At 37.4% G+C, this 144179-nt stretch overlaps 4 protein-coding genes across 7 annotated transcripts; 3 read left to right on the forward strand and 1 right to left on the reverse strand.

Annotated features, from left to right (window-relative positions):
- Nucleotides 1-35638: 35638 nt before the first annotated feature.
- PMCH (pro-melanin concentrating hormone) lies at nucleotides 35639-36898 on the forward strand (the record flags this gene model as incomplete). Its single annotated transcript, XM_084279076.1, has 3 exons — nucleotides 35639-35887; nucleotides 36417-36618; nucleotides 36849-36898. 3 exons carry the CDS (start codon nucleotides 35639-35641, stop codon nucleotides 36896-36898), a joined length of 501 nt encoding a protein of 166 aa, XP_084135202.1.
- A 381-nt stretch (nucleotides 36899-37279) lies between these two features.
- Nucleotides 37280-86178, reverse strand: PARPBP (PARP1 binding protein; the record flags this gene model as incomplete). Its single annotated transcript, XM_084261122.1, has 10 exons — nucleotides 37280-37614; nucleotides 38216-38366; nucleotides 48931-49012; nucleotides 53566-53744; nucleotides 58410-58593; nucleotides 72472-72626; nucleotides 74758-74928; nucleotides 76323-76430; nucleotides 78104-78334; nucleotides 86029-86178. 10 exons carry the CDS (start codon nucleotides 86176-86178, stop codon nucleotides 37280-37282), a joined length of 1746 nt encoding a protein of 581 aa, XP_084117248.1.
- Nucleotides 86179-87592: 1414 nt separating this feature from the next.
- Nucleotides 87593-111493, forward strand: NUP37 (nucleoporin 37). 2 transcript variants are annotated; one of them, XM_084270725.1, is made up of 10 exons: nucleotides 87593-87621; nucleotides 88869-89087; nucleotides 91237-91361; nucleotides 92370-92442; nucleotides 98048-98142; nucleotides 106943-107033; nucleotides 109105-109286; nucleotides 109818-109868; nucleotides 110285-110378; nucleotides 111207-111493. In XM_084270725.1, exons 2-10 carry the CDS (start codon nucleotides 88932-88934, stop codon nucleotides 111318-111320), a joined length of 981 nt encoding a protein of 326 aa, XP_084126851.1. In that variant the 5' UTR covers nucleotides 87593-87621; nucleotides 88869-88931; the 3' UTR covers nucleotides 111321-111493. The 2 variants fall into 2 exon arrangements, with proteins under 2 accessions (XP_084126851.1, XP_084126850.1); XM_084270724.1 differs by having other exon boundaries at nucleotides 87604-87630.
- A 4791-nt stretch (nucleotides 111494-116284) lies between these two features.
- WASHC3 (WASH complex subunit 3) lies at nucleotides 116285-131544 on the forward strand. 3 transcript variants are annotated; one of them, XM_084278941.1, is made up of 8 exons: nucleotides 116318-116394; nucleotides 118017-118115; nucleotides 120367-120432; nucleotides 121506-121634; nucleotides 123072-123182; nucleotides 126862-126926; nucleotides 128152-128196; nucleotides 129781-131544. In XM_084278941.1, exons 1-8 carry the CDS (start codon nucleotides 116344-116346, stop codon nucleotides 129863-129865), a joined length of 651 nt encoding a protein of 216 aa, XP_084135067.1. In that variant the 5' UTR covers nucleotides 116318-116343; the 3' UTR covers nucleotides 129866-131544. The 3 variants fall into 3 exon arrangements, with proteins under 3 accessions (XP_084135069.1, XP_084135067.1, XP_084135068.1); XM_084278943.1 differs by lacking the exon at nucleotides 118017-118115 and having other exon boundaries at nucleotides 116285-116394; XM_084278942.1 differs by lacking the exon at nucleotides 128152-128196.
- Nucleotides 131545-144179: the final 12635 nt, after the last annotated feature.

Raw genomic sequence — 144179 nt, forward strand, 5'->3', positions numbered from 1 at the left:
AAGAAACCCAAACAAGCCAACAAAACCCAAATAAAAAGTAGCAAAGCCATTATTTTTTGTGTGCCCAATACTACACCACTAAGCATGTCCTCAGCCTATCAGTGAGATCAAAACCTTTGAAGACCTAAGTATTATACAAGATGGATTCCAGACCCCAGTGTTGCTTACGGAAAAGTGTATTTTAATCCTTGAGGTGGAACAGCTCTGGGCACACAACACACTACAGAACTCTAATCATGAAGACATTTTAGGTTTAAAAGCAGATAGAGCAGGTAAAATTGGTTATTTCCACCATTACAGGGTCACAAAAAAGCTGCTAAATTTTGTTCTGTTTTGGCCTATGCATTAGCATTTCAGATATGATTTTCCTTGATTCTTTCAAATAGTTTATGTTTCTGCCACATCCATCATTTTGATTCTATTTCATACAACAGGAGAATCTGTCTGTTACCTGTGTTTGGATTCATGTGGATTTTATTGAAAATAGTTGACTGCAGAACCTGTACCAGTATTTGTATTCATACTGTGCAACAGAGATAGTTGTCTTTATTTTACATTCTTCAAATCCTTGCTTTTCTGAAAATACTTCATATCATTGCCTTTCCTGCAGATTCATCTGTAAATTGTTATCATTTCCAGTACTTTCCAGCTTCAAATATTTTTTCATCAGTAAATTTCTTGGCAATTTAGCATGCTGAACACAATCCCATGTTGCATTAGGCAGATCACATTGGTTTTTTAGTACTCAAGATATAAACAATTGTCTTCAGACAATACACTTGAATTAGCCTTTTCTGCAAATATTACTATGAAATGCACTTCTTGCTCTGTCTCAACAGCGTTTAGCTTTTCAACATAGTTCAAATAGTGCATGTTCTCTGATACGCCAGTCAGAACAACAGCACAAGTTGATATGAAAACATTTCTTTCTCTTCTTAATTTCATTTTTTTGATCTTTTTATTTCAGTGTCCATACTGCCTGCAATCAAAAAACCAAGGTAACTTAATAGCTGACCTTACAGCATGGTAACCCTATCACTACTGACGGAATTTCTTCAGCATCTCACAAACTTGACATCTGAGCTTTTCCTTTTTATCAGTTTGAAGCTTGCATTTCTGTATAATGCAGAATGCCAGTGGCCAGCAAGTCTAGCTCTGCCAAAATCTTCAGAATAAGGTCTTCTAACCATTCTATTCTGAAATAGACTGGAACTATCCTGGGCACTAAATAAAGGAAATCTCTAGTTGGCATAATTTGTCTTTTTGTATTTCTGTTTCCTTTTAACAAGGGAAGGAATTGCTTCTTTGAACTTACTTGCCCTCAGTGCCAGTGCAGTAACCCCAGTCTTTGGCCAAGATTCTGTAAGGTACTTGCATCAGTACATAAATATGTACCATAATTATGCTCATTTAAAATCTCTCTCACTAATAAAACTGATATTATTAAAATAAATATAATTCTATGTCCATATGCATTTTAATGTAATGTAATACTATTAATATAGATGTAATATTATTTTTTCTTTATTAACTCACGATATGCCTTTTGCTACTTCAACAAAAGGCTATGCAATGAGACTGAGTTTTTTCACTTTCACTGGATACTCTTTACTTCTTTCACCGACTTTTTTCAACAATATTTAATGAGGAATGTTTAACCTTATTTATTTAAATATTTTAAATTACTGTATACCTTTCAAATAAATAACATAGTATAAAATTCAGGCTTCCTATATTTCATATACCTCTGATTCTTTCCCCTGTCAGAGTACAAATCCCTTGATTTTATTTTGTTCTAATAGTTACCTTGTTCATATATGCTGACTTAAGTCTTTTCTCTGTTCCTTTACTTCTTCCTTCTTTCTATTCCTTTATCCAGTGCAAAAAAACCCCACCAAATCCAGGTATCCTTTCTCCAATTTCTGAAAGAGAATTCGCATAGACTATGACTCTTCACTATCTCTTAATAAGACAGACTTAATTTCTTCACACTCTCTTGTTTTCTTTACGCAGCTGGATCTTTTCTTTTCAGGTAACACTGTTAACTAAGGAGCTGTCACCAGCATTTATTACAGTTAACTTTAATAGAAAAATGGTACTAGAAAGTGTCTGTATAATCACATTTAGCTAACATACGATATCCAAGATAAGACTATGCTATAAATGTGTGTTTAAAATTTCATCTGAAATTATTTTTCCCTTGTATCGTCAAGTTATTACTTCAGAAAATGGTATTTATTACATATCTTTTTCTAAAAGTGTTCCTTCTGGCATATGTTGAGCATTCATCAGTAAGCACCATATTTCTCCATTTCTTTTTCAACTGTTGTTTTGTGTGTTCACAAGTTTCTTTGTATAAAAAATATCAGTGATGAACATTCTTTCTCCATCACTTGTGTTCTAGTAATTATACATCCAGATGATCTTTCAGGAAGCATTTTTCATGCTATTTGGCTTCTGTGTGAAAATAAGGCTAAACCACAAGAAAGAATCTTGTCTTCCCCTTTACAGTGCTCACTATTTCTTCAAGCTTCCCAGCAGCAGATGAGCAGAGTAATTTATTTGCTTAAAGCTGAAAATTTCCAAAGAATATTATAAAACATCCCTCATTAGGTCTCTTTCATCCTCAAATGTGGGAAATGAATTGCAATATTTTCACTTCGTTAGGTTTTTCAGTCCAACCTCTCTTACTAGTGTTCACTCAAAGCTCTAGTGTCAGACACAGGTAAATTGTCCTCAGCACCCTGATTTAAAAAAGAAAAATAAATCAGTGTTTAACCACTGAACACCCAGTGCCTCTCCAGCACCTTGTGAATTCTCCATTATATTAGTTTCTTAAATTTCCTCAAACATTAGAAAAGTCGAGAAATGTATGCAGCACAAACTTGTGTAGATGACGGATTTTCCAGCTGCACAAGAAGCTGACTTAATGCGCAATGTAAAATTTTGAAAGGGTCATAAATCTAACCAGGCAAACAATGGAACAAACAAAGGCAAGTTTTATTTGGAATACCTCTCCCATTCTAAAAACTTCTGGTCAGTATTTGGCTAAAACCCAATACTCAGTAATTTATAATACAGTGGATTCTTTCCTATATGGCTTGCCCCCTTACACAGAAATGTTTATTACTGGCCCGGTTTCACAATACACATACAATTACAGATACTACTCCTGAAGACAATAGTTCCTCAAAATTTTAACATCAAACATTTCAGGAAACTGAAAGGCAAATGCAAAACTGTAAAAGCTGAAATATAACAATAATTATATAATATTCTAGGATGAAGGCCCCTCTATAACTTTCAGTTTAGAAATGTGTCATGTGGTGCCTCAGATTACTGGAGCCTGAACATATTATCAAGGTGGTATGCCATATAATTTGAACATAAGAAATTGACAGTGATTAGTACAGATAATTATGTTATGAGGTCATGAATTAATAATTCTTTCTACTTATGGAACATCTCATGGTGTTTTTCAGAAGAAAATGAAACAGAATTATCTTCATTTTGCATCAGACAAAAGTGAAAGACTGAAGTCTAGCTAACTTGCCAAAAAATATACAGCTAGTCCACAAGAGAACTTAAAGCAACACTCAAGAATTCCAGTTCTGTTTTTATATCCCGTGTTAAAAATATGTATCTTGCTACAGATATTCTATTGTTCTAATTTGGGAAATAAAGCATGAAGTATAGGATAGATCTGATGAGAAAGCTACTGAAATTGACAGGAAATACTGTCAAGGTCTTTGAAATGTTTATGACATCTTTTTCCAGTTACAAAGTGATTATCTACCTTCATATGTCATGGGACAATGCTACTTCATACATTTAGGTTTGTTGCCTATTTCTTTATGTTTTCCTCTTAATCATTCCTAGTCACTCTTTCAAATTCTTTCTTGATGAAGAATTAAAAAACAAATCATAAAGTCAACCAAGCCTTTTCAGAGTTACTTGAAAGAAAAATTAAGCTATTACATTTATTTGAACACAGTGTTAGATAAACATATATATTTTTATGTATATATATATGGACTATATTTATTCCACTTCATACATATCATCCTAAACTTAAGTATGGAAGTCTCAGACATGAGAATCTACCAGACTACCAGTTCAGAAAGTGAAAGACAGTAAACTAGTATCTTGACATCAGCCTAGAAGTCTTACTGGAAACACCATATAACACAGACTTCTAAAAAGTCCTACAAGAAACACAGATAGAGGATTCTACAAACACTGTAAAAACTTATATGTAGCAGTTTCAACTGTAATCTAATATATATATATTAGATATATATAAATATAAATATTTATACTTCTAACATGTTTATTTTTATTATTTTTCTGTCAAAGTGTAGCCTCATTGGGCTCCTGGTAAAACACACAGAGAAATTCAGCCATTGAAAGAGATGGTAAAGGTTTTTTGTATTTCTTTCAATTTCTAATCTCTTCAAAAATCAATGCCTAGATGGGACCAAAACAAGAATTTATATCATGTAAGCCGCCAAGTGACATTGCACTGAAAGTCAGCAACTGCTATATATTTCTCAGCTCTGCCAGTAGCACTGCACAATAGGCATTACTTTCTTAAAAGGGCAAAAGCTTCAAAATTTAACAAAAACCCCAAAACAACAAGTTAACGCAAGAAGCTAAAAACCCAACACTGGAATCATTGTTAGCTGAGACTCCTCTTCTAACCACCACCTGGCTGGTAAGATTTAGAGTCTTGTAATGTATTAATGAGGGAAACAAGAGCATCACACAAACAAGCTGTAACAGCTACACACTAATTTACCAGCTGATTAAAATTTCCAACTTTAATTGAAAAAGGAAATGCTTTAAAAATATCTCACTGTGAAAACAGTTCTTCAGTCTCTGGAAAACAAAACTGTATTCATGTAAGGCAAAAGACTAACGTAATTTAACAATGTCTTATCAAAAGCAAAAGGAGACAGTGGAAAATTAAATAAATGGCATTCACAGAGGGTTTTAGGCTTAATCATTAAATGAGATTTGAACAGCTTTTGAATATGAAAAAAATACACTAAATTCACATGCTAATTATTTGTCATGCCCTTTGCTCAGAAGAGGACGAAGATTTTGCTTATTTTAAAGGCTTGATAATGACATCTCTGTTTACATACTCTGTCAAAAAGAAAGCAGTATAAGCACGTAATCATCTCATTGCTGATTGAAGACAAACATTTATCTCACCTTAAATTCAAGATCTGAATATCAGATTCATAACTAAGAAATTATAGAGCATGATTTCCTACTCAAAAGAAAATCAGATGACTACCTCAAACATATCTGGAAAATATACTATGGAACTTTTCAAGAATTTAAAATTGTAATTGAAAAAACATTTTAATAGAGAAGATTATGTATGTAGTTTTGTATTGATAAAGCAGCAATTTCAGGTGAAAACATGTTTCACAATTTTCATTTTGATGTTCTAGGGCATGCAGAGTAGCTCATCCACAGTAGAAACTTGAAGAGGAATTCCAGCTGACCCAGGGACACCTCTAAGCATCAAGTTACAGCTTTGGGGTTAAAGTGCTAATTTTTGTCATCCACAGTAACAAATATGTACTTACATCACTGCAGAATTCTGATTTCTATACAACAGTTCATTTCCACTAACTTGAACTCCTAACTTTACCTTAGCATCTGCTTGACTCACTAGAGAAAGAATAGATGAATTTCCAAGAAGTACCTATTTTTCTCCACTGTGGATTTGCACTCATTCGTTTCACTACATACAGCCATTGAAAATTTTAGTTTCCAGGCTTTCACTTTAAGCAGTGGAGAAAAATGTAGTCTGAAACTGTCATCATTTTGTCCTACCAGACACAGGATGAACTTAGTAGATACTTAGTATTTTAAATATTAATATTTCACCTTTCTATTAGGAAAAAATCTAGAACTGTGAAATTGTGACAAGCCTTCTCATATAGCAACTGAGAATGCTTCATCATTCATGTAACATGATGCAATGGATCATAAATTACAACTCCTCTGTTGAAGAATTTCACACATTCTAATACAAAAAGACAACAGTGAAGAAAAAAAGAAGAAAAAAGATTTTCTAATAACTTACACATCGATTTAATAATACAAGAAATATTTGTCATCGCTAACAAACAAAATTTATTTAACCACAACATTCTAAAGGAGCTAATTCCTGGTAAGATACATCTTCCAAACTAGTAGAGGAGGAGTAGAAGATAGAAAGGAAATACATCTGGTTTAGAATTATAAAGGCTTCTACTGAAATAGCATACTCAGGTTTTGTATCAACTTCATAGATGGTGTTGAATGGAAACTACCCAAAGGGATGCAGAAACAACCAGAGGTCTGGGAAACATGACACACAAGGGAAAAAGAAAGGCTTGGGTGTTCTAGTTTTGGAAGGAGACAGCAGAGTGAAGAAGACACATGAAATTGTGGCATTCCATTAACTGCATTGTCTGAAAGGCAAGTGATATGAATGGATCTATGTAGTGCAAAACATAAACACTAAACCTTTAGCAGAATGTTACGGGTATGCGTAGTTGAGTTGAAAAATTATCTTCTGCCCATTTCTTTCTAATCCTGCATAGGAAATGTTGAAATCTGTTGTCACTGTAAATTTTGAAAATCACTATGCACACAGCATTCTGACAAAGGTATCTAATTTGCTGAAAATTATAAACATCTCACCTTCAAACCTTTAAGAAATGTTCTTCTAAGCAGAACATATATGTAATATAGTAAGCGTTGTTTTACATCAAACAAACAAGAGATATTTCTTTTGTACGAAAGCAGTAGCTTAAATTTGAAGCAGGCACAGATTTCAGATTCATTCAGTATCCTTTCTGTGGTTATATTATTTTAGGTTCTGTCTCTGGTGCAAATTCTCAGCAGACAGTCAAGGCTATGCTCATCATGCAAAATGTTCTGCTCTCTAAATTAAGACTTTTATTTTAATGCATAATTTTGATAACTTGCTATCTTTCAATAACACAGAAATCAAGGCAAGCTCTCTACCTTCATAGCAACGGAAATCCCAAAAGTTTAAACATACTTATTACAATGTCAGTGTGAAGATATCCACAGCTAGTAGCATACCTCACCGTTATATTTGTTGTTAATTAGAAAAACATAATCTGATTTCTCCACTTGGAATCCCACACATGTGAAGCAGCAAAAGGCCAAAATTCTTTGCATAATTTGCATAATTCCAAAATTCTTTGCATAATTCTTTTTTCTGGATGCCATCTCCAAGCAGTTGGAAGAGAAGAAGGTCATGAGAAGTAGTCAGCATGGATTCACCAAGGGGAGATAGTGCTCAACCAATCTCACAGCCTACTATGATCTCATCACCAGCTGGGTAGATGGAGGGAGAGCAGTGGATGTCATCTACCTTGAGCTCTGCAAGGCTTTTGATACTGTCTCCCATGACATCCTGATAAAAAAGCTGAGAGAGCATGGGATAGATGAGTGGACAGTAAGGTGGGTTGAGAACTGGCTGTTGGACCAAGCCCAGAGAGTGGTGATCAGTGGAGCAGAATCTGACTGGAGACCTGTGACTAGAGGTGTTGCCCAGGGCTCAGTGTTGGGTCCAGTCCTGTTTAATATCTTCATTGACAACCTTGATGAGGGAATAGCATCCACCCTCAGCAATTACATGGATGATACAAAGCTGGGAGGAGTGGCTGACACGCAGGAACACTGCGCTGCCATCCAGCGAGACCTGAACAGGCTGGAAAGCTGGACAGGGAGAAACCAGATGAAATTCAAAAAGGCAAGTGTAGAGTCTTGCACCTGGGAAGGAATAACTGCTTGTATCAGTACAGGCTGGGGGATGACCTACTGGAGAAGAGCTCTATGGAGAAGGACCTGGGGGTCCTGGTAGATGACAGGTTGGCCATGAGCCAGCAGTGTGCCCTGGTGGCTAAGAGAGCCAATGGGATCCTGGGGTGCATCAGGAGGAGTGTGGCCAGGAGGTCGAAGGAGGTGATCCTTCCCCTCTACTCTGCCCTGGTCAGTCCCCACCTGGAGTATTGTGTCCAGTTCTGGGCTCCGTGGTATAAAAAAGACAGGGATCTTCTTGAGAGAGTCCAAAGAAGGGCTACGAAGATCATTAAGGGCCTGGAGCATCTCCCCTGTGAGGAAAGGCTGAGTGAGATGGGACTGCTCAGCCTAGAGAAAAGAAGACTAAGGGGGGACCTTATTAATGTTTATAAATATCTTAAGTATGAGATGCAGGGGGAAATGACCGGCCCCTTGTCAGTGCTCTGTGGAGACAGGACAAGGGGCAATGGCTGCAAGTTGGAGCACAGGAAGTTCTGCACCAACATACGGAAGAACTTTTTCACAGTGAGGGTGACAGAGCCCTGGGACAGGCTGCCCAGGGGGCTGGTGGAGTCTCCATCTCTGGAGATATTCAAGACCCGTCTGGACACCTATCTGTGCAATATGAGCTGGACCCGATGATCTCTCGAGTTCCCTTCCAACCCCTACAATTCTGTGATTCTATGATAATGCAGAACTGAGGACAACCAGACAGAAAAGGAAAGCCAAATATGCCTGTGGAGTAAGAACCTACATATTAGAAAGAATCAGGCTGCTGTGAGCGAGAAAGAGGAGCAGTCATATCGAGAACAGCCGTATACCCAGGGTGACTGACCAGAGTATCTCTGAGGAAGCTTAAGCACTGCACATTTGTTTTCTCGTCTCATTCATTTCAACAAATCCTTTTCTACTTGCTTGCTTTCAGCCCCAACTTGTCATTTTGTGCCACCTTCTCCACACCTCCCATTTGCCCTTTAACTTTGCTTCTCTAATTTGTTGCAGCAATTGTAGCTGAAATATACTCAGTTTGAGGAGCGTCAGTGAATTTGGCACTCACCTGACTATCTAATAAGACAGACGCAGAATCTTTAGAGGGTTTTGAGAGGAACTGCAGCTCCCCGACTTCAGTATAGCTGAGTGTATGACAGCTCAAATGTGATGCAAGTCTGACAAACAGAATAATGCCACTTAATATATGCTATGTGCAATAGGTGACAGCAGCTCTGAATATTTCAATTATACATTCCTTATATTAGAAAACTAAAAATAGTTCAGCTATCAGCCTGCCTAAGATCCCTATCCAAAATCCAGTATGATCAATGAAAACCTCTCCTTTCATATTAATGGAACTAAAGAACGATTTTTGGTTGACTGGAGTTTGGTTTTGTTTCTTTTACAAGACATAAAGCATGACTATTCCACAAAGCAAATATTTTTACAGTCCATCAACCTTGCAACAGATAACTAAAAAGACAAGTTGGGGAAAAAAATCATCTGCAGTCATTCTGAACATATTCATGTCATCCAATTCAGAGGGGAAATCAAGCCTTCACAATTTGGTGTCTTGTTTTGAGACTGATTTCGTGGAAGGTTATTGCTGTCTGTATGTTACCAGCTAAAGGTTTAGCTCCCACATATAACAACCAGTCAAGGCACTGTTAAAAGAAAAATCCTGAGCCTGTGCACAAGAATAAACTGGAAACTCATCCTTCCCAACATTATGAAAAACACACTCATGATATGACACTGAGCTCCAGAGTGCTAACATTCCAAGACTTATGCACCAGGCAACATCCCTGTCAGCCAATTTTACATGCCAGATGTCTTAGAGGAAATGAGATCCTGGAAAGGAAAACCAATAGAAAAGAATACTAGGTCTATTGCATGAAAACATGATCAAGTTCTTTTAGTACAGGAAAAACTACAGGCCAAATGCTGCAGGTCTTAAATTGAGCAAAACTCCCAATATAGTAAAGAACTTTACTGATTAAAAATCATAGATTTTGGCTTAATGTGATTGATCAAGACAGATCTGAAGGATTATGCAGATACAGAAAAGTTTTATATGGATATTATCATAACTTTCCTCACCATAACAAAGCTTAGACACAGCCAAGGGGAAAAGGGAAGGGGGAAGGCAAATTTAATCATTAACTTAAATGGGTTTTCAAATAAAGCTGTATTTGATGCATGAAAATGCTACCTAAGTTAACATGATTAAGAACAGCACACAGCAGGAAACAGTAAGTTAGAAAAAAATCCCCCTATCTCCATAGCTGAATTTTCTTAATCCAGAAACTGTTCATCAGACTTTTAAACCTATAAATTAAAAAAGTAAGGACAGAAAAGTCCACCATGGGGGTGGAGACACACTTCAGGCTTAAAGACTTTGCAAAAAAAGAAATTGAGAGTCACATGCTTCCAACGCTTCAGCCAAGGGAAAAGTTTAATTGTTTGAAAAAAAATTATAGGAAGAGGGTAAATTCTAATAATCTGGTAAATATTCATTTCAATCAAGAATAAGAAAAAGAAAGCTCCTACTACATTATTTTATCCATGCTGTGTTCCCTGACAATGTATGGCAGGGATACAGTTAGCTGTCTGCAATTGAGTTACTATTAGCAAGAGATGGAGTTCATATATCTTCATTTTTAAATCAATGAGAAAAAAAAAAAGTGAGGATGTGGTATCCCTAATCCTCAGTACTTCAGAAACCACAAAATACCTTGACTTATTTCATAAACATAGGGTTTTTTTGGTTGTTTTTTTCATATCCTGTGATTTGCATAAAATAATTATTCTTTTGAGGCATATTCCAAAGGAAAAAAAAAAAAAAAGGTGTTCTACTATTGATATTTTTATGTTTTCATTTGTGGGTGTAAAGATTTGCAAGGAAGTGACTGAAAACCTCTTACACAGTTCCGCTGAATGGGATTCTAGGATGCTTGACCAGAATGAGACATCCCCAAATAAACTCATGAATTAGAGTAAAAATATTCATATTTAGCTACTACTGTATGCAAGCTCCATGAAGTGTATTGTGCCTGCTTTTTTTCATTTGAGGTCACATTTGTTGTCCCTCACTGACTTTCATCTGTTTAAGGGCGGTGCATAGACAAGAATGGGTAAGAGTGTGAATTTGCAGCATTTAATACAATTGGGAAATATTTGTACTGAAAAGTTACAAATAATTCAGGGGGCAGCGATTTTGAAGAAGGAAAACTAGTTGGCAATACGATAGTGCTACTGAAAAAAGAAATTAGGGAAAAACATAGATAGCTTCTGTCAGTGGTTTTGCTACTATTTTAAAGCACTTAAATAAAAGAACAATTTAATAAATATTAACCAACAGTGACAAATTTAGAGGGCCAAAACCTAGAGATGATGCTCTCACAAACTCTTTAGTAAGAAAGAAGATCCTGGTTCCCTAGGGCCATTTGAATAACCCCAGCTCTTGGCTTTCACCGGGCAATTTCAACTCCCTGAATTCAAGTGGCCTTGAAGTACTTGGCTTTAAGGGGATTCAGGGCTACAGCAACCAGGCTGCCAGTTTGGAAAGGCTAGCTTGGAGAATGTTTCTTTTTTTTTTTTTTTTTTTTAAAAAGTCAGTCAAAAATGCTGGAAAAGGCAAAGGGAGGAAATGCTTTTAGGCCATTTTGAGGGAGGGAAGAACAGATTATCAACCAAGAGGAAATGATTGTGTGAACAGGGTAAGCCACAAGCACTAAGGAAAGCGTTATAAAAGAAAACCCAAACACAATACATTCATATTCTACTAAAAAAAAAGAAGAATTAAAAAAAGGAAGATGGTGGAGTGATAGAAAAGGCATAGAGCAAGACAAAACTTTCCTAGCGCTGATTATGTGAAAGGACCATTTTCATCTCCCAGCAGCAGAAATCAAGAGCAGAGAAGATATTTAAAATAAATGATAAATGTGCTTCATTATTCCACAATATTAGTTCAATCACTACCAGTACATCTTAAATGTAGTACAACTATGGACACTTAATATGATTTTTTAATGCTGCAAAATATGAGAAATATTTGATGATTAGATGTATCCTTTCACTTTGTACTACAAAGATAAAACAGATCCAAACTAATTTCCAATTTATGACATAAGAGAGGGTGAGAGAGCTGGGACTGTTTAACTATAGAAAGGGAAAAGAAATAGAACCTTTCTATAGAAAGAAAAGTTAAGGTCAGTGCAAATCTTAGGAATGTGTAAAAGTATCAGATACAAGGCAACAGAAAAGAGACAGACAATTTTCAGTGGTAAGCAGTGAAAGGAAAGGAGGTGATGTTACATTCCATCAATTGGGCTCAAATCTAACAAACCCCCTTTTTTTTTGTGGTAAGAGTAATCAGACACCAAAACAGGGTGCACAAAGAGGTTGTGAGGTCTCCATACCTGGAGATACTCAAACACAACTAGACATAGTCCTGAACAAGGTGATATAGTTGACCCTGCCTTGAGCAGGGAGGTTGGTCATTTCCCATTTCAATGATTTGATGGTTTCATAAGAACAACATGAAATAAATGAGGTTTTCTGAGGAAAATCATAGCAACTAATTAAACATACTTTGACCTATATTTACCATATTTACCAAAGGAAGTGCAATGGAATTACAGATACTTTAACAATGTGTTGATAAGTGGAGAAACCCAAACAGCAAAGTTTGCAGGGTCTCTCCAAACACACCAGTCTCAAAAGTTCTCAGAAAGAACCTTGAAAGAAAGACTTAATTTGTACTTCTAAGTGTTACAAATGGCACATGGATATCATCCTCAAATATCAGTGTATTAGCTGTATATTTGATTGTATCAGACTTTAACTATTGTTAACATTACCCACTATGGGTTGGCATAAAGTAAATGAAGAATATGACAGAGCGTTGAGGTGATCTAATGTTATGTTCCATAGTGCCTCTACCACCATTTCTCACATTTCTAACATGCAAGTGCTGATCATTTTAGATCTTCTTTTCCCAAGTTTATACTGAATTATTATTAAAAACAAGTTGCTGATTAGCTAAGATAGCAACTGCCCCTTCACTATACATTTCTTGATATCTTTACAATAAAAATGGAATCCCACTTACACATCAGAACAAGCAAGCCAAGGACATGCCATTAACATGATGCCTTCTAAATCAAAATGTCCAACTTTTTGCTTTTATTGCTAAACTTCACGTAACAAAAAAGAAAGCTGGTGGCTATCAATAAAGTGCAATTTGCAGATGTTTAATGTTGCAGAAAGATTAGAGGTGACTAGAATATGCCCAGATTTCTGTTTGAAGATTTATTTATATTAGAGCTGTGTAAATCTGTGAAGTGTGAAGTGTATTTTATGTCAACATGAAGATTTAAAGGGACCAATTTTATTTCTGGTAACCCTAGCAAAATAAAAGGAAAATATAAAGAAGAAAATTGCAATTATCAAAATAATGGGGAATTATTAAAATTCCATTTATTCCAAGAAGATTGTTCATGTTTGATCAACACACACATTCCCATGGTAGATGAGCCTTCCCCAGTATTTTTAAACATCTTAGTTGACCTACATTTGAAACCAACATTGAAATACTCATATTCCTGTGTTTGCAAATTAATAAAATTCTCCTAGAAGTTTCTAGTCCAATGTCCTTGAAAGCACTTTGATGATGAAGAAAGCAGTAACCAGCTGCTGCTTCACAGATGCTGAAAAAGCATGGAACAAATGATGCTGATTGTAATGATATGTTGCAAAAGCAATAGCAGTGGAGCACTTCTGTTGAAGACAGCCTTCCTGTTAAACAGAAGACCAAGCACAGACTCTTCCTCTTGTTCTGCACAATATGACTGCTAGATTGCAAATCTCTTGAAATGCCAACAGGGTTTCTGACTAAATTTGAAAAGAAATTAGAAGAAATCCAGCTAAGGGCCAAACAATATGAGCTGAGACTCCTGTGTTGGTGGAAATTACATAAAGCTTTCAGTTAACAAGTAGGAAATAGGAATTGCAATCAGACAACATCCAAGTACAGATCTCTTAAATTTAAGTTAATTTACTAAAGTTATTTTATTTTCCTTAAATTCTGTTGCTAGACACTAACTTCCATTGACAGCTACAGATCTTACTTTTAAACAAAGATAATTTCCTCAATTCTAAAAGAACTATCCATTTTTCTTAAAACATGCAAGTATACTTGACTGAAAACTGGTGATGTTCTGATGCACAGAAAATGTCAACACCAAAAAAGAAAAAAAAAAAAAATTCCAGGTAAAAGCAAAGTAAATACCAGTCAAGAATTAGTCTAGCTTTTGTATTTTTACTAGAGAAAAAAACATTCTTACACAGTGCTTGTTGGCCTAGATTAGGAACATAATTCGACATGATGCAGAATGAGCTCATATAAATCTTAGAGGAAATACAGGATGTTGAGCCATCTTAGGAGAAAACAGTAATTGAGTCTCACTGCCAAATTTTATGCATATGGAAATACTGACATTGATAGTAACACTTAATGTTTTTTTAAAAATAGATTGGTTATATTGACCTATACTCCTTAGTGGAGTCTCAAAATTTATCATATTTGTACCACAACGATAAACGTGCAGTTATCACCACTGCTGTTTCATGTGACAGTTCTCTGAAGAAATCTGTAAACTGGGACTGATGAAATGTTTCCAAACAGAGATCTTATATTCTGTACAAATTCAAACTAAAGGTTTGGAATTGAATCCTTGGGTTGATAGATAGTTTTATAGAAAAGAGGTTTGCATTCTTTTGTGAGAAAGCATTACATAGTTTTGGTCACCTCCATTTGAATAGTCAAGGGCTACTAGCTAAATTAGAGAGAAATTTAATAAAAACCAGGAATGGTAAAAAGTGAAAACAAATGAAGACATTTTTAAGACAAACTTGAATCACCAAGAACAAAACATTGCCACCAAAAAGTATGTAAAGAATTTATCTGCCTATCACCTAGGATATTAGATACAATCTACAATTAGAATTGGAATATCATCTCTGACTGTAACCTTTTTAAGGAGAATCAAGCCGATGAAAAGGGTAGAGAAAAAATTTCTGTCAAAAAACCCCAATTATCAGATTACTGACAAACCTAAAAACAAATAGTCTTTAAAGATAATGAAAGTCCAAGATGCAGTTCTTTTTAGTGGTTGAGTGCCAAATCAAGAAAAGCAGACTTCAACATAGTTCTCACTGAACTATCTCACTCCTGGGGCAGTTTCAATCCATTAACACCTAATTGACTCACTGGCAACAGGTAAAGGTGTCAGAGACTTTTTGAGTGGAAACTTGAGGCAACAACTCTACTAACTCTGAGAAAAATACGATCTCTCTGTGCTAAGCCTGGTTTTGGATAGGTGATATTATATGAGCCTCCTAAATTAAAATCAATTTTGATGGATCTACAAAGCATCTTTCCACTATCACCAAGGCCAAAGGTGCTACCAGACTCAATACAAACCTTTACATATGCAGAAGCTTGATTTAAGGTCTTGTAACTTCCATCCAACTCTTAGTTGTAAGGACTGTAATTGGCCATCATATTGTACTAGATTCTCCTTTATAGGGCTCACTTGACCTTATGTTCCTCTTTTCCTGACACTCTTTTCCACTTATTTGATGATATAATAGATACAATAAAACTTCAGTGACCTTAGGTAATTTTGCTTCACTCACGAAAATTCCATCTTGATATATACACATATCACCAGCTGATTTACACATACCAGTTGATATACACATATCAAAGCACAAGCCCCATCTTGCTGACGTCCCTCTTCACAGCTGGGCTAACTCCTAAATTCTAAAGTAAGGTGGCTGATTAAAAATTGACCCCATGGGATTCTTTTTCAAATGTAGTATGAGTGCAGAGCCTGCCCTCCACCTGGGGGAGGTGGCAGCAAGTCTCCTTGCTGCCAGCTAAAACCAGATAAAGCAGCAGAAGCTAGGTGACTTTCAGCAACAGAATCTAAGTACCTAGGATCCTCACGAAGTTCCACAGAGTAACTCTAGAAGAAAAACTGTCAAAGATAACTTTTCCCTTAGATGGTATTTCCTCCAACTACAAGTTTCTCACTACACTTTCATAAAGTCAAGATTTCAATCAGATATATTTTATATTCATTCCTACTATGTCTGGCATTGTTTACTGCTTTAACTGAATCATACACTTTCAGTGATTGGGAAAGTTGTTTAGAAAGGTTATTATGAGCAGACAATAGAGACCTCTAAGCTATGTAGTCTAAGATTAAAGAAAAAAGGACATAATGACATAATGCAAGGAACAAAATGTAGTAGTTGGATCCTCATTCTAACAAGAGTTATATTAATTCTTTTTGGCACAAATATGACAAAATGTATTATTTATTAATGAATTGTTATAACTATGCATTCATCCAGACAAGAGAGAGCAATGGCTCTGGCAGAAAAACAAATCAAAATCTAAAACAATCCTGGGATTAGACATTTATTTCATTAAAGTAAATACAAGGAAAAATAAAAGGCACTGTTGGGGATAGTCATGACTGACAGCCAGATTGCTAGTGCTGATGATTCTATGACCTTCTGCTACAATCTTTTTCTGTGTTTTGTATCACATTGGAATCCATACTATTTCAATAAAACAAAGAGATTATTCTATTAATTACAAAATAGGCAGGCACAATGCAAATGATCTTCTGACTAGCTCTTTGGTGTTAAACAGAAAAAAAGATTTTTAAAAAAAGTTAATTTTTACTGCTATCAAAATGCTAGAATCATAAAACCCAAAATTAATTACAAGAAACAAACAAACAAATTTCCATTAAGAAAATTAGTTTAATGACTTAGATCAAGTAAATTCATAGTCATAAGTCTTACACAGAACTTTCAAAAAAGAGCTGGTGGGGATTTTCCATTTAGGCAATTGATATTACCCAGAAAAAACTCAGCTATAAGTACTCTTTTTTCCTGTTTAGACTTCCAGTAGCTTTCTAGATTTCTGGCAGTGGACCAGATTCACTAGTGAATAGCAGCAAACATCTACAGAGGAGTTAATATCCTTTTTTGTAAAAGCAATATATTTAAAAATTATAGTAACTTCAGTAGCAGTAAGCATTTATGCTTCCAAGTGCTATGAGTTTAAGCAAGTTCCAAAGACATATTTTTGGACTATAATTAAGCATTTTAAAAACATATCTGGATCCCAATTTAGATCAATTCTAAATTTATATTCAAACAGCTCTGGCCTACCCATGTGCACTGATCCAGGCTCATTCAGTAAAGACTAGATCGGAGGTGGGGGGAAGGATTACAGTTTTGTATGATTTTGGTGTTTTAACCAATTAAAAAATATTTTAAAAATAAACCAGAACATGAACATTTTGTAAGAAATGTTAGGATGGTACAAATTCCTTTAAATGTTTTAAGTGCTCATGCTAAGAATTATTTCCCATGTGTTAGGACCTTGCACACATATACGAAGCTATCTTCTTGTTTCCTTTTGGCACCTAGATTCAGCTGGTCTTACAAATTCTCTCTCAGATTGAAGAATCCTACAAGAAAAACTGGAAATTCCCATTGTGAGGAAGAAGCTTGTGCCGAGCCTCATGCACTACAATACTTTGTCTGGAAGTTGCTCTCCAGTGTGTTACTTACATATAAGTATGTCACTTCGCAAAATGCATCTTAACATCTTGAACTGGTTTTTAAAAATGCTTTAATAGAATCTAATTAAGGACTCTTCAAACATTCTTTGGTAGAAGAATACACAAAAGTGTCAATCACTTGAAATTTAGTTTGTGATAATTTTTATAAAACACAAAAGAAAAAATCCTAAAAAGGACTAAATTTTCCTGATTAAAATATTTTATAGTGTTTCATAGGGAAATAAATCTTGTGGGTTCATGATGCATGTAGCAGTGCATCAAACTTTTTCTAATAAATTTGATCTTGCTGCACATTTCAAAACATTTGGTAAAGTGTAGAGATGTCAAAGACAGTAAATTTCTACAAGTTTTAGGCAATAAAGATAGGGAGTAGGAGATCCTATTAATGCTTCTACAGAAAGAAGGGCTATAGTCTGGGCTATAAACAGAAACGGGAAAGTTTTCATAGAGCAATTTGGTTTTCTTTTTTTCCTGTGTAGTCTACAGCGAGTCATCACACTGCTATTGTCAAAATACAAATTAGGAACCAATATCTTACTCTGTTCCAAACTGTTCAGTTTAAATTTTGCAAGTTTATCTTCTAAAGGCTACAAGCTTTCCCAACACTGCAGCATTTTTCTTCAAAAGATTTTAAGATCAGGTTTTAAAATATAAGTACTGCTGCTATTCTATATCTCAATGTTAGCTTGGAGAAGAGGAGACTGAGGGGTGACTTCATTAATGTCTATAAATATGTAAAGGGTGAGTATCAGGAGGACGGAGCCAGGCTCTTCTCACTGATGTTCAGTAATAGGACAAGGGGCAGTGGGTGCAAACTGGAGCACAGGAGGTTCCATGTGAATCAAAGGAGAAACTTTTTCACTGTGAGGGTGATGGAGCACTGGAAGAGACTGCCCAGAGAGGTTGTGGAGTCTCCTTCTCTGGAGACATTCACAACCCACCTAGACATGTGATCTAATCTAGGTAAACCTGCTCTGGAAGGGGGGTTGGACTAGATGATCTTTCAACATCCTTTCCAAACCTTGTCATGTGCATTTTCTGGAAAAAAAAAAAAAAAGCTATCCAATGAACATTCTCCCTCCATTAAATGCTTATGAAAGTGCCTGTGCTTATGAAGATTTAGTCATGAAACATTTGCCAAAAATTGTTGTAAAACAGGACGTACCATCATTATAAGGAATATCACTGCATATCACAGCTATAGAATACAAAAGCAACAACAAACAGGTCAATTCAGTGATGCTAACACCATTAAATCAACAAAGTCAGTGCTGGACTTCAACAGGGTTTGTTTTAGTAGATGAGGTGACCCAGCAGCAGAGGTCTAGAGCAGCGGCCTTTCCTATTGCTGTGCATCATGGTGAGCCTGTGCTAAGAAAGCTGATACTATTCCCTCTTTGCTGTGCTCCTTATGGCTACGAACACAAGTCTCCAGGAAAAAAGAACTACTCAGGATAGTGTTGTGAACACTGGGTAGAATAAGAATGCGTGTTGTCTGGAGTAGAAAGCACTGAAAGGTTAAAATTGGTGTGGGAGATTTCCACTGTTTCCTCCAAGAAGTGAATAAGAAATGTATTTGTATGTAATAGCTACCAGTAAACAAAACTCTAGATGTAATTTTGTCTAGATTGACGGTCCCAAACTATCTGCTGCTAAAAGAAGAGGTTCACATTTACTTATAGTGAATATCCCTCATCTAGATAAAATTTCTATTCCTTGGAACTGTTTTGTCAATTTTACTGTAGGATAATTAAAGCCCCTGATTCTATGACAAGAATTTGGTTTATCCATATTTGGCCAAAATATTGTAATTTATTTAACTAACTGAAACTAAACTTTATTTCTATGGAATAGACCCTAAAATAATTTTTTGCTCCCCATAAATGAAATCACAGTCTCTTTCCCTTCTTGAATTCAAAATTAGTGCTTAATTTGTTCCTTTCAAATATTCTTTCATGCAAAACTAGTGAATTCACATAGTGAAACCTGAAGAAAGATTTGTGTGCATCAGAAAGCATTGGAGGTTACATTTCTTACATTCAGACCTAAGGCTGCCTAAGAAACAAAAAGAAAGTCAGAAGTGGAGATGCGACCTCTCTCCTTAAAATGTTATCTTGCCTCTTAAAGGAACTAAGGCTTAAATTATGACTTTCTTGATCATCTGCTAATACCACCATCATAATCATCTTCTCATCTGTTTCACATAGTAGCCCATTAGAGCAATAGACAATGGAAAATTGGCACGGCAGTTGTAAAGCCACCAAACACTAGTTTTCTGCCTTCTGTTGATAATGGGAGCACATGACAATCCCAACATGCAGCCCAGAAGTCTGCTATCACTGCTCTACAGTCATATTCAAGGCATGTAGTTGAATTTTGTGGGGAGGATCACAGTTCTGCTCTCTGTGCTGCATCTGTTCACAGACACAAATTGCTGCTGCTGCTTGTGTGGTGTCTGTTCAAGGACACAGAGGAATCATTTCAAAACTCCAAGTCAGTACCTTTTACCAGCACTAAATTAATATTTTTGAGGAAAAAAGAATATAAAAGGGGAATGCAAATCTCTGATCATAATGTACTAAATCAGATACAATACTCTGGGCAAACCATTTTTTTCCCCTCAGGCTGTAATTCTTTATGTCACAAAGCTTTTGGTGACTCACACCACCATATTGTACCAACAATGTTCTCAAAATGCAAATTGCTAATGATTTCATTTAGCCAAATATAAATCATGGAAATGGGTGCAACTCGATGCAGTATCTCCAGGAGTACCATAAACATCTTTCCACATAAGTTTAAGATAATGGCAAAGTTTTATTCCATGCCTAAAGCTATTGTCATTCTGAATAGATATGATGTAATATTTGGAAAACAGCTGCATTCTTGCATATGGTATACTACTGCACTGAGTTAACATACCTTTTATGCATTTGAATGGAGTTGTGGTTTAACCCAGCAGGCAGTTAAAACAACCACACATCAGTTTGCTCATTCCTTGCCCTACCCCCAGCCCCAGCCCTCACACCCTGCAGTAGGACAGGGGAGAGAATTGGAAAGGGGAAAAAACAAAATTTGGGGTTCAGATAAAGACAGTTTAATAGAACTGAAAAGGAAAATGACTGTGGTGATGATGATAAAAGAGTATACTAAACAAGTGGTGCACAGCACAATTTCTCCCCACCCAAAACTAGTGTTCTGCTAGTTCTCAAGCCACAGTCCCAACTCTTGGCTAGCTTCCTGTTATAAATGGAACATTACATCATATGGTACAGGATCATACCATTCATACAGGGCATGACATTATATTGTTTGATCAGCTGGGGTCAGTTTTCCCAGCTGTGTCCCCTCAGAATTGCTTGTGCACCCCCAGCCTACTCAGTGGTGGGGTGGTGTGAGGAGCAGCAAAGGCCTTGGCTCTGTGTAGGCACTGCTCAGCAGTAACTAAACCATCCCTGTGTTATCAACACTCTTTCAGCACAAATACAAAACAGCCCTCTATGAAGCAAATGAACTCTACCCCAACCAAACCCAGCACAAACAGCTATCAACAGAATGCAAAAATATTTTCCCTTTTAATATATTTTCTCTTATTTTTATGACTCTACTGTTTTATAATATTGCAATGGAGGTAAAGAGGCTCTTTAAGAAGGAAAAGCCAGATGAGGCAGTGGAGTTGCCCTTTGTATGACAGAACAGCTGAAAAGCATGATGCCAACGGGGAATTTATGAATAAGAACTAAAGAGCAGGCAAGTCTGTGTGACATTATATTGGATGTCTGCTACAAGCTACTTGACAAGGAAGAATGAGTAGATGAGGCCTTCTACAAACAGGCAGAAGTAGCTTAATGCTTGCAAGTCCTGGTTCTTATCAAGGACTTAAATCACCCTAACATCCTCTGGGGAAACAACACAGCAGAGCATATGTAATCCAGGAGTTTCCCGGAGAGCACTAATGATAACTTCCTCAGCAAGCTTGGTTACAATACAAAATTGAGAGGGATGACTGACGTAACAGAAGGTTGTGCAGTCATTCAGAGGGAATATGAGACAACAGTGTGCCCTTGCTGAAAAAGAAGGCTAGTGGTCTCTTGGATTGCAGGATACTTGAATGAAAAAAAAAAAAAAGTCTCAGGAAAAGTAACTGCCCAGAGTCATAGACTAAATCCTTGGGAAAGCTGGGATTAAATTTCTACCACATGCTCATTTTTCTAAGCAGTGATGCATCAACTAGTACTCAGTTGCAACCTAAACAAACATTTATTCGAGTATTGGAACAAATGAAGCTTAGTTTTCTTCAGATTTATGTCATTATCATGAGTTGCAGTTGAAGATTTTCCTGTGGTTGGAACTCTCACACACAATCAATTCCCTAGAGTCCAGGGAATCATGTACTCAAACAGATGCCTGTCTTTCAATTGGGAAACTTAATGGTCTCTCCTAGCTACTGACTTTAGTGAAACTGGTAGGAAGTTATTAATTGGCTGACAACATACCCCTACAGAGGTAGAAGCTGACAACATACCCCTACAGAGGTAGAAGCTGACAACATACCCCTACAACTCTACACAGTCAATGTGACTGCCTAAGTCTTATTTCCTTGAGGAGTCAAGCTGAAATTCAGGCTACATGTCAGAAATTTTAACATTCTTTCTTTGGTTAGAAAACAATGAATTTCTTGTGAAACATCCTTCTTGTGCTCGATCAGTCCCAAGTTTGTTGGGATTTCTTTGTTCATCTCACTATTACATGCAATGATCTAATGGGGAGAATAGGAAAAGATGTTCACAGGAGCCATGATAAGCTGTACTGTTTTCATTCAGTGAAAATTAAAGGATGTTCTGTCAAAAACAAATAGTACACAAATTACCTGACCATTGGGCCATGGGTAGGAGGAGAATAGCATCATCATCATTTTGTGAATTTTGTCTCCTATTTACAGTTCAGACAAGGTTAGGTGATAAAATCAGCTTCTACTCAGATACTATGTTAAGCCACAAGTACATTTCTCAGTGAATAATATACAGGTGAATAAATTACCTAGGTTTAGTGAGGCACATGTAAAATATGCAGTGCAAATGCCCTTGCTTCCTACCAGTTTCTGGAGTCAGCCAGATTTAAAACTAAGAAATGAATGGTATGGTATATGTCAGAGAGAAGTACTTGACCCCCAGCATTCTGCTAAAGAATATCTTTATTCAAAGCACTGGACAGTTGCGTTACAGTTGAATTACAATAATATAGTTTTTAATTAGGGTAAAATGAAATGTCAGTGGCAAAAACTAATATTCACCATCATCATACTAAATTTCCCTGATTACACATGAAATCACCAAACTGGAACTGGGAAAGATCTGTTCTAATGTTACTGGGAATCCTACTGTGGTATCATACCTGCCTCGGTGTCCTTGTCTCTGCTATGATAGGGTTAATTTTCTTTCTATTATCAGGTGCAGTGCTGTGGTTTGGATTTAGTAGGAGAACAATGTTGATAACACATTTATGTTTTCAGCTGTTGTTAGATAGCTGTAGTGCCTACACTAAATCAAGGACTTTTCAGCTTCTCACATCCTGCCAGGTGCACAAGAAGCTGGAAAGCACAGCCAGGACAGCTGACCCAGACTGGCCAAAAGGATATTCCATACCATGTAATGTCGTGCTCCATTTTATAACTGTGGAAGTGAGCTGGGAGGTGGGATTGCAGCTCAGAAACATACTGAGCATCAGGGGTTTTCCTGTGGGTGGTGATTAGTTACATCTGTGCATCACTTGTTTTATATTATTATTGTTGTTTTTCCTTTAATTACTGCTGCTCTCTTCCTTCATTATCCTATTAAACCGTCTATGTCTCAACTCACTTTTTTTTCCCCCCTCTATTCTCCTCCCTATCCCACTGCAGGGTTGGGGATGGACAGCAAGTGAGTGGGTGGCTGTGGCTGCATGATGCAAGCTGCCAGCTGGGGTTAAACTGCAACACCCAATTATGCAACAGCAGTTGATGAATGCATTCACAATTACATTTTATATTATATTTCCTATTTTAGGAACTTTGGTGGCAACAGAACAGTGTAGACATTATAACACAGGACAGTAACACAGTGCTGCAAAATGCAAGAGTTCCTTGAGCTAACCACTGCCTATGCCGTTGACATGCAGAAGTTAGAAATAAGTACTTTGTTGACATAAATACACTTTTCTTTTTATTCTCTAAAAAGGATGAAAGAAATGTGATTATTTACCGTCTCATTTGTAGCAGTTCTTTGTCACTCCTTCCACGAATAGTATTCCTGCTACCAGTAGTCTCTCACTTTCAGAAGCACTTAGCACAAATACACTTCTGCAGATTAAATTCTTAACAAAAAGTATTTTTATGGCTGTATAGAAGTGTATTTTACATGAAAGGTCACACTATAACAAGTGTTCTAGTTAAAATGTGATAATTGTGTATCTGTGAATGCTTCAGACAGGCCTTACTTTGACTCTCTTTTTAAGTGCTTAACTAACACATTTCACTTCTGGAAGTGACAAAATGAACCCCATGAATAAATTATCCAAAATCTAGTTATTTACTTCATCCCGATCCCACATCAACATAGACATCAGGAAAGTGATGTTTAAAAGCATGAAGTTACAGGATGTAGCTCAAAGCTTGCTTTATTGGCTAACTACAGCTCCAACTCCACTTCTAAACTTTTTCATTTATAGTTTAAACTCCTACAACTGGTTTACTACTCATTGCCTTCTTATTTTAGAAGGCAAAATTTTCCATGGCAGTGCAAACTCAGAAAATGGACTGCAAATATGCTATGTGGTAAAGGAATTAATGAAGAATAAAATGTGTTCTATGATTTCCTAACTTATTTTTTCAAAATTATCCTCCCAAATAACTTTTCATCTTTTCTTAATTTATCCTTTAAAAAAATAACTTTATGTTTCTAACCTCTAATCCTTGTATCTTAAAAACAGATACAATATACATGGGCCATTATGAAAAGAATCTAACCTGTATTTTGAGATTTTTGAAAGTGAATTTGGAATATGACAGCTAATTGGCAAGTTACCCAGCAGAAATGATCGGGAAACCTTTAAACTCAATGTTTCTTACGAAGCATGCAAGGATGTTGTATTGGAGAGAGCACCCCAATCCTCGATATAAATTACACAGAAAGAGTGGAGCATGTTGCACTAATGAAGTAATGGTAATAAAGAAACATTAGGGCGTAGAAGATAATGAATGGTTCTTAACATTTGAAAGAGTAGTTTTATATGCAGTAGGCCAGGAAAATATATGCAAATTCAAATATTACACTTCTTGCATACCTACCTATGGCAGAAGCACGACATTAGAAATAAAGTTCTGGTTGTACAGTTATAATTTTAAATTCAGCTTTTATTCTCTTCACCCCAAAGATTTTTTCCTTATATAAAAGGCCAAATACTGGCCTCCAGTTGCACTCTCAGCTATGTGTGCATGAGCCTAGTCACTTCTGCAGGTCTTATCAGGATATATATTTCAATGGCTGAAAATATATTCAGTCATTCTTAAACATGATTATTTGGCACCTACTGTGCAATTACAGCTTCTTGCTCTTAGTATAGCCTTTTGGATAGTTCACATAGGACTGTAAAGACTGAAGAGGGATGATCTCTTGCTAGTTTTGTGACTATCAAGCATCATATGAAGAACTGTGTATGGCATACTTCATGCTAACCCAAGCTTTATAGAGCAAAACAGAGAAAAATATTATTTCTGTGTGTACTTTATAAAAATTTTAGGCATTAGGCTTGATTTATTATTTACTGATGAAATCTCTTACCTGATTTGAAACCTTAAAGGAACACAAAGTTACCACAGATGTCTATATGAATTATCTGTCAAAGAACATCTCAACTATTCCCAAAAGCACAGAGCCATCTTCCATGAACTTCCAACATAATCCTGCAGTCAATGTTGATTAAAAAATTGCATTCCTTTCATAGGTTCTGCAAACAGAATATTATTAAACAAGATGCAGTTCCACTGATACTGGAGCTAATAAATATGCTTGATTTTAATTTACAGACTAACCATGCATCTTAGGAAAGGAAACACAATGAAAATCAAGCTATGTTTCTAAGAAAAAATTACAGGGAAATGAAGGAGGATTATAATTTTTCTGAAGGTGAAAAGGAGCCATGGCCATCTGATGTTAGACTTGCCATGGTCATCATAAATATCATGTCATGATGTTAGACATGCAGGTAAAAGCTACTATCAATAAGTAGAGAGAGCTTCTGTCTGTTCAGCCTGCAGAGTCACATCGAGAAAGGACTTACAGCCAGAAATGAACATAAAAATTTTGCTGCAATGAAAGGAATCACTCTTACTCAAACAAGAGAAACATATAACCACTCTTCTCCATAAAGGGCATAGCATTCAGTCAGTTTGAAAGGGGAAAAGCTACAAACATCTATGAATCACAGACCAGTCTTACAGTTTATTGACTTGATGCTTTCTAGCTTCACCAGCTGACAATATCGATCTTCTAGGCTTTCCCTTTGGAAACCTCTAAGAAAATACATCTGCCCAAAGTAGCAAAGATGTCCTTTTTCTCTTCCACAAACTTAGGGTGCTCACAGTTAGAAATAATATTTGCATACATATCTGCTCTCTTACTTCTCTTTCATAAAAGTAGCCAGCTGTCTTCAAGATCAAGTATTGATAAACACTTAAAATTTCTTACTGACCTTAAACTGTATAATCTGCTTTCTGTTGCCCTTTGCCATGATCACCATGCCTAGCATTTGGGGATTCCAATAAGCTAATAACAAATACAAGTAACTGCTGGTTTTAATATGATAAATAACTAGGCAGAGAAACTTTTATGCTCCTCCATGTGAATTTTACCCCAAACACCAAATAATCCGAGTCTTGTCTGAATTCTATTCAGTCTAGACATATGCCAACAACATTCTTGTTTAAGCTTTTGACATATTAACGTGTATGATCAGATATTTCATTGTCCAGCTAAGCTAGAAATGTTATGTCAAAGCAAAAATCTCAATGAGATCCATTTTAAAGTCCAAAAATAATCAAAGATAACTACTATGTTTTTGTCTAGGTATACATTTACATGCATAGTTTTACTTTAATGAAAACCTATTGCTGGCCGATACCCAAAGAGTTTTCCATTTACATTCATTCTGTTCTACTAACGACCACTTTTGGACTAATAGTAACTAAATATTCTGGCTGGTTTTGAGCAAAGAATGCAAGAAAGTTATCTTCAGAATTTTAATTCGTGAAACAATTGTTCTACAGCAGATGGTATACAGAGAATGTATTCAATGACAGTACTTATATATGTCATGGATTTGACATTTGTGAGAGCATAAAGCTTCAATCTCCCACGCATGAAATTTCTGTGTGAGAGAGAGCCACTATTTTCAAACTATTGTAAATCTAGGCACATACAAACAGGTAACAAAACACTGGATTTTTGTTTGCAGGCTTAGTTTAAGTATATTATGCTTTTCAAAATAAACAATGGAATACATCATCAACATAAATTTCTTTATATTTAAAAAAATTTTAATAATTAATTTTTATATAAAACTAACCCACTTTCTATTTCACCACATTCTAGTTCATTACCTGATGGCCAAATTCTGCTGTTGCCTAAAACAGGTATATGTCTAATTATAATTTTAACTTCCAAAATCTCTGTTGGCTTACAAGATACTTACTGATTTGACAAGCTCCATCTCTAAATAATTACAAGTTATGTTAGTGTTTAAAATGTGCAAAATGTTATGCAAGCTTCTCTTGATACTTCAAACCAATTCTTCGTTAAGCAAAACCACGTAAACCTAATGACAAAATGTAAAGCTCACCTATTTCTAATGGAAAAAATATTTAAAAGACTGCAATTAAGTATGTCATCAGAAGAATGATTTTGCATGGTGATCATGTGGCAAATACAGCAGGGACAATGTTATTCAATATAATCAATGTCACACATAAGTCTTTAGCTTTTGTATCCATTTTAGCATGCTATTGATAATTTCCTTAGCATTCTAGAAATGTTTGCCTGTTTATGAAAGAAAATTCAACAACAGGAAAAATACAGATTATTGCAATTGGTACATTTTACTAGCATCAAAAGGCTGTTGTTTTTTAAGATTATCCCTGGCTTCATCTATGTAATCAGAAATGATGGTGCAAAGAGTGGGCCAAAGACGGACTAATATGCAAATGATTTTAAGTATCAATTTACTATAAAAAATACAATAATGATAAGCAACTTTTTTTCTCTCTTTCAACTTATATATTTGAGGAGGAGGCAAATAAGCCAGCTTGGCAACTACCCTGGACATTTTCACGTATTACCACACAGTTATTCAAAAATTACTGCATGATATCATGAAGATACATATATATATATATATATGTGTGTATATATATACACACACACATATACCTCCAGTTTAGAACCAATATTACATATTCTGCATTAATCATATATTAAACCAGATTCAGAAGTCAAGTAGTTTATATTCTTTGTAGGGAACTGTCTAGAAGTGTGAAAGTATACCACATGAGTTGACTTCGTATTTTCTCTGCCTTCTGTTTCTATTTATCCTTAACAACCCTATGGAATCTAGTAAGTATATAGCTATTGCCTACTCATTAAATATGAAGAAAAAAATCGTTCCCCACCACTTTCCACTAATGAGTATATGGTTCTCCATCATTTGCCACCAATAAATAGAGCATTTCCATATTCAGAGGTCTTATATTACATTTTCTGAAAATTTCTATTGCTTTATTAAACATTTTTAATATAAAATTCATTCAGGTAATTATATTTTAAATTGAGAAGTCATTAGAAATGTGTATGAAGTAGAATTCACAAATACAAATGCTGAGAGAAGTTGTTGATGATTAAGATTGTTGCAAAAAACAGCGATATTGCAAGACAGATCTTTCTGATTTGCAAGACAGAAAGAATAAGTTTGTCACTTCAGGTTAAAAATACTTATGCTGAATGCTAAACTCAGCCATTAAATAAATGAGCAAGAATAATTTTAATTACAAAAGATCAGAAAGAAAAACAATTCACTTTGATCACATACAAATCATGTTATTATTTAACTTGATTCATTTATATCCTGAAGAAAACATTTTTGTTGAATATTCCAAAATCTCTGGTAGATGAACTAATAAATCAGGTAAATAATACAGGTGAAATATACATCTGCTGAAGCAGGAGATACAAATTAAATTAAAGCTAAGCTAATGGTATACTAATGTTTAGGAAAATGTAAATTTAGCAAACACGAGATTCCACAGAGATGCAAAAGTTAGTTCAGAATTATAAATAACAGAAGAGTTGAGCTTGCAGTGGACCTCATGTGATCTCCCGGTTCAATTCACTGCTTAAAGTAGGGACATGCATGTCCAGCTTGTTTGAATGCCCCCTAACCTGATTCTCCTCCACTGAGGGAACATCCTCATTACCATAGATGCTCCCTCTGGACTTAGGGATGTGGGATACTTGAAAGCAAGTCCTATCAGTAAAGATCAGCATTGAGTACCTGAACCCTTTTAAGTCCTTTGGTGCCCAGCTCCCCGTCACATTCAGTGGCAAACTCACATTTTCCAAATTCTTCCTTTTTCTGCTAATAAAGCTGTAGAACTCATTTCTGCCCTTTTCACACCTCCCACCAGATTCAGCTTCATCTGGTCTTTAGTTTTTCTAAGCCAGTCCCCACACATTAAGTCAGTGTGTCTCTATAGTCTCCCTGGTTACTTGTCCATATTTCCACATCCCTTATGATTATCTGAGTTTTGTCAGGAGCTTCTTGGTGAGCAACACAGAACACCTTCCCTTGACTTTTAGATGGACAAATCTTGAGTTTTGAGGAGGTGACATAGCAATTCTGGACCCATCTTCTCTCCAGAACTTCATCTTATGGATTTGTCCCAAGCAGAACCCTAAACAGAACAAAGTTTGATGTTCTGAAATTCAAAGTTCTGATCTTATGTGCCCTTTCCTCTTTTCTCAGTATCATGAACTCCACCATCTCATGGTCTCTGCATGCAAGGCCACTCCAATCTTCATATCCAGTTCCTAATTGTTGGTAGAAGGTCCATCAGAGTGCTTCCCTTCATTAGGTCTTCACTAAGTCAAGAAGTCATCATCAGTGTCTCCTGGGCTGCTTGTGACCTGTTATGTTGCCCTTCCTGCAGGCAGGAATTTATAGATTTTGGAATAAAATCCAATCTTAAACCCCAATTTTTCCTTGCCAGGAATGGTCTTGTATGTTTATTTAAAATTAATGATTGTAATTATAGATGGCACCTCTGAATCAACAGGTAGTTGCAATCAATTCTTGACTGTGACTGCATATTAGTAATATCTTAGAAATTGTAAATGAGTTCAAATGTATCCAATCTTAGCAGTTCAGAAAAATAGCTAATGGCTAATATTTCATTGAACAGCAATTTTAAGGCATTCAATCTGTGAAATGATTAGTAGATAAAGTTTCAAAAAAAATTTAACTAGGCTTGGGTAAACAATGGGTAAATGCAATCTTTGTCTTCCATTTTGGCCAAGAAAAGCAGTTTTCAAAAACATAGATGAGATTTTACTCCTACATAATACTAATTAAGACTTTATTCAGATTTTCTTTCCTTTTGCTTTTTTGTTTGTTTGCTTGCTTGGTTTTGGGGTTGGGTTTTTTTGTTTGTTTTTTAATAGGCCAGTTATTTTGAAGGGCAAGGGGGCAAGTTGGTTTGAAATGTGATACCGTAACCAAGGGTTCAGTAGATGGCAAGGAACAAAGTTCAGATCCTGAATAGAACACCACTACATATCCAAAAGTAATGACAATCCATGAAAAGTAGGAATGAGTCATCCAGATCTGTAGTTCTTCCATTCTTTGTGCATACATTCCATCTAAAAAATGGAAGATCTCATATATATATATATATACACACACAGACGTATATCATGCATACTCAGCTGCCTCATATCTACATGTACAGTATAAAGAGCAGGGAACCCTCACTCTCTTAAAAGTTACAACTCAATATCTGTAGTAGGTAGGGACAGCAAAAACGAAGACAGGGCATGTTACGGGATGTATGCTGATAACATCTCAGAGAATCAGACACACTGTCAGCAACTAATTATTCTTTGAATGTGAACCAGTGGAGATACAACTAGGAATGGCAGACAGCATCCCCCAACATGGCAATACAGAGTAAATTCAACTGCAAACAGTACTTTTATCCAAAGCTTGGCTTCTAAACAAACAACCAAGTTAAAGTCATAATGTTTGGCAAAACTCATTTCAACAGTATGTTTCCCAAAGATAGCTGATGTTGCTTTCCCTTGAGAAAAATTACTCTTAATATTCAAAGTATGACGTACGCTAAAGAAGTCCTAAACAGAGGAATACAGGAGGCTAACCCGGGAAATTAACTGAGTCTACAAAATGTAAATCTGGCTAAGGCAAATCTACATCAATGCAAAGAATTATTGATATTTTACTGACAACAGTGCTATCTTCTATGAAAGATATCCCTGATTAAAACAGCATTAGTTCATAACTAGAATGAGATAATTTAAAAACAGGTTGCTTTTGCTTCTAATTAACTAGTTTTGTGTAATTCTTTATCTTGTGGCATTGATCTTCGTAGACCTTGATGCTCATCTGTCCAGTGGACTGCTGCCACAGTTAACAATCCTGGCGCCAGTGTTTACAGACTTGTCCAAAGCTTGCTGAAAGCACTGGATAACAGCAATCCACCCATCTGGATTGTCAACACTAAAGAAGCAGACATCTGCCAGAGTAATCTTTCTGGCTCCAAAATGCCCACATTTATGGGAATTACAAGGCATGCTGGCATAGAGGGACATAATACATCCCAAAACGTATGCGATTTCTCCTGGACATCTACTAGTGAATATCCAGTGTGACTGCCATTCTGTGTAGTAACTCTTGAAACTTTTTTAAGTATCTGGTTATACTTTTTTATATCAACTGTAGCACAATCTCATCTGCAGACAAAGATAATACAGTGTAGAAACTGTATGATTAACAGGCTAGAACTCCTCTTCCTCTGAGTCTGAGAGAGATGTTTCAGTTACACACAAGACTCATGCTTGGGATGAAAAACATCTGATTGTGATAGGTAGAACAGAAGTGGGTAGAATTTGTCTAGATTGCTGGCATAGATTACAGTCAAGAGAAAGCACTGCAAGAATACATGAGTCACTAAATCATAATTTCATTCCTAAATCATGGATAACAATCACAGGCATTGCAATAATGACCTACTGCTGTAACTAAGAGATCACAAATATTTTAAAGTTCTGAACACCACAGACAATACCACAGGAATAGCAGAAAAGTAGAATAGTCAGAATCAAGCACAGGTATGGTAAATGAAATAAATACCAGGCGGGTCCTTTGTAGGTTTTGAATTTCACTTCACAATAAAAGAATGAAAATATATTTGATTTCCCATGCTAGGACCCAGGAGGAGAAAGCCAGACCCAAGCCTTACATCTGTGAATCAGTTTATCGCACAAAAAGTATACTAGAGCATTTCTGCATTCTTTTTAGGCATCATAACTTCTTGTAACACCTCTGACCTTTGTGTTAATTTCAAGAATGTACCTCACATCCAAAGCAGTGGGTGTAAAAATACTCTGTGGACTTAATGCAAAGTTTTTGCTTCACAAGAAACAAGATTCTTAAAACCTGTAGCTTGTACTGTCATAAGAACAAAACATCAGTAGAAACAACCCAGACCAAGATGCTATTCTTTTAAAAAGGGAATGAAATGTAAAATCTGACTAAATAAAAATTAACATTACTGATTAAAAAATCAGGTAAAAAACAATCAAGTGTTTGGATTTTTACAAAGTGCTGATATACTGCACACCTGGTCTGTGAAAAGGAATTGAGGTAGAGTTGGATTCCTTCATCTAACAGCCATATGTGAGCAGTATGCCACCTCTCACCACGCAAACAGACCCAGAGGATTCTGGTCACTAAGAGAATCCATACTAACTATCCATTATACAAACACACAAATACATCTTCAGTAGAATTCATGGATGTGACCTGTGATAATATTCGTAATAACATTCCTTTACCTTACCCAGTCATCTTTCAAATAAAGTTGCAAATAGCAGAACTTCCACTCCTCTCAGCACAAGCCATGGCTGGCCTTACAATTATTGTGTATCAGCAGTAGTATTCATTGGCATTTAGAGGGTTTGACCCATTAACGGTTCCAGTAGCACTTAAGAACTTTCAAGAGGCAATATTTCTAATTAAACCACCTCCTTCAGCACTCAAAACTGTATGAACAGTAAAAAGTAAAGAGTAGAAATCACAGGAATTGTAGCAGAACAATTCAAACTGTTTTTACAGAACATGAAAGTAAGTGTAAAGATGGTGCCCTGGTTCTGGCCAGGATGAAGTAAACTTCCCCAATCAGACAGCACAGGTGAGCTGAGCTCACCTAGGCTGTTTTCTACACCACATGACATCATGCCCCCATAGAGGGCGCTGGCCAGGGAGGGGTGGATCTGTACAGCTCCAGGGCAGTCCAAGTGCACTTGGGCTTCAGGTTGGTCACTGCTCTATGTTATCACCCCATCAGGTGAATAAAGTGCTCCCCCAACCCTGTGTATTCCGTCAGAGGCTCTGTTGTAGCTCCCCTTTTGCATTGCTTGTCAGTAAATGGTCCTTATCCCAACCCAGGGGTCTTTGTTTCCCCTCCCAGGGAGGGGTGAATGAGCAACACATGGTGCTCAGTCACTGCCTGGGGCTGAACCACAGCAGGTGGACATGTAAAACTGCATTGAGTTTATGCAGCAAGGTTTTGGTAGTGGGGAGGTCTGCAGGGGTGACTTCTGTGAGAAGCTGCCAGAAGCTCCTCCTAGATCTGACAGAGCCAATGCTGGCTGGCTCTAAGACAGACCCACCATAGGCCAAGCCCATGAGAAATAGTGATACCGCCTTTGGGATAAGATAGAAGGAGAAAAAGTTAGCACACAACAGCAATATCATCTGGAGAGAGGGGTGAGAATGTGGGAGGAACAACTCTGCAAAGACCAAGGTCAGTGAAGGAGGGAGAGGAGGTGCTCCAGGCACCAGAGCAGAGATTGCCCTGCAGCCCATGGAGGAAGATGGTGGAGCAGGTAAGTCACCGGCAACTTGATGAGGACCCTATTCTGGAACAGGTGGATACATTTGATCCTTCAAATGTATCCACCTTCAAAAGGCTATGACCCTGTGGGAAGTCACACTGGAGCAGGCTCCTGCCAGAACCTGTGGTCTTATGGAAAGGGGAGCCCAAGCTGGAGGAGGTTTGCTGGCAGGCCTTCTGACCCTGTTGGGCACCAACCCTAGAAGATTTGGTGAAGAACTGCACCCATGGGAAGGAGTCACACTGGAGAACCTGGTGGAGGACACCGCCCTGTGAGAGGGAGCCCATGCTGGAGCAGGGGAAGAGAATGAGGAGTCCTCCCTCAGAGGAGGAAGGAGCAGCAAAGACAGTGTGTGATGTACTGTCAGCAATCCCCAGTCACTGCTCCCCCTGTGAAAAATCAGGAGTGAAGCTGAGCACAGGAAGAAGGTAGAGGGGAGTAGAAGATGATTTAAGATTTGTTTTTATTTTCTCTTTATTGCCAATAAAACCAGTGTGTGGTAAATTAATTTTTTCCAAGTCAACTTTGTTTTGCCAGTATTTAGTGAGTGATTTCTCCCTGTCCTTATCTTGACCCAGGTACCTTTCTTAATATTTTCCTTCCCCTGTTCAGCTGACAAGGGGTTGGTGAGCATCTGGCAATTAGCCAGGGTCAACCTGCCCCAAAGATAGTTTGTTTGATGGAGTAGAGTTGACTGAAGAAAAACCAAACAGTCTAAAAAGACTGCCAGGCATTCTGGCAGATGTAAGCAAAGCCTTCTAAAGGCAGTCTAAGGTTAATAGTGCTTACAAAATGAGGTAAGGATTTCATCCATACTCCAAAGTCTAAAACTATTCCTTGGATTATGATATGAATAAGATGCTCTGCTTACAAATTTGTATTTAATCTAACAGTGGATAAAATTTCATTGTAATCTACTGCAGTCAACAGGTCAATACCTATAATTGTTACTCGGTTTTTACTTACTAGTCTAGCTTTTATACAGCAGGTTCACCATCACCACTACTTTTTACTTTATTAAAAAGCTAATAGTTTGAGGAATCATCCTTCTATTTTCCATTTTATTGATCAATTTGGAACACCTTAATAGAGTTACATATGGACTGTTTTTTTTTTTTCTCCCCTCCTTCCCCTGCTGAGGAAGGGAGTGATAAAGTAGCTTGGTGGGCACAGTGCAGAAAAAAAGATGGAGAACCAATACTCCTTCTGCTTAGTTGGTCTGGGCAATTTCCTAGTAGCTTACATTGATTAGCAGGATATTTACCTTTCTTTCTATATTCTTAACAAGCATATCTGACTATATGATATTTATAGATGGGAAGGGTCCATTTTCAGAAAGAAAATGCAGAAAAAAGTAATTACTTAGGTATTAATAAGGATTTCTAGATATAAGCTCTGAGTAAGGTAACATGACATAATGGACGTCCAAAAAATAAATTAAAGATTGCAGCTCTAGCAGTAGCTGACTAATCTATTGTTAAATTTCAAGCTTTTCAACTCTTCAATAAATCAGATCAAAAACTAAGATAGGTAACACTTCTACAACAGTCCTGCTTACTTATGTAGATTATTTCCTTTTCTTAGATTGCTTTAACTGGAGGTAAAGCTTTATAAACACCACAAATGGACACCAAAACATCAAAAGGAATTAATCTGTGCTGTTCTAAAACACACAAAGAAACAAATTATCCATGCTAAAGAAATGTTTGAGTAGTTCTAAACAACAGATGGGATTAGAAGGATTATAGAAAAAGGTTACTCCTTAATATAAATCATTTGAAGATGATTGAACTCATCAGCGATTGAAGTAGTTCCCATTCAATCTGTAAAATATATAAAGTGGACTCGGAGAATGTATTAATTTACAACTGGAAAAGCTTTCTTAACTGCTTAACTTCTATGCAAGCATTAAGTGACTAAAGAATGTGTATCTCATCATACATGTTAATTCTCTCTCTCTCTCTTTTTTCTCAAGGTTTTCTACTCTCAGTTTCAAAATCTCTGCAAAAGGTAGAAGACGAGGATATGTTGCTAACCACATTAAATCTAGGGAAAAGTCTTCGAAATGGAGATAGAACTGCAAATAGAAGAGCTATACCTTTCCTGAAGCATTATGAGACTGAGGACAGCAGTGTTTTGGATGAAGGGGATGACAGGAACATGAGGGTTTTGGTGAGTTTTCAGTTTTACTTTTTGGCTCAATTGCAAAAGGGAATTTCGCTATACAGCCCTTTAGAAAAAACACACCAATAATTTAAAGCAATAACCTGGTGAATACACAAAAATAATAGTTTCACAAACTATAGTTAAGAATAATTTTGCAATTTTAAGCATCTAATTCCAAGATTTTAAGTGTGTAAATTGTACAGTTGAATAAAAAAAAAAATCTGATTTTTACAGAACTATATATGTGGCCAAAATTTGTGGGGGAAAAAAGCCTATATTTATGTTTTATTCAGCATGTCCCTAAATGTAGCAACAGGTTTTTAACTTCAGCAAATATAAGACTAATATTTTTATCATGTTCTTTATCATAAATTCATTTCAGCCAAAACGGTAATGCAGGTCACTACTTTTCAAATATTATTTTGAAAGATAAGCTACTTGGATTATGAAGTGTTAAGTATAAAATGTCAAGTATAAAAAGTAAACACAACTGACACTGAAGATAAAATGCTACTCATGTTTTCCCTTAAAACAGGACATGGGTTCCAGACGTGATTTCTTAAATCATGTTATACCAATCAACTTAGGTAGAAAGGAACTACCTTATCTTGCACTGAAGGGAGCTGTGGCTTTTCCAGCTGACACTGAAATTCAAAATATTGAATCAATACAGGAAAGAGAGACTGCAGATGAAGAAAATTCAGCTAAATTCCCTATAGGAAGAAGAGATTTTGACAGTAAGTAGATTTTCATTTTTACACAAAAATTGTATCGTTCTGATAAAGTATAATGCAATGTCTATATAACAATTTGATAAAGGTTCATTTAGAAAAACCATGTCTATTGAGAAAGGGTGCTCAGGGGATGAAGCATTTGTTAATTTTGTTAAATTAATATTTCAAGAGGCCATAAAGAATTCTTGTTCTTTGATAATTTAATTTTTTTGAATTTTTTTTCCCCCCCGTAGTGCTCAGATGTATGCTGGGAAGAGTCTATCGACCTTGTTGGCAAGTCTGAAAACTACTGATCTACACCACCTTCATTGAAGCTTAAGCATTTTATTATGAATTTAATGTATTTCAAAATTCTGTGGTTTAGTGTAAACAGTGTATAGTTTAGGTTATACATATGCATCTAAAAATACTTTCCCATTGCATTATGAAGGGAAACATAATTCATTACCAAAAAGGAACATAGCTGTAATTACTAATGATGAATTGTTATCAAAAAATAAAATACTTCTGCATAATCCAGAGTGTAAGTATTTGTCTATTACACAAAAAATATTTCAAATTTGAGTATGAAAGGAAGCAATTAAATGCAATTCATCCTTTTCCTTACAAAATTTTACAACTTCTGGACCAGTGTTTGTACCACATATGTCAAAACATACAAAGTTTACAGTCGAAAAAAGTGAGTTAATTTTGCCTGACCAGCGATCAATTTATTATCTCTTGCTGTTTTACTGTGTTTTCTTTTTCCACCAATTTTGCTGTCCAGCTCCATCTGAGGGTTGTTTGAAGTCTTAGGTCTTTTAGCCTTTTTTTGCAAAGATGGTTCACTTTCCTTATTACAGATTACTTCGTCATTATTCAAATCCATCTGTTCATTCTTGGAGTTCTTGTTTCTTGGCTGACAGCTCAGCTTTCCCATTTCTGTATAACTTCTAGTCTGGTGAACATTTTCAGAAATAGTTCCAAGTACTGGTACATCAAGACATGAATTCATACCTTCTGTCATGTAAGAATATCAAAAACATATGTGAAGAAATAAGAAGCTACCTGGGATTATTCATCTTCTATCAGAGGGCTGTCATGTGACTTTTAATCAAAACTAATACTTTAGCAGTAAAACAAAACCGTCAATTTTAAATGGCATTGCTCAAAAACTTGTAATAACAAATAACTTAGGAAGGTGGGTCTATAACTAAGATATTGGAAGGGATGCTTAAGGCCTAGAAATTATTTATATGATTCAGTTTGTAGTGGAGTAAAGCTATCTTTTTCCTTTTTTAATGGCAAAAACAGTAATTTCACTTAGCTTACTTCTGTAAAATAAGAAACATTATGTAATATATGTAAAATGTATCAATTTTTTTTACTTCAATATAACAGTAATATATATTTTTTCTAACATTTGTATTTTCAAAGTATTGACATTACAATTTTTATGCAAAGACATTTAGCTGGTCGCAGCATACACAGAGAAATGAGAAAACTCTTTTTTTAATGAAAATATTTGAATACTTTAGTTTTACTCAAACCTTGTTTGGTAACAAAGCTAATTTAAAAGGTTAGCTACCAGATTAATTTATTGAAACCTACTACAGCTTACCTGTAAGATCTCCAACATTTAAATGATGCTTTGGTGCAGGATGTATGCAGGTTGGAATTTGGCTACTGCTACGAAAATGCTGACCCTTTATTTCACTCAACTTATTTTTATATGTACACGCAAATTGAGATTTGATTGAAGACTGCTTCACCTGCAAATAGTAATCTGGTATTAGCTTTAATACTTACAAAAGCAAAAGACAACACCTGCAAAACTAGTAAAATTATAACTTTCCCACAATTTTAGATCACATAAAACATTAGAAAAATGAGTACACTCACATCACACACATGTATACAGTATTCATTTACAAAGTAAAAAGTCTTAAGAATACTAACAAATTATTCCATCAAAGTTCTAAGAGATTTTAAAAAGTCTTTTAATATCTTTCATAAAGTTACACTAACTGTTAAAGCTTCAACCTAAGATCTTCTGTCAAAATTAGTCCCCTCTTTGATAGCCTACTGTTACAACTAGCTGTCATAGCTGCTACAATCAATTATCACACCTCTACAGGTCACCACCTTTAAGATGTCAGTTCATAAATGCCAAGTATAGAATACATCTCAGCACTTAACTTATACATAGAGGAAAGCATAAGAACACTGAAAAGGAATGATAGATAATATGAACTAAACTTCAATATACTTATACCTAAAACTGGAATATTATTTTTTTCAGGTATTTCTTTAGCAAGTTCCAGATTAAAATTACAGCTTCACATCAATTTAGAATTTCAAGGTCAAGCTTTGTACATTCTGGCCAATTTATCACAAATGCTATAGACTCTGTAAGACAAATTCTTCCTTCAGTTCCATTTGAAAGTCTACTGGATTATGTAAAATATGTTGAAAGGTATAGCACAGAGCAGATAATTGCAATATATTAGGAACTTTAGCTAATAATTCTAAGACACCAGCACAGGTCAATTCAAATAAATTTGAGATGAACAGGTGCCACAGTACAAATATTAGGAAAAAGAGAAAGCAAGAAAGCTTCACAAAAGCAACGTTGCCATATATAGGGATAACAATGGTTTGCATGTAAGAGGTTTACAACCACTGTTCTGACTAAAGTGTTTGCATTATGCAAGTTCACTTTTCTTAACACAGGTTTATTTAAGTCCTAACAGTTCAGGTTTGAGCCTTATATAGTTTTCCTCCAACTGAAAAATCTCAAATTTAGATGGAAAGAATACATTCCCATGAACCTCTTTTCACAGTCGCCTTCATCCACAAAATTAAGTCTCAGTTTATGCCACCTGTCAGGTACTTTTTTCATGCATATAAGCTAACTAACAGACTCTAACTTTTATCATTGAGATGAAACCTAAGTATCTCTTCACAATATTGCAGTTGGCAGGGGAATAATGTTTTTCTTTTAAAAATATTCCTTTTTTAACAGAAATATAGTTATTTCTTAAACGGTATGTAATATATGTATGTTATAGTTTTACTTTGTAGTTTTACATATATAGTTTTACTTTAAACTCAGCATTCTATCAAGACTTAGAGACCAAATTTCTCCAGTTGTTCATCACTCCAAAACTGCAATTTCTCTGTGCCAGATAGCAGTCTGAGAAAGAAAGGCAGATTTAACAGGGAGAACTAGTCAGCCTGATTCTCAACAATTCTAACCTTTTTTAATCTACTCTGCACTTCAAACATTTACCATAAGCTCAGACTATATAAATGGAAATTTACAAGGTTTTCTGCACTTCGAGTTTATGCCTTAACTCATTAAGTGGATGTCATTAACTTTACTCTTCACAGAAAGTGTTTTGAGGGGTAGAGAAGCTATACCCAGAATAAGCTTAAGAATCTGAAGTAATGAAAAAATGCAATTCTAATCTAGTTTAAACTTAATCAACATCCTAATGTATAATTACAATATTTGAACTATAAGTGATTTACATTTTCTTTAAGGTTAAAATTACTGTAATATTAATGAAAAATACTTTCCTGTATTTGCTGTTTATTAAACAGTTCATCTTATTTAAAATTCCCCCGAATTTATAGTTACTGTTCAGCAAATGACACACATCAAAAATTATGCAACAGTAACTTGCACAGAGCTCTATGACATACTCGTATAGAAAGAGGCAAATAAGCTACAATTTATGCTGAGTCGACAAAGCTATAATAAACACAGTGCTAAGAACATCAAGCTTGAGCAAGCAAGCTTAATTGTTATCATTCTATAACCAACAGTAAATCCAGGGTTTTTCTGGGACATCGGGGTTTCTTTTTACTGTCCCCATCTGAAAATTTCAGTAATTCAGTTTACAGGGATTAGAATATGTGGAGTCAAAGGACAGAATTCAAACTCAAATACTGAAAAACATGCAGCACAAAACCATCTCTCTGTTTCAACTTCATGGAGGCTTCAAAATATGCCTCAAAATTTCAGTCTGTATTGTATTACATACCATTTAGCCATTTGCAAACAGTATACAAAGCTCTACCAAATATGATTATTTTAGCTGATCCCAGTACTAATCTAGAGGGTGTATATAAATTAAGGGTGCAAGATTAAATTTCTGGAAGCAGTCAAACTTGCAAACTAATCTAAAGATGCATATTCACTAGTAAAAACAACTATTCCATTGACTGAGATAGCAGTAAGTAAATTTTAACACCCCGAACACAGAACAAAAGAGCACAAATCTAAAAAGAAATAGAGCTTCAGTGGAATGTTTTTAAACAAAAAAAAAAAACAACTTAGATCTGGACCAAGCACACATAATGAACCCTGTTAACAGCATGAAATAGCTCTTCTAGTTCTTTTACAATAAATTCCCTGAAATCCATTTCTGAGAGGGAACTACATCTATGACCCACAGCTTTGGAAGAGCAAAAAGATGTTGGGAGCACTGTTTACTAATCAAGTAGTTGCACACAAATAGCATGCAGTGAACTCAGACTTACTATCCCCTCTCCTCTTCACAAGCAAGTGGGATTGTTGCTGTTATCCCTATACAAAGAAATTCTGCTGCATTCCAGAAAAAGGGGTTTGCTGTTATCACTGTTCAGCTACAAGAAAGTATGATAGAATTTAAGACAATGTTTCAGCAGCGTAGGCTAGTTAGTAGTTCTAATGAGTAGACAAAACAGGATATTCTTCCACCCCTTAACTTCTACATAGAGTTTTTCAGTTAAGATGCCAATATAAAACATTCACTTTTATAGGAAATATTAATGGTACATGCTCTATTTCTAAAAGTTAGTTGATAATCTGTTCCAGATCTCCTTCCAGCATCTGCATACAGACAGTACTGCCAATATTTAGTCACTAAGAATGTTGAGATTTGATTTTTATACACTGGAATGGCATAATAGAATTTGAAAACCTACAGCGGTAACAACAAACATATGTTTTTATTTTCTAGCCAAACAATTAGAGTACTATTTGGAAGAGGAAAGAAGATGAAAAGAGAAAATGTTTTTTTCACTCTTACCCTTGTTATTTCAGAAGAAAAATAAAGGTAAATTGTAAGAAAAAGTTGGAAAAGGGAGTGCAAAGGCAAGAGTGAAAAAACATTAAGTGATAAGTTTCATTGCCAAACCAAGGCAACAGGTTATTCAAACATGAAAAATGTCCTGAAGAGCTGAGGTAATAGCAAGTTTGTACTGTACTGAAACTATCAATGTTATTTTATCATGACTGATACCAGTCTTTTCCTATCCCAACTTAACCTACTACTGTTTTGAGAACACCTCATTATCAGGTTTCAAAAGTACTCAAAGCTCACAGCTACAGAGCCTAGGAAAGTAATTTAGGGATCCTGTAGAAACAAAAATCACATTTTATACACAAGCATGGTTTGGTTTATCAAGTGACACTAACAATAAAGTCTTTCTTCAGATTGTGCTGAACAGCATTTTTTCCCTTCCCCTCTCTCATTCAGATACCAATTTTTAGCATACTGTACACACACTGAAACTACTAATTAGCTTAGTGTTCTCCATAATTATATTCCACTTAGAAATAAATATTTCTTGCTACAATAGATGAGACTACCTGAGGAAGATTGTTTTCTCTATTACTATAAATTTTCTGCACAGAATTATAGTGCGCATACAGAAAATTCTTGATAACTTCCTGTTGATAGCTTTCCAAGTCACAGTTTATTTGTACTGGAATCACAAATAGGCAAAACCATTCTCTCAAGTAACAGCATTTAGAGCACTAAGCAATGAAAAAAATAACAGCAGTGCATGAAGCTAGATATTAAGTAATTTTATATAGGCAAGGACAAGTCACATGAGAAAGGCAGATTGGGATTTTTTCCTTTGTGGAGCTTTTTATTTGGAAGATCTCTATGCACAGTAAAATTACAATGAACTTCAAGCATGCCAAGATTTGTTAGAGTTCTTAAGCCACAAATTCTTTTTAAAACTAAAACTACAGTTATGATCCCAATTGGAGGGAAATCGTACCTCATATAGGAAAGGGTTGTCTCCGGTTACATTAAGAAAAAAACATGCCAAACTACTGAAAGTCCTTGCAGCTGTTTCAGGGTAAACTTATTAATAATGCAGCAGGATTTCTAAAACAATGTATCAAAAGACCAAAACAATCCTAAGTTTACAAAAAAAAATATGATCTGTTACTCTTTCAAACCTTGCATGTTCACAGCCTAATAGCATTTGTTCCTTCCTTCCTAACTCCTGGAAGTTTTCCGTTTCACCCTCCGTAGTTTGGGAAGAGTATTTTTCCTACAACTTGGACATCTAATCTTTTCTGGTGCAGAAGAAAGATGAAAATCTTGTTATGCAACTTTTTTGCTGTCTTAAGTTGCTCTTCAAGCTAAACAAAGTAGGTGATTGTAACAATCCTTCCATTCTTCTCTCCCACCAATAAGCAAGGCTTACACAACCCCATTGAAATCAACAAAGTAAGTAGTGAAACCATAGGGTATCTACCCATTTAGATAAATGGAAGTATGATACAAACAAGCAGACACAAGGTTGGATGAACACTTTTTAAATAAAATACCTCTCTCCTGTTCAATTAAACTTTCAACTTTATAAAGCAGAAAGGAGTGAAAAGGACAACTGACAAGAGAAGACATAACTTAATAGATGTTCTATAGACCTTTCTGATGAATTAAAGACTCCTTCCACAAAATACCATTCACCAGAAGACACTTAACTGATAACAAGCTTGAAACTCTAAATTGTCTCTCAGAGGAAGATTGAGTTTCTTAGTATTACTCTTACCTGCTTCTGCTGGAGGGAATGAAAAAATGCAATATACTAGCTTCCCAGACTTCTTTCTCCTTAAGGAATAGAGCAACAGCTTTGCCTCTTAACAAATGCCGTTAGTTAGGTGATCTTTCTGCATCTCTTCCAGTATTTAATGAGGATTGAAAGACAACAACATTTCTTTGTCTTCCACTGTTGCCAGGAATTTTTTTTGGCACGATGGAAGTACCCACAGATTTATTTTATTTTTATACAACAATTCCAGTACATAGTTACCCGTTTACTTTATTCAGTGTTCATATTTTTAGATACTAAACACACATGCATGACACTGTGCTGTATGTCTAAATATTGTCAGTCTGCCCTCCTCCACATAAGTCTGCAGAAGCTTTAAGAGATCCTTTCCTCAAAAGAAAAGGGCATGATTTCCCCCACATCTTCCTTTTTTTTTTTTTACTTGGAGAAGTGTTTCTCCTTTCCCCTTCTAGATCTTCCTAAATTTCTTTATTCAACACATCTTACATCATGATGGGAGTCAACATATAACCAAACTAGTAATGACTGCTGTATTTTCATTCACCTCTCAAATATCATGGAAAAGGTGACTTTTACAGGACAAGTTCTAATGAAATATCATTTATTCATACTACAGGCTAACCATCTAACAACCTACAAGAGGCAGCATGCTAAAAAAGGTCTTTAGGGCAATTTTGTAGAACTAAGGCTACCATCACACATGCTGCCTAAGAAACTTCTCAGAAGAACCGTTAATATTTGAATGAAACATCTTATTGCTATAGTATTTTTCAAAAAATATACATATGGTATCTCTGAGTCAACTATTAAAATGAATGCATTATGCATCCCAATTTAATACTGTGAATTTTACAAGCAACCTGACACATTTCATAATGGTTGTATGAAATAATATGAAAGATAGATATTCAGTGTAACAAGGTGATAAATATTACTACAGCACTTGACATCCATGGTCATGGACAAGGAATTCAATGTGCTGCAGAGGAAAGACAGAACAAAATTTATTTCTGCCAAGAGACATTACAATCCAAGACAAGAAATATATGGATTCATAGAGAAATGAACTGAAATTAGTCATTGTAATGGGCATCCATCTCAACACAAGGCACTGCTAAGTTTTGGGGAGAGGTTGATTTAAAGTTACTGAGAAAAAGGTTTTAAAGGAGGATAATGAGTTCTGCAGATACCTATAGGAAATATCTTCAGTTGTAGTATAAAATAGTATGAAATTGACAGCTGAAAGAGCTAGTCTAAAAATTAACAAATGAACAGTGAAGATTGGTATTGCAGGCTGAATGTAAGCAAGGACAGGTATCTCAAAGCTGCAAACCAGAAATAATCAATGGGTTGGGATAGTTAAAACAAGTAGCTTACACCTACTACAACTTAAACAGATTGAGATGTAAACAGAATGGCAGGTAGCACCTAATCACTTTGATAACTTTTTGCACAGCAATCTCTGTGAAGAAAGCCAGGCTAAAGCTGCAACTATTGAGTCCAAGAAAAACGTATGGCAGCATATCAAAATGCAAAATGAATCTATAATAAATTATGGTTGAGTGGACATATGGAGAGAGAATAATACATTCCAGAGGTGATATGGGGTGAAAAAGTAACAGGTAGGATACCATCATCAATGTTAAATATACCAGAAAAGATATATTGTCTCAATATCAACAGCTGGGTATTCACAGGATGGTGTAAAATTAACAAAAGATGTCAGAAGGGACACATAGGTCAGATGTATGTCTGTGAACATTTATGCAAAGATGGTAGCTGATCTTCTGTTTTTTGATGTATTCATCCACAAAGACACAGAAAGAGAAGAGGAGAAAGAAAGGACCCTGCAACATTAAAAAAAAAAAAGATAGAAGAAAAGGATGGAGCATAGAAGAGAAACTCCCTAATAATTGTTAGAAAAGTAGAAAGAAAACCAGAAAAAGACAAAATGAAAGATGGGCATTTCAAGAAAGCAAGCAGGATTTTATAAGAGAGGATGGAGATAAAGATGAATGGCAGAGAACTTTTTTGACTTTTAGCTAGAAAAATCATTAGCTATCCAGCAAAAGCAGTTTTACCTGACTGAAAGGAGAAACAAGATTAAGTTCCTGATTAAGAGGACTGTGCTGCTACATAATTGAGGAACACTCTGAACTGCATGATTTTTATTTTCACATTTTTAAATGGAAAAACATCTTGAGATATTTGGCCTCTGTTCCATGCTGCACAATGTCTCTCTGGTACAACAGGATATACTGGAAGCAAGCCATAAAGAAGACTGATTGTTATTACTAGAGTCAGTTTAGCAGCCTCGATGTTGCTCTAAGATATGAATTGTATAGCTCCAAGCAGCCATTCAGTTTAACACATTTTACCATCCACATTGGTAAAGTAGAGGAATAGAGTCTATCATCACAGATATAATCTACAAAAGATAACACTATAAGCAGGTTTACAGTCTTCTAAGACGCTAAAGAAATTTTAGAAGTGTGAACCCCAGACTTCAGATCTGTTGCTTGTTCTCTTTGAATTTGGGTTTTCATAAGAAAAAAAGTAATTTGTATTTCAATATAGTGATCCTCAATTATATTAGGCAGCTGGTAAGCATCAAAATCAGATACAGAAGCAAGATCTAGAAGATCTCAAAAATTATTGGCTAAAAATACTAGAGGTTTCATTCTTTTTTCTACGGGTAAATTCCACTTCATCAATCATGAACTAAGACAAAGACAAGAGTCTTAAAGGAAATGTCAGGATCTTACACTGTATAAATATGGAACATAAGAGCCACAGAACCCTTATTAGAGTCAGGCACTACAAAAGTAGCACAGGAGAGTGTCAGAATGAAGCTTTGTATGCAATTCCTGCTCCTGAAATTATTCAGAAACCTCTGAAAGAACTAGTCTGGTATATTTTATTAGCAAAAAAGTATTTCCAAAAAAGTTAAAACTTTCATAAAATAAATCAGCTTCACAACCTGACAATGTGAAAGGTCTTTTCCAACCAAAATGATTCTATGATAAAAACCTTGTAAATTTCCAGAAAAGGTCTCAAATGTCAGAGGTAATTACAGAATCACTAGGTTGAAAAAGACGTTTGAGATCTTAGAGTCCAACCATATCTGTGCTCTACTAAACACCAACCACCTTATTTACTTCAGGTTTGCTGACTCAACCCCCTCCCTGGGCACCTTTTCGAACACCCAATAAACCCTTTAAGTGAAGAATTTTTTCATAATGTCTAATCTGAAATTGCCCTGGTGCAGCTTGAGACCATTCCCCCTCGTCCTATCACCTGTCATCTGGGTGATGAGATCAACATCCACCTCTATAACCTCCTTTCAGGTAACTGTAGGCAGCAATAAGGTCCCCCCTCAGCCTCCTCTTCTCCAGGCTAAACACCAGTTCCCTCAGCAGCTCCTTGTAAGGTTTGCTCTCCAGCCCCTTCACCAGCCTGGCTGCCCTTCTCTGGACACACTCCAGGACTTCAATGTCTTTCTTGCAGTGAGAGGCACAAAACTGAACACAGTATTCGAGGTGTGGCCTCATCAATGCTGAGTACAGGGGTACAATCACTTCCCTGGACCTGCTGGCCACACTATTTCTGATAGAAGCCAAGATGCCATTAGCTTTTGTGGCCACCTGGGCACACAGCTGGCTCATATCCAATCAGCAGTTAACCAACACCCCCAGGTCCTTCTCTACCCTCAGGCAGATTGTCACTTCCTCCCAGCTTCGTGTCATCTACAAACTTACTGAGGGAACATTCAATCCCTTCATCCAGGTCCACTGATAGATATTGAACAGAACTGAGCCCTGGGGAACACCACTTGTGACCGGCCTCCAGCTGGATTTAGCTCCATTTACCACAACTCTTTGGGCCCAGCCATCCAGCCAGTTTTTTTTACCCAGCAGAGGGTGTGCCTGTCCAGGCCAGTGGTAGCCAGTTTCTCAAGCAGAATGCTGTGAGAAACAGTGTCACGGGCTTGGTTGAAGTCAAGGTGCGCTACATCCACAGCCTTTCCCTCATCCACTAAGTAGGTCAACTTGTCATAGAAGGTGATCAGGTTAGTTTGGAAGGACCTGCCCTTCATAAACCCATGTTCACCTGGTTACTTTTGGATAATAACTTCTGTTCTTTGATATTGAACATAGTTGTTCACTAAACCATTTATAAAAACTCTATTTACATAGGAAAACTATGTACTTCAATGTATCATGCAAACAGCATAACTGATTTTTTGCTATTTGATGGGTAAAACCACCATTTCAATATGCTGTTTATCTTAAAATTAAAATAATGAAGATCCTTTATCAGTTTCAATCTCATAATTTGCCTATGAGTTTTAAGATAAATTTCACTGTAATTAGTGTATATAATCCAACACACCCATCATCAACCCCACCCTCATTCCAAAAATGAAAAGCACTCAGAATGAAGTTAGAGTATATTTAAAAACATGCTGCAAATATTGACAGTGCTTTGACACTTTTCATTGGACTTCCTTATAATGACCTTCTACTACTCAAACATATAATTCTCATATCCAGTGGCAGAAAGATATTTTCATTATGCTGTTCCAGAATTAATTCTGATGGCTTGAAACACCTGTTTTCCTCCTTATGTACTCAGTACATTTGTGTGTTTGCCTGTTGTCAGGACTAACTTTGTAAAAAAATAGTGCCATTACTTTTACTTGGCACTCTGTTGAAATGCTGTGGAGGATACAAGCTCTGTCTCTTTCCAATGTCAATTTGTCAAGCTCGACCATTTTGAGGAAAAAAGGACTGTGTAAGATGCAGTAATTGAAGACTACAATTTTCATAAATACAGAAGTTATTCTTTTGAATAGCACTGCTCACAACATCAATACACTCTTACAATGTTCCATTTAATCTACAAAACAGCAAACATTAGCATCTTAATTTTATTGTTCACAAAGCAATGTTATGGGAACATCCTCAGAATGTTACAAATAAAAAGCAACCCCAACAAAACACAATTAAAAAGTCATTGCTACACTTTTAGAATGGCTGTCTTGACAGAACTGAAATCAGGTGCTTCTGTTGAGTTTTATCTCTGTTTTCACATAGTTTCAATTTTATTGCTACAGTCCTGAAATGCACAGATGGTTGAATTAAGAGATACAGATTAACTCAGTATACCTCCATTAAGAGATCTTCATTAAGAAGTACTTTTAAGTTTAAAGCCTCTCTTCTGGAGTTTTACATATTGTAACACTGAGTTGGCCCAATTACAAGCTAATCACAATTACATTTCTTTACCTATTGGATACAATTTAGCCAAGTTCTTTTAGAATTTTAGCACTGGGGGTTTTTTGTTTGTTTGTTTTGTTGGGGTTTTTGTTAGTTTTTTGAGGGTTTTGGTTTTGTTTTTTTTTTTTTTTTTAATTTTTGCATTATTACACTTCAGTGCATCTATAGTCCCAAAACAATTCCTACACAGTACCTTAATTTTTTTTTCATCCACAGATTTCTGGATACGTTGTCTAAGAGGTTTTGGAGAAGATCCATTAGATTGTGCTGGAGATCTATATTAAAAAGAGGTAAGGTTTTAGAACACATAAACAATTAGTTAAGAAAAACTAGTTTACCATACCAAGTTTCTCAGTAACAGGACAGCAAACGTCTATACTTTTCAAGCCTTTCTTTGTTTTCTCCCTTCCTAAGTAAACACATGTACTGTGACAACGGAAAACAGCATAATGAAATCAAACCGACAGTTCCAATTTCTGGTATCATTTAGCAATATTATGTTTACAATACTGTAATTCTGCAGCCACAGTATCATTATTTGTAATGCTGGTGATGAGTCATCATTCTACTTACACCCCCTTGAACAGCATCTGGTTGACCTGCAGAATAAATTTCCTCATATTTACAGACTTGACAGTAGAAGTACTGTAGCAAACAAAATGCTTCCATACTACTAGATTTCAGTATTTGATTACTTTCACTCCTTAATGAAAAATTTTGATGCACATAATGCAAAAAACTATTCATGCATATAAGAGGGAATTTTCTGACCTTAAGATAAGAACTGAGCTGTGCATCTCTAAATAATTACTTCTCTTTTTAAGCTCATGGCCAGCCAGGATGCATGTAAGGATACTTTTTCAAAAAAAAGTAAATAAAATTAAGAATTAGTTAGCTCATTCCACTCAATTATTCTATTAAAAAATAGCGCATTCTTTATTTTATTTCTTTTTGTCTGTAGTGTAAAATTTCTGCAGGATCTTACAATGTTTTTGCTATTAAATAGCTTCAGCATATTCCAATCTACACTTTTTGTTCATGAGTCCTCTTTGTAGCCCATAATGCCAAAATACTCAGCATCCCACTTTTCCAACAATTGATGATTCCTCAAGATAAGCAACTGATTAAATTACTGCTTCTTCAGTGCATGGATAAGTTAGTTTCCTTTTCAGTGCCCATAAACAGTTTTTCAAGAATCTTTGTTTGTACACCTGATAAACACAGTGTACAAATTTCTATTCCTTAAATAGGAGATTAAAAAAACTACAACAAAAAAACAGAACAAGATAAGAAATTAGAATTAATGACTGCCTTTAACATTAATTAATAGGATAGAAAGATGATGGGAACGATACAAAAAACAGCAGCAAATAAAACGTTGCCTCAAACACTAAATACCTCCTGAATATGCAAACCAGAACAAAGAATCTTTATTGCAAAGAGTTAGGAAAATATTTAATCCATGGTCATACAAAATTTAAATCTAAACCATAAATATCATTAATTTTATCAAAATCACCTTACTGTGATTTCAATACCATTATCATAATTTTTGTTTGCCTAAAAAACTTAAAAATACTATTGGAAAAATAGCACCCTTCTGCTTTGCATGCAGCTTCAAAATAATAAAAAAAAGCACAAGAATTTTCTTTGAACTTCTATAATGCAAATCTAAAACCAATATTTTCCAGAAGACTGAAATGAAGTGCTTAGAGAAGGAAAATATTTGATGGATATTCTAAAGGACAGATTAAGTAAGAAAAACTTTAGCTTGGATAGGATGTTCTAAACCACTGGGGATGTATTCTCAGTGCTTATATTTTCAGCTCCCAAAATACACGTGCATTTCACAATTTGCAATGAAAATATTTTTAATTAAAACAAAGCCAACAAAAAGTTAAACTACACAATAGCTGCTTCTCAGCAGCAGCTTTTATGTGGGATTTCTGCGTAGAGAGATAAATCAATGCAATTGATTTGAAGTTTATTGAAAGAAGAGTAAAATAAAGCAAGAAAAATTCACAAAAAAGGTGTTGGATTTAATCTCAATCTTTACCTGAAAACTAACAGTGCTCTCTCTAACCATAAGCCAGAGAAAACTACTCAAACTTTAAGCATACTTTGGTATTCTTCAGTAATAAAATCTCCAGAAATAGCAAACAGCTTTGTTAAATACCTCAAAAAAATAACTACCATGTGATCAAAAACCATAAAACAGTAGCTACCATATGAGGTGACCAATCTGATACACAGAATCAGACGAGAAAAGAGAATCTTAAAGCTGCAGTGACATTTACTGCCAAAGGTTCTACCATTCATCCTACAAACCATTGCAGATTTAGATCTAGATCAAGTATTTGAGATCAAGTATCTAGATCAAAGCACTCTAGATCATTTGAGACCTAATCATTGGCAAAAAAAGTATTGTAGAGGTGCCTGTACACTGATGCAAATCAGTGGCACCTTAGCTACTGTGTTGTGCAGCATGAAGGTGTTTGGCATTTATAAAGCAACTGGAGCCTTACAGTAAAGCAACTAGCAAAATGCAGAAAGATTTGATAAAAATTGAGAACAGGTGCTGTTTGCAAGTTTTATTTCATTTCTTGGAGTACTTTATTCCTAAAGCAATAATTCAGGATCATAAATTCAATATTTCGAATACATTGCTTCTAATTTTTTTTAATTGAAGCACACAATAAAGATATACTGGAAAATAAAATCTAAAGCAAATTAACCACTAAGGAAAACACAACAATTGTCTAGATTATAATATAAATTCTCAGATAGCAGTACATGCTTATACCTATACTGAGAAGATTTTTTGTCAAACAAAAAGTTTATCCTTTTGGGGAAAAATTAAAGAAAAATCGAATGAGGTAAATGAAACTGAAGTACTCGGTGGGAATTGTTATGCAGAAATAAGTGGTTTAAAACCTGTTTTAAATTAAGGAGTTACTTAAAAACTAATCAAGATCTCTAGCTCTGAATAATAGCAGTGCTTAATTCAGGATGAGGATTCAGGAGGGCTTTGATTTCATTCACAAAGAGCATTAATCTAGAACTGATTAAGCTCCTTTTTCTTCTGATAAAGATACAAGCACAGTGAGGTTTATTAAATTAATGAAACAATTTAAAAGTTAAAGTGGAACATTTTTCCTGAATCTGAAGTAATGGAAAAACAAGACTGAAATCACTGTTCTTTTACCTTTACTACATAATGAAATAGAAATGTATAGCTACAGCTACCCACAGATATTTGAGAGGTGAAAGAATATTCCACAATATTTTGTTACAAGCTGCTTTATATTAAAAAATATTACAATTTATTTGGATAAGTTATTAGTCAAACTAGTTTCTTAAGTTTTATTAGGATGTGCTTGTTCCCTTGGTTTGATAAAAGAATAAAAACAATAAACAGATCTAACAAAACCTTTAAATTCTTTGACTTTTAGGATCCTTTATCTTCCAATTTAGGACATATCACTGTTTTTCTCTTTCTTTCCTGTTACCCTCACAGCTTTCCACCTGCACATTCCAATAGTGTTGTTATGGTGGGCTTTCAGTAATTAACCGCCACCAGCGTAAGAAACATATCCTTCTTTCCCACTTTTCCTATCCTTTTTGCTGTGGATCATCTTTTACATTAGGGAAACCTATGTGCATGCACATAGCTTAATAAGCAACTGGACACACAGCCCTTGCCTTGATGAGCAGATGCTCCAATCACTGCTAAAGGCACCATAAGTAGAGATAAATAATAAGGGGGTTAAGCAGGTCCTTATGAAGCCAATACAGTTAACCTGGGAAAAGAACTTGTGGGGAACCAAGCACTGTAATACAGAGGATGCTTGACTAGGAACTCTGACTGCTTTACTTCCCAGCTGGCCACATCTCTTTCTTCCCTCTCCCTCTTTGATATTATTCTTCCTCCCCAAATGAAGCGTTCACCATCAGGGTCAATGCATGCCATCAGCTTCAGGCCCTGCTAAAAAAAATCTTAACACATGTACATTTGTTTCAACATCCTTCATGCAATAGTATCCTGACTGATGGATCATGATATGAAAAACTATAAGCATTTAAAACTGTATCCACAAAATAATTACTATGCAGGAAGAAAAAGATATAATCAAAAAACATCTTGTGTCATAGCTAGACAAAGCCTCTTCAATTTGAACAGCATCTTAAAATTGAATAGTCAAATTAGCTACTGAACAGACAGTATTTGAAGTTAAGACTTCCAACTTAAGAGGTAAGTATTTGGAAGTTTCGTTGCAAAGGATATTCATTCCTCCGTGGGTTTCATGCAGCCTGCAACCATACTAGCTTGAAAATTCTGTGTTACAAAAACATCTTGAGGATACAGAAAATGCTGCTGAGGAGGTAGAATCATAGAATGGCCTGGGTTGGAAGGGACCCCAAGGATCACACAGTTCCAACACCCCTGCCACAGGCAGGGCCACCAACCACCAGTCCTGGATCTCCACAAGGTTGCCCAGGGCGCCATTCAACCTTGAATACCTCAGGGATGGGGCATCCACCACCTCTCTGGGCAGCCTGTTCCAGCACCCCAACACTCTCTCCATAAAAACCTTCCCCCCCCAATATCTAATCTAAACCTCCTTTAGCTTCAATCCATGAGAACACTCTTGAGAACTTGAGACTGTGCTATGAATGCCTTCCCTTTACCACCTAACCTCACAACAGACTGCACTTTGGTCATTTGCTTTGTGCAAGTAATATAAACACTTTGTTAGCCACTCAGTTTAAGGTCTTTAATCCCCTTCCCCTCCCACACAAATGTCACCAAAAATCTTCTAATACTCACCTGAAGAGTGTCAAAACAGAGGTGATTCCAAACAAATTTAAGCTTTCATCACCATGTAATAATTCTGCTTTGTTCTGGGTAGGAGGACTGATGGCTTCTTCATCCAGAAGAACTACTAAGACCTTTACAGTATCTCGACCACAATACGCAGTGCCATGATTTATGGAATACAATTTTGGCTGAAAGTAAATAAGAAGACAATACAACAGGAAACGTCAGCAAGTCAGACCAATAGCTCACTTCCAAAAGCAACCCATATTGGCATGGGGGGAGAGAATTCCTTCCTTCCCACAGTAAGCATTTATAGGGAAAGTTACTTCTTTCTGCCAAGCAATTAGTAGAGTTTACATCACTGCCACCTGGAGGTATATACTGATGAGCAAGTCACACAGATAAATACACAAACCTGTGATGAAACCATGCTGCAGAAATGAACTTCTTTATTTCCTCACAACCAATTTGAGTACTATGGGGTTCACAAGCACATTCTGGTGAAGTCCAACTCCTCTAACTTAATCTGCTAAAGCAGTCGGTTAAAAGTGAGATTTCCATCAAGATATGACAACGGCAGTACTTGGCACAATATCCTGATGTTTGGAATTAGATGAATTCCTCACAATTTTCCACATGAATAAAGAATTCCTTAAAGAAAATAAGAGTCCACATCTGGAAGTGTTCAATGCTACAGTCAGCAGTACAGAGGTAGAACTCCATAGCCACTATGGGACTGCAAGAATTGCAAGTTTGCTATATTTTTTATTTAAAAGTACTAGGAGTTCCATAGACAATTTAAGTGCTTAATACACAGTAGTAGGTTTTAAAAACTATAAGCTTTCTTATTTACTGATACACAGAAATGTTGAATAGCCTGACTTTGCTCAGAAGGACAGGACAAGCAATGAACTGCATTTATCTAATCAGTTAACTGCTTTTAAACACAGTCTTGAAAAGATCAAATTCTATTTCTCTCCCAATTTGATTACATCAATTAGTGTATGTAGCTTTCAAGAAACCATAGCAACACATGTCAGTCAGTTACTATAAGTTATAATCAATAGCTAGAAATAGCAATTACAGAAATGGTTGTTACTTGGCTTTACAGAATTGGCCTATTTCAGTACCATTTAATTTCCTCAAAATTTATTCTGAACCTCTTCAGTCATTACATCACCACATCATAGATTTTTATAAATGTCATGTGTGTCACAATAAATTTGTCTTAATGAGAAAAGTACAAATTTATCATCATCTTGAGTGACTATACACAAAGGAAAAAATAATCTTTAGAATATAACATAACCTCCTAGCTACCAAAGATGACCTTCAGAAGTCTTACTACAACAGCAGTGACTTAGTGTACTAACCATGGATGAAAATCCTAGCATTCAAGACACAATTAGAACTTTATGCAAGACAATCCCTGCCATAAAAATCTTGTTTATTAGTAAGCTTAAAATCATAATTCAAATGACATTTTCAAGAAAACAGTTGATCAGTCTTTCAGGGTATAGTGACCATTAGCTACTCTAGACTATTTTGGTTAGTTCCAGAAACACCAGCCAGATTCCATCTACAGGAGTAATTTCTCAGGAAGAAATTAATCATAATTCCTATTAGTTACATGTGCAGGCTTCAACACAAAGTAGTGGTTCCTGCTGCATAAAGTAATAACTTTTCCTGGAGGTCTACTTATAAAACAGGTATTTGCAGGAAAATTGAGCAATGATGGAAGAAAACTGCTACTGCCAGAAGAAAAGTAAATATTTTTCTAAGTAACTCACTCTCTTCAGGTACATTTTATGAGGAAGCAGCTTTCCCAGGAGCTAGAGGCAGCACCAGTTTCAGCTCTGTAGTTAAGATTGTACTTAAAATTTGCACTCAAAGAAATTAAGCTCTTACACATGAAAAAACACACATCATATGTATTCAGAATTACTTCTCATTTGTGCTCACTACATCCCTTGCCCTTTGACCACAATTACAAACTCCAAAATTCCCCACACTTATTCCGCTGTCCACATTTTGTTCATTACCTCCCTCAATCACCATCCTTATCTCTAATTCCTCAGACACTATCCTGGGCACCACAAAAGACTGGTGGCTTGACCTTGGCTAGCCACTAGATGCTCACCAAGCTGCTTTATCACTCCCACTCCTCAACAGAACAGGGAATACATGATGAAAAATCATAGTCAAGACGAGGATGAAATTTCACATCATGGGGAAAACAGACTTAAGGAAATTAATGTAATTCTTTGACAGTTTATCAGAATAGGACCCCTCCCTTCTTCCCAGACTCAACTTTGCTCTCATTTCTTGTACCACCTTCCCCCAAGTGGCACAGGGGAATGAAGAATGATCATTGTGGTCAGTTCCTAATGCTTCGTCTCTGCTGCTCTTTATTCCTTATGCTCTTCTGCTCCTTTGTGGGTTGCCCACCATGTGACACAGTGTTTCACAAGCTTCTCCAAAGTGAGTCCTTCCCACAGTCTGCACCTCTTCATGAATTGCTACAGTCCTTTTCACAGGCTGCAGGTCTTCAGGAACAGACTGCTCCAGTGTGGGTCCCCCATGAGGTTACAGGTCCTGCCAGAAAAAACTGTTTCTGCCTCAACTCCTCTCCATGGGCTACAGTTTCTGCCATGGACCTGCTCCAGTGCAGGCTCTCCACAGCGTCACAGCTTTCTTCAGGACATGTCCACCTACTCATGTTTGGGATCCTCTACAGGCTGCAGGTTGGATATCTGGTCCACTGTGGATACCTGCATACTGCAGAGGGACAACCTGCATCACCATGGGCTTCAATCACAGCCTGCAGGAGAATCTGCTCCAGTGCCTGGAGCACCTCTTCCTTCATTGACCTTGGTGTTCATAGAATTGTCCTTTTCCTAGTCTCACTCTTCTCTCCCAGCTGTTAGTTGCACAGCATTTTTTATCCTTTCTTAAGTGTTATACTAGAAGTGCTCCACCATCGTTAATTGGCTCAGCTTTGGCCATATGTAGGTACACCTTGCAGCTGGCTGGAACTGGCCCTATTAAACATGAGGGAAGCTTCTGGTGTTTTCACAGAAGCCACTCCTGCAGCCCTTGCTGCTACCAAAAACCTTGCCACATAAACCCAATATAACACTAGATTTGTCAAGCCACGTGGCACATCAGTCACATCCAGACCACAATCACCTATGATGGCTCTCAGTTACATCCACACTGTGGTGAATATAAGTATTCTAGTGAATATGGTGAAAAGGATGAGCCTAAAGCCCATCACTTACTCAAGTTTCCTCACTGAGGAGAATTATAGCAGAATCTGCTGATCCACAAGTAGATGGGTTGATCCTGCGACCAATTAACTTAAATTCAGGAATTACAAAAAACTCCAGTGTAGATCCACAGACTCACAATAATATAAAATAATACTAACATCTCGCCAATCTCAATGGAATGAACATTTAACCCATTTCCTAACAATATCAGGATGCAACCATCTTTGCTCTTTTCTGCCTCAACAAGGATGTTAGTAAACATCTTTAGAATCAGCAGATTATGAACTTGACCTATGCAGAACAATGAGAAACACAGCCAGCTTGAAAAATCAAATTTTTTTGGTGAATTTCTTTGAAGAATGAAGTTTTATTAAAATAGTTTTACCAGGCTTATAATATTTTTTAAAATTATCAGTAGTACAAGTAGCTAAATAAAAACAAAACTGATAACAGTAATTAATTTTTCAGAATGGAACAGAAAGAAACGGATATTAAAGGGAAACAGAAACACAGGGAAACAGGAAAATGCAGGTGAAATATATATCCAAACTGCTCAGTGTAAATACACATTTAAACCAGTTTAACTAGCCACTAGGGTCTGACTAGTTTTAGTCCTCATATTAAAAAAAGCACATTGAAAGTCTGGTTAAAATTGGTTAAAAACTTTGTTACCACGGGGTAATTGCAGCAAATTTACAAAACAAAGCATTCTAACCAACGTACATATATTCAAGATGTCTATAATTTTTTAGAAGTGTCCTAAACAAAAGTACATGACATTAAACATTTTAAATATCAAAAATTAATAATAAAATAATTAAATTTGGTTAATATTTTCATGAGAAAATGATCATACTATAAACCCAAGTAGATTCAAAGTATAGAAAACACAAACAAAAAGCCTGTATTCTGCTCTCCACTCCTGACAAAGAACTGTAAACATACTGATGCCTTCCATGAAGCTAAGATCATTAATAGCTTCATTAGTGGCTCAAAACACAAAAAGAGAAAAATTTACATGTTGATTATTGGAAGTTTTATTTCAGTCCCCTCACACTCTGTATTTCACCATGGTTTAGACTTCTTTATATTTAAGTTTATTTTGAATGCCTTACCCTTAGAAATACTTGATGCTGAGCTAGATTACAATAGACAGGGTTTAACTACATTACTGATAGATATTCTCAAATCTTAATTTCACTTTCATAATTTCTTTTGCTTGGAAATTTTTTATAGCTCTATTGCCTTGAAAATAGTGGCCAAACCTGACAGTTAAAAGTACCTACATCTATGACAATTGCACAAACAAATTAAGAGTATTTTATTTACAATTTTGAGTTAAGAAGTTTAAGTAAAACATCATTTTGAAATCCATACTGTAATCCTCAGATATATCTTTCAACCAGTTTAAATCCACAGCATAGAGGAAACAACATTGCTCTGTGCTGTTAGGAAAGATAATACCCTATATAGAGTCCTTCAAAAAAAAAAAAAAAAAAAAAAAAAAGAAAGAAAACCAGCATAGGATTTGCTTCCTTGTAAAGCTAAATAGAGTAAAAAGAACAAAAGAAGTGCCATTACCCGTGCTGGACTGACTCCAGTAGTGCTAGCAGTCAAGACTTCATGTTGTGAATCGATAATATTTTTAATCTTCAAATCCAAATCTTGTACAACTTCCTCTACTGCCTGACAGAAAGGATCCCCATTGCTTCGGCCTTTTATCAAATGCATCTTCACTGTTGACAGAATTCGCCCCCCTGCAATTCTGAAAATAGGCACAGGGTCATCTCCACATTAATCTTGGCAGCACTTTAGTATACCTATTAGTGTTGAACATAGCCAGTCTTCACAGTTAATCAAAACTCTTCAGAGAGCAGCTTTGATCTTTTAAATCAAACAGCAGTGTAGAAGTATTGTCCAACATAATAGTTTGAAAAAAAAAAAAAAGATTATAAAGAAAGGTAATGAATTCAGCATTTAGCAATATTCTGATCTGCAACAACAAACTAACTTCTCAATGAAAGTTCAAAGAAAAGTACTTTCTTTAAACCTACAGTTACTTTTTGCTCATAAGCTGTTAAGTGTAAACAAAATGTTTCACTGGAACTTCCAATTTAACAGTTTATTAGATTTTCAAATCTTTTGTGCTTCATGAAAGTGCTTCAAAATATCAATCTGCTTTCAATTGTATTTAAGTAGATATTAATTCGACTGAATGAACATCACTGATTGCCATAAAGGCACACACTATTAATCTCTCTTTTCATCAACTAGAAAAAATGCAAACAGAAAAGAACATAATAGTTTAATTATTAAACGCCTGCAGTTTGACATCAGCAACATATACAATTGAGTCTGATATTGGGGCTTTATTTCAACTCTTCTTATAGAAAGACAAAAAGGTACTTGTGAGTGCACCTAAACTATGTTTAGACAGTTAAATTCATGGTCCTGTAGCTTAAATCATCCACACTGCATGTATGATATACTACTTTTGGGATCGCTTTTGGAATAGAACTACCAGGTCTCTCCACAGCAAAACTCTTGAGTGATTAGCAGTTACAGTTGTACAGATGATGCTCCAATAGGCAGTATTGAGAGAATTACACCATGTGTTGCTCCCTCAGACTTGCAAGATCCTCATATTCTATAAAAATGGAAATATAACAGGCTGCCAAGGTAGTTCACATTATCCCAAGAAAGTAAAAAAAAAAAAGGGGGGGGGGGGGGGAATATAACTCTGTTTTTGAAAAATCACAAGAAAACCCCACGATCTTATGTCCAAAAAATGGCTACAGGGACTGAGGGTCCTTGATAGACCCCAGAACTAGTGACTAAGTAGATGTAGTTGCAATTGCAACAACTCCACTAGCTACTAATTAATAAAATAAAATAAAATAAAATAAAATAAAATAAAATAATATTAATAAAATAAAGCTTATAAAAGAATGAGCCAAGCCACACCAGAACAGAAAAGCCAAGTGTTAGGAATGAATTGCTCATTTTGCAAGTGTAATGTGTGGTGAGTAGGTGCAAAAGCCATATGGAGTAACGAAGGTACAAAACACTCACTAACCATGTGGCACTACTTTGACTAAACCTAGTTCATTGTCAGAGTTCAATCAGCTAGGGCATCACAAATCTCTCAGAGACGATCAAAACCAATACTGAGATGGTAAATGTGTCTTGACTGCTTCAATAAAGACTTAATCAAAGGCAGAATAAACCCCTTGAGTTAAAAGCTTAATACTTTTGTCCAGTCCTGCGCAAAACTTGAATCGAAAGACTATGCTTTACCATTGCTTGAATTTAGGCAAATAAATTTAAAAAAAAGCCTTACAAGAATCACTCAGCTCTCCTACATCCTTATGCATCTCTTCCAAAAAGCTTTTTGAAGTTGCATGCTGTTTAGAAACTTTATCAATCCCCCCGTCTTCTCAGAACATGAACCCATCATCCAGACTGACAAAGTTGATTATAATCAAGATTACCCTCACCCTATTAAGCAATCATTTATCTTCTGTTTAAGATCTTAGGTATTTAAGGACTTCATTATTTCTTTGTGTCACTTTGTCTTCAATTTTCTTTTCTTTCTGCTTGTTTTCCTCAAGTTTTTCAGAGCATGGTAGTTTATAATTTTAGCTCCAAATTATAGGGTTGTGGTTTTTTAATTGCTTCCCCTGCCCTTTTAATTTTTCACAGTTATCAGCTGAAAGAGACTCAGGGGAAGTATAATAAACATTTTGTCTACTCTTACAGGACATATATTAATTGCCAGTGTCAGAGATGAGATCTTGCGCTTGTAGACCCTTCTTTTGAAGTTGTACAATCACATTTCATATCCTTAAAGTAACGTAGATTCTCTGTGGTGACAGCAGAGATCCAAAAAACTTACATGAAAACAAGCAATAAAAACCTCAGCCTTTCAGTCACCATGTTTTTGACAAAAATTTCAAATAAGGCTAGATATGCTTACAATGCTAAGTTCAGTTATGAGACTGATTTCCTGTCAGATTTTTGTAAGTTTTATAAAGCCTAAATTTGTCAGGCAAAAGCAGCACAAGTAGCAAGAAGAACTGTTCATTCTTAACTCCTGTTCAAAGAAGTTTTCCTTTGCAGTCAATCTGCTTCATGATCATTGCAATAATCTGTCTTCTCTTTTCAGCTAACCTAGTTTTTTTGGGGTTTTTTTTACACACTTTAAGAAACACAAGCCGCTTTCCTCCAACACCTAATAAGTGGACAGAATGACCAACCCTAAAAAAAAGGGCAGCCTGATAAATCTTGCCTTTAACAGCAGAAATACTAAATTTTTACTTTCTCCCCACACCTTCCCAAGACATAGGGTTATAGTCCAAAGGAGAAATACAGCATGGTGAGTGTAACCTAGTATCAGTCTGTCTAGATCACACACCATTAGTTTTAACTATACTATGGATTGTCTAAACAATTCTGTATTTATTCCCACACTGCTATCAACAACTATGGTAGAATTTTTAGCTATGCATATGATGCTGCAGATCACAACCCTGCCAAAAAACACCCCAAAGCAATGATAATAGCTTGATTACTCCAAGTGACATATCCAAGAGTGAGATGATGACTAATTTTTCAGCTTCCTCTATGCTTATTGGTTTGCTTCATGGTCCGACCTACTTACCCTCAAAGGACACCAAGCAAATTGAAAGAAAAGGTATACTTTGTACACATTGAATTCTGAAGATGAATTTTAAAATTCTAGTTGGGGGAACCTCCATCAAATTAAACTCTGCCTATCTACATTCATACAAAATATAAAATAAGTGTGCATGGCTAGGTAAGAATAGGAATTGAGTGAGAAGAAGACTAGTTTGTTCATATTGTTTCTTGCTTTGAAGGGAACTGGGCCAGAGACCTTGTTTTTCTGGCTTATTCTGACTGAACAAAACTCCTGTAAGTAACTTCAAGTTTTCTGACTTGAAACTTTTTTTTCTTTTTTTCCCCACATCAAAACCAAATATTTCCATGCATTTCTCAGATTTAACTTTCACAGATTAAAGACTATTCAAATCACATTCAATTTGCAGGTTTGATTAAACAGGAAAACTTGTACTTTGCAGAAATTTAAACACAATGTATTCATTTAGCCAAAAGAAAAGTCACCAGGTAAAGTCTCTCTGCACACAGGTCAAGAAACATCCAGATCTTAGAAAGGATAGTTAAAAAAACAAAAGAGAGAAAGAAAAAAATAAAAGAAAAGACAAAATATGCTGGTGTACCTCTGCTCCAAAACCCACAATTCAGTCTAACCACAAGAGAATGAAAAGTTCAAGGACAAAACAAACAAACAAAAAATCATCCACTAAGTCGTCAAGAGGTAAGAAGAGAACACTGCTGAAGAAAAGTTCTGTCTCAGAGATGCATATGGGAACTGTAGCCAAGTCTCCTGATGCTTCTTGCCAAGCTGCTTTATTTCCCTCAGCCTTAAACTGACCCTTTCCAAAATAATACCCTCAAATGAGAAAAGCATTGTATTAAATTAGTAGTACCTGTTCCATAAATACTGTGCTGAACTGATAAATCCAAGACAAACAGGTGAAGGGATTGATTTGTCTTTGAAAGCCAGGTTCTGTTATTTCCATCTACAGGTATACTGAATTTATCTACATCATGATAATTTCCACACCCTTTACATAGATATGCATGTATGCAAGCTGGAAGAAAAAGTATTATGATACATATAGCACAGGGCATCAGTCAAAATAACCTTGCCCTTTCATTTAAATGCTGGGCTCTGTCACTCAATTACCTGTAGCTTTTCACTGAAGAGTGTGTGTGTGGGGCGGGCAGAGGGGAACAACCAACTATGATAAAAACATTTTCTAGTTTATATTTTACCTCTACTACCAAATGCCAACTACGGATATTTGCTACTAGAAGTAAAGTTCATACAATCTCTTTTTCTCCCCATATTTGTCCTTTTCCAGGAAAAGAGAGTTCCAGCCTACCATCAGTCAGTAAACTGGAGTAAGGAAAAAGTTTATTCATACTTCGACTAGAGTTGATATAAGACAAAATGCTGATCTAACTTGTATGGATTATTACTGAAACACTGTGTCATAGCTTATGCCACTTTACACCAGGATGTGAGACAACAAAATGAATTATGCTGTGTGATTTTTTTTAGTAGTGTTGAATATATTTATAAAATAGTTAATCCACCTTATTTGTGCTATTTCATTAATATTTCAAAGCTTACTACAGAATGCCCTAATTAACCATGTCTAGCAGTTTCAAAAAGTGCAGTCAAGCCAGTCTCAGTAGGAGAGATACTCTTTTAATCTCTTTCTATATGCCACCTAGACCACAAACGAAGATGGCAAGGGCTCTGTCCATGTTTAAAGTCTCCTTTTTGTGATAAAAATCCCTTTCCCAGAAAAGACAATTCACCAGATCAAATAACAACTTAAAAAAATAACCATTCTGAAGATGAAACTATAAATTAATTCAACAATAAATATAATAGCTTTACTTAAAACAGTCAAGTTACTTGAGCAACTTTATATCCACTAGTAGGACTTCATTGTTATGGAAGGTTAAAAGGATTAATTAAAAGCATGAAGATAAAATGCAACTTGGGGCTTTCTGACTGGGTTTTTGTGGTGGGGGTTTTTTGTGTTTGTGGAATTGGTTAGTATTTGGGTTGGTTTGGGTTTGTTTTGTTTTGTTTTTTTTACAAAAAAAAAAAAGAGACTCTATGCCAGATAGTTCTGATATTACCCTTTTATAGGTTTCTAATCTGTAGAAAATCACTTGAACTGTAATGAACTTTAAAATATGTTGCGTTGTTCTAGAAAAAAAAAAATATACCTTGCAGTTCCCAACAGCTAAGAGGGCAGTACAGGTTTGATTTCAGAAAGGAATTATAAGGGCAAGGTTATCTGTCTTCATGTAATTTTTACAGCAACAGAAGTTCAGAAATTTAAATCCCCTTAAATTTTGAAATAGGAACAAGAAGCCTAATAGAATTCAAGAATGAACTCGATATATAAAACAATGCAATTGCATTTGTCTAAAGCAATATAGAACTGGAGAGACCTTTTTTCTTTCCGGTCGTTGTGCCTGTTGACAAGCTTTCTCTGACGTTTCATTCAGAGCATAGGCTGCTGACATGAAATACTCTGAGATAAAGTGCTTCATTCTCACATCTATGGTTGTTTTAAATCGTATCAAAAGAGGACTCTTATCAAAGCCAGTCAGAAAAACATCTCTCAGTTCTCACTATGACAGATGTAAAATACAATTTTTTTTAATACTATGATCTTCTGTTCAGAATCACAAGCAACAAAACTTCTTTGTTTAAAGAGTACAAACTGAAAGAAACCTCAACTAGAAAACCCACTGCTATCTTTATCTAGGGTAGAAATAACTAAAGAAAATCCATCAGAGTAATTACAAACACTAAAAATAACCCAAAACCTTTTAGAAACAATCATCTTCTATGGTCTGGCTCAGAATGTTCAGACACAAAAGCCTGTGTAACAGTTTATCAGACTCAGCAAAGTCCAAATGTGGTCATCAACACCTCTGTCTAGTACTCCATAGTAGTTCATAGCAGAAGAGACCTAGAACCAAGCACTCCTACCCTTCTTTGATGGTCTGCACTATTCTTTACTTGCATCAGCAGCTGGATAGGATCCAGCAAATACTACAATCTTTCATTACATTATGTCAATTTACTCTTTTATTTCCTATCCACAAACCCCAGGACTGCCAGGTGGGTAAGGGGAAAATATATGATTGTACAACCGAAGACTAAGTTAACAGATGCATCTCAGGCACCTGAACCAGCAACCTCCAAACGTTTATCTTTTACAGACAATGTTCATATACCTGTTTTTACGTTGGGTTTCTTGAGTTGGGTTTGGGTTTTTGTTTTATTTTAAATTAACAAGTCCCCAAACATTTTAGATCAACTGACAAAAGGTTATCTTCAGCATGAAACAGCAGTAAGAGAGTAGGCAGTTGAGGTGGGTTCATCTCACCTGTCTTGCAGCCAGAGAAAAACAGATGTCTACATGAACATAAAATAAATCACTTGCTAAAAATGCCTTACTTTTGCATCAGTGCCTCTAAAGGGAATTTTAAAAAAATAGAACAATGCAAAACTCCACCAACAAAGCACCGTATAAATCATATCTTCTGTCACTGGCTGCTTCAACAAAAATATTCTCATATCCTGTGTCCACTTCAACCCTTTTGCTTTACATCATCTGTGTTCCAAACCTATTTCTATCTCATTGTCCTTATCAAACCATCTTTTCTTATGTTGAGGTAATTAATTTATATGAAACTAACTGCATGCTTTGTCTATTTTGTTCATGTGTTGAAAATTATCACATAAACAAGCTCCTCTGCCTACCTAAAATCTGTATGACATTGGCAAGAACTATTCTTACAGAACTGCGGTGTTAGCGTGCAAAGTTAATATGATGCAGAAGTACTTCATTTTCTGGAAATACATCTTTTGTGGAAAAGATTAAAGTAGAATACAGATTTAAAAAGTTGAGAATATGGACAATATTCAAAACCTGATAAAAAGCAGAACAGACTCCTGAAGCCTATTCCAAGAACAGAAAAGAATATATCAAAATTCTATTATACCAAAGTCAACATTTTTCCTCATTCATTTCAACTTCTCCAGAGTAAAAAAAATAGACGACAAAAATACAGCAATCCAACTCACACAGTGGGAACTGTGTTGTAGTGATAGGAGAAGGGGCAATGGCTTCAAGCTGAAAGAGAGTAGGTTTACATTAGACATTAGGAAGAACTTCTTTACTATGATGGTGGTCAGGCACTGGAACAGGTTGCCCAGAGAGGCTGTGGAAGCCCCATCCCTGGAAGTGTTTAAGGCCAGGTTAGAAGAGGCTTTGGGCAACCTGATCCAGTGAAGGGTGTCCCTGCCCACGGCAGAGGGATGGAAACTAGATGATCTTTGAGGTCCCTTCAAACGCGAAGCATTCTGTGATTCTTAAAACAGATCACAAACACCTTGCAGTCCTGGTTTGGGAATACTGCATAACTGGAGCACTTGAGATACCATACTTCAACCATGATGTCTTAAGTTAGACTTACCCTCAAAAGATAAGCCTTTTCAACCAAAGTCTTCTATTTTATTGCAAATACAATTTAAAAAACTATTAAGTTTTTTAAATTATTTAATTCTAAATATATTTTAAAACATTCTCAACATTAAGTATAATTAAGTGTAACTTACTTCAAAGTTATGTTAAAGTACATTAGTCTGAAGTGGCAAGCATTTCAAGGGAAATTTTTTTACAAGTCTGGTTTAAAGAATTTTTGTCCTTATAAAATAACTACTTTCTTACATAAAACTATCTGATATTTCTGTATTTTTTCTAAATGCAGGAACATTTTTTATTAAGTCACAAGCACAATATGTTAACACGGTAGAATGTAATGTAGTCTTAATTTGGGTCATTCTATATAATCAGTAACTTTCACTGTAAATATTTAAAACCCAAAAAATTCCTCATATCAACAGTGCTGTAAGTTGAATAACTAAGGTTGGAGTCTTTAAATTCTCAGTACTCTATTGAGAAACAGCACATTATATATACCATAAAACTGTGTAAAGATATTTATCCAGTAAAATACAATATAAAGCAAGTCAGAAGGAATATAAACGCCTCATGGTTGCAGAACTACAGCTCCACTGGAATTACCACGACATGGTGGGATGGGTGTCAGTGATCCACACAAGGTTTATGCACAGCTGGGTCTGCTGTTCACTAACAAGGAAGAACTGGTCAGGGACATGGAGAAAAAAATAGCATTAAAAATATAAAAAAAAAAAATCAATGGCAGCCTTGGCTGTGGCAATCAAGAGGTAGCAGAGTTCGAGATCCTAGGGCAGAGAGGAAAGCAAGTTACCAGAGTACAGACTGTGACTTCAGCAGAGCAGATTTTAGCTTATTCGGTGAACTGGTGGAACATGGAACTCCACATGAGAATGTCAAACTGGCAAAGCAGCTCAGGAAAGCTGGCACATTATTAATGACAGAAAATTACAAGCAGAACAGTCCATTGCAATACTCAAAACACGTAGACATATCAGTAAACCAACTTGGCTACACAGTGAACTGATGACAGAGTTTCAATGCAAAAAGGCATCCCACAGGATGGTAAATAACATCCAGGTTACAAGGAAACAGTCTAGAAACATTGCCTAAGCATTTCGGGATATTTTCAGGAAAGCCAAAGCTCAGGTGGGGTTGAGACTTGCAAGGAATGTTAAAAGGAGCTTCACCTACTGCTTCTGTATTAAAAGTCTGAACAAAGAAAATGAGGGACCTTTGGCTGAAAGGCAGGTTTTGCAAGAGCAGACAGAAAAAACTGAGGCGACCCAACTGTTGCCTTTCCCTCAGTCTTCACCAACATGGTATCCCAGGCCTCTGATTAGACAAAGCTTTCAGATAAGAGCTACCAGCATTAAGTAAGGAACAAGATAGGGTTTACTTTACAGAACTGAGCCCGTTTAAATCCATAGAACCAAATGTACTGCATCCAAGAGCAGTAATAGAATTCTGCACCATCTTTGAAAGGTCATAGTGATCAGGGGAGGTCCCTGACAAATTGAGTAAAGCAAATGTCTGCAGAAAAAGACCAAAAGGACAATTTGGGGAACCACAGGTTTATCAGCCTCACTTTGTTTCCTGAAAAAATAATGCAAACACTCCTCCAGTAAAACATTTCTGGGCATGTGAAGGATATGGTGGTGACTGTTAACAGTAAGGATGGATTTATCAAATCTAAGTTATGCCTGACCAATCTGTTTGCCTCCTGTAATAAAATGACTGGCATTGCAGACCAGGGAGAATGGTGAATGCCATTTCCCTTGATTGTAGCAAGGTTTTCAACACTGTCAGAAAACACTTTCAGCCTATAAGTTTGGATGTTACAGTCTGGACTAACAGACAACTAGACCTGTTAAAAATTGGTTGGATGATGAGGCTCAGAAGGTTGCCAACATGTACTGTATCTGGAGGCCAGTAACAAATGGAGTACCACAGGGGCCTACCCTAGAACCTGTTTTTCTTTTAAATATCTTTGGCAGTGACTCAGTGATAAAAATACATGCTCATAACTTTGCAGATGACACCAAATCGGATGGAACAGTCAATATGCTTGAGGACAGAGCTGCCATGCAGAAATACTTAAACAGATGGAAGGAATGGGCTGGCAGGAACTATATGAAATTCAACAGGACATACAAAGTCTTGGAAAGTGACAACCCCTTACAATGATACAGGCTGGAGAGCAGCTCTGTGTAAAAGAACCTGGGAGTCTTGGTTCATGTTCAGCAAGCAAACTGTGAGCCAGGAGTGTGCCTTGGCAACAAAAAAGGCCAACAGTATCCTTGGCTGCATCAACAGTAGCATAGCCAGTAGTCTGAGGAATGTGATTATCCTTCTCTAATCAGCACTGGTTGGACCAAATTTAAAAAACTCCATCCAGTTTTGGGCCCCCCAGTCCAGGAAAGACATTGATAAACTAGAGCAAGTTCAGCAGAGGGCTGCCAAGATGGTCAGGGAGACATGCCCTGTGAGAAGCAAAGGGAACAGCTTGTTCAGTCTGGAGAGAAGACTTCAGGGGGATCTACTAGCAGCTTTCCAATACATACAAGAAGGTAATCAAGAAGATGGGGCCAGGCTCCTCATGTCAGCAGTTAGTGGAAAAGAGTTAACAGGCATAAATTGAAAGAAGATAGGTCCCTACTCAATATAAGGAAAACAACTGCTCACCATGAGGACACTCAAGCAGTGGAACAGGCTACCAAGAGGGAGACTGTGCAGTCTCCATCCTTGGATGATTTCAAAGCCTCACTTGACATATTAACCTAGTCTGACCCCCATAATTGGCCCTGCTTTGAGCAGGGTGTTGAGCCAAAGACTTCCTGATGCTTCTTTCAACTTCAATTATTTTATGATCCTAAGTTTAATGAGTCCTATAGACAATGCTTTGAACACACTTCCACAGCTTTCCTACAACTTTAGAACACAACACTCCAGAGCTGCATGAGCATTATCCAGTTAACTCAAATATTCAGTAGAAGACCAGATAACGTCATATGTTTTCTCTCCCAAAACACTACTGCATATCCAGATGCAATCAGTTTCACAAAAGCAACACGTAACAATTAGCATTTTCCCTGTGAAGGGAAAGCCTAATGCACTAATCCATCTGCATGATCAAGTCAAGCTGTATAACTTCTACAACTGACGGTAGAAGATTGCTCAGGGACCTGAAGACCCACTCCAAAGCATCCCACACTCTCACATGTGTTGAGCAGCAATACAGCCAACGTTAAACAGGGACTAATGTGAGCTGTGCAATAGTGTCACCTAGTGGTCAGTGCTCGCAGCAAAGTTAGGCCCAGCTCAAGAAGAAAATTTTCACCCATCCACAACTTTGCTACTCCACAGAATTGGTGGGAGCTTTTAAATATATGTGTACTTCTATATACACACTCCACACCCCACACCCCCCCCCATACGAATCAACAGGTGTAGTCACCAGTAAGACAAATGCCTTTACATCATTCAGTTTTAAGTCACACACATCTTGTACAAACTTGAAAAAAGCCATTCCTGAAATTCTTTGCAGATGCAAGAACCATAACTGTATGGCCTAAAAGAGAAGGTTTTTGAGGATAATGGATTATTATTGCAATTTTTCATTTATAAAAACAGACAAGTTTCCAGATCCTTGGCGTATAATAATCACCTACTTCACTGACAAATACAACATTGGTATGTTTCTTCTTCAAGACGCAGGCATAAGTAGCAGATCATCCAAGCTATTTACTGCATAAATGTTGTCCAAATCTTCTATGTACAGAATCTGTAAACAGTTTCAGGCTTATGTGTTTTACAGTATCCCCAAACATTAAGGAATGTTCATGCTACTGATTCTTGAAAGAGTAGTGATTTCTTCTAAACTTAGACATCTGGAGAATCAGAAGAGGCAAACCTGAACTATTTCAAAGTTCCAGAGATTTTTAAGAGTGTTCCTTCTGTCTAGTGAATAATGCCATGAAACTAACAAAGTTGGTTATATCTTTCCATTTCTCTATCAGGTCTGCTTACACTTTTTGTCATCTTTGAATCAAATTTGAATCATTAAATTTACACTTGGACAGCTTTCCTTTCCCTCATTTCATCTACTGTTCACTTTCTTAGCTGAATGATTTGGGGATGACACACACATTTTTATTATTCGCAATCGGTTAGAAGATACTTGATTGCACAGTATCTCCTACTATGTTCAATAGTAGTAGGAGGGCTACGAAGATGATTAAGGGCCTGGAGCATCTCCCCTATGAGGAAAGGCTGAGTGAGCTGGGACTGCTCAGCCTAGAGAAAAGAAAACTAAGCGGGGACCATATTAACATTTGTAAGTATCTCAAGTATGGGATGCAGGGGGAAATGGCCGGCCCCTTTGTCTGTGGAGACAGGACAAGGGGCAATGGCTGCAAGTTGGAGCACAGGAAGTTCTGCACCAACATGCGGAAGAACTTTTTCACAGTGAGGGTGACAGAGCCCTGGGACAGGCTGCCCAGGGAGGTGGTGGAGTCTCCATCTCTGGAGATATTCAAGACCCATCTGGACGCCTATCTGTGCAATATGAGCTGGGGAGCTGCTTTGGCAGGGGGGTTGGACCCAATGATCTCTCGAGTTCCCTTCCAACCCCTATGATTCTGTGATTCTCAAGCACATCCCATCATTGCTCAACATCTTCATTACAGTTTCTAGGTTTCCAATGCAAAGAAACTTGACTGAGGCAGATGAAAACCTCTTTTCAAGATGTGTTCCACAATGACCTGGCATTTATTTGGCTACATTGTATTTTGTGAAAGTTCAAGTTTCATAAGGTCTTTGGTGTAACAAGATCAAACTGAAATAATAAGATGTCTAATCATTAAATAAACAACCAAAAATACTGCATTTCTCTTAGGACACAGCAAATACTGAAACCTGGTTTCTGCAGCTTGGCTAGTCTCTACGTTAGAGAAACTCCACCACTGCAGGATTAGTTATCTACTTCACTCTTGAGATTTCTCACCAGGCATCTAAAGACTAAGCAACTGAAACATCTGCTGCATTGTTGCTTTTTTTCCTCCGCTGTTTAGACTGCAGGAATAACAGAAGTTGAGAAATACCTTGTGTAAAATTACATCTTCTGGAATTTACAACTGCCACATCACAGGCAGGACATGCAGACAGTCCTTGCTCATAAGGCATACCAAACTTTTAAAAAATATTATCTTATTGTCCACCAATGTTGTGAACCTTACAGATTCAAAGTGGTGTACTAGTCCCATAACATTTGAGAACTTCAGTATAACAATGAAAATCCTTTCAAAGACAGCCAAGTGATTTTGTTCACATGCCTTAAGCAGAAGGGTAACAAAGATGGAGCATTTTATGTTATGCTCTACTGAGCTGTATGTACCTGAAAAAAAAATGGCCTTTTCACCTAAAAAGTAAGTTCATGCACATAAATGATGAAAAAGAGAAATGGAAAATAAATGTACAGTGCCAGGTAAGATTTAAATAAAGCACAGATTAGATGGCAAGTCAAGAGTTCTCTTTAATTACCAACACAAATAGCACCTCTCTAGCATCCAGGATGTTAAAATGAAACAATAAAAAACAGAATTAAAAAGTAAAATAAAACCTGAAAACAACTTCAGCAATACTTCCTGCTTTCAGCTTCAATGAACAGTAATTTAAATAATGGTTATGATTTGTTTATAACATTTTGCTTTCAATCATGTGGGTTAGAGTCAATTCAAACTAAAAAAAAAAAAAGATTCTTTAGTATGAAGAACAGAACTATTACAGCTGATTTGCTAAAAATTTGTATAGAAGAATTACTGAATAGTAACAAAAAAATACTAACTTCTATAATGATCAAGAAAATTATTCTACTCTTTGTACTAACTGCCACTTACCAAACCAATTCCTGTGCCACACTTACACTTCTCTGGTAATGTCCTGTTCATAAGCCTGCTAAAAGACTAACTTCAGGTATCCAAAAACATTCAAATATCACTGACTTCAACAGACCACCCCCCATCCCCCCAGGAAATAAGTCTTAGGCTTTGCTTTTGTAGGTAAAAAGAAGATAAAATAACAACAAAATAAGCAATGTCACCATTTGTCAAGCACAGTAAAAGACTTCTTCATATTGGGTTATATACAATGAAGTTACAAAAAGGAAGTAGTTAATGAGCAAATACCACCAAAGAACATATCAGTTTATGTACCTACCAGAGCCACAAGACTGTGGTTTTTGGAAATTCATTTGAGACTAAGAACTGACCAAAAAGCCACACATACTTAGATTTGGTAAAAATTTAATTCAAAGAGTAACCTCAAAAATATATAAGCTTACTTCAACTAGTTGTTGTTCAAATATTTGTATTTTCTAATAGTATTTATGTTTTAATATTTCAGAATAAATATTTATATAAGTAATCTGTATTTTTCTTTTACTCCTCCTCAAGACACATGCACAAGAAGAAAAAAAAAAAGATATGTTCAACAAAACCAGAATGTAACAGAAAATTTATTACCTTGGATTTGAGATTTCACCAATAATTTCTTGCAGCTTGTCAAGAAAATTAACAAAGTCTGAAAGCCCTTTTACATGGGCTCTCAAAGGATCAAATAATGAAGATGCACAGCCTCTTCCTCCAAGTTCTACAGTTCGTATAAAAGACGTTGCCATCTATTAGGAGAAACATTCAGAAATATGACACTACAGACATACACAAAATGTACACATGTGGAAATGAGCCTCTCCTACAGATTTGCAAACAGTGTATAACAGCTGGTTGATAGCAGAAATTATTTAACTGAAATCAGTATCTCTTAATGGCAACCTTTGTACATCTCACCATAAATATCCGCAAGCTCAATACTAAATAGCACAGCAGTATTAAAAAAAACACACACAGGCCAAAACAAAAGTGACCCAGCTAATTTGATATTTACATTGGCCTTTTGACAGCTTAGAAAAAACAAGAGTATAGAAATTGTCTTTGTTGCTGCTGTTAAAATGATCATGCTGACCTCACAAAGACTACTCATATTCAGACGGCTTTCAATGACCCAAGAACAATTTTAACACAAGCATGTAAACTTCTACTTCAGAAGAATATGTATTTTCAGAGGTTCAAGCAAAAATAATGTATGCTCAATGCTTCTGAAAATGACAGTTACAGCTTCTGTCATCACAGGTACCCAGTTCCAAAAGTTTCCATATATTTTTAAATGCCATAAAAAACATTGAAAAAAGATGTTCTAAAAGCAGTACCCAACAGATTTTAAGGCAGCAATCAGAATAAAAAGATTTGTTTTCACCTTTCTGGAGATCTGCTAAGATGACCACCCAATACACTTGACACACATGCATTAATATTAATGTGACATATAAATCTTAATTTCAGACTATACAGCTAAATCATAAAGCTCTTAGGACTGGAAAGAGTACAACTGGAATTACTCTAGTAAAGAAAGTAAACCTGCCAGTATTCCTGCCTTTGTGCTAAAGATTTCCTGTGGATCAAGTACAGTTCATAGGATCTTGCCTTCCCAATGGAAAATATTCTGGCTTTGCAGGATTTCTACAAGACACAGATGCCAGAAAAGAAGACTTCTTTACACGGTAGAGAAGTTTCCCCTCTGGCAACTGCGAAGAAGGGGTAATAAATCCAGTCCAAACATTTTTTTTTTTTTATATATAAAATGTTAACAGAGCATTAGGGGCTAAAATAATTAATCCTGGAATTGAGATTTCACAAATTTTCCATATTTATTCAACCATAAAAAAAACCTGAGAATGCAGCTGCTTCAGTGACTGTTACATACCCATACTGTTTTTCCTTGGTCTGCTGTTGTCTGTGCTGAGGCCACTGTGCATGCAAAATTTGTTTATTTTGAATACAAGGGCTTACAGTGGTTCTTTGGGGAAAGAATTCTTACTCATCTTATTCCAACTATTTTTTTGATGGCTCTATGCTGACTATAACTACACTAAGAGCAAATGCACCTCACATACCAAACTAGATTCTTTAGCAGCAAACCTCTGGAAGCACTGCACATGGATGTTATGGTTTTTTATATTCCTGTACAAGGGCTTTGAGGAAAAAGTATTCCACTGTCTCAGGTGGGTTCTTTTTCCCAGCCCAGTGCCTTTGAGAATAAAATAAACAGAAATGGCCCATATCAATCACATCTTGAGGAGTATTTCAAGACTGATCAAGCTGCAAATGACTAGAAAGCATTACTATCCCCAAATTCTCAAAGCTGGAAAAAATGTAGTACTGTCCTTCCAAATTTGGGTCTCTGTTCCAGTGTACATTTCAAAAGGCAGAGTTTTATCATCAGGCTACTCTAAAAAAAGCAATTTGCACATACAAATACTTTAGGTTCCAGATGTCCCACATCTGTGTGGCTAACACACAGAAAAAAAAAAAGGGGTTACTATTTAACCAAAATACTTAGAACACTTTAAAATTAAAATGAATTGTAGCACATTGCTAATGGCTTGATTTTGTTAATGCTAATACTGCTTTATGATATTTAAACTTTTTCAGGATTTCAATCACTGTTTGGGATGAACAGTTTCAATGCCTAGGTTGGTTTTTTTCCAACATCACAATTTAGAGCTCTAGAGGTACACGCATTTCTTCATGTAGAATCTCTGTTGTGTCCTTTTAACCTAAAAACACATTTATGGTGGCATTTGACTTGACTTGCGAATGTCAGTCTTGCATATGATATTAAAGCAACATGTTACATTTATAGATCTATTTCATCACCTCTGATCTACAGCAAGTTTCATTTAACACACATACCAGGAAAATGGACATTTTTCTCTTCTGTGAAGCATGTTTTATGTTAGTGAAGGCTTCTCTACCAAGTCCTCTATCAGGAACATTAAGAATATGAGCCACTGCCAGATCATCCTTAGAATTCACCAAAAGGCTTAAATATGAACAAACACACTTCTTTGCCAGGATTGTTACCTGTATAATAAAGAATCACATAAATTTGTTATCCTGCTGCTAAATTACGATCCTTTTTTTAAAAGCTAATTATATATGTACTGATATGATTTCTGGAAGAGTAAGAATTTTACCTGGCATAACTTCAAGCTTCATGTATGGGGATTCTGGAAGTATTGACCTAAGCAAGCATGTGAAAATTACATATACTGTACTTAAATGTTCACAGAATATTTGAGGGTTCGATACTTAGCTTTTAAAACTGGCTATCAGTTTCTACTTAGAAACCTCTTTGGGTATTCCTTTTCCATCCCAAGGCAAAAAACTAGCAGCATTAAACCACATAAGAATTTTTCATTAACTTTAAAAATGCTAAGATTTTAAAGAACTCTCCACCCCCTCACCAAATTCACTGATGCCTTGGCTCCCAGAGGATTTCAATCACAGACACTCCACTGAGTTTGGAAATAAGTTGTGACCCACTTTTACCCACTTAACCAAAACATAATATTGTAATTGCTTATACTGTAGCACTCTTCTGGACCCTATAAGAAAAACAGTCCCTGCACTGAAGAATTTATAGTTTTGCCACAAGCAAAGAAAACAAAAGACAAAAGCCATTAACAAAAGGAAAGATAATGAGAAAACCTCTATTTGTTATGGAGTTTCTTCTTTTTCAACAGGTTGTATATAACAAAAGTGTTGGCAGTAATGCAAATGTTATGTCTGAAAAAATAGATTTAAGAGAAGGAAAAAAGAGGAAGAAATACTTTTACTGTATGAGTCAGAGCAGTAAGAAAGCCATTATGTTACTGGTTGAAGTGCCATTTAGGGGAGAACCTTAGATCATAAAAAATGTTTTCTTGTTCAGAAATATATTGGGTTGTACCCAAATATTGACCTGAAATTGCCACTTACCATGAGAAAAGGAAGTTTGGAAATGACTACAGCTCCAGCATTTTAAACACTGTCATATAGTATTCTGACATTCTTGGTTTAGGGTTTGAAAGGGCAAGAGAAAAGCATCAGTATTCCCAGAAATTCCTCAGATCTTCTACTGGAACAGACACACCTTGTTTGCTTTTCTACAGATACCACTACAATAGCTACTGAAATTTCTTCCATATATATGTGAGTAAAAGCTAACTAAATGAAATGAAAGTTTACCTCACCTATCACTTCACTGTGAAGCACTAGGAAAATCATCTAACTCAGTCAAGATAACATTTAAGTGATGGGGCACTTGTAGAATAACTTATTCCTTGGTGTTTCAAGGCAGTTTAAGTCTACATCAAGTGCCAGCCACTGTCTTCCAGAATATGTTCCTGTACCAATAACTGGAAAAAGAAACTGTTACATTTCATCTTAAGTTTTCAAGATATATAGAACATTACAAAGAAAACAGAAATGATTACCTTCACATTCACCTGGCCCGGTTTGTTGACTCGTGTAGGAGTAGAAAGAAGAGAATCATTATTTTCTTGTGCATTCATTATGCCAGAAATAAATTCCAACAGTTGAACCTTTAATAAAAAGATTAGAACAAACTTAAATATGAAGAGGACCTAAAAGCAAAAGTAGCATTAAAAACTGGTGAAATTATGTTTCTGACAGTTTACTAGTATTTTGAGGTTAGAGCAGCCTTTACAACCTAGTTTTGGTTTTAGTCTTTAAAATTACAACTGTTAGTAGAGAAATGAGGTGTAAGAGTCAAATTAACACTCTCAAAGAGTTTAGTTCACTTGCACTAAAAGCAGCTGCCTATATTTTGGAAAACATTTAGTATATTATATCATTTTTAGGAATAGCTTGTTAACTCACTCAAATTCTCCATCTTCCCCATGAAAACATGGGGAAAGGAAAAAAGGAAAACCAACAGAAATTCGTAGTTTTCATCCCTTTCTTGAACTTGAGTTCTCCTTATAATCTCTTCTGCACCTAATAATCACATGAATGGTTGACTACAGGTTCTCTGAACCTTTAGGAATGTAGGCAAGTTGGTTAGAAGAATATTTGTCATAGAATCATACAATAACTTAGGTTAAAAAAGCACCTATAAAGATCATCTAGCACAAACCCATGCTTTAAGCAGGAGCGGTTTGCCCAGTGACATGTTAAGCCAAGTTTCTAATATCTGTGAAGATGAGATTCTACATCCCCTCTGGCAACCTTTTACAATATTTGATCACTTTTTTTAATGGAAAAGGTTTTTATTCTTACTAGGTTTGGAAGGCAAACAGTTTTAATCAGGCTGTAACCAGGAATTTATGGTATGTTCATTATACCAGTTCAATTAATGTTCAGTTACTGATATAGCTTCCCTCATTAAAATGACAATCTAGTTAAACATACATGAAATTCAGAAGATGAAATAAACAGGAATTTGTTTAAGCCTGCAATGCTGATGCAGAGCGCAGTAAAAGGAGACAGTTAACTACTCCAGCATCTAATGAAAATTAGAGAAGCATGCTTCTAAATCCAACATTGTTTATTTTCTTCATTATCAGAATACTTACTCTTTTGAACTTCCTATGCTGTAGAGAGCATAAAATCAAATAAAAGCATGTGGAATGCTTGTCTTTCAGGCTTATCTTAATTGTTAATTATGTATGTTTTTTACCCAATAACATAGAGATTAATCAAATTAACTTTTCACAGACTTCCATACTCTAAGAGTGGAATACACACTAGAACTTCTCTAGTTTACAGCATGACCTCACATGTAGTATCATAAGAACATCTGAGCTGCAATACCAAGTTGAGTGGCTGAAATGGACCTTCATCTAGTTTCTGGTAGTCTAACATAAAACTGCATGTAGTATAGCGAAATTTTTGCTTTTAACAGCATAACATAATAACCATTAAAAATATGCAACATCCAACCAAAATTCCATGATGTGTTAATCACTAAGCTTTGTTTCAGTCTTATCATATCAATACAATTAACTTTTCAGTTCTGTTTCTGGCAAAGAGTGGTATATGCCTAGAAGAGCTGTGGGATCCACCCATCCAGCAAGACAACAGGAAGAAATATTTTTGAGTGAATTTAACATCCCTTTAAAAGATTTGTTAATTTAAACTCATGTGCTTTCCCAGAAGATGATCAATTCAGAGACCCCATGTATATTTGGAAGTGTCATAAATCCATAACTGGAATAAAAAAATATGTCAGAGATGAAACAAACAAAATACTTACAGGGGCTATGCTTTCATCTTCAGAAAGAAGTCCAAGACTATTGCACTTCTGACATATATCTATTAGATCCAACATATTATTTCTTGTTAAGAAAGCTTCATAGGCATTTTTTAGGTCAGCATAATTTTCCGGTTCTTTCATGTTTTCATATGATAATCCCAGTTTGTCATGTAAAAAATACTGCCAAGTTTCCAATACATCACTCAGTAATACTGTGAAGTCTCCATGGTGCTAATAGAACATAAAAAACCAAAAATGTTATGTTTTATATTCAGCATAGCTTCAAAAATAAAGCAAGATGCTTATATATATGTTTTTAATAAACCCATTATAGTTTAAATATTTAAGTTTATAACAAAGTCTTATAGTTTAAATTCTTCCTGTGCTTTGGCTTTATGTTGAGTTTCCTTATATATAGCATTTGATCCTGATCATTAAAATACCAGGTATGTATATTGAACTTTACTCATAAGAAGAGATACTGGCTTTCACAGAACTAATGCTTACATAAAGATATTTAACTGCAGAAACAGTTTTCAGCGTGACAGATGTTTACATCCAAAAGGCATTAAATAAAGCTCTAGTACAGTACTTCAAGCCGTAACCAGGGAAAACATCACAGAATCACAAGGCTGGAAGAGACCTTTGAAGATCATCAAGTCCAACCATTCCCATCCTATGCTAAACCATAACCCTAAGTACCTCATCTACCCTTTTTTTGAACACATCCAGGGAAGGTGACTCAACCACCTCCCTGGGCAGCCTGTTCCAGGCCCTGACAACTCTTTCAGTATAAAATTTTTTTCTAATATCCAATCTAAACCTGCCCTGGCACAGCTTCATGCCATTTCCCCTTGTCCTATCTCCTGTCACCTGGCTGAATGACCATCACCGACCTCTCTACAACCTCCCTTCAGGTAGTTGTAGGTGGTGATAAGGTCTCCCCTCAGCCTCCTCTTCTCCAGGCTAAACATCCCCAGCTCCCTCAGCCATTCCTCGTATGATTTGCCCTCCAGCCCCTTCCCCAGCCTGGTTGCCCTTCTCTGCGCTTGCTCGAGGACCTCAGTGTCCTTCCTATGGTGGGGAGCCCAGAACTGCACACAGTACTCAAGGTGTGGCCTCACCAATGCTGAGTACAGGGGCACAATTACCTACTGGCCACACTGTTTTTGATACAAGCCAAGATGCCATTGGCCTTCTTGGCTGCCCAGGCACACTCACTGCTGGCTCATATTCAGCCTGCAGTCAACCAACACCCCATATTGCATACTTTAGCAAAATATTGATAGTTTTGTTACATACACCCAACAAATACATTAAGGCAATGCACACCTACCAGTTGCTGTCAGTTATGGTACTAATAACAACACTGTCTAGGCTGCAATCTTATGCCCAGCTTCTGGCTCACTCTCCCCATCAAACCTACATTACATTCCACATGCCCCTCTGCCCTCTCACCAACTTCCAAAAATGAAAGAGAATTACAGCTTGTCAGAAAATTAGTAGAATTAATAAACATTAACATAGTTAATGTAGAAGAGCAGATAAAGTGGATTCCAACAAACACCTGAGTATCAAAATAACTAACAGCACTTTGCCAGCACCTGAAGAACCTTTTCCTATTATAGGCAAAAAACCCTCAAATTTACCATAAAGTCACTTAAAAGGTCTGTATCACAGCAAGCAGCCCCCTTCTTTCTGAGAATAGTGGCTGTTGACATTTGATGGACAGAAGCAGAAAATGTATCAACAGGAATAACTATAATTATGAGAAGCAGCTAAGGGATCTGCAGAAGAGGCACCTGTGGGGAGACCTTCCCATTCATGAGGATGTTGTAGTGAGGTGGGTGTTGGTCTCTTCTCTCAAATAAATAGCAAAAGGACATGAGGAAATGGCCTCAAGTTGAGTAAGGGGAGGATATTAGGAAGATTCTTCACTGAAAGAGCAATACAGCATTGGAAGAGGCTGCCTATAGAGTTGGTGGAGTCACCATCCCTGGAGGTGTTAAAAAAACATGTATATTTGGTACTTTTGGACATGGTTTAATGTATGTGATGGTGTTGGGTTGATGGTTGGAATTGATGACCTTAGAGGTCTTTTCCAACCTTAAATATTTAATAAAATAATTTTTAATTTACACAGTAGCTGATTGATATACATTGTTTGGAAAAAAATATAAAGTGGGGACATCTGCTATTGCTACATTTTTATGTAGGGGTGTATTAAGTAATCATGCCTATGCACTTCTTAGAGGAATGATCACCTAATTGTAAAGCAAAAAGCTCAGTTTTGTTGTACAGTTCTACACTAAGGGGGGGGGGGGGCGGGGAAAGAATAATTTTTTCTTAAAAAGTTCTCTCTACATCAGAGAACAGAAGAGAAGGAAAGAAACTTTTGGGGACCCTCTGGAGACAGCAGGGCATGTGTCCCATGACCAGGTGAAAGGTGTGGCTATGCAATGAGGTAACGCTGTAAAAAGGCAAGACCAACACAGGGAGGAACATTCCCCCACTGGACTGGGACACTGCAGATCTATGGTGGTAGCTATCGCACTCTCCTGCTTTTTCACTCTTTTCTCTTTCCTCTCCCCTTCTCTTACACGCTTGTTGTGGGCCAAATAAAGTGACTTGACAATTGACTCCATTTCAAGTCTTTCTGTTCCCAAGAACTGCAAAGACCTGGTCATGATAAAACACCAATTGGACTTCACTCAGGGGTTAAACCCAGCTGCCCACAACCACGCAGAGCAATCTGGGTTGAACACAAGGGGTTTTTAACCTCTGCCAAATGAGTCTTTCTGGTTGTGGACTGTGACAACATATTACCAGAATATTAGTGGCATTCATGTTTTCAGAAAAGCACTTGTTTTCCATTTTAGACCCTCAAAAATTTAATCATATGTTCATATTATAACCCAATTTAAACAGATCAAAACAGCAGTAGGTTGGAGGAAAAACCCAACTTTTTCTGAAACAAAATCCTCCAGGAGTACCAAATTAAAGTATAACTTCAGTATGGTATCTAATAAATCAAAACCTTTCCTCAACAGACCAAGGACCTGCAGAGATTAGCAAAGTTTACATTAGCGCTGCAAAAATATTTTAAATCCAAATAAAATTGCACTCCAGATATTAATCTTCATGATCAGGTGACAGTCTATTTTTGAAGTCTCTAGTTTTAAAAATAATTTAAAAGAGAATGTTGTGTTTTGCAGTAAGTATATGCTAACTAGCTAAGAGTTTATGAAGGTTAAAAAGTTTCATACTTTCACTCCATGACAGACATTGTTATTCCTTGGACTGATTTCAACATATCCAGTAGCAAGATTTCATGCCTAAAGACACCATTTTTTAGTGTTTTGTAAGTAATGCAAGCTTTCTAGGGCTAACTATGTAGCAGAGCAGCTTCTATTTTGACAGAAAATTGCTTCTAAAAACCAGCAAGTGATGCATATTTCCACAATATCCTCTCTCCTGTCTTCCCCAAACAAACAGTCACTAAACATTTTTGGAATATGTGTGTTCAAGACTCCTATGCTTAACAACCATCCAGGTGTTGTCACCAGTTCTATTATTTTCAGGCATTCTCCTAGACTGCTTGACAACAGTATTGCATTGTTGGGCAATTCTGCAATCTGGTTACCTCTGGTCCTACTGTGCCTTAGTTGCTCATATATGCTCCTGTACAAGGGAAAAGTTCCTAAACTGTGGTATGGCAAAGCACATCAAGCAGTATAAAGTAGTATTTTGAGTAAATTTCCCATTCCAGTGAAGGTTGACAGTGCTGTGCAGAAGTTTCAAAACAGGTTCACATAAGCACAAGTGTAGAGATCCACGCATCTGATAGCTGATACATGGCAATCTGCCAGTGAACTTACAAACCAATATCCCAAGCTTAGAGAAATGCCAGTATATCTTGCACGGGTAATGGTTTGCAACTGAACACAAAATCCACACACCACATTCTTGCTTCCCTCTCCACTGCCTCAAAACAGAAACGTGTAATACTACAGAGAAGGGGAGGTGGAAGGGAGAAGAGAAAGTCCTATTGATTAGTTAGGGAGATGCCTCAAGATTTAAGTAGCTGGCATTTAAACACAATAAAACAACTCTGGCTGTTAAGCAACACAAAAATACAAGAAACAATAACTACTTATGATTTGCTTACACAAGGTATAGGAGAGCAGTAGCTCAGTCTCAGTCTCATTTGCTTTTGAAAAAAAAATCAAGGAAATATGCATTACATCAACATTTTTCTACAAAATTTCAACTCTTCTAAAAAAGAACCTGAACCTTGTAGAGTAGGGTATTCAGCACTAGCTGAATCATCTGGAGTTCTGTGTACAGTGCTGGGATCCTCAATATGATGGTGACACACTGACATACAGACTCTCCAACAAAGATCTGTGAGTCGTCCACAAAGATGATAAAGGGACAGGAGCATCTCACATACAAGGAAAGGCCAAGAGAGCTGGGGCTGGTTAGGCTGAAGAAAAGAATGCTCAGGCAGGATCTCATCAACATATATACATTTCTGAAAGAGTGCAAAGAGGATGGAGCAAGGCTCTTCAAAGTGCCAGTGACAGGACCAGAGGCAATGGGGGACAAACTGAAAGAAACACAGAGGGTTCCCCCTGAACATCAGAAAACACGTTTTTCACTGTGAGGGCATTAAGCACTGGCAGAGGTTGCTCAGGGAGGTTATGGAGTCTCCATCCCTGGAGACATCTGAAAGCCACCTGGACATGGTCCTGAGCAACTGGCACCAGACAGCCCTGCTTGAGTAGGGGGTTTGGACAAGATGATCTCCAGAGGACCCTTCCAACCTCAATAATTGATTCTGTGTAAAACTACTTAAGAACAGCCAAGACAATGTCTCTTGGTATCATCATTACAAGCAACATACCATATAAAATTGCTACAGTGTCTCATTACTAAAAGGGAGACAGATAAAACAGTTTAAGGAAGCAATTCTGTAAAACAACCTTTTCTTTATTTGCCACCATGGAAATAAGACGATTTGGGAAAAGATTTCAAGTAATACTGGATATTGAAGAGAATATTCTTCAATCAGCACAAAAAATATATTTATGAAAGCACAAGTTCAAACTACACCATACACCAAAACTGACTGCATCCAAAATCAGAAAGAGACAAACACCTAAAAGAAAAAAATATATTTCTCAAAATCCACAGTTAGGCACTTTTTCTTCAAGCCTCACACTCCCAGAGCTAGAAGTAAAATTTGCAAAGCATTTTAGACAAATCTGGGGATTTAAATTCACAGACTGAGGAAAAACAATTACTTTAGATTATGTCTCTACTACCTAAACCAGCATTGTCTGAAAGTGACAAGTTACTCATTTGTCCTAATAACCTATCTTTTACCTTTCCTCATCCACAGGTGCATACATAGTCAACTTAAAACAATTACTTTCAATTGAATTTCAACTTGAAAGTTGTTATTTGAACTTTGAACATGAAGAAAGGTTCTCCTTCTTGAAAGCTTTCATAGATTTTAAATCTATACTAATCAGTCTGGGTAAGAGGCATTTCACCACAGATCCTATGGCACTTGTCATTACACCATATGGCTACAACAAAATATTTTCAGAGGCATTCAAGGCATGATTACTTTTTTCCTTTCTTGCCTGTGACATGATTAATGTTTATCACAGTTTGCTATTGGTGAAATCTAAGACTAATAAATTATGAGACATTTAAACTTTTCCAAAATTGTCCAACAAGCTTTGCTATTTTTTTATTGCTAGTTAGCAATAGTTAAAACACTAAATTTGTCCCGATTCCTAAGAAAACAGGCTTTTGTTCTATTTTTCTTCATCTCAGCCACTAGCTTGTTAGCACAGTTATTTTTCTTGCACTAATTGACTTTACCATAAGAGACTTCTATTCTACAGGTGTTAAGTTAGCAATATGAAATGACTGTACTTAAATTGAACACTTAACAAGGGGCATGCCTACAACTTTAATACTCTGCATCTTAATTTGAAGCTTCAGCAATGAACAAAATAAACCAGCCTTATTTTACTCTAACACTCTAAACATCAAAATAGACATCTAACTGAAGAAATTTAACTTCAGAGGCAGTATATGAAAATGCAAATTACTTTTAGTCCACACATACAAGACAAGGTTTACGCATAGTGCTTATTTGTCTCTAGCATAATCAGAAAAAACAAATTACGTTTTGAGCACTTGACCTTTCATCAAGCTTGAAGAAAAAGCAGTATATTCAAAAATAAATTAGTTGAAATAATTGCTTTAATTTTTTGTTAGATCATCTCTGAAAGAAAAGATTCTTTTAGAGGAAAGAGATATTTGCTAAAAAAAAAAAAGGAGAAAGTGAAATAAACTAGGGAAAGGAAGGAGCTTGTTATTTTTATCATATCTGTAATTTTTGGCATCCAACAGAATAACACAATTTAGTTCCCAGAGTTGGATTTGTGAAATGTTTGTAGTTCTCCCTTGAGAATCACAACAAACTGATTGCCTCCCCAGGTAGTTATCTACTATTGTCCCTCATCTGTTCTCTTGAGTTCATTATGATACCCCGTAATTTTCTAGTTTTAGCTGCACAGACAATGTGAGGACACTGTGATTCCTAGCTGAAATACATTACATTCTACAAAGTACAACTGTAGAACTTTGGCATTTTAATACTTCTGCTGTAAAGTTTATTACAGTGGGGATGAATCGGCCAGTTTTCTACTTAATGTTTAGAAAGGAGATACCCCTGATCAGCCCATTTTAGACTACAAACCTTTTTCTGGTGATGAATTCAGTTAGGTTAAGAGTGGTTCTGGAAATATTTCCTCCAAGATATAAGCTTCATCCAGTATAAGTGGTATTTATTTTTTTTTAATAATACATTGCAACTAGGAGTGTACAAACTGTAGGGGACTTTCTGTTGATTTGGGGGGGGGGTGTTGTTGGGTTTGTTTTGGTGTGGTTTTGTTGTTCGTGCTGTGTTTGTTTTTTTCTGGGGTTTGGTTGGGGTTTTTTTTTAAAACCAAAGACTTGTACTATATGTTTCATTTACTACATAACATTTGGGTAAGTCTTCCAATGATAATAATTTGTTTCCGTTAATAATTGAGCTTATTGAACCAAAGAGTTATCTTTAGATTATCAAAGTGACCATTGCAGTCATTCTCATTAGATGAGACATATGCAAAAGCCTGACTGCATGTTGCAACAAGTTTTGGTATGTTTCAGATGACAAGTGACAAGCCTCACTGCTTCTTACAGAGGATCTCTAGCTGTAGCTCCTATTCGTCCTTTGACAGACATCTCACACATGCAGAGGAGGCTGTATATCTGGTACTGGGTCCATGCACACAACTTACAGGTTTTTGTGAGGAGCCTCAGGAAGAACAGCAGCCAAGAATAGACTACTGCAATCACAACTCACACAGCCTATACCAATGGGGTTTATAATCACAGTATTCTCACTTCATTCTTCCCAAATGCTTTCAAAACACTCAGAAAAAAGACATTCTTAATGCTTAGTTCTCCCACCCTGATCTACAGCACAGAAGAAACACTTGATAGAAATAAAGGGGTTACATGATTAGGAAAAATAGAGTAGAACTTAATATACACTTAAAACACTTCCATCCTCCCATCTCTTGCAATCCTGTTTCTAAGCAATGAATCAATGTGCCTAGTCGTATGAATTTTAGTGCCTTGGTACATTTGACTCTAGATTTTTAAAAAATATGAACATTATACTACGAAAATACTGCTAATTGCATAGCAGAATGTAGAATTGCTATACAAATACAGCACTTCATAAAATTATGAACAAAACAGCCATTTCAAGTACACACCCAGGCAAAAAGTCCAGTAAGTGAACCATGCTTAAGATATACTGAGTACCAAGAATGTACTGAAAGAATGCTAACCTGTTTATTGACTTCAGCCATTGACAGTTGTAATGCCATCAGCATGCAGTCTGCTCCACATACAGTAGTCCTTTCAGATTCTGAAAATAAAGGCCATTGTCTTCTGAAACACTTGATCAAGTTTAACATTTTCTCCTGGAAAGCAATCATTGTCTGGAGCAGAAGATAGAAATAAGAAAGAGAAATTAATTTAACTATGCAAGAGGCCTATGCACATCTTCACTTTCCAATAAACTGTGCAAATCCTGTAGTATCTTCTTGCAGATCAGTTTTCTAGAATAAAATCTTCCTACTAAACTAAAAGTCTAGTGAGACTTGCCTTCATATGACCAGAGAACTGAAAAAGAGAGATTAAAAGCCCTTCTGCATGACAGGTCTTCACAGACCCCCCTTACTCTCTTTGTACATTATGCCAATGTTAAAAAATAAGCGTTATCATAAATATGCTAGTCTTTTGTCTCTGAAAACAGCCAGTATGAATGCCCCCCTACAGAGTATCTTCTGTACTATTTACATTCACTATACATTCAGACCCTTGTTTATTAGAACATTTAAAACCTGGAAATAAGATACTTAATGAAACTAACAGAGACATCTCTACATGCTTTTGTTGCCTTTTTCCATTCTGTAAGTCATTAGCTCTCCTACTTCCTTTGGCAAGAAGTTTCAGTATCAGTTTTAAATTTGACCGCCTCATGCTTTGGTCTTTTGCACCTTCTTGTGTTTGTGAAGACACAGGTACATGAGACTAAAAAAAATGCCTTCTTTAAGCTTGTTCTTTTCTGAAACACAGTTTCCTAACACTAGCACAAGAGCAACACTGATACCATTCCACATATTTTCAGAACAAACAAAAATATCTTCCCCCGTATTGCACCTGGCTAAAGCACAATCCACAGCAGGGCTTGTTCCTGAGATTAACACAAGTGGGGGAAGGGCAAGGAAAACAGGAGACATCAGGTAACAAGCAAGATTGTAACAGCAGATGCAATTAATTACTCCCCAAGGTGCTCAGCGAGGGCAACCCACTTTATTTTACATTTATGTGGGTGAGGTACGTTGATCGCAGAGGATGAAGTGGGCAGACGCGAGTCAGCGTGGGAACTGACAGAGCTCTCTCCAGAGGCATTTCTATTTCTCCTCCTATTCCGAGGTGCTCCCAAGGGACAAGACCTGTCACTCGAAACGAGCGCGCAGGGAAGAGTCCCAAAGCCTGCCAGACACGGTCTAAATCCTAACGCCCTGAAAGCCGACCTTGCCACTGCCGTCGCGCTCCAGCCCTCCCCGCCCCCCCAACTCAGAACTCCCGCCCGCAACCGCTTCAGGGTCCCCCTACCCCAGGCACAACGCGAGGCTGCAACAACCCCACCTCTGCCGCAGGAGGCGGACCACAACCTTTATAACCTGTCTGAAGCTCTCGCACTTCTCTACCAGGCCAGGACCACCCGCATGATGAGCGGCTAGGGCAGCGGTTTAAATTTAAATCCTCCGCAGCCGCCCAATGAGAGAGGGGGAGCTCCTGACCCGGAAGGAGAGGGTTGCAGGTCCTGGGGTGGGAGGTGCTGCCAGCTCTTGGCGGGAGAGGAAGTAACGGTGGGTGAGGTGCGGGAGAGGCTGGCGGGATGGAGGGTGTCTCGTCTCGACTTGGGGTGGGGGGAAACTTGGAGCTTCGCCCGGTCAGGCTCAGGAGCTGGACTGGCCTAGCTGCTGCGCGGATGAGCCCCGGCCCTTGCTATCGCCTGAGGACCGGTAGTGCAAGGGGATCTCTGGCAGCCTCGCTCGGAGTAGCAGCTGGGCCCTGAAGAGCAGAAGTGGGAGGTTGGGGAGGGGTGGGGGGGGAAGGTAATGGGCACCGACGTGGCTCGGTTCCTAAAGGAATGAAGCTAATAGCGTTGTTGGTATTTTCACTGAAAGCTATCCTGGTGGCCTGTGCTGCTGGGAAGCTGTAAGGAACAACACTACGGATACAGATACAATTTGCATTTGGGTTTAGGAGTGTAGCCATGCAAGCTGTATGGCTGAAGTATTTATGCTAGTGTGGTGGTTTGTTGTATTAATTAATAAATAAACATTGCAGTCACGGAGAGCCTCTTTGTGTCTAAGTGATGCCTGTGTCAAACCTGGGTGGCTCCCAAGCAAAATACCCAGACTTGGATGCTGAGACCTTCAGATCCTTAACACCGGAAAATCTGTCAAAGGTCTCGAAATTTAAAGCTGTTTTTCCACGTGGTGTGTAATTAAAGGTCAAATTTGCCAAAAAAGGCTTAAACTAGTGTCCAATCTGTACTGGGATGAAAAGGAGTGACTCTGAAATACCTTGTGTTCTAGCACAGGATCCTGATGTACATGAAAACTGGTTGAAAGCAGGAAAGCACAATTTCTTTGGTACACAGAGATAAAGAGACTTAGCAGTTGAGGTGGCTTCTTAAGTCATGAAGCCATGTTCAGATATGCGTGTCAGTTCTGCAGCCTTGGTTAACTAACTTTAGTTAGACAGAGCACTACACGAGAGGATTTGAAAGTAGTAATGTATAATTTCTTGGCATTTGGTTGAAAATTCCTGGTATGTACAGTTACTAATTTTTTTTTGTCTTGGGTTGCCAGCAGTAGCACAAAATCTGCAGTTATTGCTGAAGTCTGTAGAGACAGTTTTGAATGTATGTTAGTTAATCTCGATTGATGAAACTACATGGTACATCTAAAACTAATGAGCTTAAATAAAGCTCTTGTGTTCTTAAATACATTATGGGAGAATTGGTTTTGTAGGGCCACAAATAACTTCTACATGTTTTTTTTTTTCATGCAAATGAATAATGCACGCTTTTTGAAACTCTGTGTAGGAATGTAGACTTTAATCTGGAGAAGACACCCCTTCTGTGATACCTTGACTAAGTCCACTGAAAATGAAGCAAGATTCTACTAGAAACTCTGCTTACACTGTGGATTGTGAAGATTATGTGCATGTGGTAAAATTCAATCCATTTGATTGTGGAGATACGTGTTCCCTCATTGCATACGGTAGCAATAATTACGTAGTTGTTGGGACATGCAGATTTCAGGTTAGTTTGTGTTCCTGTTGATTTTATTAGTTGCTTCCTGAAACTTATTTTGCCAGCACCATTACTGCTCAAAGACCCTGGTCGCTTTCCTGTTTTCTCCACATATAATAATGAGAAGGTTTTAGTTGTTGATTACGTTAGCAAGATATATTTGGGATATTTATTCTTCAAGAAAGTAAAAGTGTGTGCATATATATATAAAAAAATAAACATCCTGCTCGTATAAAGTTGGTATTGAATAGAATCACAGAGTGGTTTGGGTTAGAAGGGATCATCTAGTTCCATCCCCCCTGCCGTGGGCAGGGACACCCTATACTAAATGAGGTTGCTCAAAGCACCATCCAGCCTGGCCTTGAACACTGCCAGGGAGGGGGCAGCCACAGCTTCTCTGTGCAGCCTGTGCCAGGGCCTTCTCACAGGGAAGAGAATTTCTTCCAAATACCTAATCTAAGCTTAATTTGTCTCTTTTAATTTAAAACCATTACCTCTCATCGTATCTCTGTGTTCCCTGAATAAAGTGCAAAGAAAAGAGGAGTTGTCTACTGGAGGACTAATCACATTTGAGTATCTCTTTCTAATATTGGTGACAGCTAACTGAGAACTTAAGTGCACAACATGTTGCACAAATATGTGAGTTAATATTTGCTGAACATTGTTCTTTATCATCACTGGGCAGCTGGATAATTAGATCCTTTTTTGTACAGCTGTATTTTAAGTATGTTTCCTATTTAGATTAAATTATCTTCAAAAGCTTTGAGCTAGCCTGCAAAATAGCAGTTTACAACTGCTTTACAACTAAAATGTGTGTCTTCATTTTATAGGTATTTCTTCTAAGGAAGGACTGTAGAAATTACCTTTTTAATTTTGCTTTCTCAGATGTTTTTACTGGATGTCTCTCACAAACAGAAACCATAAAATATCTTTTCTTTGAAATTATTTAGAGTCATCATGTTAGGAAAGCTTTTCAAATTTAAGGTAATTTGTACTGTATATTTTTGTACTGTATAAGACTTTTTTGAATTTGGGGGTTGCCTAAATGCTTGAAAATCAATTGGAGACAACAGTTATCTTCAGAATTTTTCTTCAACTTACATGTCTATTATACAGTATTATTTTTATAATTTATCTAAAATTAATAACAGCATAACAGATTATTTTATCATTAATATTATTCCCCAAAGTCTTACTGTTGGAAATTCTCTGAAAAGTGCCTCATACTAACCATAAAAAACTACTGTCCTCTGTATTGCCCTCTATCTTGTTCCTGGTATAGGTCTTGAAAAGAAACTAATTAAAATTTTGGCAACCACTGGAACAAGGTAGTTTTTCTGTTTGTATCTTCCCTTACACATGTAGAGTCATTGAGTATTTCAGAGTAGGGCAAGAAAATGCTATTCTTGATCCTTGCTTCAGGAAGCATTGAAAACTGGGTACCTTCATGCTTTCTCAGCTAGGTTCTTCTTAGGCTCTTTATTATGCAGAGGGCGTACAGAGAGGTTCTTTACCTCAAAGCAGAATTGTGACATAGAGAAAATTTTGCAGAAATATCCCTTGAGTTGTTCTGTTAGATCTTTTTAGAGGCTGACCAGTTGAGACCCCAACCGGCTTCATCTTTCCAACCATCCAGTGTGCTCACCTCTAGGAAGAAAAGACAAATTAAGTCATTTTGGTCATGGTGGATGAGAGCAGGTATCTTTTGTAGCTCCTGCTGTTTGAAGAATGTTGCGCTGGTTGTGCTATTGTTTTTCCGAAGTGTGAAAGCAATTTAGGGAGAAGACAGCTTAAATGACATGCTTGCTTTTCCTGTTGTTTCTTCTCAATGCAGTGAGTGCTTACTGATGTTATAAGTGGCTTTAGTTATATCTTTGAAGATACTACTTGTGCAAAGAATGGGATCAGCATCCTTGTAGCTCAGCTCTGACCTCTGCATTAGCCCCTGCTTTGAGACTGCAGTCATTTCATGTATTTTTTAAGTACTTAACGTATTTCAAGTTAACTCTTTGTTCCAGGTTTTCACTCCGAGGCTGTGACAGTGTAAATAGATCCCAGATACGTGTAACATGGAAAGCCTTTCGATTTCATATCAATGTGAATTGCTAGAAGTCATCAGGATGTTCTTCTGGGTTAGCTAACTGCAGTATTTCTATAGGAGGAGGATGCGGAAGTGGAAGGCATGCAGTATGAGACACTGAGAACATTTCATCACGGAATCCGAGTTGATGCCATAGCATGGAGTCCAGAAACTAGACTCGATGCTTTACCTCCCCAGATAAGGTATTTAGAAGAAATGAGTACAATGAATCCTCCTCTCTTTTTTCTGTTTTCCCTAATTCCTTAACATTAGACTAATTTTAAACCTTGGGGGGTAAGATCCAACTCTTTAAAATCACTGATGAAGTCTCTAAACACTTCTGTAGAACAACATTTTCATTCTTAGTGTTATCTCTTTTGGGGGGGGGGGAGGGGCCAGGGATGAGGTGGGTGGGTATTGTTCTACTGCTTGTGCCCCTTGCACCTCCCCCCAGTGAATCAGCAGCCATATTTTTTTGCTTACTCATTATTTAAATAGACCTAAAATGTAGTTAGTTTTGTCTTTGTACATCTGTGAAGAAGAAACTATTTTAAGACCTTTACTATGGATGACACTATTGTAATGGCCTGCATTTTAAAGCTATTTGTAATGGTTTGCATAGCATGAGCTGTGTTCAGCAGCAGCTCAGATGCTATTTGTGAGACCTGCTCAGTTGCAAAATTAGAAAAATAGTTAAGTATATGCATTTAATAACTAATATGTTCTCAATAGCTTTTCTTCAAAATTATGATGGTTGCTTACTGCTGCATTTTTTGTACAGTCTTTTGTTTACAATATCTTAAAAATTGGTTCATAAATTTATGTTTCAGTATTTTAAAGCAGTGATAGTGAGGGGGTTTTTTTGTGCTCTGCTACTTCTTATAAGGGAAATTTCAATGGCAGTTTTGAGAGATATTTTAGGTAATTCATAGTTGATTCATATTTAGATTTGTGAAATGTTTTGCATTTCTTCCCATGAAAAAGTATTCCTGGTGCTTCATATGCGCTATTTTATAGGTAAATTCCAATTGTAATGCTGCTTGTTGCCAAAGAAGAAAAGTTAAGATGGAAGCTTTTAGGTTTTTTTCAAAATCTGCGTTTTCCTTTGTATGCCCCTTTGCAGGTTTAAACTGAAAGGAAACTGGTAAAAAGTGAGCTAACTGCTGCAGAGTTTATCTATTGAAAGGCTTTTCTTTGTCTGTTGAGTGTAGGTTTTGTACTGCGGCTTCTGATAGGAAGTTAAGGCTGTTTACTTCAGACCTACAGGACAGGAATGAATTTAAGGTAAGTGCAGCTAAGCTGATTTTTTTAAAAAAATAGTCGTTAGTGAAGTCTAATCTAATTGCCCTTCCGCCCCGTTTTGCTTAATGTACTCCATCAGAGAGAATACTGAACTGTGACAGATCCTGTATCCATCAGCTCTAGGGAAAATCATTGTCTGTATATACACTTTTCTGTCTTTCAAGTGGGAATAACCATAATTATCAGCTACATGATAGGTTCCTTCATATAAAGGCCTGTACAAGTTTTATGTGCTATTTTTTATTGGAAAATCAAGTTTAGTGACTTCTGTTTCATGGGGAACTGGAAGTTGCAATTCAGCTCTTTCAAATGGTAGAAAATTTAAAGAAAGAACACCGAATTTACTGCGTAACTGCAGGCAGGTTCACTAAACTTGCCCATAGCCTGTCAGTAGTTCATTTCTAAGATAGAAATATAGGAAATGTCTACTTCAAATACAATTTCACTTCCTCTTTCAGTGTAGACAGTGCTGGTTTAAAACCAATTTACAAAAGAACTCAGGTCTAATGATTTTCCTAGAGATATCTTTTGTGTGCAAGACATGACAACTGTCATTTGGATGTGTATGTGTTCATCTAAATTCTGCCTTCAAAACAGTGTCTCAGTACAAAAAGTACTATTAGATGTTTGTGCTAACCAGTTTGAATTTGGTTTTTTGAGGTCTCAGCAAAAATAAGGAACACTAATAAAGACTAAAAATGGGGGGGAAGAGGATTCCTTCTTTTTTAGTGCTTGGGAATGTGATAATGCCTCTTTTGGTGAGCAAATAATAGACTGGTGAGAAAATAATAGACTTTTATTTATGGTTTGGTAATTTGTATTAGTAAAACTGATACTTAACATACAGAAAATAAGTGGATTGCAGATTTCACTTATGTGGCCATACTGATAATGGAGTGAAAAACAGCATGGCATAAGAAGTAATGATGGATGCTACTAAAATCAGAACATCTTTTCTTCAAAGAAAATATTTCTATGTTTCTTAGTACATGCATATACCCTTAATTTCCTTCTTTTGCCTTTGGTCATCTTACATGGCTGTGTCACCCTGGCGGTGGGATAACTGACATAGTTGCAATCAACTTTGGTGGCACTCTGGCAAAATATTTCTAAAAGTTCTTAATGCTGTTTGCTTATGAGTTGATGTCTGTGATTCCTTATTATAGTTACATTGATAATATATGCCGTTTTTATGATACTGCAGACAACAAGCTTTAATGTTGTGAATTAACTTTTTAGCAGAATTTAAAATTGCATATTAATTATGTATGCCTGTTGCAATTTGAGAAATTTATAGAACTGTTTGTAAGCATACAGTAGAAACAGAATGGATAAAATCATTAACAGTGTAGATGATGGGTGGTTAGTAAGTGGAAATAATTAAACATAGGAATGAACCTGGTTTTTAAAATTTATTTTTGACTAACGAGGGACTTGATGGATTGTCACCTGAAATCAGTGAGAATTCACTTCAGTGGACACAGGTTCAAGCCATGTATGAGTGGGGATTTTCTCACGTGTTTAATAAATACGAAAGCTGTCAATTACTTGGAGGGGGGATTAATGAATGATCAACAATTTTATGTATTTTTACCAAAAATTGTGACAGCTGTGATAGTTCATAACTTTCATGACTCTTCCTCTCCCTACATCATCTGGTCCTTAGCAAGAGGTACTTTTCTATACCTTTTAGGGTAGACTTCATGTGTGCACCAGCTTTCAGACTCTCCACAGAGATGTAGGATACAGCCCAGGCTCCATACTGGAAATTACCAGAGGGATCTGCTGTCTTGCTCCACAGCAATAATCAGTATTATAACTTCACACAGACACAATTCTGATAATTCGTCAGCTTAAACTTTTAATATCTGGGTTCAAGTGAGCAAGTTTATTCTAATGAAGAATTCTAATAGGCTGCTTATTGCTGAATTAGAATGAGTTTACAAAAAACACACTTTTAAAATAACAATAATTTTGTATATACCCAATGAGATTGTTCTTTTCTAGTTTATTATTGATGCATATTACAACCAGAGGAGCAGAGGGGGCAACTGGGCGGTGCGGTCTGCTGTGTGCATTTTTTTCAGAACAGAGTTTCTGTGATGGATTATTGTTTTCCAAATCTGACAAGATATTTTTTTTTCTGGTATCTGACCAACACAAATGACACTTTAAAACAGGCACTTCTAATTTAGGGGAATTTATTGCACAGTAGTTTTGACTGGATGCCTAGAAATAAATTGGAAATGCCACATTTACATTTCTATTAAGATAGCAATTATTTTTCATACAAAAAGGTCCATTGGAGAACTGATTCATCTACCCTTAGGACTGCTTTCAACACTAAATGCTCTGACTTGCAGTTATAAACTTCTCAAAAAATATGTTCATTGCATAACTCATTAGAATAATTTTTTATGAGAGGGAGTGAGTATAGAGATCACACAGTATTAATACAACAGTTTTTGGACACTAGAATGTAGCATTTAGGCTGAACAGCACAGCTGTAAGTAGTAGGAGTATAGAAGTTAATTTGGAAAAAAGCAATTACAGTATCTTAATTATTCAACTCCAATTGATACAAATAAGCTCCTTGGTGTCCAATGTAGACAGAAGGATCATAAAATTTTATTTTTGTCAGCTGAGGATGTCATAAATGCTTCTTCATTTTTGACACTACAGATGACTCAAGATCATTTGTTGCTTATGCAATACAAATGGGAAGTGTTTGCTTGCATTTAGCAGCCAGGCTATTAGCTTTATGCCAGCTCCATCACTGGAATTAACAGTTTAAGAACTTTATCAAGGATGTGCTGAGGAAAAAGTAAAAATCCGTGTTGCTTCTGGGGTAGGCTTGTTCTAATGTTGAAAATAATCAGAAAACAGCTAGAAATGCATGTATTTACCTAATAGTGAGGAACTTATTAGTGAAAAAGAAGAATGTGGAAAAGTAACACATAATTCTGATTTGAAGTATTTGCAGAATCTCAGATGTTCACAAGTGAGCTATGCTGAGCTGGCTTTCAATAAAGTTTGATACAGTGGTTTCTTAGTAACAGTCAATTGATACCTCAGAAAAACCTACGGTTGAACTCGAAAAGAACACAGTCAAGACTTTGATCCATTGTATGGTGCACACTTTACACATGGGATTTTCAGGAGAGGTACAAAATGTGCAAACAAAGCTCAAGGAATTATGTGATTACAGTCAAAATGTAATCTCTGAACATTTTGTCTTTTATAGTAAACAGTTAGTATGTGTTGCTTCTGGAGGGATAGACAGGGTAATCTTAGTCTGTTTTCCCAGTGGAAAAACTGTCTTGATGTAATTATCAACAAGGAACTTGAAGCATACCGAGTTTTCCATTACTTTGTCAACAGAACTAATCCAAAATTTATGGGTTGGATCAAGCCCAGAACAACAAACAAAAGGTAAAATATGACTGATGGATCTTCATGAAATCTTTTTCTTCTTTTGAGGTTTTCATTTGGAAATGAATTGTGGCTTCCTCCTCCTGCTTCAAATTTTGTTTAATAAAAAGCATATTTCATCAGAACTGTGGAAGGAAAATGAGGCAGGATATTTGAAATCAGAATGCTAAAAATTTTCAAAAGACTTGGCATTTCTGTCTAAATAGTTTAGCATCATCTGAGGATGTATTAGTTCTAATAGAATCCACTAGGTTTTAATAAAATTATGAGCTATTGGAAAAAATTAACTTGGCTGCTGAAAATGTTTCTGTATTAAATTGATGAGGCATTCATAAAAGTTTAGAGAGGGAGATTTAGTTATTGTGCATGCTTGGGGGGTTGTTGTTTTGGGTTTTTTTTAATCAGTTCTGCATTTGTTCTTCAGAATAGCTACACTTAAAGAACAGATAGTGTGTTTTCCTTTCAGAAAACTGTGGAACTGGTTGTTTTTATTCAACCTTGTTTTCTTCTGCAATCTCACTATGTCATGCTATTATTCAGAGGATATTTTCGTCTCTTTTTTATGATACCTTGCTGGGCAAAACAAGAGCAGCTTTGAGCCTTAATCAGCGGGGCTGGGCAGGATGGAACAATAACAGATACAACATCTACACGTGGATATTTGTCAGACTTAAAATTTTACATGAGATTTCTGTCAAAAAGATCATGGATGTAGTTTAAGAGAGAAAATAGATATAAATCCTCAGATGGAGCAAACTGATACTTTAACTAACTACAGATTTTCTAGTGAGACCAGAGATGATTTATTCTTTCCTAGCCTCCATGTGAATGAATGTAATTTAAACTTTGATTAGACCCTAAATGAGGTTAATTTTGCTTACTTGCTTAATGCTAAATGTGTGCAAGTACTTTCACTTAGGTTTTTGAGGGTACTGTAAGCTTCGAAAGATTATTGATGTCTGCAGGTAAGTACAAAATACTTAAGAGAACTGAGGGGAAAAGGTGTCTTGATATTATGGTCAAGATAGCCAAAAGCCTTTGAAATATTATCTAACTTAATTTGTTACGAAAACTGGGATTTTCCCTTTATTCTGAAAAGCTATCCTGCTGAGTTGAGTTTTGTTATAGATAAATTATTCTCGGTGCTAAAAATAAAAATGTCATGATTAGGAAGCTTCAGGTGAGAAACATTACACGGTGACAAGGTTCCCACTGAAACTAGTACATGCTTTCTACAACTGTAAATGTTTGGTTTTGAGTGACAGTTTGTGTCCTTTATACCAGGAGTGCTCATATCCTATTGAGAATGTGTGATCCATTAATTCACAGTCAAAGAAGAGTTGACACTATATTCAGTGTTCTTTCTTCAGCACAACGGTATATTCACAACAGAGCACTCTGTCTTCTCAAATACTTAACAGAAATTGTGCTTAATCGCCAAGTGTCATATAGCTTGCTTAGTTCTGGGTGTACTGTTCCTCACTGTTGGTTTTCTTAAAGGCTTCAGGGTGCATTGTCTTCTGTTTCATCGTCTTTCACTGAGAGTTTTTCAGATTTGTCTAAAGGTAGCCTTTTGGTCAGCATCTTCGTTGGACATACATTTTGTAGGCCGTTTGTGTACTAACTGCTTGGAAAAGGGCATATAATGGACAAGTGGCTGGTTTATTGCTTCTTCAGGGAAAAAAATCTTGCTGCTTGCAGGAACCCCTAGTGAAAACTATTATTCAGAGATACTTCATTTAGAGTTGCTTACCAGTAATCAGAGTTCTTTAGTATCACAAACAGATTCACTTTCTGCTCATTCTCTTCTTTCTGAGATTCATTATCTACTATCTTCAAAATTCGGTGGTTGAGAGGAAGATAAAAAGTTCTGGTGTGATTGGCTAATATCTTTCAAGCAAGAGCATCAAGCTGACCTGTGGTAACTACATGGAATGGGGCAGGGGGGGAGAATGTCTTTTCACTTACAGTATGAATCTACACCTGAATTAGATAATTCAAAGAACTCCGGTTACTGATAAATACTTTTCTTTTTATCTTCCATAGAAAATGACAGCTTAACCTTAACACTCAGATCTTTACTTTACTGTGTCTATGAAATACATTGTGGACTGATGGTAAGGTAAAAGTTTTTGGGTTTTCTTCTGGTTGACAGACATTTGATGGCCACTCGGGTTACATTAATGATCTGGTGTTTGCTCCCAAAGAAGGTCAAGAAATTGCAAGTGTAAGTGATGATCACACCTGCAGGTATGCATTTTGTTCAAAACATTATTGAAGTAGTAGTTTTGTCTTTATTCTGTGCATGTATGCTTTCTATAGTTGCTTAAACAAATAAGCATTTATTTCTTTTTAGTGGGCCTTCATAACTCACTAACAAGACTAGTCTGCTAATAAGAAAACAAGTGGACTGGTCTTGTTAACTAGGTTGTGCATTGGCTTTTTGTTGTGACTTGTGGGTTGTTTTTTGTCAAAGCAGCACTTTGAACTAGCTAGATAAAATGTCACTGAACTGTACAGACCCTCTCTATCCATTCTGGCATAAGATGAGTCACAACTTGACCACTTAGCCAAATTTATTAGCCTTACTAGGAGGTAAGCCTCCTATTAGCCTTACATAGCTTAAGGACAGTACCGTACTAATAGAGTGGTACTGGCAGCTTGTAACACCGTTATTATAGCTACTTCAAACCCATATGTTTAACTATTTGGAACTGGAAGCAAAAGGGAAACACAAATGTTTTGAAAAACACCAGTTAAGGCTTTGTACTACGGGGGTTCTTCCTTGTCAAAAGGTTCCCCATCCCTCTCTTGTAGTAGTGCACATGAATCTATAAAGCTGCCCTTATCCCTCCAATGCAGCTCCCAGTTGGAGAGATGAGGAAGGCACCTATGCAGGCTTTGCAGATCATTGAAGTAGTACCAAGAGACTTGAGAAAACTTTGACTGTCTTTGTAATAGCTGTGATAATTCAAAACTTGTCTCAGTTAAGGATCTGGCTTTTTTTTTTCCCCTCTGATTATATGAATTATGTATTTTCTCTTTGAAGTTACCACCATATCAATTCCTGTATGAAAAAAAACCCTGGTAGTACCTGTTGGAGGGAGGGGGGAAGTAACTTTGCATTTCAGCCATCTTCTACCTGCTAAGAGAAAAAGGAATAGCTCTTAGAATGATTACTCTGTGTATGAGATTTTGTAAAGGGTAGATCATCAACTGGTATAAATCATGGTTTAGTTGTGCTATTCTGTCTACATAAATTGAAAATCTAAAAAGCCTGTGATTTTAACCCCTGGGGAACACAGAAATACTACTTTGACCAGTAGGCAGATTTACCATAGACAGGGTGTCTGTATTCCCAACAAAATATTTAGAAATTAATAGTAGAAACCTATGACTTATCTGTAGCTTTTTCTGAATTATTTCCTGTCCTTTATTTCTTTATTAAATCTCAACTAGTATTTGGCTTATTCAGCAAGAGCTGTTTGAATGTGTGGCCTTTTTTTCGTTTATTTTATTAAATGCTTGGTGTTCCTGGGATGAAAGAGAACTGTTTTAAAGCCAGTAGTCTGATATTGAATTAAAAGGAAATAAAAATGATATAATTAATGTGTACTATCAAGATTTCAACTTAGTAACTCTGAAAGACATTTTATGCAGTAAACCATAAAGCCTTTGGTTAAAAGCCATGGGAAATAAGTAGGATTTTTTTTGGCTACTTGAGTTCTTATTTTTTCCATTCATGCATGTGGAGCATGAAGACTTTTTTTATTGAATTTAAAGGTTACACTTTCAAAACTAATGGAAAATGCATTCCCTGGGACTTACCAAAATCATTCCTTACTTACTGTGTCATTTGCTTCAGCAGTAATATAAGAAGAGGAATAATTCTTCTGTCTGTACTGGGTTTCTAGCCTGAAATTGTTCTGAGGATACATCATCTCTTAATATCTTTGGAATAACGTTCTAGAACAATTAGTACAAGAACATGAAGTTTTGAGTATTTAGGTATTGTTCTGTTAGAGTTCCACTTCAAAATCTTAATAATGTCTTAGTGCAATATTGCAGGATGCACACAATATATACAAACATGTTTAGATCTTCCCTGGTTTTCACTCATCAGTAAGTTCAGCAGAGATCTCAAAGGAACCCAAATTTCAGTTTTTTGTGCACTAAACAATCTTGCCAGAAGCTGCTGTAACAGTGATACCTGAGATCTAGGTTCTGTTGTTTTGGCAGAAAGACAGACAGTTTAAGTCAGACACTGGTTGAAGAGGCTGTGGTGATGTATTCAGTGTTCTTACCTTTAGATCGTTGCTATGCCATTCAGGAATTCTTGTTTCTTGTTCACGGTCTTTTATTGGCCTTGTTGGTCTCACAACAATGACTTTCCCAGCTGTGAAGCAGAACTGAAGTAAAAAAATTGCAGTAACCTTCTGTTTATGTAGTTGTATATGGAAGTATTGTGTACATTCATAGACAAGTGTAGAGGTGTTGGTATGTTAATATGCTGTATGCTTTGATAATCTTGCACGTCTCTGCACTGAGTGTCTCAAAGTTAATACAACCTTAAAAAGAATTGCTTTTCTGAAAGAAGACGCCTTTGGAAGGCCCTTAAAACTGACCATGTTGCAGTTAGTCACAATGGTATTTGTATTACAGATCAAAATTCCTGTGACTAAAATTGCATCTGCAAAATTAATTGAAAAAGTCAACTCCTGGGTTCTAATATCATATATTACTTGCTTCATTTTGTCCCAAGGGTGCCTATGTTACAAGATGGATGAAGCTGTTCACAAGCACATAGTTAATTTATATCTTTGTCAGGATATTGTAATTTTCAAATTTGGCTTGTTTTATCCTACAATATATAGTAAACTAATATTGAGGAACTTGCAGGATAGTTTCCTGTATTTCAATTTTCTATATATTTCATACTTTCTGTATTCTTCCTTTAAAAATATAAAACTATTTAAGAAGTTTTATTGCATAATTTAAAGAAAATAGTAAAAGATGGCAGAGGAAATAGCTAAAATAACTACTGTTATATTAAACAAAAACTTGAGGCAGTATGTCATATGTACTAACACTTAGTACAACTGAAGTAAAAATAAATAAAACTATATGCATCAAAAAAATCAAATCTAGGGTATTTATACGTTTCCACTGGTCATATCGGCTTTCTTTCTGTTTACCTTTCATATGTCAGCTTCAAAATTCTATATATTTACATGCAAAGTAATTTGCTAGTTCCTTTCTTGGTATCATAGAAGACCATGTTTAATAAATGAAAAAAATAACTTTTAGGATAGCTTTAAGGATTATTTAATTCATTAAAATTATAAAGCATTATACACTTTGAATGTTTGCATGATGTGTAGGAACACACATGCATGAACAATTCCCTGTGCACCACTCTAACAAATAAAAAAGGAAAAAAACATTGCTAGCTTTTTCATTAGGATTTGGAAACACAAAATAGGAGGCGGTGGGGATTCAGATGTACAAATCGTAATGAAGCCTTTGCAAAAAGAACATGGGAAATGTCTGGAAAACACCACGAACTTAAGAGGCACCCATCTGCTGTTGGTTGTTTTCTGATGTTCCTTGAAGTGTAATGCAAAATACCATCCAGGTAAAACCTGCTAGTCTCATATGCATGCTAAAAATTAACCTCTGACCGTTAGAAAGTTAATTCAACCTGATTGATATTCACCTCATACTCCATCCTCATACTGAACTGAAAGATTGCTGACAGTGTGAGGCCATTCATAATGGCAGCAGGGCAATTTCTCATGGTCATCAAGTGCTGGATGGGCTTGTATTTTAAAAAGCTGAAAAGGAATTTTTTTCCCTCTCTTTTTTTTTATTTATTCCTTGAACTGCATCATCTTCCTCTCTTCTTGTGTCTATAATAGAAAAGAATATACAGTTGACTTATCTTCTGCTTTATCTGCGAATGTACTCACCCTTTGATTTCTGAGTTCAGTTGAGTTACTTACACTCATGTTAATTCATAGAGAAGGACTTTGTAATTTATTTATCAGTCACAGTCAAGTTCAGCCTTCTCTGTTGCACATACTACAAATGCGAGTCCATCAGGGTAGTTTTTCTTCCTGGAAGATTCAGGAGGGAAAGTTTGATGTCACCAGAGTTGAAATTAGAGTCTCAAAATTTACAGTAGTGTTGTGTCTGTTTTCAGGGGGTTTTACTGTGTAGAGTATTTGTTCCCATGGCACTCTTAGGTCTTAGTTATTTTGTGTAGGTCTTTCTCTAGACAATACGAAAGCAAGCCAATTGCTTGCTCTTGGTGATGGTGGTTTGGTTTGGGTTTTTTTTCCTGTGTTCTTTAATGTGTTGCCAGTGCTTGTTGAACTTCAGTCCAACATTTTTAATTCAGTAAATATTTCAGTCTTTGGCTATATTGAAAAGTTGTCATTCTCACTTATTTCTGCCTCCAAAATGGTATTTTATTTGTTTCTTCCCATTCCTAGCAAACTCAGTTACGGATTTTTGCCAATAATTTAAAAAAGGTATCTTATTTCATGTTGTTCTATCTTCATCTGTTTGTTGTGATAGAATTCCCCAGTGTATCTTCATGTAAAAAATGTCATACCAAAATATTTTTCCTGAAGTATGCTGATTACAAGCTACTTACACGTTATAATTGATAAAAATAAAGGAGAGTCTTGGATTATTTTGAAGTCTCATCTTTGCACAATTTTGTGTGCATCCCTGTATGTCCCCCAACTGTAAGACTGTAGTTTTACACAATTTCTGTTACGCTTTCACTGCCACAATACAAGTAGTAACTTCTTTTGCACTTCACAATCACCATGTGAGTATTAACTGGTCTCCTGTTACAGTATTCAGTCAGCTAAAACAAAAATTTAAAAATCACTTTTTCAAATCAAATATTTGGAACTTTATTTCAGCCTGGCCTTAATTGTGGATGAGTAAAGCTCTATTAAGGAAGCCTTCAAAATACACAGAAATGGCAGCTATTTCCTGTGTGACAAATTATCACTTAGGTTAAGGGTCACACAGTCCTAGAACATAGTCTAGCCTATAAATTGTTCAAAATAGAAATCATTGCATCAGATACATGTAGCAGTTGCCTTGTATTTTAAAAACTCATTGGCAGAAGTGTAGTTGAGTTTCTCAGTTAACAGCCATCACACAGCATCAGTTTTATGTCTACATTGGAAGCAACAAGCTGATAACTCTTAGCATCTATTTCCTTTTATTGATTGGAACGATACAACTGAAGCTTCACATTATTGCACAAAATACTGCTGGTGTCTGGCTTTGCTTTAGATAAATTCAAGGGTATTTCAATAGTAGCAGTAGTGTGTATTTCTTGAACTTACTTCTGAGTGTGCATGTTCTGAGATGCATGACTAAGAACAGCCAGTTAAGACACTTCAGGTAGTACACATGCAGCTCCTCTGCCTCTACTACCTCTGCCAACATGTCGGGGGATAATTCCATCCCATGGTTACCAGCGAAAACCAGATCAATCATTGCATATCCAAGTAGATATTACAAGAAACTAAAGGTAACATGGATTTTAATGCCAAAATTCAAAAGATTCTAATTACTAATTCTTTAATAACATTGACGTTTCCTTTGACCACTAGAAGAACATGGGTCAACTTTCAAAAGAGTATTTAAATATTTACTCTATGAAAAGGCTTTTATTTCATGAATCAAAAGTAAGTTTATGCTCTACAGGCATAAATTTGGGAACCTGCATGCTGAGTCAGTAGATACTTTAAGAAGTCTGTCCCCGTTGAACTGCTGCTCAGCAGCACAGATGAATTTCCCTTTTTACCCCATGCAACCTTTTTTTGTGGCTTGTTTCACACACTGTGCTGAACAGGGAGTTTTGCTGCCTAATTCTGCAGCAGTGAACTGTTAGGGCAGTGCATTTACAGAACATTTACCTGATTTATAAAAACATAAACTCTTTATTTTGTCAGTAAAATAAAATAAATTACTCAAAATTATCTTAATATTACATCTTTCTCTTCTGAACAGCTAGAGGGGATTTCTGCAGTTCCACTTCTGCCTTCACAAGGCTTCACTGCAGCCGTCAACACAAGGCCAGTGTTGGTTGTGTTCTTCGCAGTGTTAACTAATCTCTGCACTTATGTTTTCCTCTTTGAGATCTTCTCTCTGCACCCCTTGTGCTCCATGAGAAACAACTTCACTTATTACCTTTGTTGTATGATCTCAGTAACAGGAATCTCTCCTTTCTGCATAGTTCTCTAGGCTATTCAGGGGTGACAGGATTTTCCTCAGATGGGACATATGTCTGATGGAGATAAAAACATACATGAGCAAGGCGTGTTTAAGTTAGACACTGCTAAAAAAAAACCCCCTCCAAACAAAAAAGTCAGGCATTTTTAAGAGTAGGTGAGACAGTAAACTCTGAGTAATGGTTTAGTATTTTTGAACCGTGTTTTGTGATTGGGAATAGTATCAAAATGTCAAGGTTTGTTCAGGCCCCCAGCCACTCACTAAAATCATCAGAAATCTCATGTGGGAAGAATTCTCTTTTTTACTTCCATCTTCTGTGGATTTGAGAAGTGCCAGGTGGTTGCAGTATGGTTTTGTTCTTTTCCTATTGCAAATGATGGGGGGGTTATTCAGTTAGGATTCAGTTTTACTCTCTAGTTACAATTATTCAGAAAATTAGATATAAAATAGTGATCATCTGTATTGCCACAAGACAGGTTTTTCAGGTGTTCTAATGTTGTGCATTAAAAAAACCAAACCCAAACAATAATTAGACTATGCAGTAATAGTGGGGAGCAGCGGAGAACGAAGAGGGTGACACACTGCAGGGTTACAAAGAATAAGGATGTTTGGGATAAAGTAGACCCTGGTTTGCTTTGGTGTTATCACAGTAATATTAGTTGCAAGGGCTTTGAATGGGAGACAAAGTGCTCGGTCTTTTTGGATTGATTTGCATGATAGGAATGTGGACAAAACTAGAGGGGTTTTTAGCATCTGTAGCTGATTTGGTTATGATTACTGAGTAATTGAGTAACTGAAATTCAGTTTGGCTAAATTTTTGGTCTTTGCACATTTTTTACTTGGGTTACTCACAAAGAAATATTGAAAAGAGTTAATTGAACACATATGTAATTGTAAACTTCCATACCAGCATGGACTTGATGCATTCAGACAAGGATCTATTTTGATAGATTTTGCCTGGGTTTTGGCTTTTTATTTGTTTGTTTTGTGAAACTAAGCGATACCATCTTTGTTATCAAGAAAGAAAGATGGATATGTAGGAGGGGCATTTATCCTTTTTTTTTCTCTCCTGTCTGTATAGTGTTTGTCACTAACAATCTTACCATTCTTACAAAGTAAAAGATACAACTTTGGCATTTTATAAATAATAAAATTAGGGAAGTAGAAAGCATAAATTTCTGTCTCAACACCTAATAACCTCACTCACTTCAGGGAAGGAAACATGATGGCATGTTTCTCCGGCCAAAATGATTCACCATCTTCTGTTATATCATAATTTTCTCCCTGCACAGTAAATACACATGGAAAGTGTTGATTTGACTTGGACAAATCTACAAGGCAAAATTTTTGGCAGTAGAAGAAAGTATTGTGTGTTTCTAAATTACCTAATCAAGTAGATATTTCATTTTTTAAACGGTTGTCAGGTTTTTGTTTTGACTTTTTTAATAAGGACACTGATCCTTCAAGATTAGAGACCCTGTGTTTTCTACAGGGAAAACAAATATTTGATCTGTTGTGGTTTGGCATAAGAAAACAACATTGTTCATTAAATATATTTACTTTATTCCCATATATTTTGTCTAGACTTATGATGTATTATTTAAGAGTTTTTTGAATTCTCTTAAATATAAGGCTCTAAGCACCCTGGTGAGATATAAACTGAAAAAGTCTGGAGGAAGTCAGCAAAAATCCTCTAGAATAAACAATAACAGTATGTAGACACTCATCCAACTCAAAAGACTGAGCAGAACACTACTTAAAAAATTGGTTGTTTCTAAGGTTTTATATGACGGGAGGAAGGTTATATATGTATGTTTTGGTGTGAAAATGCATATAAATAGTATACAGCCTTGTGGTTCAGACTGATGTTCACAACTGTGATGTCTTTGTCCTACAACTGAGCTATGGATTTTGTATGAAGAGAGGCAGTTGAGCAGTGGCTGTGAGACAGAGAAGGCTCAGTTTTGGGTTTGTTGCATTTCATAAACGAAGTAGCTTCATGGTTCATTAATACTCGCATTGAATGCGTCCAAAGAAAGCTCACTCATCACCTAACCTAGTTTTTGGTGTTTCTGCATAAGCTTCCCTGTCAATCTGCATTGACCAAATACTGTTGACCTTTTAAAATATTTTAAGGTGATTAAAATATTTTAAGGTGATTGATATGGGCTGTAGGTGCTTCAAAAGGAAGAGATTAAACTGGCACATGTGATTTATTTGTTGAAAGCTTACCAAAATTCTTTGTGAGCTAGGGGTACCTCTGCCATAGATCTTTTTGTTTACTTTAACTTCATTTTTAGTTTCTTGCATTTCCATTACTCAATCTTGTCGTACCAGGAAAAAGTGGAAATTCATATACCAGACAAATAAAATACTTTAGTGTGGTCTTTTCCTTTACATGGTAAAGTGGATGATTTAAGATGCTTGGCACTTCATTCTAGGTTGTTTGTATCAGCTAGACCAGTGCTGACCTTCCTGCTTTGTGGTGGTATTTATGGTATAGTATAAAGGCTGTAGTGTTCACTTTAAGAATGAAGTTTCATGCCTAGACAGTTAAACTTGTAAAATTATTTGGATATCACCCTTTTAAACTAGGAAGAGCCTAGTTTGTCAGTGTTAAAATACATTACCTTCAGCTCTTCAGCACAGGACACTTTTACTGACTTCTTTAAGTGATAAAGCACAAATGGTATTTCATTTCATCCTTTGTGAATGCATCAAGGCACAGAAAGTTAAATTATTTGCAGTCAAATGGCAATATTTTTTTCCTTTTCTTTTTTTGCTCTAGGGTCTGGGATTTGGAAGGAAATGAGAAGGCCCATTTTGTTTTACGTTCTCCTGGAGTGAGCGTTTGCTGGCATCCTGAGGAGGCTTTTAAGGTTGTGTTTTTCAGCCCTTCATCCTTACCACCTTTTAAGTTACAGGAGGGTGGACTTACCTAAACTGTGAATCTTTGGTGGTGTTGTAAGACTGAAGTTTGGGGAGCTGGTGTACATTGTAACTGGATATTGGCTAGATCTGCTAATGTGCAGTCACTGTAAATGAATTCTCATTCTCATCATTGTACCCTGAGTTCTTCACGCCTCCCATCAGAAATATTCCTTCTTGATTACATACATCACTTGTTGTTGATAAGTATTCTGCTGATTGCATATTAGAGTTACTAGAGAAAAGTTCAAGTTTTTCTCAGTTGTGGTACCATGGTTCACCAATAACTTAGACTCTTAGAAAGCCTGCCAAGTTTGGAAAAAGATCTGTTTGAAGTTAGCAAGGGATTTTTTTTGTTGTTGTTCTTGCTTGGAATATAGGAAATATGTGCTGAGAAATCAAAACAAATCAATAAACTGTGATTTTATGCTTATCTGTTTATTGTACTGGGGAGGATTAATCAGCTGATACATACCAAAATACATACCAATCAATAACTGCCTTAAACAGCTACAAAGAGTTGTTCAGATTACCACAAAAACACACACTTAAACCTGAGAAAAGCAGTCAAATAAGGTATCAAAATATTTACATAGCAATAGGGAAGAAGAATCTCTATTCTTACTACACTTTCCACCAATGTCAATATCCGGCCCTTACTAAGAAAACGAGGAAAACTGTTGACTCAGGTGGTACCACAATTGAATGTGTTTGCTACTCTTTGCTACTGGGCAACTTTGTTAGCACAACAAAATTACTAGATTAGCAAAAAAAGATTGCAAATATTACGCCAATCTTGCATATTAGCTTGTCTTTTCTTTGGCCTGTATCAAAGAATAGGCACAGAATTTTTATTTTTTTAAAAGAAAAATCCCTTGGAAAAGCTAGCAAAACTTGACAGACTGATGGTTGCTGAAAAGCTTATTGCATATCACAGTGCTTACTTCACTATGTCCTTCAGTTTGCAGAAGAGCATGTTTTTATTTTGTTGGTCAGTTCGTTGTAGTCAGAAATGGAACTTTTTAATTTTAAAAGGATATTTTTTGTTTACAATTCTAAAAGCACAGTGTATCTGTGGTTAAGCACTGCCACTACAATTATATACATAGATATGTAATAATATATACATAGACATGTAACAATGTCACAGTAGTATAAAGTGCTTTTGATTTATTGGTGGAATAATATTCAGGAGAATGTTTTCTGGTATAAAGTGAAAAACATGTACCTATTTAATATTATTTGCTTGAAAGTATGCTGTGTTTGCTGTATGGTAGAATCATAGCATCGTAGAATGGTTTGGGTTGTAAGGGACCTTTAAAAGTCTAATTTCCGCTGTGGTGAGCCCCCTTTAAGTATTGAAAGGCTGCACCTCCTATCTCCCTGGAGCCTTCTCTTCTCCAGACTGAAGAATCCCAACTCTTAGCCCATCCTAATAGGAGAGGTGCTCCAGCCCTGTGGTCAACTTTGCAGCCCTCCTCTGGACTCGCTTGTCCATGGCTTTCCCATGCTAAGGACCCCAGAGCTGCATGCAATACTCCCGGTGGGGTCTCATAAGAGTGGAGTAGAGCAGCAGAATCATCTCCTTCATCCTGCTGTTCATGCTGCTTTTGATGCAGCCCAACATACAATTTTCCTTCTGGGCTGTGAGCACACATTGCTAGCTCATGCCCATGTGGCTTTTCACCCACCAGTACCCCCAAGTCCTCCTCAGGGCTGCTCCTAATCCCTTCATCCCCCAGCTTGTACTGATACCTAGGGTTGTCCAGACCTTACACTTGGCCTATTTGAACCTCATGCGGTTCACTTCTTGATCTTGTCCAAGTTACTCTGGATGGCATCCTGTCCCTCAGGCATGTCAACTGCACCAGCTCAGTTTGGTATCACCTGTAAATCTGCTGAGGGTGCACTTGATCCCAGTGTCTGTGTCACTGATAAAAGATACTGAACAGTGCTGACAAAAATAATAATAATATTCATTACATGCTAAGTTTACAGTGTTCTATTAACTTCTCTTAACAGCTGATGGTAGCAGAGAGGAATGGAACAATACGATTCTATGATCTAATTACACACCAGGCCATTCTCTCCCTAGAGTGTGAACAAACACCACTGATGTCAGCAGACTGGTGTTTAAAAAATTCTCTCAAAATTGGAGCAGTTGCTGGAAGTGATTGGCTGATCTGGGATATCACTCGCTCCAGGTATTTTTATACACCAGATAAATGTCTTTACTCTCTTATTAAGCAGTGGATGATGTGGCTACTTTGCCAATGTAGCACTTAAATGCACTATGTATTATATCACCTATTGAGTAAATAAATGAATATTCATCAGGAATGCTGAAATCACTAGAGATCGTTCCCTGGCGTTTTTTGTTCCATCTTTATCTGTTGATATTTATCTGTTAAAAATCACAGTGCCTGTCTTTTTGCCCGTTTGAGACAGACGTTACGTCTGTTTCCCTCTCACTGTAAGTTCTATGGTTTTGTTAAAGTTTCATTCTAAGTCATAAATACCTAACTACAGAACCATAATGAACTGGATAACTACTTCAGTTTTCCTACCCCAAATTGAGGTGCAAGCTGCAGGAATGCTCTAGTTTTCCCTCAGTTTCTTCACAGAGACCAGACAATCCCTCCCCTTCGCTGTTCCAATGATGTGTGTATTCCGTGCGTACAGTACGAGTGGTAGTTGTTTGCCAACAGGACTTTTACCCACGATCTCTGTTTTAGTTATCCACAGGATAAGAGACCTGCCCATGTTGATCGAGCCAGATTATTCAGGTACAAGCATTATCTCTATTCTGTCAGTTTTGTCTATATAAATCTATGCATATGAAAGCAGTTGGGAATGTAAGGACCTGGTTGTGGCTCAAATAATTTTCGGGGGGGCTGGACTATGCCTTGTCACCTTTGTGAACGACCTAAATTTACTACGTATGTGTACCATCCCTGTGATTTTTTTCTGTTGTACAATGCCAGGCATATGGGGCTGAGAGTGGTGAATAATTCACAAGCTATTTCACTGTGAAAAAATTACTTCATGCTTATTTATTGATTATTTAAACATTTCTTTCTCTGGTGTTAGTGGAATATCTGACAGTTTCACACTATTAACCACAAGGGAGAGAACTCCACTTTGTGTGCACTTCTGATAGCCTGATGAGGACATTTGAAAAGTGTGTTCATTTTATTTATAGGTGGTCTCAAGTGACTGAAAATTTGTTTGCAACCACTGGGTATCCAGGAAAGACAACTACTCAGCTGCTTATTCATCATTTAGGACATCCCCAGGTAAATTTCTGAGTTCAGCTTTTTATTGGTATTGCATCTGTTCTCTTCAAATCAAGCTCATAAATAGTTAAAAGCTACAATTACAAACTAGCCCAGACTTTCCAGAAATACTGCTTTGTCTCCCTATTTTAATTTTTTGTGTGTGTTATCCATGTTAGAAAAAAAAAATTGAAATCACACTACCGTTAACCTCATATTGGAAAAGCTGATAGATCTATATGTTTCATTTCTTTTCTTTTATGGTGCTAAGGGAAAGAAAAAACACACTTTAGCCTATTATTTAATATTTTTTTCAGTATTTCTGGTTCTAAAGAAGCTAAAAACTGTTGGTTGTGTGGTTTACAGGTTTGAACTAAATATATTTTAAATCATTAATGAAAATATATCCAGAGAGAATGAATGGGAAGCATAGGAAATATTTTGGCTTTGGGGGAGATAGTAAACATTTATAATGCTTACAGTAAAAATCTTACTTCCAAACATATTAGCTGTGAGTGTGCTTAAATAGCAGGAAGTGATTTCATTAAAAAAGATTTCTAAGTTGGGAAGTATGCCTTTAAAACAATAATAATGTTAATAATAATGCAAACAGTTGAAACAATTTGTTATCATGGAATATTTTGCTGTATCTTACTTGTATGTGGTAAGCAACTACTGGAACTAAGTATCAGATAATCAGATTTTTCAGTTGGATTTCTGTTGTATTTTAACTGTTAATGAGTACTAAATCTATGGTCCTTATGGGTCTGTGCAACCTAGTCTATGTGGTACAGAAATAATTGATATTTCTCTCCTTTTTTTTGTTTTGTTTGTTTGTTTTCTTTAAAGCCCATTCTTACTGGCACTGCAGCTGTTGGATCCGGTTTGACATGGCATAGAACTCTTCCGTTATGTGCAGTCGGAGGGGATCATAAAATTTTCTTCTGGGTAACAGAAATGTAAAAATAAGCATTTGCCTTCAGTATAAAACTTCACTCCATAATGTCTCTTCTCTAATAAAACAGGAATTTACTCTTTGTACTGGTATTTATTCACTCAAACATAAAAAGGCAACTAGTAAAACATGAAACATTTGTGTTTGGTTTGTAGCTTGCTCATAAGAAAGCTCTTTTAAAATTGGCTAGCATGTATCTGATACCTGGTTACTTCCCTTAAAATAAAGTGTACCTGTTTTTAACAGGGTGTTTGGTGCAAAATGAATGTGTAAAAGTGGGGGTTTTATGAGATTTTGTATCCATCAATCCCTGTCTGGCAATCTCACTCAGTTAACAGAGTTCAAATGATGTACCAGCATACAGGTGAAATTTTATCAGTGCAGATAAGCAGCCATGGTGCAGCGACCTTCATAACTGTTGTCTTGTAGTGCAGCAAGTGGTCTTACTGTGTCTAATACGCTTCCTGTGCTGAGCAGCAGTCTGGCTCATCCCCTCCCTCCCACTGTCCAGGGGACCTGTTCTAGGGAGGTGCAAATAACTGCTGTTAGTGTGAGACTCCAGGTCCTTGGAGTCTATATAATGTAGAACTCTTGAACATTCTGTTTGCCAGATACAAGTGGTTTGCCATAAAGTACGTTCTCCCTGTTTTGGCCTGGGCAGTAGAGAGTTAAAAGCAACTGGCTGAATATCTGCAGCTAAGAGGAAATCCCAGTGTGTAGGAAACTAGAAGATGCTGGGCTAGAACCTATACAACTTACTAACTTTAAGATGGGTTTGGAAGACACTTCAGTCTCAACTGGTGTGTGCTTAAACTGCAAAATAACCAGACTGGAGGATGTTTGAAGATACAGCAGTTTGTTCATCTCGTATCCATAGTTTGACTGAAGAGTACAGGCTTAATGGGACATTCAATTGACACACAGAAACAGCTAAATATCTCTGTGGGTCTGAGAGGATGGAGTGGACTGGATGTGTACTGGAACTGAAGCATTTCTTTCTTTCCACTGTCAGAGCAAAGCTTTACACAGTACCTGGCTGTGTGGGATATCAGGCACTGTAGTCAGTACCCATAGTGACAAAGGCAATTTGCTTTACGTATTTACAGGTCCATTTTGACTTCTTTTTCTTTTTTTTAGTATTGCTCAAAACCCAAGAGGGCAGAGGTCAGAAATTCTTTTGTTCTGTTGTTAATTCAGGAGCCAGGATGCTTGTTTTTAATACTCTATTTTACTCTACTATTTAAGTAGTCTATATGGACTACTTAAAACTATTTACCGAAGACTGGAATGATCTTGCCAAGTTTAAGGCTCTTCATATTCCTTCTTTCCAGTACAAAATGGGTTTTAAGGGGAAAAAAAAAAAAAAAAAGCGCAATGTTTTTAATATGTTCTCCATGTTCTTCTGTACAGAGCAAAATTATTAGTTCATTCTCTGACGTTGCCTTAGCAGAGTGTTTGGGAAGTTGAACCTCAAAACCATTTTCAAAGAACTGCAAACCATTTGTCATTTAACTTTTTCTTTTGTGGGGTGTTTGTTCGTTTTTTCAATGATCCTATCTGACATTGACACTTGTATTTCTCAGTTTATTTAACTGTCAAGGGTTGATAATTCTCTGAACCTTCTGTTTGCTAAATTTGTACACATTCTGACATACCTAAATTATTAAGATAGACTTTTTCCTTCTTAATTCAGTTGAGGGAAAAATCATTGAGGCAGTATCAGTTTCATATAAAAAGTTTTGCCAGAATACCCTTTGCAAGCATGGATTTGGAAGACCCCATGGGAAACCAAAAAAATGTTAACCCACACTCTGACCTTTTCAGCTGTTCACTGGACCACCTTAGTAAAAACAACTGTTGCCCCTATGGAGGATCAGGTGACACCACGTCTGGAAATTTTTTTGGATCAGATTTTTGTTTCTATTTAACTTGCCTCTCAATTGTATAGCTGTTTGAGTTCTGTGCTGATTCTAACAGAATATGGTGTCTTGGGACAGAGTATATAAGCCTACAAAATACATATGAACATTGTAAGTTACAGTAGCACTTGCCAGCTTTTTCAGCTTATGCAGTTTTGTTTTCAATCGACAACAGGCTCTGATTTTCTGCAGTATAAAAATATATGTAGCAGATCAGTTTCAGTGCTTTGAGACCTGTGCCTTTATTTTTTACTGTATAATAATCACAAGACAAAACATTTTTTTACTAATGACAAGGACAAAGTTTTCATCAATGTTCTGAGTACACAGCTTTTGGTGTCTAAGTTAGCATCAGAATCTCTAAGGTTACCATCTTCAAAATTCTAATCTTCAATAGAACTGCATTTCAGAAGCTGTTGAAAGTCTTTAATTGTCACTGAAAGGTGGAGTGATGTGACTGTGTCTTTAAATGTCTGCATATACCTCTGTGTGTACACACACACACACACATAGGGCATAAACTACCAGCAGTTACGTATATTTATGTAGAGTAGTTATTCCTTCATTTGACATTTATTACCCTGTATGGGTGATAGTATAAAATACATTTTCAAAATATCTGCACTGACAATGTGGGTGTCATAATTCAATTATTTTTTCATAAATCCTTCCATGCCATTAGTAGTTCCAGTTTAACAAACCAGTTCAATTAAGAGTTTTTGGAAAAGTTTGTGTCACTTTCCTCAACTCTGTTTTTCACTTTTCATACCCTGCATTTCCTAATTCCAGCTGGGAGAAAAAGTGCTGTGTTGCACTTTTCTATGCAGTATATTAGGCCAAATTAAGAGCAGAAGTACCAGCAAGTTAACAGAAGAGGATATTCTTGTGAGATTCCTAGTCTAGCTTCACAGATCAAAAGATTCAGATAAAATTTGACCAAGCATTTACACAACCAATTTCTATGGCACTGTCTGGAAAACAGTGCATATTGTATGGTAAATGAGATTAATTCTTTTTTAATATAATTGGGAGGCTTTGAGGTAATTAGGGTGACAGTTCTCCTAGGTAATTTAAACAAACCACTCTTTTGCTCCTTTGCTTAACTCCTGTAAGCTAGATAAAACCTACTGAACTTTGCAGGGTAACCCTCTGTCCTTTGGGAGGCGTGACAAATTACCAACTACATGTCATTGCTCCAAAACAGTATGAAACACTGGTTGTGCAGTCATTCTGGCAATATGGGTAAAAAACCCCTTTACTTTCTTACTAGAATACTGTAGCAAAAAGGATACATGTATGACAGCAGGTTAGTAATAAATATTTTATGAATGTAATAAATGCAAAATCAAAGAAAAACTGCTTCAGTACATAAATAAGAATTTTATGTAAACATGAGTAACAGATCTACCACATACAGCTACCACAGCTGTAGATCCCACAGCTACCACAGATTCTGCATAAGGGTTTGTAAAATGCTTAGCAAACCAAGTATCTAATGCGTTTTTACTCATCACAATGAGAAGCTTCCTACTTAGCATATGATAGATTTTTAACTGCTCTACAAGTAGATCAGGTCCCTTTCCTAAGCTTTCTTCACTGTGCCTGTTGGCTTCAGACAGTAGAGCTCAATCAAGCACAACATAAAAGATCAGATGTGTGCACACAAGAAGTATTTCTCTTGCTGACCTCCTGAAATGTCAATGGGTGAAGTTACATGAAGTAGCAGTTACCTGTATTTTTGCTACCAAAGCCAGCAAGGTGCTACTGGGTGACCCTGCTCACCAGCCCCATGTTCGACACTGTGGCTGATGTGACTGAAAGTATGGACCAAGCAGGAAATGGCTTCCTCTGATGCTAGTTCTCCACCAAGGTGGCAACTTAAAGCAAAGGATCACTGTGTACTACAACTAACAACTGGTAAAATGAGTGCACACAGCTGTTGGTGGGGAGTGAGTGAGGAGAAACCCTTTCCGATGATGTGACTCATTGGAGTTGTTTGATCTTGGGCCCTATTAGTACTCCAACGTGGTTTGATCTGTTCTTTGCATCTGTCTTTGTTTTGGGCTTGCTGGGCAAGGTTTGTGGGGAGAACAGTGGACACAGAACAACACAGAGCTTCACAGGTGGCTGCAGAGAAAAAAAGGCAATACCATCAGCCGTGGAACAGGTTGGCTATTTTCCAGTTAGGGAATTCTTCTAGAAGAAGTAGTCTACAGGCTGCTTCTTTTCCTTGAGCCCAGTTCTCTGGGATTTCTTGGCTGAAAAGGAATAGCCCTACTTACACCCTAAGCTTGAGAGTCAAGTGAAAGCAGGGGTGGGTGTTGCCAAACAAAACCAAAACGTTAGGCAGGCCACTGCCAGGTTTACCACAGCCCCTTTTCCCCCTGTTGCATTAGCATTAAAGTACAGTAACCTCCCCTGGCGTGATCACAGCCATGCTTCTGTCTTCTTCAGCAGACTGCAATGTCATCAAGCACTCTATTTTCCATGCTGCCCTTCACCAACCCGTAAGAGTGCAGAAAACACCTTCACGGCTGGCTTCTCTCTTCACGACTTTGATGTCTGACCACCGGGGAAGAAATCGCTCGACAGCCTGCGTTACCCCCGGCCCTGCCCTGAGGCGCCGATTCACCCGTGTGAATCTATGTCATCTGAAGGGGGCCCGGGCTGGGGCGCCCTGTGCCTCAGCGGTCCCGCCTCACCCCCTGCGCCAGGGACCGCTGCAGAACCGACCACGCAGAGCTGGGAAAAGCAGGACGTTTATGCTACAGGAGCATCCAGCCGCCGTGGTTTGGGATTGCACGTTGTCCTGCCGAGGGGCCGGTTACAAAGAGAAGGGCAGAGGCGGAGGAAGGTGGGGGAGGGAAGCGCTCCGCGGGCTGTCCGGCCGCTCTGATCACTCTCTCCCTCCTTCGGACTACGCTTCCCGCGATGCGTTGCGCCGGGAGAAGGGACAGCGCATGCGCACAACCACGAGCGCCGCGCCGCTCGAGTGGAGATTTTGTTTCCGGGTGGAGGTCACGAGGTCGTGCGGCGGGGCCTTCCGGGGCGCGGCGGGAGGTGCGGGCGGGCGCGGGGCTGTTCTCCGTCCCGTCGCCTCTTTCCCGCGGGGATGGACGCGGACGGGCTGCCCATTGTGGGTTCCGGCATTGACCTCACCAAGGTACGGGCTGCGGTCGCCCGGGGGTCCGGAGCTGTCCCGGTTCCCCCTCCTCGGCGGCGGCGGCTGCGCTGGCCCTGGTGCTGGGCGAGCCCCGTCTCCCTCCCCTCCTCCCCTTCCTGGCCCGGCCCGGTGGTTGAGCGAGTCCGGCCACGGCCTCGACGGATCCCCTCGGCCAGCCGGGCCGCTCTCCTGCCGCGGGCGAGGAGAGCTGCTCGTGAGGTGCTGTGCTGGGGTTGTCGGGGCCGGGCCGTCAGGTGCCGTTACCCCGGCGGCCGAGTTCCCGCAGACGAGAAGGCGGCTCGGCTTGTCTTCAGCCCTGGCTCCTTCCCGCAGTGCAGAGTTAATGTTTTCCAGTGGCGTTTTACTGCAAGTCCTGGCACAGCGTTATATTTAGAGGCTAAGTCGTCTCAGTCTCAGAACTGTGAGGCAGGTCTCATGCTTACTCATGTATTTTTGTCATGTCAAAACATCTTTTTAGCTTTGTTTCTCAAATACAGAGCATAAAGATCAGACAGCTGCAATTACCCTGATGAGCCTTCCATCCTCTGTGCTACCCCACAAATTTCAGATAAGGTCACAAGCACAGTTTGGCGGTTCTGGAGCTGCAGAATTAACTTTGGCGACCTTCCCACACAGGTGCTCAGACTGAGAACTTCAGAGAACAGCAACAAGCCTCACGAAAAGACAGGACAATTTAGTGGCAGAGTGAAGTGACTGCAACACAGACAAGTGGAACAATAAGGAAGTGATGAAGACCAGGGAGTCAGTATATTCAGTGCAGCTGAGGCTTGGCTGCAAGCATTTTTCCTTGTAAATCCTTCACTTTAACCAGTTCCATAGAGTAAACTCCTCCGTGAAGTTCGAGGCTTAAAAGAGTTGCCCGAAGTAATTAACCATCTGGCACTACACATTTATACTTAAAGTTTTGTGTGACTGTTCCTGATTCCAGTCCGGTATAAGGGTTTATATAAAAATGCCAACTGCCTGTTACGTTACGAGCACCAGTTACTTTGGTTTAAGGGTTTTTTTTGGACAACATTCTACACCTTACCTTGAAAAGTATGTGTGCATCGGATGCGATTTGGAGGATTGACATGAAATAGAATTTTAGGTTGAGCTTAAAAATAAGTAAAAGTGTAGGTAGACACTAGACACTGCAGCAGCAATTTCACTACTTCTTTTTTCTAGTGTTGCTTGTAAATCTTTGTATGGATGACCATGTTTTTTCTTTTCTTCTCAAGTCCCAGAAGGAAAGATCCTGATTTATGCTCTTGTTTTTTGAAAAAATTAACACCAGTTTTCAGGAAAGTTCACAATTTCTTAAATAAGAAAACACAAGTGGGTCTTGTTGCCTTTTCTGTGTGTCCTGCACTGTTTCAACTGTCATGTTACTAGAATTTTTTGGTGAAAAAGGGTTTCTATTCATGCATAAATATGTATGTGTGTGTGTATATATACAAAAATTGTTTGTGTATATACATATATATCCCTAGCAAGCACACATAAGGCAGGTTTCTAAAATAATTTCTTCTAAAACATTTTCTTTTTTAACAGGTCTTTGATTCCAAATGTGACAGTTGACATCTACCTATAATCTGTTTTTCTTACATTATTAAACACAGGTTCCCGCTATTCAGCAGAAAAGAACTGTAGCATTTCTAAACCAGTTTGTGGTTCACACAGTACAATTTCTCAACCGCTTTTCTACTGTTTGTGAAGAGGTATGTTTACTATTTTCCCAGCTGTCAATTTATGCAATAAAAAATCCTAGAAATGAGAACCATTCCCTTCAGTATTTTTGGTGCAGTAATACTGGTAGCTTAAACCAAAAAATTTAGTCTGCTTTGCGTCAAGTTCTCTCTTGAGTAAGTGCACAAGACAGATTCTTTCCCCATGATACCCACAAGAACTGCTGATTATACCGCACTTAATCCTGTTTCCTTAAACTTTTGCATTTGGCACAGTCTTTGAACTTTTTGATACATGGAATTTGTTCTGAGCAGCTCCATCTGTGGATATCATCTTGTTTTGGAAGAGGGATGCCGTATTCCTATGGTGCTGAATCCATTTTGACAGTCAGTATCCTTCTCAACTGGGTTAGGGTATTGCATCAAAAGTTGCTTTCCAATTTCAAAACCTTTAATTTAAAAGGGTGATACACTAAGCTCTGAATGTAGATAATTCTGATGTGGAAAAAAGTAATTTTTAACAAGTGAACATGAAGCGGGTCATTTTCATATCTTGTAAAAAAGAGAAAAATAAAAATATGTAGCGTTCATAAGTTTTTATGGTGACTTTAGTGCCAATGGAAATATACCAGACTGACTAGGATTGTCCTCTGAACGGGATAGGAGTGCTTCCTCCCTTGTAGAAAGGGTGTTTTCTGATGTGGCTTCGGGCTCAAACTTTTTGTCATTAGTGGGGTATTTTTTTTTGTAACTGTTCACTAGTTCATTCGACAAAGACAACTATACAGCTCTAGCCAGCAGGGCTGGGGCTGCGCTCAAATCCAACTAGGCTAAGCCACGTAATCTGAGAAATTCTGTTATTTGTTAGCAAAGCTTAGAGCCAGACCCGTGACAAGTATAAAATTTGGCTACCACATCAACATATGGAGCTTCAGAGGAAAGAAAAGTCATTTTTTTCTAGGTTTTTAAACTTACTGTAACCTGATATGTGGGACAGTGTAACTGCTTTGTGGTGCTGTTGTCAGTTGTCCAAAACCCAGCTGTCACATGATCTCAGTGTAACCTCTTACATAGGTGCTATGGAAATGAGAGCACATATATTTAAAAGCCACCTTGAGCATGCAGCAACACTGTGAAATCTAGTTAATAAACCAGTTATTAGTTAACCTAAACATGTTGTTACCCAAAAGACTAAATAGCTTCTTTATAAACTCCTTGAAAGGAGGTATTTTTAATGTGAAAGGTCCCAGTCTAAATTAACAGAAGCCAAGAAATTCAATATTAGGGCTGACAGCATCCTTAACTCCGAATTTCTTGGCTCTTGTCTAGTCAAACTGACCCTGAAGTTATATAACCATCTTTTGCACATTTTTTTCCTCCCCTTTCCCTAACTACATACAGGGCACCTAGTTCCTTTCAGTAAGAACCGACTCCTCTTCAACGAACAAAGAACCATCTGTAAACAAGTCAGCGCACTCTCCAAAAAGACTAACTCCTGTCAGTCTCCTTTTACTTTTTCTAGCATGTTGGCAGAAATGCCATTTTCTTAGGGTGTTAGAGTTCTGCTTCAGAGCCAGGCAGAATCTTGCCGACGTGCCAGGAAGCTGTCAGAGCGTGGTACGTATCTGCCAGCCGGCGCGCTAGCCAACTTCACTTGGACAGGTCTGGCGACGTATGGTAATGATTAGTTAAAAGAGTGACAGTTCTTACAGAGTAATTTAGAAAAACTTAAGTTGTTATATTTTACTATTTTTTTAAGTGTCAAGATCTGGTTGAGGTGCACCTGGAGCATAGAGAGCTTCTGGCTAGTTCAGTGTCACTGCAGTTTGCCTGGACAGGAGTTTCAGTCACCCGCTGTGTACTTTATTGTATTTTTCTGCTTTGCATTTGCTTTGTTACATACACACACACGACATCTTTTCGTCTTCCACGCTTGGAATAAACTTTGAAGAAGGATGTTTTGGTAACTGTGAGAGTACAGTATGTCTACCATTATTCTCCAGTTACTCAAAATAATACCCTATCTACTTTGGCTTGCCCTTGTACTTAGTCCATCTTCATTTCTGTCAGTCATTGTGTGAAAAAAACAATTTCTTAGTAAAATTATTTAAAATTTGAACTGGCGTAACAAGTGTACCAAAAAGGGATGCCATTGCTTCATTTATTCCATAATGTTATCGCATGGTAGAAGACAAAAGTGATTTTGTTAAGCTAGATGTGTGCTGGTTTATATGTACAAGTGGCCATGGGAGTGTTTTCATCTCCTGATTGTTTTCTCTTCTAGAAATTGTCAGCACTCTCTCTCCGTATCCAGCAAATTGAAACAACACTCAATATTTTGGATGCAAAGGTTTGTATTTGTACAGACTGTGTTCTAACAGCAACAGCCTCCTGGATTACAGGAGATAGTTTCCCTTTCATAGTCTGAATTGAGGAAATAATTTGCCATGCAAACTCTAACAAGAAATTTTTCCCCTCTTTGTAAAGCAAACGTATCTGTGGAAGTGTTACTGGACAGTAAGGCTTTCAACTGATAGAAGTAACTAGATAGATGCCTTGTAAACTTTTTGATGCTGAAATGTGACCTGAACTGGGTCTAACAGAAATGTTTCTGATGGATCTTCTTTGGCTAAAATGACAAAAGGTTATAATATATAGTCACTGTTTTGCTAAAAGAAAAAGAAACACCAAAAACTGAAAGATAACCCAGTGTACTGTTTTAACCACCCCTTCCTTTAGTAAGGATGGAAGCACTTTCGATTGGCTTTTCTGGGAGCAGGGGTAGGACATTCTGAAAGTGTTCAATAAGATCATTGTGATCTTATCTTACTACTACTGCAGTAGTACAAACAGTGCTTACTAACTTAAATTTATTTCATACTATTTAGAAATTATCAGTATTGATATTTTTTGCAGAATTCTTTATAAGCCTGTTAAATGGAATTTCCTTCAAGTAAATACGCAGTGTATTTACTATCTACTCTCAGCATTTCCTTAAAAAAGTGAAAGATGAAGAAAAATGCAAAATCTGTGACCATCTGTTAGGTAATAGAGCAGTTCTTGTCATCATTCTTTCACTGGAGGAGTGGCAGAGAAGATGTCATGGCTCTTGTGTGGTTGAGAAGTGATGTAGCAAAATGCTGGGAAGGTGTTGAAGCCTTTCCTGTGCTGCAGCCCTGTGTTAACCCTGGAGTGAATGCCCCAATTAAGTGTTTTGAGGGATTTGTCATAGAAGCCACCTGAAAACAAAAATATTAATTATGTTGCTAATCAAAATACCAAAACTAGAGATAAAATGTTACAAGTTTTCTAATGTGAAACCTACCTGGGGAATGTATTGTAGGCAGCATACTGCAGATGTTATTGTACGTGTAGATTTATGATAACACTTAATGCTTATTTGATGATGTTTTTTTCATTCAGTTATCATCTATTCCTGGCCTAGAAGATGTCAAGTTTGAAGTGTCCAATGCAAGTATGAAAAGTGTTACAAATGGTCCTGTGGCACAAACTACTACAGATCAACAAGCAGCTGTATCACCTCAATGTGGAGTAAGTAGTAAAGCTTGGAAGCGGATGGAAGAAGCAATCCTATGTAAAGATCTAAAACTACATTTTTCACTAATGAAACTATTATAACGAGTGACTTAAAAAACAGTTTAACCTTTCTTGAATGTATGACTTTAATAATTAGAACTAAGACAGATCTAATGAAATTCTAATGGTAAATGTCTCCTTCCTCTTCTTCAGTCACACTAAGATAGGACTGTGAATTACATCAGGTGACTGGGAAGATCATGAATGAAAACTAACAGTTCAAGTCACAAAATTCCAACTCTTCTCCCTCCTCTAGAATGTGAGCTTTCAGCTCAAATTGGATATCTAGCATACTGTATTTTAAAGAGATTATTACGGTGAAGGTTACCATCTATGCACAGAAAATGCCAAATCATTCTGAGTGAGGAACATTAGGGTCCTATCCGTGCAAGTACTATTTTGCTGGATTTTTTTGTGTACGTGTGTTAGGTTGTTTTTGTAATCCAGACTTAAGTCCTGTTATCACCAATTCACTATATGAGGCTTTTTGGCTTATTTATAGATGAAGTTCTTTCCCCAGTTTCCTATTATAGTTTCTTTTCTTGGAATCTCCAATTCCAGTTTCTTTTCTCTTACTTGATGTGGAGCAGCAATAGCAGGAGTACTCTGCTGCCTTTCCCTGCCTCTTAAAGACTGTAACTATAATTTGCAGCCAGCAGCATGGGAGACAGAATGAACAGTTTGCATGGCATGTTTCAGCATTATTAGAGAATGACCTCTGGTTATTTTGTTTTCTTTAAAATGCTCCTTCTCTCCAATATTATGGTAGGGACTAATATTACTGAACAGTGGTTTCATTTAATAGCAAAAATGCAGTTTTCAGTTGTCCTTTTAAATAGTACTATAGTTTCTTCTAATTCTTCCTTTTTTCAAATTAGTCACTCTCAAGGATTCTTTGATTTCATTATGTTATCCTTTGGGTTAATAGTTTATACTGGAAAGTATAGTTTAAAACATACGTAATGTAGGAAACATTTATTGGGGAATCAAATATTTTGAGGAAAAAAGGTGCTGGACCACTAGGGGGGATATATAGCTAAAATCCTTTATTTTTTTTATAGGGTGTTTAAATTACTTACATTTTACTCGCTAAGTACAAAAAACTTAACAGGACTCTTACAGGCTAATTTTTTTTTTCATATATCGTGCAATAACTTAAAAAGTTGTGATTAAAGGTAGAAAGTCACACTCTTACCAGTCAGTGATTGAAAGAGCTGGGTTTTGTCTGTTCTTGCATCATGGAAATCTCTAATTCTGAGTGTAGATCAGAGTCATCTTGATGTAGGAAGATTTCCACTTCACCCTTAAACTACAAATTTTATGGGTTGAAATCTTTCCACGCTTCTGATCTGCATTTGCTAGCCATTTAAGTGTTATCTTCTTCCTATACAGCAGAACAATCTCCATGAAGAAGGGTTACAGAAAACAGAGGTGGTTACAGAAAATGTCAGAACTGTGGCCAAGGATCCAAGATATGCCAGATATCTCAAAATGGTACAAGTGGTGAGTCAGTTCTCTTCCCGTTCTTTAGGTACTCCGTTATTATTATGTGGAACGTCATACACAGCTCTTAAGTGAACATTAAATGTCTGAAGACATACATAGTATCAGTAATCTTTAAGCTACAATGATGTCACAATATTTCTAGCACATCTTCTCTAATCAATGAGTTGATGTAATTTATTCCCTTGGACACCTTCAGGCAGGATATTTCTACAAAAATTCTGCCAGTACACTTGTGAACTGAAGGTGTGGAGATGTGTAAATGCAGAGCGATATTAGCTGGAGTCACAGGTGATGCCACCGAAAGCTCCATTCTGGCAGGGTTGGTGTCATTCCCCACACACAGGCATGATTACAGTTCAGCTTTCTGCAGGGTACATGTCAGGTACCTGTCATTTGTGATGCAGGTTTTGTTTACCTCTTTGTTTCTGGGCTGTTACACAGGTAAATGGGAAACGTATTTGCATGAGTGAAAACTAATAAAGAGGTAAAAAGGTGAATGGGAGACTCTTGGTCATGTTTTTAAATAGTTGTTTTTATCGCATCCACAAAAATAAAACCAGATTTATTTTCAAGCTGTCAGTAGAAATTTTCCTCTGAAACATGTTATCATTCAGGAAAATATGACTGTCATAGTATTAGTAAAATGTTGCTTATGTTAAAACTAACTTCATGGCTTCACTCCCTCTTCAGAGCAATTACTGTAATTGGTGTGCTTCGTACTTTGGATGATGTTCCAGACCTTATTTTTCATTTGAATCACACATTGGCATTTAATGGGTAACTTTTTGCAAACCATTTGGAAAACCTAGCAGTGGGGTAGTAGCAGAGAGCAGAGCACTACGTTAGTACTGATTTAATGCCAGGTTTCAAAGTGGATGTCAAAGTGCTGGATGGTCTCATTACTTTGACTTTTTTTCCTTTTTGGTGACTGCTGAAGGAGTGAGATCTCACTTTCTGCATTTATCCTTTGTACTGGCAGTTCCTGGTGACTCCTCTGCCAGTTGTAAACAGTGTGGTAGGAAAGTCAAACTAACGTACTACAAATTAATGTGTGTTCTCTTATTTGCCAAACTTGTCTCCTCGTCCAGTCAAGTATTTCAGTTAGTGTCATTTATTTGCCCAAACTAAGTTTCTAGCTGAAGGTTTGTTTGAACTGATCACTTTTTTATTGCTCACAGTATTTATAGTATTTAAGAATTAGCACCATGAAGGGATATATCTTTTACACTGAAAGTTGCTGTTCTGTGAAACAAACACATTTCAATGGATTGCAGTTTGGGCATAGTAAGTTTGTATTTTTAAAAGTATACAGCAGGAATATTTAAGCAAACCTTACAAAAGCAATATCCTGTTTGCTACAGTGAATGTACTGAACACTTCTACTGACAGTAGTCAGTCTATGATTTCAGGTAAGCATGTTTAAAGTACAAAGATTCTTACTTGATTCTGAACAACACACATGACTGCAGAGACATCACGATACTGACTGGCCTGATCCAGATTGATTCTTGATTTAAAGGATCAAAATCAAACCAAATGTGGAGAGTGCACTGATCTTCAGGAATTACCAGCATGGGTGGTGCATCACCTCTTTGTGCACTCTTGTTTTGAACTCTGTTCTGAAACAAGATTGTTCCTTGCACACTTCCTGCACGGCAGGACCAAGCTGGGAGTAGGGCAGGGGTACACTGTGTTGAATGTGTGATGATTTGGATGATTTCAGATCTTAAAAGGGTAGAAACAAATGCAATGGAAATTTAGTACTGGCTCCTACGTTAGGAGAGTGCACCTGTGCCATTTCAATAGCTGTCTGGTTTATATTAGTAGCGTGAAATACTGTCACAGCAGTATTGGGCTCTGATTTTCTGGATTAAAACTTATGAAAGTATGAAAGACAAAGTAATTGTAATGCCCTAATTGTCTTATAAACAGATTAGGTACAATCCTATTTGTTTTCCTTCAGGAAAACTTAAGATTCTTGTAAACCTATGATACATGGGGGTACTGAGAGCTTTCTTACATATTTAGTTGCATATAATTTTGGAATAAAATGCTTCTCCAAGCGTGAACTTGAAAACATAATAGTTTCCAATCCATTCTTAGAAGTTGATGTACCAAGCTCACTGTCTTTGAGAGCAGATATGAATTCTGCTTTGTGTGGTCTGACTCAATCTGTTTTTCATGTGGTTTGGTGCGTAACTACTTTGTCAGTGACTTCTGAGCTGGGGAAAGAAACCCCAAAAGCAGTCAAGCAAGAGAAAAATGCATTAGATAGTGCAAGGTGGTGTACAGACCCAAATCTATGCTAGAATAAGTGAACATTAAACTGTCATTAAATACTCAAAGGTTTTCCCCTTTGTAGCAGACATGACCTGTGAATTACTGAGAAACTCTTTATTCCAAGCTAATGCCTTTCAAGTATTTGAGTCACATTTTTGACGCTGTGCCGAATACATCACTAAAACTATGTACCTGCCTGTGTGCTGCTCAGAAGTCCTCAAGCAAAAGTCTTGATTATGATTCTTACTCTGAAACTGCACAAGGGAAACACAGTAAGACAGCTAGCTTAGTTCTTGCTTTGCCAGGTTAGCCACTGCTGCTGTCACTAGTACCACATGCTTCTTTGGAACATTAGTCATGGCTGCCCTTTACTTTATCACTCTTCTACTTACTTTGGACAACAGATACTTGGCCTGTGCCAAAAGAATGCTACACTGGTTTTCATTTAGGTTGCAAGGTCTTTCCTGACTTTCTTAGACCACCAGTAGCTTTGTCTCTTGGAAATCAGAAATCACATCCTCTCTTCTTATATTTATTTTATTTTATTTTCCCCATCCTATCTCAGCTTGCAGTGGTCTAGGTGGTGTCTCTGATGGTTTGCAACAGGGGATGGCAAAGCAACAAGTTGTCTTTGAGCAACTCTAGTGGAAACATAGGAGCAGTTTGTTGGAATGTATCTTGTGAGGCGATGTGGGTCAAAGTGTTCTTGGGTATGCGATCCAAGATGAGGGGATGTTTAGGTGTTGCTGAATAAATAAAGTGCAAAGCTGTGGAAGGACTTGCAGTCAAAGGAAGGAATTTTTTTTAACACGTATATAGCTGGCTAAGATCTGTCCACAAGTCATAGAAGATTCAAGCCTGACTCTACAAGCACTTGTATGCAGAGGAAACTCCTTTAAATTGTGCTTCTGTTCTCATGTTCTGCTTCCTTTTTCTGCATGCTTTTTAAAGACTTAACATTGCATTAAGGAGTTGTAGCAGATGCACTTTTCTGGTTTTGCTTCTTTTTGGGATATACTTTCAGCATGTGCAAGTCTCTTTATCTTTCTAGCGCAACTGTCCTCTGCTGTCTTTGTGCTACTTTGTGCATTCTTCACATTCTCATCCATACACATAACTTCAGCTTCCTGGTTTTGTCTGCATGAATTGCAAATACATCTGTCTGTCCCTGGTTCTTTCTCTGCAACTTTCTCTAGATGTTTTGCCATAAATATAAGGATTCAAAGGACCTTTGATCTCAAGTCAGTTCACACTTCACACTGATGGTAGCTGGTGGTCTTGTTCAGCAAGTGGCATGCGTAAATTTGTATGAAAGTGTAACCTAAAAGAACCTGTGGAATTTAGTTCACCTGTTTGTGTCCAGTAGTTTCATATTATTCTTCCTCCTCCTACACAGGGTGTTCCTGTAATGGCAATACGAAACAAAATGATTTCTGAAGGGCTAAATCCAGATCTTCTCGAGTAAGTAATTTGTAACTTTAAGTAAAGCTGGAATTCAACCATGTGTTTAAAGAACTTGGGAAAAAAAGTGTACTTAAGAAAGGTTGTTTATGGAATCAAAATTTTAAGTTATCAGGATTAAAACAGGTTTTGAAGTCTTCCATGAAAGGCATTTTTAGCATTTTACAGGCCGGAAGAGGGCCATTAGTACCAAAGGAGGAGGGATGCAGTCTCAAGTAGAAGCTGGTTTTTCAGTGTTTACTAGACCAAGGCCCAGGTAATAGAGACCAGAATATAAATGGGTAGGTGCTGCACCCTCCCAAACGGAAAATTGTAGGACTTTGCCATTCAGACTTGGAAGGAAGTGGAAGAACTTCTTCCAAGTCAAGCAGAGGTGGCGCAGTTCCAAGGAAAAGGATGTAACAATGACCAGGTAACATTTGACAGTATGTATTTAGCGATGAAGAATCACATAATACACCAGGAGCCATTTTCACTGTACTGTGTAAGTACAAGGTTTCTAAGCTAGCAGCATAATGGAATAAATAAAAGTAGAGGAAAACTGGGTTATCGTCATGAGTCACTTTATCTCCAAGCTACTTCCTGCTGTCTAAATAAGCCTCAAGGAGTTATTCTTAATTTGATGTTTTTACTGATTGAATGCGAAATAAGAAAAAGAACCCAAGTAAGAACCTGGGCAAGTCTGAGACGTGCAGATATGATTTCACTATAGGTTTGTTAAATGGGTTGTATTTCTTACTCTCTGTTTCTGGCCCATGCCTTTCTGTAAAAGCTGCTATTTCTTCATGTTTGGATGGATTTTTATAGTAGCTAAAAAAACCCCTAACCAGATAATAGGTTAAATTTTCAAAAGCTTTTTTAAAAAAAATGTCCCTGTTTGTGGATTGTCTGTTCTGGGTTAAAGCAGAAATGTTACTACTGTGGATTGGGGCTCACAGAGTGTGTTTGGGGTTTGGTCTCAAAGTCCACCTGCAAAGATTCTGTGCAACTGTAATCTGCTCAGGCAGATTTCCTTTAAAATGTTTTTGGCTTGAAAACTGCATGGCAAATCCACCAGGTTAACGAGAGCTAGTGATCTAGTGATTTGGCAAGGTGCATAATACTTATGATTTTAAGGAGTTAGGGGTGACATTTATTTTTTGCTTTCTTGTCTCAGTATCAGTGTGGTTTGTTTGGGTTTTTTTAATGTATCTTGCCATTCACACCACATTTATTGAGTCCTCAGGTTCCTTAGGCCTGCTCACTCAGTCCTCATGAAAGATAGGAGACTGTACGTACAGCTGTATGTTCAGTCGCTTGCTGCAGACTCCCCGCTGCTTGCCAGTCACTGAGCATGGTTTTTCTGTGGTGGCAGAGATGCTAATTCTAATAGTATGGAGTTGTTAATCCTCTCTTCCTTTGACTGTTTTACTTCTTGTATCTTGCTTTTCTCAACTTTTTAAAGGACTTGAAAACTGCCTACTCTGTAACGCTCCTAGTAATAACTTCTGTTTCTTCTCCTTCCTCTCTTGCCTGTCTACAACTCCAGGAGAGTTTGTCCTGCCCTCATGAACTAAAAGAATTTATTGCCATCTTCCTCTCCGTACTAGGGGAGAATTTTTGCACTGGTCTCTCCAGATCACATGTCCTTGCACGGCTTTTCTGTTTTGTCATTACCACGGCAACGAGGAATAATATTGTGAAGTGGTATTTGCATGAGAAAGCAAACGTTTTCTTAATTTATTTTGGAGGTGTGCAGTGGGAGAGGGGGAGGGTTCTTTAATGCCCTTTTCACTTTTGCACCCAAACTGTTCAGAAACACTTTAAAGGTACCGTAGGGATTTTCAGCAGAGAAATTATAATAAACAGAACTGAAGTTGGAAAAGAAATTCTGTGGCATGACACACGGGGTAGCCCCAAGGTGAATAACAACAGGATTAATAATACAATTTTCAGCTTAGTTTAAAATACAGCCTTTCATCAAAGGGAGCAGTTAAGTATCATACAGGAAGCTAGTTTCTGTGAAGATTATTCTTCCTCTTCCCCAAGTATAATTGCATGTGTATTTTCAGCCTTGGTTTCAGAATTTACCAGGCTGAGTCTTGCTTGTATTGTCAAACTCATTGCATACTTAGGAGGGAGACTCCAGTGAGACCCATCATCTTCACTGGGTAGTGTTAGGCTTGCCTGTCTCCCCCTCGTTCTCAAGTAGATTCCCTGAGCAAAGTTTTTGACACGATGTGAAGGACTCTCTTATGTATTCTCTTCAAAACTAAATACAAGAGATCTGATCATTTATAGTCAATAAAAATCCCATGGCTGCCCTTGCATGTCAAATTTAACCCACTGTTCTAGCCAAATTCCACTCTGAGTAATTCCTTTTTGCTTCTCTAAATTATCCCTGCAGTTTTAGTTGGATACAATATTGTTCATTTCCTGTCTTATTTTTTTCATGTACTATTTACACTGCTTAATGGTGTACAGCATGTTCCTTTCAGCCCTAGTACCTCTGAAGAATGAAAAAAAAAAAAAGAATTAATCAGTATTGCCTGATTTCAACTCTTTCTACAAGTGTTTGCCACTTCTTAGTGACGTGTCATTACTTCTGATAACCTCCAAGGTGTCCATTCAGACTGATGTCTGCAGCATTCTGGTGTCCAGTGAGCTACAGTTGCTAGTGTTTATCTTTCAGCTGTAAATGAAGCAATACCTACCAGGTGTGAGTTTGCACACCACGAACAGTTGATGTGTTACATGTTGTGGACAGAAAGTGCATGTGATTGTAGTGAAAGGACATCAGCATTACACACGAGGTTGCTTGTGTTCTCAGTCACCTTCTAGGAGTTACCACTCAGAAGGTTTTTGTTGCCTGCAGGACCCCAGATGCCCCTGTACCTGCCTGGGGAGATGACGGGAAAGCAGAAGACAGTTCTGATAGTGAATCTTCATTCAGTGACTGAAGAGACAGATTTCGGCTTTGGAAACCTCTGTTAAGTGCTGATGTGTTTGGAGCTGTAGCCGATTCTCCGTGGGTCACGTGGCGATTTATCTGACAGCATTTTTAAGGACTAAAATCCTCCATGTTGTCTCCCAGGAAGTTTGAACAAGCAGCGTGTTTCAACCTCAACCTTTCCACCATGAAAACTAACAGGGAGGTCCTTGCTATTTTTACGCTGCAGTTCAGATGCCTTTCTGATTCTTCTGAAATTACCCTGTAAACCTCTCAAAGTTCCACGCCTCTAAACCTCCAAGTCACTGAGACTACATTCTAGTCATTACTGCATTTTCTATATAACACTTTGAACCTGAGTTGCCTTCTTTCTGTCCCATAACATACAGGTAAAGTACCTTCTCAAAACAAAAATGTCTAAAAGTAACTTGATGAACTGCCTTTTTTTATAATATACTATGCTGTGAAGTGATGCGACCAGAGTCAGCTGGTTTATGGTGATTGCAAATTAGTGATGTTCTGCTTTGAGAGTAAGTAGAATACGAGTGGAAATACATTAAAGACCAGTGTGAAGCTTCTTTCAAAGTATTTTCTGCTGTTCAGTTTCACATTAGAGCCTGTACAAATTTGCTAATGAAATGCCTGCTCTGTAGAAGAGTTCATTTATCAACTTCAGGTTACAGTGCTGTAGAAAACTACAGACATTGCAAGATTGGTGGAAAAGAATGCTGTGAAAGAAGCAAGTGACTGGAATATTATTAATGGAATACCAGATTCTCACTACTTGCTCACTGTTACATGGGTCAGTAGAAACCACTTTCTGATGGCTGTTAAGCGTATTTGCAAGGAGTTGTGGCTGAGCAGTTTGCATAGCATTAAACATCACTTCCAAATCAGTGCCCTTGCTGACAATTTCAGCAAAGAAGCCAAAATTCAGTTTGTAGAATGCAAAAGACTACCTTGCTACCTCTTGAGGTGTGCATTGGGGAAAAATATGAAGAAATCCACTTGAAACCAGACCGTCCCTGAAGGCTTCCCTCCAAAGTACTTAACCTACTGCATGAGTCAAAAATGACATTTCATGAAAGAATCCTCTTTAATATAATTTGTTCCACATGAAATTCTTCACAATCTATTTGAATTCCCCAGATTAATATGATTATACTAGAATCCTGTGGGCCAGGCAATCATTCACTTTCTGGTATTTCACATTCTTCCCGAGACCAAGAAAAGACTAAAACTGAAGCTCTGAGTGTATAAATTTGTTAGCTTTTATGACCAAGTCATTATCTTCTCTCCTAGTTATTTATGTCACTTCAGTAGGTTAGCTGCTTTTTTTCCTGTAACTTAAGCATGGCTCCCCTTTGAGTCTAGCAGGCATATTAAAGCTCTTCATAACCTGTAAATCAGAGTAATGCCTAAATCCCTATGAAAGCATATATGCACTAGCAAATGTCTATAGAGGTGGCATCTCAGTGATGAGTTAATTATTATTGAACACTTAAACAAAATACTCAGTAGTTGACACTTGGTAACTCGACAAATATTAACATGTTAGCAATAAGTATTTGAAAAGTAAATGTTGTAATGTTATTTCAGAAAGCATATATTAAAACACTGGTGACTTTTTCAGATCTATATTTGAAAACTTCAGTGAAGCAGCCTGTATAATTAAAGCTATGTTTTGTAAACCGACGTTGTGGTTCTATTTCATTCCTGTATGTTGTTTTAAACATGATGAGAATTCTTCTGGAGTCTGTAATACATGTTTCTCCAAAGCTGAGTATGCTGAAGTTGCATTAGTCTGCTAGCTGAAGGGGAGAGTTCTGAAAAGAGGAGACTGGAGTTTAACGTAAGACATGTTAGCGCTCTGACTAGAGGGGAACTGAACATCCCGCAGCTGCCACACTAATGAGAAAACGTAAGGAAGACCAAAATTGCTGAGGGTTGTATGCTTGGTACTCTTGGAGTGTTACTAACCTATGTAAGGAAACAGCATGACTTAAAGAGTTGACTGGAGACATAGTGGTTGATTATTTTTTAAAAAGAAATAATCAAGGTTACCAGAATACATTTAAGGAGGTGTGACTTCCATTGCGTGTTGTTTTGAAGAAGCCTTTTGTGTAAAGTAGAAGAAACTAAAATTGTTTGTCTTCTACACCACTACAGCTTTATTTTTATGTAAAATGAAAAGGCCTCTAGCCTACTGTCACTTGTTATAATGAGGGATAATTCATTGGTAATTACATATGCATATGTCACAATTCCATTAGTGGGCACGCTGAATTTAATTGCTTAAGACTTGTTTTTTTTCAGGGTAGCTGTTTGCTTTGGAATAGTGCTATCTTAGGCTTGCAGAAACATTAAGAAGACTCTTGCCAACTTTGTCTCCTCTCCCACTGAAGTGGTGGCACACTCCACAGTAAAAGTCCAGGTGTCTGAACTGTGAGGAACCAGGGGGAAACCGATAACACTTTCCCTGTTTGCCTTCAGTGCATCAGCAGCCATTGTGCTCCCGCTGCCTTCGGAACCTCTGACCACATTGAGCTCCTTTGCTCCTGCCAGTCTCATCTGCTAAACACATCCCTGTGCTCTCAGGTTGTAGCCAAGTTCAAGCTGAGACATTTCAGTTTAGGACACATGCTGACACAAGAACCCATTAAGTATGGGAAGGTTGGTTTGAGACTGAATTATGTCAGCTGTGCTAGTGCTGCTTGATCTACAGCAGTTTTCTAGTGAGATGGTGCTAACCCAGAAAGTTGGAAAGCCCTTAACCGCAGGCTAAATGCTATAAGCAGAGAATATTCCAACTTGCTCATTATTTGCCATCTGTTTTGGAATAGACGATGGAGGGAGTAGTTCAACTTGGCTGCATAGTAATCAGATATACATAGTACTTTCAAGGGAAGAAGTCCATTTTTAAGTGAGTTTCCTTTTTAAAAAGCTTCCAACAGCAGTGAACTTTTAAAAGATGCATTAAGAGGTGTCCATCATGCACATCTAATATACCCAAATTTTACATGGAATTACAATAATTATCCGGGGGAATATTACAATTTTTAGGCGTGACAACTACTTCAGCTTGTTGCTGGAACAACTATTGAATGCGTCTGTTAATTACGCACTGTGAGTAAATTATGTACTCAGTGTTCAAACAAACTTCTTTTTTTAAACCCCATCATCATCTTTCTCATTTTGCAGATGGACTGGAATGCAGAATGTGTAAAAGCCAGCTTCTTAAAGGTATTACAGACATTTTAAATGCATGTAGGTGTCTTTAGACTAGATACATATCTCTATTTATGTAAGCTATCAAAGGCAAAAGCAACATCTGGACATGATAATAACTTTATCCTGAAGTCCTAGTTTTGCACTCATTAATTTGTTCCCTCTCAACTCTCCTGTTCAGCTACATTTGAGAAGAAAATTGATGGTTCTGTTTCCAAGCTGGGTTCTTCCTCTCTCTCTTGTGTACGTTACTTACACCAGAGTTGACGTTCTGTGAAAAATAAGTCATAAGAAGCTATAGCCTGTGCTTGGCAAAAGAAGTACCACTGAGATCAGCAGTTTTGAGTGGCACATGATGAGGTCGATTTTGCTTTCCATGATGTTACGTAGCAAGGCACTGAAGTTCATTATGGTCTTAAGCTCTCTGGGAATCCAGTTTTTATCTCCCAGAAGCTGATGCAAGGTTACAGCGTTATAATGGATTTGTCTGTAAAACAGAACATGTGTTTTCTTACTCTTCAGAAAATTTGGCAACCTGTTGCCTGAGAGCACTGCAGCTCAAATGCCTGCACTAGTGCCCCAGGCATTGGTCTCTCGATGCTTCATGTGATGGTGTCTCCATTTGGACCACTTCACAGGCAAGACCGGAGCTGCCACATTAGCAGAGGCGTGTGGCTCGCACCGCCTCACTGTCCTGCCTCTGGTAGAAACCAGTACTTGAAGGAAGGCGTGGGTTGCTCCAGCAGTCCCTTTCCCTGCCGCTGGGATTTTACTCCAGCTGTGAGCACAGATCGATGTGCAGTGCTAAATTACATGGTTGTCAGTGCTTCCAAAAACATGCACATTGATTTGGGAAGCCCTGGGTATTCCTGCCTTGTGCTTGACTGTTTAATACTGCTAATACAGTATTACTTTAAGGGAGTTCCGTGGGCTAGTTCTTTAGCAGGGAAACTGAGCAGAAAGTTAAAATAACAGCCCCTGCCATACAGAAATGAGTGACAGAAACAACAAGCCTAGCATAGGATGTGTTTCCACATGCCTAGACTTATTTTGAGGAAACACGTTTACATGGCTCTAAGTTAAAATGTGGGTCATTGGGTGAGGACAGATGCAGCATGAAACACACCGTTTCATATGGGGTTTTTGTAAAGCTCTTTAACTCAGAATTGTTTTTAGATTCAGTGTATTTCTCATTTTCAGGTAAATGGGTGGAAAGGAAAATTCTGACCATTGACTATGTAGACAGTCCATTATTTTTTCGTCAGACTTCGTAACTGGTAGCCTCTGCCTGAAGGAATGACGTGGTAAATAATAGCATTGTCTGACTGAGGAAATACACTTTTGCTTATCAAACTGTTGTATGTTCTAGAGTATGAGCTTGTACTTGAAAGCTGTCTGAGGATAAGATGTTTCCTGTACACTGGAAATCACTTTTGTGCTCATTATCACCTTCTGTCCTCATCTGTGGAATAAGAAGCTGTAGTAAAGTGGATGGTAGGCTTGGGACCAATCTGTTACTGGAAAGAGCACACATCAAAGTGCTGAAAAGTACAGCTCAGAAGAAAAGGATCTGGGAACAATTCTTCATATGAGCAGTTCTTTTTAGAGGTGATTACCATCATCTGTTTAATAAACCTTAAAATTTATGCCACTTGTAGTGGTGAGAACTTGTGTACACTTGAATTACCCTGCTGTGAAGAAATGGACAGTGGAAAAAACTTGTAAAGCCCATTTGAAATGATAACTCTCCTAAGAATAGTGATTATAATTTTTGCTTTCAACCAAATAATTTCTAGCATTCAGCTGACTCCATATGCTCCCAACAGATTCCATCATCACGTGATTTCTTGTAGCACAGTTTGCAGCGTTTTTTCAGGGGCACGGGGAATCCTTCCGCAGTGAGAGCTAAACTGTTCACCATGAACATCTTGGGGCTGACTTCTCTATACTGCTTCCCAACAGCTCTAAGAGTAGAAACACTTTAGCCATGTGGAGATCATCCTTTGATCTTCTGGGTCCTGTTCACCTACTTCTAAGGTAGAGGTAGGAAAGGGGATGAACAGAAAAAACAAGGACTATCTTATTCTCAGTTGTTTCATCATTTGCTTTTTCCTCAGTGCAGTGCTTTTAGGGGACTGCCAAATAATAACAACAGAACTTTTTTCCAAGAAACTTTGAACAACATTGTCTTGTTTGCCCAGCATGATGCTTGGCATCATCCAAAGCAAAGGGTGAAACAGGCAGCAGCCAGTATTTTTGTAATAATGGATTAGATGAAAAATGGTTCAGAAGCTTGCCTGCCTGCACAAAAGCATATATCGGGATGACAGTTTCAAAGCAGCTGAATACACTTAAAATATCATGGAGGGGGGTGATAGTATTTATCTTACTGTAACTTCTCTTTGCCTCCAACTTTGTTTTTGTGTCTGCTTCCTTCTCTAGTGTAAATGTTAGGATTTGTTGTTCTTCCAGCCTCCTAGCACCTTTGTTCTTCAAATGGTAGTGAGTTGACCTATTACCAGAATTTAAAACCATGCATATCACTCTTTTGAGCTCTTCCATTTTATAGGATGACTCCATGGTATCTTCTGCACAATATTTTAATTGTGGGAGGTGTTTCAGCCTGATTTACTGTGAGAACACCCTCACATTGTACACATGCGTCTGTCCGTAGTTTTCCTCAACTTTTGTAACCTATTGGCTCATTTCAGTCACATTTTGGTAGGAGGGAGAGGAAAACATCTCTAAAATTGGGATCCCTGTGGGTTTGATGAAAGTAAGTGGGTGCTGTAGTTTTGTGTGGCTGGGTTCTTGTGGAGATGGGGCGGCTACAGGACTGGCTTCTGCAAGAAGCACCTAGAAGCTCTGTGCAGGCCTGAGAGAGTAAACACCAGCCAAGTCTAGGCTGGACCCACTGCTGACCAAGGCCGAGCCCATCAGCAATGGTCACGGCGCCGCTGGGAATCATATTTAAGAAGAAAAAAAACCCACAAGCAGCTGCTTTTTGCCCCCAGAGAAGGGAACGAGAAGATGTAAGAAGCCATGCAGATACCAGGGTCAGTGAAGAAGGAGAAGGGGGAGGATGAGGTGCTGCAGGTGCCAGAGAGAGAAATTCTCCTGCAGCACAGGGAGAAGACCGTGGTGAAGCAGGCTGTCCCCCTGCAGCCCATGGGTAATGACGGGGAGCAGAGATCCCCTCCATAGCCCATGGACGACCCCACACTGGAGCAGGTGGAGATACCTGAAGGATGCTGTGACCCCGTGGGAAGCCTATGTTGGAGCAAGCTCCTGGTAGCAAAACCCGCAGCCCATGGAAAGAACAACTCATGCCAGAGCACGTTTGCTGCATCAAAATGAGTGTGACCAGCAGATCGAGAGAGGTGATTCTGCCCCTCTGCTCTTGTGAGACCCCACCTGGAGTACTGTGTCCAGCTCTGGAGCCCTCAACACGAGAAGGACATGGATGTCTTGGAAGCAGGTCCAGAGGTTGATCAGAGGGCTGGAGCACCTCTTCTATGAAGAGAGGGCGAGACAGTTGGGCTTGTTCAACCTGGACAAGAGAAGACTTAGGGGACACCTTACTTCAGCCTTCCAGCACCTGAAGGGGTCTACAAGGAAAGCTGGGGAAGGACTGTTTGTAAGGGCACATAGCAACAGGATAGGGACAATGATTTTAAACAAGAGCAGGGTAGGTTCAGGTTAGACATTAGGAAGAAGGATTGGGGGTTGTGAGTCACTCAAACAGGTTGCCCAGTGAGGTGGTAGAGGCCTCATCCCTGGAGACATTCAAGGTCAGGCTTGATGAAGCTCTGAGCAACCTGATAGAGTTAAAGGTGTCTCTGCTTACAGCATGGGGGGTCGGACTAGATGGCCTTTTAAGCTCCCTTCCAACATAACTCATTCTATGATTCTATATTGCATCTTAGGAATCAAAGCCAGTCAGGCACATGCTTGAGTTCCCATGGAAATTAAATTCTGTTCATTTCCCTGAACTTCTTGTTGTAAGTGTACAATTACCAGAAAATATTTCAAAATGTGACCAGCTTGGAAGAAGAGACGTGCCATGTTTTTGTGGCGACTAAAGCTTTGGCAGATAGGACAGGAACAATAGGATGGTTCTTTTGGGGAATTATTTATATTGTGCTCACAAGTGGATCACACTGTGCTAGTGTTGTGTAAGGCAGTCCTCAGAAAAATGAGGTGGGAGTACAAACTTTCCTTTTGCCATATAAACAGAGTGGGTTGCACAACCCAACTTCTCTTTCTCCTGTTCCGGACACTTTTTCCATTTCAATTATGGTGTCTGTATCATCATACCTACCAGCACACACTTCATTAACTGATTTCTCCAGGACATGCCTCTCCTGGGCATCCGTTCCTTTGGTCCATGATGTGCTCTTACCCTCCCCAGGATTTCTAGGTGTTACAGTGAGTGAACATAGCTACCCACCCTCAGGCCTCAGCTGGCTGCTGCACTTCTCTGGGGAATGGATTGCTCAGTCTTGTCCAAGTGCTTGACACTGGAGTCTTTCATCAGATGCCTGCACTAGGGCAGCACGGTAAAGGACACGCTGTCCATAGTGGGCTTTGCTAGATTATATACAACGGGGTTCTGCTGACCCAGTAGCCTGATTCCAGGAGCCATGAGCCCCACCATCTCCCAAGAAGGCTCCCTTTTTCCTTTTTTAAAAGATGTTATAATTCTTTTTTTGGCTGTGTGTCTCTGTTGGGCATCCTGACTGCCTTTTTATTCACACACTGAGCACGCAATCAAGCTACAGCCACCATTACTGTCACATGAACAGCTCAGGTAGTAGCCATGTAATTTTGCATGCCATACTTTGGCCGTTTTTTCCATATGCATCCATGCATGTCATACAGGAATCAACCACCAAGAGTGTCACCCTTCCATAGGTGTCATTTTATGCACCCCTTCCAGGTTTCATATCTGTCAGTTGGAAGCAAATTTCCACTGATGCACTTAATGTCTTTCTCCAGTAGCTTGCACTTCATACTTAGCTAGAAGACAGACAGCACTTCTGATCTTAGGTTTGCATAGCAGGTTCACTTTGGTGCCAGTCTTCACTTAATAGTTTTGCTTGAAGTCTTTTTCTCTGACCCACATATGAAAGCAGTGAACTGTGGAGGAATAAAACATTTCATTAATGGTTAACTTGATTATGGACAGAGTTTTTGTCCTCAGATTTTGAATGTTTTCATTATATAAACTCTTTCACTTCACAAAAAAAATGCCTCCACACACGTACACAGTCTCACATTCATGCTCCTAACTTCCTAACATGTTTATATTTTTAGTTCCAATTTGCAATGCTTCATTTATTCCCGAGCAGTGCACATTCTTTATTTACGTCCAACGCCTAAGCAAAGAAAATTCCTTCAAAAATGTTTCTGAATTAGAGAGATGACAGTGAAAAGAAGAAAAAAAAGGCAAAACAATTAAATTCTCTCCCACTTAAATGAATTTTTTTCTGGGGCTTGTTTTGTTACAGAGTGTTACAGTGAAAACAGATGATAGTTGAAACTTGGCTTTGAAGCAAGCCTTCCTTCAGCCTCCACAGGCAACCAGACATTCCCCTTCTGCACATCACTTCCAACAGCTCTTTAGTGCAAAATATTTCTGTGTTTATCCTCCAGACGAATTATAATTGCTGATCCTAAGTCATCTGTGTACTAAGAAAATGATGTGTTGTCAACCCCAGGTCCCACTCTTCTTTATAAATCCTTTCCTCCATGAAGAATTGAATGAAGTGAAGAGGGAATTCACCACGTGCCTTTTAAAAAAATAAAAAATAAAAAATATGAGGATGGCTTCAATGGAATCAGCTCATCAGTGAAAAGTGCAGTGAGCAGTGTATACAATAATTAGCCCAAGCAGCTGGACCGACCCCAGAGCACTCTGGTAGCTTCCATATTGCCAAGGCAGCCGAGGTTCGGTAACACTGCTGACACTGGAAGAGCAGATGTTGGATACAACTCCCCTAATCTGTGTTCTTCACGAAGTGACTGTGAAGCATTTATCAGAATGTTTAGCTTGTTTTGATAGCTGGTCTAAATTGTAAACAAATGTTATTTACGGCAGAATAATTTTGCTTTGTTTGATTTTATGACAGCATTTGCACAGTGTTTTATGCAACCTCAGTGACCTACATAAGGTTTTGGTCTACAAGTTATGCTCTTTTTTCGGAAAAAAACCCCAACAAAACACCAAAGAATTAACAAAATAGATGTTGGCAGGATTTGTTTTTAACTATAGCAGCTGGCATTTTGAGGGAAAAAAAGCACCCAGTAAAACTTCTTCGGTGCTTTCAGAGATCAGAAATTATCTTATCTGCTGTCCCAAAGGCCTTTACAAATATTCAGGCCTGTTTTTGAAGTTCATTAAGTCATGGAGTGATAGCAGTACATGTTACCATCCCTTATTTCATCTTCCCCTAATTCCTGCCATCAAAAATCATTTCCTGGCTTGTCCTCACCTTTCTCTGAAGTGGTTTTGTTTCTTGGTTTATGTTTTTTTGTTACTCAAGTTTTGGGAAGAAGGGGGAACATGATGAAACCTTCTGTTAAATCACTGAAACCATTACACCGCAGCAACAGCTCTGGTCCATTTGTCTTTAGGCACAAGTGAGGATCAGATGGTTCTAGATCATCAAAAAAGAAAAGCCACATAAAAGCTTTTCTCCTCCCTAGCACTTCCATTCAAGAGTCTCAGAGGGAAATCAAATATATTAGGTCAGCCTTACAAAAATCATTCTTTAACAACACACAAGTGGAAAAAAAAAACCCCTACCACCACCAAACCCCAAAACACTAGGCCGTGAAATATCCAAATTATTTCATAGTAATGCTGGAAAAGTAGTAGCTGGATAATTTTGTGGCTTGGTTGTTGTTTTCAAGACAGTTTTGTAAAGTTGCATGAGAGGGAACAGAAACCTCTTGGTTAGGATTTGTGAATAGGAGACATTCTAAATCTGCTCTCCCTTTCCTCTTCTGGACCATTTCTCTCAGGAAACCACCTGTAATTCTCACTGTAAATGGTGCGAAAGAAGGAAGAAAGGAAAAAGGAAAATCCCAACCAAAAGCCCCAAAACCAAAACCAAACAAACAAACCGAATTTGCTGAACAGAACATAAAAAAAAAAAAAATATATATTTTTTTGAAAATGTTTAATTTTCCAGGAGGAATGTCTCCAGCATTTGGTTCTGTGGTACATGGGGAAGGGAAAGTTACAGCTGCTTTAAGCACTATCAGCTCCATTTTACTGCCAAGGTGACATACTTACATGTGAATTGCAAACATAGAAAGACAAGTGCTAGTATTTTTCAGTGTTGCTCTAAGATTTTGTGATGTTACGTGCACAAACTTTTTCCGTGAAAGGCAAAGAGTTAAGTCATTATCAAAGGTTTTCATTTCCCCATATTTAAATTGGTCACTGGGCTTAAACAAAGGCTTAACCTAAGGAGTCTGACTTAAGAGTTCCTTTCACTTCAACTACCAAATTTAGTGTCTTGACTCATAGGCTGTCATATTCTTCATTTCTTCTAAACCCTTTCTGCATGAAATTCATTTGCATTAACATTCCCATGGCAATACCAGGAATAATATTTATCTCTCTAAACCAGAGCATTCATCCCTATTTCCCAGAAGTATGTGAGCTCTGAGTGCAACTGGTCAAGATCCCACTTGAAATTCCTAGCAGGTCTCTTACACCATGATGGTGAATCTGAGTAGTTTGAGTCAGTTTTCAGCTCCTGTTTCTTATGTAGAAATGACTGGGGTTCCTGGAGAGGAAAGACTGACCTTCTGCTCCTTTTGGTTCCTCGAGCTCTTCCACACTGCCTTACTGACTTGCCCAGCCTTCTCTGTCCACACTTCTCATTCTCTGCATCTGTTTCTTGCCAAATGGTGCAGAAAGATTTATAAACATTTCAGAGCCACTTAGAAAAGACCTGCTGTGTTTCAGCCATTGAGGAGAAATGTTCCAGATCAGGTGCCCATTTTGGGCTGATTTAGTTTTTAAAAGCTTCACTCAAAATGTCTTTTTGAGAAACTTCAAGAGAAAACGTCAGTTGGTTTTTTTCTGTATTTAAAAAATACATCTATATTCTGTATTTAAAAAAAAATATATATATTTGAGAAGCTTCAGTGCCCTCACATTTTGATCAGAGAGGAAGACTTTGCCAGAGAGCAGCAAGAGCAGGTTCCCTTCCCCTCAGGGACTGGGTGCCAGGAGTGAAGCCTGGTGGCAAGACAGGAGCAGGGCACAGAACTGGCCAGCACCGGAGCAGTCCCACACGCCCTGTGAAGGGTGAGCAGAGAGAGTCTGGCAATAAGACCCAAGTATGACCTGTAGTCCAGATCATCAGGGAAGTCCATAGTGATGAGACAGGTTTGAAGTCAAGTAGAGTTTGCAATTCAGGATCAGGTCCAGAGATAAACACCCTGGTTGTTACACAGTTCTGTGATCATCAAGCACATTCGTAGTGCTGAGGAAAGTCTGAAGTCAAGTTAGAGAATCAGATCTGAGGGTTTTCTCAGAGTTCCAAAACTGGTGATTGGCCTCCTCAATTACCTCTCTCCTCCGAGTGAAAAATCTGCAGTAAAATCTTTGCAAGCCCCATGTCCCCCTTGTGCCGCCGGGCACAATGCTGATAGTAGCACGCAGCCCGGCACCATATCACAGCGAATGGAGGAGGACGCAGGACCTGTGTACAGCCCTTGGCAGGGATTCAGAATCATAGAATCGCTGACTGGTTTGAGTTGGAAAAGAATTTTAAAGATCATCAAGTTCCAACCCCACTAACATGGGCACAGACATCTCTCACTAAATCAGGCAGCTCAAGGCCCCATCCAACCCGGACTTGGACACTTCCAGGGAGAGGGCATCCACCACCTCTGTGGGCAACCTGTTCCAGTGCCTCACCACCCACTTAGTGAAGAATTTTTTCATAACATCCAACCTAAATCTACCCTCTTCCAATTTAAAACCATTCCCTCTCATCCTATCACTACATACCCTTCTAAAAAGTCCCTTCAGGTAGTAGAAGGCCACTATAAGATCTCCCTGGAACCTTCTCTTCTCCAGGTTGAACAACCCCAACTCTCTCAGCCTGTCTCCGTAGGAGAGGTGCTCCAGCCCTCTAATCATCTTTGTGGTCCTCCTCTGGACCTGTTCCAACAGTTCCATGTCCTTCTTATGTTGGGGAGTCCAGAACTGGACACAGTACTCCAGGTGGGGTCTCACAAGAGCAGAGTAGAGGGGCAGAACCACCTCCCTTGACCTGCTGGTCACACTCCTTTTGATGCAGCCCAGGATACAGCTGGCCTTCTGGGCTGCGAGCACACATTGTTGGCTTGGCTTGTGTTGAGCTTCTCATCCACCAGCACCCTTAAGTCCGTCTGAGCCGAGACTTCTCTGGCTATTTCCGCTACATCATTTTCTGTTGAGTTCTCCTCAGCTTAAAGGCACTGGGGAGCCATGTGCAAAAAAAAAGAAAAAAAAAAGATGGAAGTAAAGGCTGCCCCACTGTCCAGGAAGGATAATAAATCAGGAGAAACATAGAGCATATCTACAAAATTAAAAGGCAAATGGCAGCATGCTTGCAGAGGAGGCTCAGATCGTGCTGTCGCACAGGTAGCTCTAAAACTAGCGATTTACAGCTTGCATGTTTATGGGGGAAAAAAAAGCATGACAGTTGCAAAGCCCAGTTCTGGCTTGAAATTTTAATACGTATAAGCAGCAGAGACTAAGAGAAAAGGGTTGACTCATTCTTCTTGTGTGGGGAGGGATAGTGTGGAAAAGATACTGAATAACACCTAATAAAAAATAGGCAGCGGTGCTTATAAATTAGATGTTGGGAAGAGGTCGGGTAAAATTTTATTTTTTGGCACTAAAGGTGCACACCGAATGGCGCTCGGAATACTGGAGGGGGTTCTTGAAAGAAAGCTGAAAACTCCAATTGTAATGAAAAGGAAATAGCTTTCTGACAGAGCAGTAAAAAGGTGCAACAACAGATGCCCTGATAAACATACCCAGCTGCCACAGTCACCTATAACGCATCCTCTAAACACGTTTCTTTGGCTGGTGAAGTGGAAAAACAGGCAAATCTAGGATTAAAGAAAATTGCATCCCACTTTGAAAGTCTGGAGAATGCCTGAATGGTATAAACTGTGTATTTTGGCCATCCCCAAATATATAGGCAAGAACTTGAGGAAAAGAGTTAGAACTGCATTTCCTCAGAGTCAAAACCCAGTTGCAGCCTTCAGCAAACTTGTATTTTTCCATCTGACATGGTTAGTGACTTGGATTCCTAATGAGAAAAAAAGATAGTAGAAAATAATAAACCACAGACGTGGTGACATATGTCCCATCCAGTAGCAAGTTTTCTCTAGGTAGGTGGAACCACAGAGATAGGAACAGTTAGTTTTGCCGTAAAAGCAAAACACATAAGCAAAGAAGCGATCTAGGAGAGCAACGGCCAGAGTGACTCTGCGTCAGTCGCTTGAGGTCACAGAGGGATGTAGCTTAAATTCCACAAACGCAAAACCCTTCCTCTAGGTATTTTGTGTTCAGCAAATGAGTTCAATTTATCTGAAAAAGTGAATGTTTGAAAGATTTAGCGGAAAGATCTGGAAATACCACTTTTTAAAATCAGTTTTCTGATTTTGAAAGGGTTCATAGTACTTGGGAGGAGGTATATTCGATTTGTATGAAACATCAAAACAATGATTTTTGTCACACTCCCTTTGGAATATTACAAATCTTTCTGGTCAGCTGGGAATATTTGTGTCAAGCTGCTAAGATTGCCTTAATGAAGATGCGATGTTCTTTCTGTGTTACACTGTAAGATGTTTTGGCTTTCTTCTTCATCCCAATCGTGATTTAAATTAAAACACAGGTTTAAGAGAGACTCCTATTTGTTCTAGATATGTAGATTGATTAATTTTCAGATGGATTCATGCTTAATTCAGAAGTGTTTTGTTGCCAAAAGAGTCCATACTTTGTCTTATATTTAGAACATGGAAATATTATTTTACATGATTTTTACTATTTGAAAAGTTGTAAGTCATAGAATCAT

The sequence above is a fragment of the Gallinula chloropus genome (assembly GCF_964237585.1).
Source record: "Gallinula chloropus genome assembly, chromosome: 1".
In the NCBI taxonomy this organism is placed as follows: Eukaryota; Metazoa; Chordata; class Aves; order Gruiformes; family Rallidae; genus Gallinula; species Gallinula chloropus.

What these genes read in the sequence shown, in the direction of transcription:
- WASHC3 (XM_084278941.1), top strand. Translation starts at nt 116,344, where the DNA reads ATGGACGCGGACGGGCTGCCCATTGTGGGTTCCGGCATTGACCTCACC. An exon ending in ATCTCAAAATGGTACAAGTG is followed by an intron (nt 123,183 to 126,861) that starts GTGAGTCAGTTC and finishes CCTCCTACACAG; the next exon opens with GGTGTTCCTGTAATGGCAAT. An exon ending in CTCATGAAAGATAGGAGACT is followed by an intron (nt 128,197 to 129,780) that starts GTACGTACAGCT and finishes TGTTGCCTGCAG; the next exon opens with GACCCCAGATGCCCCTGTAC.
- NUP37 (XM_084270725.1), top strand. Translation starts at nt 88,932, where the DNA reads ATGAAGCAAGATTCTACTAGAAACTCTGCTTACACTGTGGATTGTGAA. An exon ending in GCTTTACCTCCCCAGATAAG is followed by an intron (nt 91,362 to 92,369) that starts GTATTTAGAAGA and finishes TGTTGAGTGTAG; the next exon opens with GTTTTGTACTGCGGCTTCTG. An exon ending in TGGGATATCACTCGCTCCAG is followed by an intron (nt 109,287 to 109,817) that starts GTATTTTTATAC and finishes TCTCTGTTTTAG; the next exon opens with TTATCCACAGGATAAGAGAC.